Source organism: Oryctolagus cuniculus, chromosome 19, assembly GCF_964237555.1.
Source record: "Oryctolagus cuniculus chromosome 19, mOryCun1.1, whole genome shotgun sequence".
Taxonomy (NCBI): domain Eukaryota; kingdom Metazoa; phylum Chordata; class Mammalia; order Lagomorpha; family Leporidae; genus Oryctolagus; species Oryctolagus cuniculus.
In genome coordinates this window covers 8,227,540-8,371,718 of record NC_091450.1, presented here as the reverse complement: position 1 = coordinate 8,371,718, position 144,179 = coordinate 8,227,540, and the positions used below count along the sequence as shown (strand labels likewise).

At 40.8% G+C, this 144,179-nt stretch overlaps 1 long non-coding RNA gene and 1 pseudogene across 1 annotated transcript; both read right to left on the bottom strand.

Annotated features, from left to right (window-relative positions):
- Positions 1-48,846: 48,846 nt before the first annotated feature.
- Positions 48,847-126,559, bottom strand: LOC127491465 (uncharacterized). The gene is made up of 5 exons (XR_011384756.1): positions 126,428-126,559; positions 122,670-122,733; positions 103,890-104,036; positions 96,772-96,926; positions 48,847-49,082 (listed from the first exon to the last, which is right to left on the bottom strand). It is a non-coding gene; the product is annotated as an uncharacterized lncRNA (long non-coding RNA).
- Positions 112,938-116,045, bottom strand: LOC138846863 (MSL complex subunit 3-like; annotated as a pseudogene).
- Positions 126,560-144,179: the final 17,620 nt, after the last annotated feature.

Below are 144,179 nucleotides of genomic sequence, written 5' to 3'. Positions count from 1 at the left end.
TAATACAATGCGTAAACCATTCACAAAATCATCTTCCCTTTCTTGCTGCTTACTCATATCTCTGCTTGTTAATGCCATTTTGAAATTGAGAATGCTGATCAGTTATTCTTGTGGATTATAAAATAAAAGTTGATATGGAAGGTAAACTGTAGCATGATGGCTAACAAATTATAGTATAAAGATAAATTTATTCTCTAATACAAAAACACATTTCAGGACATCAAATTTTAATGCTTGAAATGATTTCAATGAAGTCTTAAATGTATCTTCAAAAATATTTACAAGAGGGAAAATAAATTAATGGTCTTGGAATTAAGCTTGTGTCTTGCATATCAATTATGGGCGAATACTCAGATTACCTGAGTTTTAATATTTTACCCTTGAAGAGAGAATATTTTATGGACAATTTGAGGCTTTGCTGTTTGGATTATGCTATATAATGTAGAAAAATGATTAGTTGTTTGATTATGTAGCACTGTTTCTAAGTGGCTGTGTAGATGGGAAAGCCATCAAATTACCTGTCAGTGAATATAAAACATAAATTATGTACATTGTGATAGCTTTATGACATTCAGAAGAAAAAGCAAAAAAAATTAAGAAAAAGTAACTTCATTCCTCTAATGCCACCAAGAATGGGCTAAGCCAAAGCTAGAAGCAAAGAACTCAATCAAATATGTGTGTTATGTGTGCATGTACTTGAGTCTTGGCTGCATTAGCAGGAAGCAGGAGCTGGAAGCAGCAGTGCTCTCAGCAGTGCTCTCAGGCACTCCAAAATAAGGCAGGATTCATAACTGGTGTTTTAGACAATAGGCTAAAAGCCTGCTCTCCGAAACAATTTTTAGTTTTATTTTTGAGAGAAAATTTCCAAGATACAGAAATCATGTTGATCATACAAAATATTATTTTTGAAATATTTAACAGTAAGTTCAAATGTATTATACTCAAATATACCATTTGATGTCAAACAAAATTTTTGACTGATGAGCACCAAATGAACCATATTAAATTTTTCATTGTTTTGGCAAAATTTGCCTTTTTCTTTGACAGGCAGAGTGGATAGTGAGAGAGAGAAGACAGAGAGAAAGGTCTTCCTTTTGCCGTTGGTTCACCCTCCAATGGCCGGCATGGCTGGTGCGTTACGGCTGGCGCACCGTGCTGATCCGAAAGCAGGAGCCATGTGCTTCTCCTGGTCTCCCATGGAGTGCGGGGCCCAAGCACTTAGGCCATCCTCCACTGCCTTCCCGGGCCACAGCAGAGAGCTGGCCTGGAAGAGAGGCAACTGGGAAAAAATCCGGCGCCCCGACCGGGACTAGAACCCAGTGTGCCAGCGCCGGTAGGTGGAGGATTAGCCTATTGAGCCATGGCGCCGGCTGCAAAATTTGCCTTTGAAAACATGTCACTGAGAATGGGACAATATATTTCTTGAGTAAATTCATTCCTGGATAATGACAAAAAGGGGGGCAATCATTCAAAATATTTATCTTATTTTTACTTTTATTTGTATAAGGGGAAAATGTCATACATTTCAAAGGTATAGAATTTTATTTATTTACTTATTTATTTGAGAGTTACAGAGAGAGGCAGAGAGAAAGGTCTTACATCTGCTGGTTCACTTTCTAAATGCCTGTCACTGCAGAAGATGGGCTTATCTGAAGCAAGAAGCAAGGAGTTTCTTCTGGGTCTCCCATGTGGATTTCGGGGCCCAAGCACTTGAGCCATCCTCCACTGCTTTCCCAGGCCATTGGCAGAGGGCTTGATTAGAAGAGGTTCTGCTGAGACATGAGCCATTGCCCATACAGGATGCTGGGACTGCAGACAGAGGCTTAGGCTACTGCGCCATGGTGCCGGCCCATAAATACAGTGTTTTTTTTTATCTTTTATTTAATGAATATAAATTTCCAAAGTACGACTCATGTGTTACAATGGCTTCCCCCCCCGTACCGTCCCTCCCACCCACAACCCCCCCCTTCCCACTCCCTCTCCCCCTCCATTCACGTCAAGATTCACATAAATACAGTGTTAAGAGCAAAAATACTCATTCTTAGCTCAATTTTAATTTTATTCAATACCTGTCAAATTCTCTTTTCTATTGAGTCTCTTTTTATATTTATTATGGATGCCAGTTCCCTGATTTCCCTTTATTCTATAAATCTATATAATCTTCTAGAGAATTCCTTTGTTCTGTCTTGTGGCTATGCCACCATGAAACATGCTCAAACCCTTGATTCCTTACATGTGATTGAGGTCAGAATCAACTTTTTCCAATCCACTTTCATTATAAAGAGTTGTATCTACTGATTGTTCATTGTTCTTCCATAAGTCGCTAATGCATTTTGAATTTTTCATCAAATTTTGTCTTCTTACATATTTTTGTGCTACTAAAATCTCCAAATTCATATCCATCAGCAGAACAGCTTTTATCATTTATAAATGGAAATAAAATCATTCAGTTTAATTTATTTTTCAATTTTTAATTTTTCTTAAAATGTGTATTTCTTTTTTCAAGCAGTCACTGAGGGAACCAGTAATCTCAGTATAAATATTATCTCACATTGCAGTTCTGCTTCTGTCTTACCCAGCCTCGTTTAAATGTATCTCTCATTTACTGTCTTCAGTCTCATTATGCAGCTATAAGAGAGAAGCTAAGAATGGGTAATTTATAGGGACAAGAAATTTACTGCTTTTCAGTTATGGATGTTGGAAAGTTCAATAGCATGGTGCTTACATCTGGCAAGGTCATTCTTATGTCATCTCATGAAAGGAGGTCATTCTTGTTATGTCGTCTCATGAAAGAAGGCAGAAAGTTTGGAGAGCATGTTCAAAGGACAGAAAAGAAAGGAACTCAACTTACCACCATCAGAAACCCACTGCTCTGAGAAAATCATTAATCCTTTAATGACATAGTCACCTCTTAAAAATCTGGGGATTAAATTTCCTACAAATGAATTCTGGGGACACATTCAAACCAATCACTTACCTACTAAAACTATTTGTTTCTTTTCCCCAGTACTTTTTATGCATGTTTCAAAGAATCCTAAAGAAGAAACTTGCCTTAGTTCTTTGTAGAATTTCACAATACTACCAATATGTTGATCTTTGCAATAGAAATCTCATCTCAGTGATGTTTGTAGATGCAGGAAACAGGTGGGAGTAGAGAACGTTTGGAAACCTAAGTATTGCAGACCTCAGATTTAGGTTCATAATCTTGAAGATAAAAATGAGGTTTATGCATCACTCCTTGTATGCATAGTAATAAGGAGATTGTGAATAAAATTTTTATTAATGAAAGTGACTTTAGTTAAATCATGTATAAGTGAGGTTTACTTTTTGCAGTTTATACTTACTTTATAAAATCCATTATCACAAAATTTTATGTTGATTACATAGATTTCAAAAAGTCTTTATAAAACTGGTTTATGATAAAACACAGTCATGTGAAAGCATAAATGTAATGGCAAAGCCAATAAGGCTCTAAATCAGGCTTCTTCACTTTAGCACTATTGCTATTTGAGGAGGGATAATTATATGCAAAAGGATATGCTCTTTACATTGTATGATACTAAGCATCATTTCATAGCCTTTACTACTGCTGGGCTACCACAAGCCAGTAGCCACCCGCTTCTGCAGGATTAACTCCCGAAAATCGCTCTAGACTTTGACCAATGTTCTCTGAGGCCGATTAGCATCCGCCCCTGAGAAGCATTGCTGTTAGTGCAATGGGATTCCAGAACTTTCTACAATCAATGAGAACCCTCCTGTCCACAGGCCAAGTTCTACCTTAGCAGAACTCATCATTTTTAAAGTTATCTTCTATTTAGACTAGGTAATTGTTTTTATTGTTTTTGTGCTTATGTTTCTTACAGTGTACCTGGCCACTCTTTCCAGTGTTGGAATTTTTCATGGAGAGTAATTTTAAGAATTAAAAAAGTCCTGAGAAATCAAGTGCTCTGATAAATATAAGACTAATACAAAATCCATTTACATTTTTATCTTCAAATTTACAATACACAGATTCTAAAATTTGGAAGGAATTTAAATTAAAATGTGCACTTGCTCTTTATCAATATAAAGTAATTATTGATATTTGAAACTTTTTTCTTCTCTAATCATTTTGAGTGCTTTAGTACATATAATGTGTAGTGTAATATGCTACAAAATACTTATTATGGCAAGACTATGACTATACAGTGACAATGATAAGATAAAACTTAAAGATAGTAGCCTTTATATTTGGTTGAGGGAGTTCATGAACAAAATGTATTATGAAGAAAGACCTTGAATCAATTCAACTGTAGGAGAAAACTTCATGAAATGTTTAAACATACTGTAATCCTACTCAAACCCTGTCTTTAAAGTTTCTCTATTTCATTCATTTTGAATATGACCATCAGATCGTCCCTTCTCAATTATATATTTCATTGCCTTCAAATTCTTAAAATATTTCACTCCACTAATATAAAGGATTCAAAAATATGTATTCAATATATTCAAAAATATTTTGGTATTCTGTCATCTCAGACTCTTTATTTCAAATGTAATATTTTTAGATTTCATAACTAAGGCAATTTTAATATTTGAGAAAAACAGCAAACTGCATACACTTAAAACAATTTAAAAGCATCATAAAGACAATCATGAGTGCATAATATTTTGTCTTTTAGAACTGTTACCAGGTGCTTAGCAACAAATTTAGAATATTAATAAGACTGTGGATTCTTGCCAAGAATTCAAAGAATTCTGAATACTGGCACAAATAAACAAGGCGGCGTGATAAGTTTTAAGTTCTTTATTCAGTGGGAGAAATGCATAAGGGAGGGAGTGCCCTATCTAAAAGCGAGAGGGAATCTGGATTCATACTGAGCACCAGGAGCCAGCTATGTGGAGGAACATGCAGGCCAAGAAGCTTGGGGCGGGTGGCCCTAAGGCCACGTGCTCTGAAGGCTCAGAGCAGCAAGGTCCACACTGGCTAAAGAGGGGAAAAAAGGGCCAGGGCCAGGCCCAGTGTTCCAGGCCTTTAATCCACTTCCAAAGGGGAGTGGTTAATTAGTCTGGCACGTGGATGCACTGGTGTGGTCAGGTAAGGGCATGAGGTCACACATGGGCATGGTGCAGGTGTTGTCTTCCAGCTCACAAACCTTATTGATCTTATCCTATATGCCTGCCTACAACAGAACCACTAAATCTTTGTACTTGGTTCTTTGTTGAACATCATTAATTTTTATAGATTTAGATCTTGTATGACAAAATAGTTTCAGTTTCAATGGGAACATCTTGCTTGAAGTGCATTTATTAACTGTATATTTAGTTTCCATGCACCATATTATTAAAGGAAATATATTTAAACAACATATTATTCTTATTTTTTAAAATCCTTTACATTTTATTTTTTAAAAATATCTTTTTAATTATTAATATAGAAAGAACAGATTTTATGCAATTTATAGGTACAAATATGGAAACAACCACAATTCCATCATTCCTCTGCTCCTCCTTACCCCCACTTCTCCATTCCTTTCTCTCCATAAGGTTTGAATCTAAAAGCCACAGACTTTGCTTTATAATATTTGCAATACAAAGAACGGTTCATGGAATTGCAGAATCAGCAATCACAGTGGAGCTTGTTAACCTGCAGACATTTAGGTTGTTCTCAAATAAATCAGATCTACTTTCCACAGGATCCCCAGATCCTTCACAGGCTTATGAAATAAACATGCTCCTAGACCATAACCAGTTTCTGTTTAAATAATACACTGAAATGTTCTCATACTCTGACAAGAAAATTAAACATGTTTTCTTTTTGTTTAGAAATACAAAAATAAAGCAAATGTGGAGAATGAAATTAAAGAACAAATACAATGCATAAAGAATTCCAGGCCAGCAGCGTGGAGCTGCTACCAAGTGGACTCCAGACCTCGCGAGTGCCTACGCCTAGGCAAGGATTGAACCAGGCTCTTCCCTGAGTGCAGCAGCAGGAACCGGTGGAGGTCAGCGCACCGCGGGCTGCATGGACAGTGGTGGACGCCAGGCAGAGGCGGTGGTTCTCTCCGGGCACACACGGAGTCTCAGAGGCTGTGGCTCCAGGACCCACCGCCCTCACAGCCCCTCCCTGCGCCGCCGCCTCCCTAGTCACCGCGCCCGGCGTGCCTGTGCCCAGACTGGCCCTCGCCCCTGTGCCCCGGCGGGGTGGCCACCGCTAGAGCAGGCACGGGGGCAGGCACCGGCCTCCGCGATGAAGTTCAAGCCCAACCAGGCGTGGACCTAGGGCGGCGCTGGCTTCCTGAAGCGTCAGCGAGACTGGGCTTCCTGAGTCAGCAGCGCTCACTCCCAAGACCAATGCGTTGTCCCAGGAGGAGTGGAGCCCAGGAGGAGCCTGGCGGTGCTGCAGTGAGGGAGGTTTACTGGCTGCTGGAGTCGAATGAAAACTAGGCAGACTCCTGGGCATATTTGAGAACCAAGCCCGAAAGCAGAGGACCTATGTTTGTGTTCTCACAGTCACCGCACTATCAGAAGACTGGGAAGACTCAATACAGTAAGGAAGAGACAGTGGTCCAAAGCAGAGGATGCAGGCAAAGCTCCCCAGTGTCATAAACCTGGTTTTGCAGAATTCCTGCAAACACTAAAGCCAGGTTGTCCCCCACAAACGCAAACGTGGAAACAAAAGTGCAAACGCCAGTCCCTTCCCTCCCGGATCATAATGCCATCTGCTGTGAGATCAAACTGGGCAGACCTCTGCCAGCATGTGCCGTCTCATGGTGGGGAGGGGGGCTTCATCTTCCTTAGCAAACCTCTGCATAATGCTTCTAAACTACCTGGATTTGCTACGCAGCGATTTCAAACAATTTTTGTGTTTTTCAGCTGCCTTCAAATCGTCTTTAAAAAACCATTGTCATCAAAGAAGGAGGTACCTTTCTCTGAAGGGAGGAGAGAACCTCCACTTTGACTATGACCTTGTCTAAACAAGATAAGAGTCGGAGAACTCAGAGGGCTTCCATAGCCTTGGAAACTCATGACTGGAGCATAGGGAGATTACTGATGCCATAGACAGGAGTGTCAATTGGTAAAGTCAACAACAGGAGTCACTGTGCACTTACTCCTCATGTAGGATCTCTATCCTTAATGTGCTGTACATTGAGATTTAATGCTATAACGAGTACTCAAACAATATATTTCACTTTGTGTTTCTATGGGGGTGCAAACTGTTGAAATCCTTACTTAATGCATACTAAACTGATCCTCTGTAAAAAAAAAAAAAAAAAAAAGAAAAAAAAGAAAAAGAAATTATCAATTCCCAACTTGACTCTCACTGGGATTAAACATGACAATAGGTCTGCTCTGATTTCATCATCATTTTAAAAAAATCATCTATTATTTTTCACTTTATGTTTCTGTGTGGGAGCAAACTGTTGAAATCCATACTTGATGTATACTAAGCTGATCTTCTGTATATTAAGATAATCGAAAATGAATCTTGATGTGAATGGAAGGGGAGAGGGAGTGGGAAAGGGGAGGGTTGTGGGTGGGAGGGACGGTATGGGGGGGAAGCCATTGTAATCCATAAGTCGTACTTTGGAAATTTATATGCATTAAATAAAAGTTTAAAAAAAAAACATTGTAAAATATTTTAATAACCCAAAACCATGTGGAAATATTTTAGATGTCTTCAATGCCCCCCCTATTTTATTTTGGTTGTCATTTTTTTCACAGCAGTAATTTTTGTCCACTTAACATGAGCATCGTTTAATTTTCACATCTCATTATTGTGGGTATATTTTCCCCCTAATTTTTTTGTTATTCATAGCATTAACATATTCAACAAATCCTTCTATAGTGGAATTAATGAAAAATACCTTGAAATTAAAGAAAACCATCCTTCTCAAAACTTGCTTAATAAAACCAAATCTGTAATTCTTAAATTTGAAATTTGGGCTATTTATGTTTGGTTCAATAACTAGTTTGACCCATGACTCTTTGGGGAATTTATCGACTCTGTCATGATAGCTGCCCTCATGGCACTAGATAGCTGACACCGCTGTTTCACAGGAAGTATCATTCTAAAGAGTTGGTGAATTTTAGGGAAATACTGTTAGCAAAATGCATGTATGAGTACATCATGAGAGTTATTTAGCATACTCAGTCACCACTTCCCTGTATAATTGTTTTACACAGAATATCACCAAATGATATTTCCCTCAGTGTAAATTAGGTAAAACATATTTTCAGTTTTTAGGTTTAGTGATATGGCAGGGACTATTCCCCTAAGGTGGAAAAATCTTTGGCTAAAAGCAGAAATGCTAAGGTCTTTCCAGCAGGGGCTTTCCAAGAACAAGGGGGCAGAGGGAATGTTCTGTTCCAAGAAAAGCCATTTGCAACCTAAACAGTTTTTAATATGCACATGTGCAGCCTTGCAACAATTATATAGGCAGTGTTGTAGCCTTAGAATATCCAATCAAAATATGTATAACCAAATATGTAAAAAGAAAGCTCACAGTTGTTGGTGCCTTGTTTTGTTCAGTGCCCAGTCTCTGGATACAAATCCTCTGGGACTGCTGGCATAAACTAGGGAATAAAACCTGCCTCCTGCTAAGAGCCTTGATGGCCTGCTTCTCTGTCCAAGATTCCTGCTATAGTGGCACCCCTTCAGTTAATATTCCATGCTTAATAACAACTGGAGGATTGGGGTCTGACCTTGTACCCAGCCATGATGACTGCACTGCAGTGGAGAAACGTGGCTTCCTGCTGTTCAGCTGTTACAGACAAGGGCTGCTCAGATCTCATTTTTCTAGGTGGTCAAAAGGTTCTATTTGTCATATAACTAACTTGTGAGGCACCAAGACATACCTGAGCTTAGGATCATCCTCACGTGCCTTTATCCACACTCAAAGTATTCCCTCTAGACCACAAGAGTACTTTGTGGGAGACTCCTGCACTGCCCCACCAGGTCAGAAAGGAAGGGAGAAAAAAGCCTCTGAGTAAGGTGTGTGGTGGATGAGGGTAGGATCATTTGTATGTAGACTTCAGCTTTTTTAATTGATTTGCAGATGCAGTAGAAATTACCCAGCATTGTGTTTTTGTAAACATGATCTTTTCCAACCAGCTACCTGACAACCCATGTTCTGTCAAGCACACCATCGTAGAAATCAGCAAAACTGAATGGGGAAATGATCGTTGTACCCACTGAATTATTTTGCATAGTTTCATTTGAGATAATTGGTAAGAATCTTGATATTTTACATTTGGAAACTTCAAATAAAAATAGAAGTAAAATTTAAAAGAAGTATAATAATTTAAAAGGTTAATCATAAATCATTAAAATCATCATTATGAAGATTTAGCTTTTAAAAATATAGTATGAAATTCCATGAAATATTCTAGAAATAAGATTTAATAGTTGATTGAAATAATTTAATGGACTGTATAACAAGTATGTTAGTTAGATAAATAATGAGTGTATGCTGAAAAAATTAAATTTTCTTTTAAAATCATTTATTATTTTATTGATTTGAAAATCAGAGGGAGATCTCTCATCCTATTTTTCACTCATCAAAATACATAACCTAATATTAACTATAAACCATTTATGTTAAAATGCCACAAAGTAGTAATGCCTCAAATCATTACTCATGTATGTGGCATGATTTAGCATTGTCAGATGATATATTCATTAATATGTAGATGTTAGTTCTCCCCTATTTTCTTCTATTTCCTTATATTTACCTATATTTCTCTTTTCTTTACCATTTTACCCTCATCTATCTTCACAATTTTCTCCTATCTTTCAATTTAGTGATTTCCAAAGAAAAGGAAAATTACAAAAGTGTATTCAAAGACTGAAATTAAAAGGGATTTTTTGAGGTGAATCTCAAAACATGAAGTGTGCTTTTTAACATACAATAAAATATTGACATTTTTAATTGATTCAGAAAAAGGAAAACAGGAAGACTCAGCTGAAAGATGGGAGTGGAATATCAGAAAGGAAGTGCAAACTAGGGTATCTTTCTCTCATTCCTATAAACTCTCAAAAAAAAAAAAAAAAAAAAAAAGCCTTGCCCTGAGCAGGTAGCAAGATAAAAGTAATCATTGTTCCTATACTGTGCCCTTTTTAAACAAATTGTGAATCACATGTCAGAAATCTATTTAAAATCGCTTAACTCATAAAATCCTAAATAGCATACACCTACCTGATTCTTTTAATGTCTGCCTATGGGCACTCTCCCCATGAAGGTTTTCCTTTTATCAAAAACAATACATCACACAACAAAATACATCCAGTGCAAGAAAAGTACTGCATAATGTAGAAGAATCTAAAGGACAATATTGAGGAAAAAACTTACAGCAGAAACTTACAAATAAGTTGTTCTCATAGAGAGTAGGAGTCATATTGTAAAATATGGTTTAATCTGGTGTCCTTTGTTAAACCTCCATCATAATCATTCATACATTACAGAGATGAGATACTTCTACATAGAAACTACCAGTGCTGATACTTCTAGACACCTAAAGGAAAACAGACTTGTGATTTCCATGATTTTCACCCCTTTTAATCGATGCTATTATTGAAATCCTTTATTCAATGTCCTCCCCACACATTTTTTTTCTATACTTATGTTAAGCACAAATTAGAGAAAGAAAATTCAGTTAAATGGAAAAAGATGTCAAGCCTCAAAAGCTTTTAAAAACCGAAGGCTGTAAATAAAGACGATGCTGGATTTGCAGTTTGGGCAGAATTAATCAGTCCCTAAACTCAGTGCAAAATGTTGAGCTCAAATAACTTGGGCAAAATAAGATACACTTGTGCTTTTTTTTAAGATTTATTTTGTTTATTTGAAAGAGAGAGAGAGAGACAGAGAGAGAGGTCTTCCATCCGCTGGTTCACTCCCCAGAGGGCCGCAATGGCTGGAGCTGTGCCGATCCAAAGCCAAGAGCCAGGAGCTTTGTCCGGGTCTCCCACGTGGGTGCAGGGGCCCAAGGACTTGGGCCATCTTCTACAGCTATCCTAGGCCATAGACAAGAGCTGGACCAGAAGAGGAGCAGCTGGGACCCGAATCAGCACCGATATGGGATGCCAGCGCTTCAGACCAGGGCTTTAACCCACTACACAACAGCAGATACACTTGTGTTTTAATGATAATCTGTTAAAAAAAAAACTCAGAGGTGGTAGTAATGTCTTTCTACTTCAGCTACTAAACCATGAGAGGAAGGTAAAATCTTCAGTTGTACAAAGTTGTTATGAGTATTCTATGAGAATATATAGGGTGCCTAGGACATCATTTTTTAAAAATAATTTTTATTTTAGTATCAGAAAATTGGGTGATTTTAATAGTTGCAATTTTAGTTATATTTAGCAAAAATACAGAAAATTTAAAGCTTCATATTCTTGTCATTCAGAATAAGGCACTTTTGAAAATCTTGTATTTGCTTTTTGTTTCATCATTCTATAGTTTTTTAAAAAATGAAATGCTCATCATATAAAATTGAAACAGTACAGTAGAAAATATAAATCAATTTAAATCACAGCAGAGAAACTGTTATCACCTATTTCAAGTGAACATTATTATAACTACATAGAGATATAGGATAGCACAACTAGAAAAAATATACAAAGTTTAAAACTGTCTTACCCAACATCTTAGCCTAGAGTTTCTCTTTAGAAAGGTGAACCCAAACTTCCGATCTCTGAGGAAATTTTGTGTTACATTTCCATGCTGTGATTTTTATTTCCATATCACATTTCAATATCACTATTGATAGCCCAAAAGTAAACCTCTGCTTTGGGTTTTATAGCCCATTAAATTCAATTACATATGTAGTTTTTATTTTATGTCTTAATAAAATGTCTTCTAAGTCTTTGAATTATTGTACTGTTTTCTTTCTACAGCCAATATGTTTTATATGCTTAAAATGTAAACACTTCCTGAACTAGGTCATTATAACTATCATATGTAAATGACAATCACCATGCCAACAGTATGTTTTTGTTTACACTGTATTCAGAGCTATTGCTGTCTTTTCAACATTATATATATGGTGGAGAAAGAAACATTTACCAAAGTAATATACTTCAATAAATGTTTTTGATATAAAACAATACTGGAAACTTTCAGAGTGGACATTGTGTCACAATGGGTTAAGTCACAGCTTGCATCACCCACATACCATATAAGCAGAGTCCTAGCTCTGCTTCTAATCCACCATCCAGCTAATGACCTTAGGAGCACTAGATGATGACCCAAGTACTAGGGTTCTCATTAGTACTAGATTGTTATCATTATAAAAACTTATGGAGTTGAGTAAATTTTATTAAAGTCGTGGATCACACTACACACACATGCACACACATACATATTCTGTCATGTGGAAACTGTTATATAATTTGTGTTTATATCCTCTATTATCATTCTTACATGCCTAACAAGACTATAGGTTTTAGAAGAGTAAGAAATAAAGGCAAACAAATGAATTCCTCTCAACATATATTTTATTTTAATTTTTATTATTTATTTGAAAGGCAGAATCAGAGAGAAAGACAGAGAGACAGAGAGATGTTCCATCCACTGGCTCATTAAATAATGGCAAGGGTTGGACAGACTGAAGCCAGGAGTTTCCTCTGGGTCTCCCACATGAGTGCAGGGGCCCAAGGACCCAAGCCATCTTCCACTGCCTCTTAGACACAACAGCAGGGAGCTGGATAAGAAGTAGAGCAGTCAGGACTTGAACAAGCAGCCACAAAGGATTCTAATACCACCACAATGCCAGGCCACTCAACATACATTTAACACAATCAGAATTAAATGAGGCACCATCCACATAAGGAAGGGCCACACTTAACTAGTTGCCAAACTGGAATAAAACCACAGACATCTTAAAAAGTAACCCAGCCTTCTTTCTCATCTGTCTCATGTTTTAATGATGTTCCTCCTCAATTTCTATTCTTTTGTATAGATACAGGCAAAATTCCTTCTTAATTAACATTTTTATTAACTAAGCACTATGGACTGTTTTAGCTGCTATTTTATCATACAACTCTATTTTTTAACTATTCCATTAAAGAAATACTGAATATTATCTCTAAATTTATCCTTTATAGGTAGTTAATAATTCCTAGCAAAATTCCATGAAGAGTTTTTGCTAAAAGTCCAATCTTTGAAATGAGTAACCTCAAGAAATCATTATCTAACATATCCAAGATTTTAGCCAAAGTACTGGAAACATTTACAAACATATTTCAATCATATATGTGCTATTTTATGCAAGGTGTCATCAACAGGTTCAAAACCTTGCCATCTTAAAATTGGAATTATGTGGTAGACATCCGGCATAACACTTGGGTCACTGGTGAGGATATTCATGTTGAAGTGCCTGTGTTTGATTCCCATTCTTGTCTCCAGGTTCTTGCTAACTTGGGCCCTGGGAAGCAGTGGAAATGGCTCAAATGGCTGGGTTTCTTCTACCCAAAAGGGGGATCTGAATTGAATTTCCAGCTCCTAGTTATAGTTCTTGGTTGTAGGCAGGCTCTAGAGAGTGATGACAATAATGAAAGCTCTCTGTCTTTCTCAGTCTTTCTGTACTCTCACTCTCTGAATCTATGTGCATATTTTATGTGCATCTCTCTTCCTCTCAAAATAATAAATTTTCAAAGATTATAGTATCAGTTTCCATTTTTGAAATCAAGTGCTACAGAGATAACATACAATTTTGTTAAATGTAGTAGTAGAAATATCCAATAAATTTAAATGTCATTAACTAGAAAAGACAACTTGGAAATTATTAAAATTAAATTTTTGGAAAAAATTATTACTGCCAATAAAAATAAGGCTGTTTGCTCTTCTGCATTCAACGATGCTTTATTCTGAAAAATAGTGCCTGCTGCAAGCTTTGATTACAAATAAGCTTGGCAAATCTGCTTTATTTTGGTAACAGCAGTAAATGTACATTTGGGAAGACAGGAATACAATTAACTCTTGGGAGCTGGGGACCATTATGTACTGCACCCAGTCAGTTAATAATATAACTCTAAATCTCACTGGATGACATAATATAAATATGTAATTTTTCATATTCTACATAGGAGTTTTATGAACTAATTCTATTTTCACAGTTCATTTATTTAAAAGGTACAGTGAGAATGGATTAAAGGGAGAGCAGAGAGGGAGAGGCAGAGCATATCTTCTACCCATTGGTTCTCTCCCCAAATAACTACAATTGCCACAATCACTTAGTGGCTGTAGGAAGTGAAGGAGGAACTTGTTTGGATAAATGAATGAAAATGATGCAAGCAGAGGGAACTGCCAGGAGAAAGGCCTGAGTAGACACATGTCCACAGTGTTTGATGTACAGCAAGGAAGTGAATATTCTGGGGATGGAATGATAAGGGGGTGAGCAGGAGATTCCAATGTCAAAAGAAGTGCCAGGGGCCAGATGGGACGGGTCCTTACAACCATTCTGCTTTTTTACTCTACATCAGATATAAGCCATAAGAGGTTTTTGAGCAGAGCAGCAACATGTTTTATGTCACAGTTTATCGGGGTCAGTGTGGTGGTGAGAAGAGACATAAGTAGGGGAAGGCAAAGGTTAAAACAGAAAATACTTAAAATTTCACTGTACTTAAAAAAAAGTAAGATATCATTTGTGGCTGTGGCCAAAGTGGAAGTTGTGGAGATGCTGGGAATGTGTAGGATTCTGGATATACATTTGCAGGGGAACATAAAGGATTGATGGTATACAGGGTGACAGAAGAAAGAAAGAGAAGGAATGTAGGAGAAACAGATTGGGGTGGATAAATTCAGGAGTTTGATGTAGACACACATTTGAAATGGCTAGACACCCAACTGGACATGCACAACAAGGCATTGATTACGATTTTTTGAAGTTAAGTAACTAGTCCAGGAAGTAGATATAAATTTTGGAGACAGCATATAGATGGATTTGAAGTATTGACACTAAAAATGGTCACCATATTCTACCAGTCTCTCACCAGGCCACTTTTTGTTTCCCTGATCTCAGTGTTCCCTTGACATATCTGAGACCATGTAACTGGGGGGAAAGGACGGGAGAATTCTTAGTTTCTTAACACACTCACTTCCATTTGTTTAAAGTTTCCAGAGATTTGTTCTCCAGCCCACAGGGCAGAGATGTAGTTTTGATTAGAGATCTCAGGATCTCTCATGAGAGCAGAGAGTGTTGGTCTTCTCCATTTTTCTTTTTAAAAGCACATATAAGGGGGATGGTGTGGTGGTGCAGTGGGTTAAGTAGTGGTCTAAAGCACTGGCATCCAATATGGGCACCAGTTCAGGCACCAGATGCTCCACTTCCAATCCAGCCCCCCGCTATTGTGCCTGGGAAAGCAGAGGAAGATGGCTTAAGGACTTGGACTGGTGCCACCCACTTGGGAGACATGGATGGAGTTTCAGGCTCCTGGCCCCAGCTGTTGAGGTTATTTGGGAAATGAACCAGTGCGTGGAAGCACTGTGTGTGTGTGTGTGTGTACAATTCTCCCTCTGTAACTCTGCCTTTCAAAATTTTAAGAATATTTTTACAAAACAATAAAATTTCTTTACTAGGAATTCTGTGAGGAGTTGCTGTCTGAAGAAGCTTTGAAACAAACACAATGAACATGGAGCAATGGAAAAAAAGTGCCCAACATAGCACCCAATTGCAACCCTCACTAAAAGTCTAAATTCCTGCAGAGATGTCCCTCTTGGGCTTCCTCCAGCAGATGCTAGGATGGTTAAGGAGGCTGGGATACTTCTGGGGAGAACTGTGGGTATTGGCACTATTTTCCCACAAGGAGGGAATGAGACAACTGCCTAGGCATGAATGTCAGTGATTTCCATTCACACAGTGAATCCTTTGAGATCTGCTGGGGCATGTGGACTGTCTAGTTCGAACTCAAACCCAAGAACCAACATGGGCTCGCAGAGGACCCTAGATCTGGTTCTGGACTGGTTCTAGAGGCTTGTGAGCAGGAAGGGGCTCAGGCTAGGTCCCTGGGGTGGTCTGTTTGCCCATGAAAGTCACTGTTACTCCATGATCCCCTGTCTTCCTTTCTAGACCCCCCAACACTGCTTTCTCCCTGGAGACTCTTCATTGCCAGCCTCTGAGATTCCAGACCGTGGTTTCCTCCTGATCTTCCTTGGATGCTCTGGGCCTTGCAGTTCCCTTTTCCCACTCCTACTCCCTGGCTTCCTCTTGTTACCCACCTACACCCTTTTCCACACAGTGTAGCTGCCTTCCTCCTCCCATTCCTGGACCTCAACCACAGGCTTCCCTTGTCATGAGGGATTCCATTTTCTTTTTTATAATCCTTTAAATAATGGGAACAAATTCCATGTCTTTCATATACATGGATTTAGGAGCATAATACTTCCCACCCTACTCTCCCTCCTGTGCACGCTCCCAGCCTCCATACTCCTTCCCTTCTTATTATTTCCTTTAATTTCACAATGACATATTTTCAGTTTATTTTATAATTGTAAGATTAATCATTCATTAAATAAAGAATCCAATAAATAGTTATAAGAAAAAAATACTGTTCCTCAAGTGTAGAAACAAGGGCTATAAATATCAATCAATTCTCAAAACGTCAGGGAAACTTTAGTGCAGTGGGTTCAGCCACTGCCTGCAGCACGAGCATCCCATATCAGCAATGGTTGCCTCAGTTGTTCCACTTAGGATCCAGATCCCTGCTAATGTGCCTGAGAAACCAGTGGAAGATTGTCATGTACATGGGTCCCTACACCCATGTGGCAGGCCCTCACTGAAGCTCCTAGCTCCTAGTCTGGGGTGGCCAATCCCTGCCCATTGCAGCCATCTGGGGAATCAACCAACAGATTCAAGATCCTCTCTCTCTCTCTCTCTCTCTCTCTCTCTCTCTCTCTCTCTCTCCCCCTCTCTCTTCTCCCCTCTCCTTCTCCTCCCTCTGTCTATAACTTTGCTTTTCATATAAATAAATCTTTAAAAGTAAAAGGGGTATTTGGGGCTGGTATTTTGGCATAACAGGTAAAACCATTGTCTGCAATGCCAGCATCCCATGAGTTCCAGCTGGAGTCCCAGCTGCTCCACCTCTGATCCATCTCCCTGTTAATGGCCTGTGAAAATAAGAGGAAAATGGCCCAAGTGCTTGGGCCCAAGACACACACATGGGAGACATGGTAGAAGCTCTTGGCTCCTGACTCTAGCCTGGCCCAGCCCTGGCCTTTGTGGCCATCTGATGATTGAACCCTGATTTTCAAGTACATACATCTTTAAAGGTGGTGGGAGTTTGGGGCACCAGAGGATTATGGGGAGAGAAACCTCAAAATGCAGAGATATCTGAGAGAGGTACCAGACCCTGCCCAACCCAGAGCAGAAGGGCTTTGGGTGGACCCATCCCTCCCATGACTACTGAGGAGGAGGAGGCAGAATGTTGGCCTGTGTGGCTGAGGCAAATGCAGGGGATACTGGGGGATACTGAGAAGGCACAGCCCAGCTGGGGGCTGCAAGATTGAGCTCTGGACTTGAGCTTGGGGTGACTGGATGCAAGCTCCCACCTCTGAGGTGAAGATGGTGGGGATAGTTCCACAGAGGTGGAGGCAAAATTCACACTGGCTGTGGTGGCTTTAGCCAAGGCCTCCACTTCTCCGCATGACACAGGCAGGGTGCAAGGGCCAGGATAACTGTTTCTGAAGCCAACCCACCACAATCCCCTCCCAACCTCCATCCTTGATCTGCACCTAGGTCCTTCCTCAGCCTCTGTCTTGGTCCTTAGTGCTATTCAGGTCCATGATGACCATGAGTGCTATAGGATTCAAGTCATCGTCACCCAGGCCTTAGCCAACAGCAACTGGACCAAAAGTGCTAACTGGCTGTTCTAACTGCTATTTTAGGGCTTTTCACATTTCCATAATTTTTAGGGAAAATCATATTTAATTAACTATGTATATTGGTTCAATTACATGTAATTAAATATTCTTCCAAATAGCAGTCTCTAAAGCCATGTAATGGGAATAAAAATATGTTTAGAACAAAGCAGCACCATGCACCGATAGAAGAGAGAGGCGGCAGTATATTAGCCATACAGAGTCACAGGCTGGAAGAGGACACCACATCCCATGCAGGACCATGCAGAGGCTGCACTCAAGAGTCAGATGAATAAATAGAGGCTGTGTCCTGGCTGCTCCACTTCCAATCCAGCTCCCTTATAATGTGCCTGGGAAAGCGGAGGAAGATGGTACAAGCCTTGGGACCTTGAACTCACGTAGAAGACTGGGAAGGCATTTTAGACTCCCAGCTTTTGCCTGGCCCAACCCTGGCAATTGCAGCTATTTGGGGAGAGAACCAATGGATGGAACATCTCTTTCTCCCTCTCTAACTGCCTTTCCAATAAATAAATAAATCTTCATTTAAAAATCTGATAGATTAAAATACATAAAATGTACAGCTGAAAAATGTTGAAGGCGAGTAAAAGTCTTTGTGGAAAATGAAATGAACTGTTAGTCCTTGGGACAGTGTAGGCTACCAGACATGACAGAAATCTGCATGCATGAGGAAGTAATTTATGTTAGAAATGTCCTCGGCAATTGGATTAAGATGGCAGATTACAGAAGGAGTTTACTGCTCCAGTCTAGGAGAAGATAGTGGAGAGAGTGCAGTCTCAGGGAAGTTAGGGAGAAAATGGCAGAGGAAACTCGTGGCAACTTAAAGGGGCACAGCAGACTTACACGGAAGTGTGGACATGCACAAATCAGGACCTCAGCCACTGAGAGTCTTGGCAGCAGCCTTGGAGAGTGAGGTGAGACCACACTACAGCAGCCCAAGCCACTGGTGACAAAGCTGCAGGAGAAACCTGTAGGGAATTGGCTTGGAGCCCTGTGGGCGATAACATACCTGCCTAACTAGAGGAGCAAAAGGGGGGGGGGGCACATTTCTCTCCACAATCACCCTGTAACAGTACCCTGTAACAAGCCAATAGAGAGTGCATGCCATTTTGGATATGCATAACAGCTGCACCAGCTCATGTGTGCACCCAGCAATCAGTGGAGCAGTGACTCCTGAGTCTGGTGGGGAGAACTGACAGGGGGCTGGGTGCTCATGATGGTGGGAGGCTTGTGTGCCAGGGCTGTGTAAACACTGAAGCTGTGGGACTGAAAACACTGAGGCTGCATGGGAAGGCTCACGGTGTGGCTGGGACTTTGGGCAGTCACCATGGGAGGCTCCATATGCACAGGGCTCCCTGGTTCCCTGATGAGGGACATTGGTAGGGAATCTGCTTACACCGAGGACTGCACAGATCCTTTGTGTGGTCCTTGTGGAAGCACTGATGAATATTATACCCACTGGAGCTAGCGCCCAGGCACTGGTCTCCTTTGAGGAGAGGAAATGAGCTGAATCTGCAGTATCCAACAAAGCAGAAGAAAGTTCCCCCCTTATGAAAAAAATAGAGATTTATCATACCAAACCTAGGTATCACCTTAACAGTCCCTTCACCCTGGAACACTAAACAGAGCTGCCTGTCCACACTCACTACACACCTCAAGGTATTCACCAAAAGTAGATGCTCCATTAATCCACACAGACATAGTCCAAAGATAAAAGACAACACAGGGGCCAGCGCTGTGGCACTGAGGGTTAACACCCTGGCCTGAAGTGCCAGCATCCCATATGGGTGCCATTTCAAGACCCAGCTGCTCCACTTCTGATCCAGCTCTCTGCTATGGCCTGGGAAAGCAGTAGAAATGGCCCAAGTCCTTGGGCCCCTGCACCCGCATGGGATACCTGGAAGAAGCTCCTGGTTCCTGGCTTCAGATCGGCACAGCTCCAGCCATTAAGGCCAATTGGGAGTAATCCATCAGATGGCAGACCTCTCTCTCTCTCTCTCTCTCTCTCTGTGTGTGTGTGTGTGTGTGTAACTCTGACTTTCAAATAAATAAATAAATAAATCTTTTTTTAAAAAGCCACCACAGCAAAAATACAAAGAAGAAACCAAAGAATATCTCCACAAATGCGAAATAATAAATGCACCAATACAAGAAACAAGAATAAGGAACACGCCGGCACCATGGCTCACTAGGCTAATCCTCCACCTTGTGGTGCCGGCACACCAGGTTCTAGTCCCGGTCGGGGCGCCGGATTCTGTCCCGGTTGCCCCTCTTCCAGGCCAGCTCTCTGCTGTGGCCAGGGAGTGCAGTGGAGGATGGCCCGAGTACTTGGGCCCTGCACCCCATGGGAGACCAGGATAAGCACCTGGCTCCTGCCATCGGATCAGCACGGTGCACTGGCTGCAGCGCGCCGGCCATGGCAGCCATTGGAGGGTGAACCAACAGCAAAGGAAGACCTTTCTCTCTGTCTGTCTCTCTCTCACTGTCCACTCTGCCTGTCCAAAAAAAAAAAAAAAGAATAAGGAACACAACATGGTGCCCCCCCAAAAATACAACACTTCAAAACTAGAATGTGAAGATATTGAAGAAATACCAGAAATGGAATTCAAAATCATAGGATTACTTAGAAGTAGTCAGAAGCAAAGGGACAAACTAATGAAATCTGTACATTACATGAAAGAAATTCTTCCCACAAAATTGAGATCTTAAAGAGAAAACAAAATGAAATCTTGGAAATTAAGAATTCAATAGAATAAAAAATGCAGTGTAAAGCCTTAATAACAGACTTGGTGAAGCAGAAGAAAGAATATATGTCTTAGCAGCCAAATCATAGGAAATTATACAGTCGGACAAAAAAACAAGAAGAAATTAGAAAATTAAAAAAAAAACACTGTTGGCAATCTACAGGCTACTATCAAATGACCCAAAATATAGGTTCTAGGAGTTCCTGAAGGCATGGAAAGAGAGAAAGGATTAGAAGCCCGGAGCCAGCGCCATGGTGCAGTAGGTTAATCCTCCACCTATGGTGTCTGTATCCCTTGTGGGTGCTGGTTCTGGTCCCAGCTGCCCATCTTCCAGTCCAGCTCTCTGCTATGGCCTGGGAGGGCAGTGGAAGATGCTCGAAGTCCTTGGGCCCCTGCAGTCATGTGCGAGGCCTGGGGGAGGCTCCTGGCACCTGGCTTTGGGTCAGCACAGCTCCAGCCGTTGTGGTCATTTGGAGAGTAGACCAGTGGAGGGAAGACCTTTCTCTCTGTCTCTCCCTCTCACTGTCTGTAACTCTAACTCTCAAATAAAATAAATTTTAAAAAAAGAAAGGATTAGAAGGCATTTTTAGTGAAATAATAACAAAAAACTTCCCTAATTTGGAGAAAGAAAGAGACATTCAAGTACAGGAAGCATATTGAACTCCCAATAGACATGACCAGAAAAGATCTTCACCATGACACATTGTAATCAAACTCTCCACAGTAAAATATAAAGAAAATATTCTAAAATGTGCACAAGAGAAATGGCAGACTACTTGCAGAAGATCTCCAATTAGACTCACAGTGGACTTCTCATCAGAAACCCTGCAAGCAAGGAGAAAATGGCAAAATATATTCCAAGTCTCAAGAGACTAAAACTGCCGGTGCTGCGGCTCACTAGGCTAATCCTCCACCTGCGGCGCCAGTACCTGGGGTTCTAGTCCCTGTTGGGGTGCCAGCTTCTGTCCCAGTTGCTCCTCTTCCAGTCCAGCTCTCTGCTGTGGCCCAGGAAGGCAGTAGAGGATGGCCCAAGTGCTTGGGCTCTGCACCTGCATGGGAGACCAGGAGGAAGCACCTGGCTCCTGGCATTGGATTGGTGCAGCGTGCCGGCCATAGCGGCCATTTGGGGGGTGAACCAATGGAAGGAAGACCTTTCTCTCTCTCTCTCTCTCTTTCTCTCTCTCTCACTGTATAACTCTGCCTGCCAAAAATAAAAAAAAGAGACTAAAACTGTCAACCCAGAATACTGTACTCTGAAAAGCTCTCATTGATGAATGAAGGTGAAATACAGACCTTCTATTACAAACAGAAATTCAAAGAATTTGTTACCACCCATCCAGCCTTGCAACAGATGCTTAAGGATGTGCTGCACACAGAAACACAGAAACATGGTCATCTCTATGAAAGAAGCTAGAGGAAGAAAATCTCCCAGTACAAGTACAAAGGAAATCCAAAATTTAAAAAAATGGAATATTTATGGAAAAATGGCAGGACAAAGTCTTTACTTATCGATAATCACATTGAATGTAAATGGCCTCAACTCTCCAGTTAAAAGACACAGACTGGCTGAATGGATAAAAAAAAAACTCATCTACTTTCTGCCTACAAGAAACACATCTCACCAACAAAGATGCATACAGCCTGAAAGTGAAAAGATGGAAAAAGATAGTCCATGCTAATAGAAACCAAAGAAAAGCTGGTGTAGCTATCTCAATAGCAGACAAGATAGACTTTAACATAAAATCTATTTTTTTTGACAGGCAGAGTTAGACAATGAGAGACAGAGAGAAAGGTTGGTTCACCCCCTAAATGGCTGCTATGGCTGGCGCACTGCAGCCAGTGCCCTGCACTGATCCGAAGCCAGGAGCCAGGTGCTTCCTCCTGGTCTCCCATGCGGGTTCAGGGACCAAGCACTTGGACCATCCTCCACTGCCTTCCCCGGCCACAGCAGAGAGCTGGACTGGAAGAGGAGCAACTGGGACAGTACCCGGCACCCCAACTGGGACTAGAATCTGGAGTACTGGCACCGCAGGTGGAGGATTAGCCTAGTGAGCCATGGCCCCAGCCATCATGAAATCTATTAAAAGAAAGAAGGGCACTATGTAAGGACTAAGGGATTAATTCAACAAGAAGATGTAACTATTTTAATGTATATGCACCGAATTAGAGGACACATAGTTATTTAAAATAAATGTTAAGGGATCTAAAGGGCGAGATAGACTCAAATACAATAATAATGAGTGACTTTGATACCCTACTTTCAGCAATGGACAGATCAATCAGACAGAAAAGCAGCAAGGAGACAACCGAGATATTTGACACTATAGACCAAATGGACCTAACAGATATCTACAGAATTTTTAATCCTACAGTTGCATAATACACATTCTTTTCACCAGTGCATGGAAATTTCTGTAGGATTGACCACATGCTAGGTCAAAAACAAGTCTCAGCAAATTAAAAAAAAATCAAAATCATACCATGTATCTTCTCACGCTGTGGCAGAGCAACTTAGCACAAAGTTTGCAGCCAGATCACTGAAGTTCCAACCCCAGCTCCACTGCTTACCTCAGTCCTGTTTGGCTTGGAGCCTTGGTTTTTCCATCTGTGAAATGGAGAGAGCAGAACCCTGCCCTGCTAGGGCTGTGGTATTAAAGGTGCTGGTTTCGTGAAGATGTGGCACGGAGCTCCATAGAGGGCTGGCCCTGGCCGTGCTGCCGACCTGGCCACCCTGGACACCCCAACACTCCCCGTTATCACCTCTGGGGGCACAGTCTGCTCATCTGGAAAGTGGGAGTGAGGGGCCTCTGGGGCCTCATGGGGTCTTTGGCTGCAGGGGCAGGAGGTGCAGGTGACCAGAGGCTGAGCCTGGTCACCTGACCTGACCACGGCAGAGCTGGTCTTCACCACCCTGTCTGGCCTCCCGGCTCAGCTCACCCTAAACATCTTAGCTGCTGTCAGCATCTGTGGCTGAGGAAGCGCCGCGTACCGGCAGCGCACGGATCTCTCTCTGAGCGGCTATGTCAAGCCCAGGTAGCTGGCCTCGGGGCAGGGGGCCTGGGGGGAGACCCCTGCCCTGCACAGCCCATCCTCCTGTTGTGCTTTGGGGCCAAGAGGCTGTGAGGAAATCCTGCGCCTTGAGCCCACTTTGCAGGTGGGAAGACGGGGACTCAGAAATGGGGGTCTCATGCCCGAGGTCACACAGCACAGCCAGATGGCTGGGATTTCCGGACACAGAGCCGGCTGCCCCAGTGACTGCGCATGCACAGGTGCCTAGCGAGGTGGCCATTGTTCCCGCTGTGGATGGGGACACGGTCATCCAGGAGCTCATTCTAGCCCCTGTAGGGCATCCGTGCCCCACAGCAGTGGCACTGCCATCTGGTCCTGGCTCTGTCGTGGGGGTCTCGATGTCCTACTCCAGCTGTGCTCCCAAGGGAGAGCACGGGTCTGGACCCAGACAACTGGAGTGTCCCAACAGGGGCCCGAGCAGGCGATTTCACCATCCAGGCCTCCGACCCCTGTCTGCCGAAGGGGCCGGCTGTCCACAGCTGCCGTGGCTCGAGGCTCCGGACTGCTGAGGACGGCCAGCAAGGGGGTGGGTGCCAAGACGCAGCGGCTCTGCCTTTCCCTCAGCGCCCTGCTCCGGATCTCGGCCCAGATCGGCACGGCGGGCACCCTGGGGCAGGCCGGGCTGAGCTGCGTGACCGGCATCCAGGGCACTGCCGGCCTGGACAGAGGGATTGAGGCAAGGAAGGGCCAGGACCTCAAGGTGCATCTGAACGCGCCCCAGGAGACCACGGAGTTTTCAGTTTCAGGTGTGAGTGGTTGGGGGGAGGGGGCTGAGGGTACGGGAGCTGGGGCATGTGTGTGACCACGTGTGTTCAAGTGTGTGTGCATGAAGCTGTGCCAGGGATGAGGGATGGGTGGGGGAAGGGAACTCCCTTACTCATCAGCTCGGCTTTGGGTCACTTTTTGCCGGGTGCCCCCACCTGTGAGGGCGGTGATTTCCTCGCCTGCTGCCCACCTCCTCAGTACCCACCTCCTTTCTGTGCACCTGAAGGTTTACTTTGGGGATGGCATTCCAGATGGTCCATAATAAAACATGGACAAGGGTAAGATTGTGGCAGTGAGTTTAGCCACCAACTCATATTGGACTGTTGGGGTTTGGGTCTTGGCTACTCAACACATTTGATTCAGCCTCATGCTAATACACCTGTGAGGCAGCAAATGATGGCACAAATACCTGGGTCCCTGACACCCACATGGGAGACACAGATGGCAGACAGCACCCAGCATTCGGGGTGCAGAGCAAATATTTCATCATGCTAAAAACAATCAGACTTCGGCCACGCTCTCTGTCAGAACCATCTGAAGAATATCTTCTGTTTGTGTGCATACTTCCTTTGAGAAAAAATATACTTACATTGTTTGAATTATAGGAAAATTTTTTATAAATCTCTTGTTAATAATAAAAAAATTGGTCTACAACGTGGCATAGCGTGTGGAGCTGCTGCCTGCAATCCCAGCACCATATAAGGGCACCACTTCATGACCCACTGCTCCATTCTAATCCAGCACCTCTCTAATGGCCCGGGGAAAGGAGTGGAAGATGCCCCAAGTCTTTGGGCCTGTTAGCCACATAGGAGACATGGATGAAACTCCTGGCTCCTGGACCTGGCCCAGCATTGGCCATTGCAACGATTTGGAGAGTAAACCAGCAGATAGATGATCTTGTATTTGTCTATCCTTCTTTCTGTAACTCTCTCAAAATAAATATTTTAAACATGAAAAATCATATTAAATATATTATTAGAAAAATCTTAGAATGTCACTGAAATTCTTAGTGTGATATTCTTATTTTTCTGTGAAATAAACTAGATAAGCTTTTCTTCTTTTTATTTCTTTTTTTTTTTTTTTTTTGCTATAACTGAGTACTTGAATTCCCCTTTAGGTTGAAGTTCTTACTCTCAAATTAATGCTGTCCTAAAAAGTGCATTTTAAATCTGTATTATTTTTTAAAAAGACTATGCAGAGTTTCACTTTTTATGGCAAAATAAACTATCTTTTAATTCCAATTTCCACACAAATTTTTAAAGTACCCTAATATTTCTATTGAGTGATTTTCATGGAAGCAATAAACCCACAAGATAGAAGCAGAGGTGAAAGAGATACTAGATGTCAGTCTGATCCATATGAATGCTTTCTGTGACTCTGAGGAACCAAAATGACCTCAGCTCCTTTTTATGCCAATGACTGGTCCTTCCTCTAGTTTTCCATCCCTTGCATTCAGAGCCTTAATTCCTCCTGTTAAAGATGATGAGCTTTGTTCTCCCCGGGCACTTTGTGCTCTCAGGAAGCTGGCTGCCTTGCCCTCTTCTCTCCATCTTATGTACTTTCTGCTCCCTACTACAAGCACCATAAAATATAAGCATTCTGATTCACACAAGGGTTAACTTATTTTCACAAAGATGCCAATAATATTTTATGGTTTTCACAACCACCAATCACATAATATCTACATTTTATACATAGTTTGATGTTGCATATCCTAGAAATCACCTTTCTCCAGGAATTTGGGTATGTCAGTTTGGGAAATAAATGTGCAGTGGGAACATAAAACAAAGATTGGAAATAAATATTCACTGAGTGACCCTGAGGCTGTCATTTTTCTCTGGAGGAGATCAGGTAGCCATGGGGTTCAGGATTGTAGGCTGCAATCACAGGCACCCCAGGATGTTTTCTTTAAGATTTATTTATTTGAGGGGGTGGAGCTGTGGCACAGTAGGTTAATCCTCTGACTGCAGTGCCAGCATCCCATGTGGGCACCGGTTCTAGCCCCGGCTGTTCCTCTTCCAATCCAGCTCTCTGCTTTGGCCTGGGAAAGCAGGGTAAGATGGCCCAAGTCCTCAGGCCCCTGCACCCGCATGGGAGACTGGGAGGAGACACCTGACTCCTGGCTTCGGATCAGCAGGGCTCCAGCTATTGCAGCCATTGGAGAATGAATTGACGGATGGAGGACCTTTCTCTCTGTCTCTCTTTCTCACTGTCTGCAACTCTGCCTCGCAAATAAATAAATAAAAATTCTGAAAAAAAATTTATTTATTTGAAAGCCAGAGTGACACAGAGTGAGAAGGAGAGGCAGAGAGAGAGAGAGAGGTCTTCCATCTGCTTCTTCACTCCCCAATGGGCCATGATGGCCGGAGCTGCACCGATCCGAAGCCAGGAACCAGGAACTTCTGGGACTGCCACATGGGTTCAGGGGCCCAAGCACTTGGGCCATCTTATACTGCTTTTCCAGGCCATAGTAGGGAGCTGGATAGGAAGTGGAGCAGCTGAGACTTGAACCGGCACCCATATGGGATGCCAGCACTGCAGGTGGTGGCTTTACCAACTAGACCACAGCACTGGACCCATAAGTATGTTTTTAAAGTTTCTCACACTCATGGTAGTTTTTCCTCCAGGTAAATTTGGGCCATTAAATAACACAAGAAAATCTTTTTGAATTTTTTCTGATTTGGATAATTTTAGATGAATTAATATCAAATCTGGTAGTTCCTATAATATATGCATTACAGTAGTTTCTCATTATATACTTATATAATTTAAACTTAAGTATCAACCATTATTAGCCCCAATTCTATTATAATAATAATAATCTTTCTTGTCTTCAAAGCCTTAGGGCTTTTGCACTTGACTATTTCTGTGTCAAAAACTTCTCACTGGATCTTTGCCTAGTTCATTCACCTTCTTAAAGATACCCTTTCCAGCCATTATTGAAATTGCTGTCAGGAATCAAGGGTAACACAGAAAGGAGAGAAAAAGATGATATGGGAGACCCAAGAAAGAGTAGGTTCTTGGGCTGATTATCAATACTGCTACTACAATGAAGCTTTTCTTAACTGTTTCCTTCAAGGAAACAGAGAATGTGCCAGCAAAAGGCTATGATTGATCCACTGAACCTGTCTCCTGTCCTAGGAAGATTATCCACTCTTTGTCTCATACTTCTGGCTTCTCTGCACGTGGGCTCAGTGAGACTCAACAACGTCAGAAGGAAAGCTTAGAGTAAGCAGGTGGACTTGATGGAAGCTAACTGAACACATGGGCCCATCCACCTCAGCTGCAAGAGAGAGGATAGGAGCAAGCAACAGAAAAACACCTGCTACACAAGCATGTTTGGACCACCTAACTGGGCACTTTTCAGTGGTCATATTTTGATTTTGTTTGCTGCCTTTACTGATTTCTTATATTCACCATTAATAATATGAGTTTTTCAATTCAATGGCAACTTTCATGAATCTTCATGAAATCTTCACACAAAGAAAATTTCTTCTCTTTAAACATTTAAATTGTTTTCTTCACTAATAAACTATTGTCTCTAATAAAATACCAATAAAAGCTAAGTAAATATGGTACAGGATTTTATGTCTACTAAAGGGTAAGGGGCACAGATACAATTGTGGTGTTTCAAATACTAACTAATAATTAAGTTTACTTTTATAATAAAAAAATTAGGATTTCATAAAAATCACTTGGAGGTCTAGTAATAGTAAATATTTCAACTTCACTGGATAGAAAACAGACAATATATTTATTAAGCAAACTAACAATTATTGAAGAAGTATATTTATCAAATTATCAATAAGAATATAATTGAAAATAATAATTAAATTCCCTGTATGAAGTTTAACAGCATAGGGAAAGATACAAGGACACAAAGGTATTCTTACTTTTTCCTTAACTTTTATCTTTGTTGATGTATTGTTGACAAAATGACATGTATTAAACATGTACGTGACCACTTTCTAATACAGTTGCCACAGTCAAGCTAATCACCACATACATCACATCACATCACATCATCACCTATTGATAACTGTAGTCACCATGTTGTACTTTAGGTCCTCAGTACTTACTCATCACAAAACTGAGGGTTTATTTCCTTTTATCTACTGCCCTCCCAATTTCATATAATAATCCTCTTACTCTTTTATTATATGTTAGACTACTTAAAAAATCATCCCACAAAAGAACTGAAATCACGGGTATTTGTCTTTCTGTGTCTTCAGGTTCATTCATATTTTTGCAAATGGCAAGAGCTTTTGTTCTTTATATGGCTAGATAACACTATTATATATCCATGTGTATATAATATATGCATGTATATATAATGACATAAATATTATCGATACACATTTTCTCTACATTTATCCATCAGTTGAACACTTACATTTTTTCCATATTTTAGCTATTGTGAATTATGCCACTATGAACCACAGAATGCAGGTGTCTCTTCAAAATACTGATTTCATTTATATTGTATAAATTTCCAGAAGTGGAAAGGCTAGACCATGTGGCAGTTCTATTTTCAGTACTTTGGGGAATCTCCATGTTGATTTCCACAGTGCCTGTACCAATTGACATCCTCACTGATAGTACACAAGTGTTCCTTTTCCCACAAATCCTAGCCAAGACTTGTAATCTTGACTTTGTAATAATACTCATCCTAAGAGCTGTGAGGTGGTATCTCATGATTGTTTTGATTTTTCTTTTCCCTCATGATGATTGATATTGGGTACCCTTTCACACGCCTGCTCACTATTTTATTTGGAAAATGTCTATTTAGGTCCCCTATCCATTTTCTAATCTGGTTTAAACACATACTCATTCTTATTTGTCTACCTCAAGTACACTTCCTCAGTAAAGGCTGTGCCATTCTGTCATGTCACTCTATCATTCCTCTGCTTTTAGAACATATTTATCTTCCTCACTGCACTTTCTTTACTCTGCTTTGAACATTGGACCCATGTTGATACAACCTGAAATTATCTCCAAAGAATGTTGGGTAACAAGTAATTGTTACTCATCTTTGAACTTCAATTCCAAATGTCTTGCATAATATAGGGCTTTGGTAAATGATGATGTTTTAAATAATTTGAGTCTAGATGTTTATTTAAAATCCCTATAATCTTGCAAAGAGACAAACAGTACATATTTACATAAGTTACAAATGTTTAGGAAGCGATTAGACCTTTTTAGAGTGAATGATCCTTCCATGTGTTTCTATTGAATATATCTCATTTCCACTCACCCTGTTTCCTCCTTCTCTAGTATATGCTTATCAATCTGTACAAATGGCACAGTATCAGAAGAGCCTTGAATTTCCTCTATTTGAAAATTTTAATGGGCACGTTAAATAATTAAAACAAGAGAATGACTTTTCTTCCATGGAAATGAGCTCTTTTGTGTAGGAAAACAGGAAATGGTTTTTCCAAATAAGTATTGATATTCTGGGGTCTTTTTTTCCTCCAGAATTTATTTGGCTACCTATCTCAGTTTCTACTAACACAATTTGCCACTTATATTTATTAGTGAAGAATTTCACCGTTAGGACATTAAATCTTCCATATTCAACTTGGGGTAATTCCAAAAGTAGATCTTTGTGGCTGCTTTTTAAGAAAGATCTTAGGCTTGATAAAGTTTCCCCCAGCAACTCTGTTTAATGTCTTCAAACAGTAATAAAAATCATTATAATTTTAAAAGTTTTATAGTTTTCTTGGTGTATATAGAAAGTTTTAAAAATATTTTAACATTAAAATAATTTCAATTTACACGATTTTACAGACTTGTGCTTGTCTTGTTTCCAAGGAACTGTTTTATCACTTTTTCAACTAATCTCCTTAAACTTGCTGAGTACTTTCCACCAAAATTTTCCTTTTATTAAGCACTGAAATAGTAACTGTTACATGAAAGGAAAGATGTCTGATATTCAGAAAGACAGTTAAAAACCAAAAACACATTGTATCTACACCCACCATAAAAACTGACAAACAAAAAAAGGCACTAGAAATATGAATTTTGTTTTGAATTTTGCTTTTAAAGAAGAGAGTCATGAAGTAGTAATTTTGAAGGAGTCCTCCCACTACCAACAATGTCAAATAATGATCAATAGTTTCATAAAAAGTGATGGCAAATATGAGAAAACAAAATTGTCCATACAGAAAGTGAAGAACATTCCCCTCAGTGGATGGGAAAAGCTACCACAAAGCAGAAGAGTGTGAGAAACATTTCAATAAAAAATAATCTTAAAATAAACATAAGTGGATGAAAACCCACCTGAAATCAGAACTTAAAATACTAAGTTGAGTCATGGACAACAGCTAGTAGCAAGTGAAAACAGAATTGGTTAGACACAAGAAATGAAAGAAAATCATAAATTACCTCAGAAATAAACTCAAAGTTTCCAGGAGATCAGACATGATTAAAATATAAAAAGAACATTAGAAAGTTAATAAAACAAAGACAATGAAAATGAGATAAAGAAGTAAAACAAGGTGCTGAAGAAGGGTAACAAAAACAGAGTGGCCCCCCAAAAGGATTATCTTTGTTGTACTGGATGTACTGATGAAGAAAAACTGTAAAAAAGAAATGAATACTTGTAACTTTAAAATTCCAAACTCAATAAAAATATTGGAAAGTCCATCGGTGGCTTGGAAAAACAAAAATAAAACAAGCACACATGCATATGTTGGTAAAATTAGTATATTGAAAAATATCCTAATAACTCTTACGTCTCCCCATTAAACAATTTTAAAAAGCAAAATATAAAAAATAAAATGAATCAGGGGAAGACAAATGGGCCTGGGTGAAGATATCAGCAAGCCACCCAAGACCCCAGAGGAGGTGCAGGGGGCAGAGCTGCGGGTTGGAGCCATCCACTGTGCACCAAGAGGCTGCAGTTCCGCCGTCCCACACCTGGGGGCGCGGTTCCAGGTGGCCGCCCAGCGCACCGAGGCAGGTGCCTGGCGTGGCCCCCAAGACTGCAATGAGCGAGGAGCCCGCCGGACTGGAGGCTCAACCCCGGACCCGGTGCGACCCCCGCGCGGTGTGGCGTGGCGCGGCGACGGCCCCCTTGCGTTTCCGCTGCAGGCCGCGAATCCTGACCGGGACCGGTGGGGACGCCGAGCTGCCCTTCCCAGCCCCAGGCCCTCAGCTCACGCCAGACGCCCCGCGCCCCGCGCCCCGCGAAGCACCTGCCTGTCCCTCACTTCCTGCAAACGCGGGGAGGCAGCCAAGGACCTCAAAGGATTCCAGTAACGCGTATGGGAGCTCCCGCTGTCAGACCCCAAACCCACTGAGCTGTGGATTTTGGCGCTCCTGCGGGACTGCTCTAGCCCGCGCTCCAGCGGCGAGCCAGGGCGGCGTTTCCGCCCCGGGCTGAGGTGAGGGAGGCCTCGGCATTAACTTACGGTGCCGCACCAAGGAAGAGGACGTGGCGGGGAGAAGGGCTTCGGATTACCTGGATCCTCACTCCTCTGCGGGGCTCTCCTGAGTGTCGCCAAGGCTGCCGCTGGCACCCCGCTCCTGCAGCCTCTGGGCGAGCACCCGGCGCCCCCGCGCCCTCCTTCGCTGCCGCACCCAGCTCCCCCGCGGCGCCCGTTGTTTTCCCGCCTCAGAGGTCTGCGAGGTTATCCTGGAGGCCGCCCTGACCGCCGGGGACCCCCTGTGGGCGGCCGGGTCCTCCATGGACGCCTGGGGCTGAACACCTGCCTGCCCCCTGAGGGCAAACCAGAGTCCGGGTCACCAATACCTCTTGGGTGATCCATTGCGTTGCTTCCGCAATGGAAGCGAAATTTAGTTTCTTTCTGTATCTACTACATCCTGTCCTGGGCATTAGGTGTTCTTAGCATTTCTTTCTTTAAAAAACGAAGAAAGCGGGCTTGCTGCTTTCTTGTGTCACTTTCACAAGTGTTCTCCAGAGGCTTTTTTTTTTTTAAGATTTATTTATTTATTTGAAAATGTTACACAAGAGAGAAGGAGAGGTAGAGAGAAAGATGTCTTCCATCTTCTGGTTCACTCCCCAGTAGGCCTCAATGACCAGAGTTGTGCCAATTGGAAGCCAGGAGCCAGGAGTTTCCTCCTGGTTTCCCACGTGGGTGCAGGGGCCCAAGCACTTGGGCCATCTTCTACTGCTTTCCCAGGCCATAGCAGAGAGCTGCATTGGAAGTGGAGCAGCTGGGATTCCAACCAGCGCCCATATAGGATGCTGGCACTGCAGGCGTCAGCTTTACCCACTAAGCCACAGCGCCGGCCCCTTGTGTTTATAAACTCACACTCACAGAGCATAAATATAAAGGAGCGGCTGATTGACCTAAGTACTCGCTGCTGAACACCACTGCAAGTGAAAATGAGGCTGAAATAAACCCACAATGAAGTGCAATGTGAGGTGGTAGTTCAAGGGAGAGCAAAGCCAGGAAAATGCTTAAAGAAGGCTAGTCCTCTAAAAGTGTCTTGCCAGAGAAGCCTCAAATGTAGCAATTCTAGGACTCTTTCACAATAAGTTTAATCATAGCACACTTGTTAATATTAACACATAGGTTTGTATTAAGTGCATATATATATGCATCTTATTTAAAAACCCAGAAATGCCTATTTGAATTTAAAATTTCATTTCTGGAAAAAAGAATTTTACTTTTACACATAGAAATACAAATAAGTAATTTTTAGTATTTCAAAATAATGCTCTTCAGAGGATGAATTTTCTTGTAAATATGATATAAACACCCTTAAAAAAAAAGCAAGACCAATTTTAAAGGAAGGTTCACTGAGGAAAGAAAAATCAAATATGCCCAAAACATGTAATACAATATCTGTATAAAATATCTGTTTATGAAATGATGTAATATTATACATATATGTATATATATTAATACACAATGGTAATTAAAAAGTTTGTGGGGAAATGGGATTAAAAAACAAGCTGATTTTGCTATAAAAACTTTCAAAATCTATGCATAGTTTTTTCACAATATCATTTACCATAACCTTTTGAACATTCTCATATTTAATTAGTGCATTCTAATAGAAACTTTGTCTTTTTATAGTCAGATTTATTTCAAGATTTAATTCACTTGAAAGGCAGAGTGACAGAGTAGGGGAGAAAAAGAAAGAGATCTCCATCTTTCCTATCCACTGGTTCAATCCCAAAGTGGCCTCAATTGCTGTTGAGCCAGGTGGAAGCCAGGAACCTGGAGCAACAACTGGGTTTCCCACAAAGCTGGTAGGGGCCCAAGTGATATCATCTAGCCTTATTAATAATTTTGGATATTAATAAATTTGTGGGTTTTTGCTGTCTATTCAGAGAAGAATTCTGAATATCAACTCAAATAGACCAGGCAACATGGTAAGTTTTTAAGCATTTTATTCAGTGGGAGAAATGCCCAGGAAAGTGAGGGCTTTAATCAGGGGAGAAAGAAGTCTGGAAGCTGAGTAGGAACCATACCAGGCAGAGAGCAGGCTGGGTGCCACGTGGAGCAAGCATGCAGGCAGGAAAGCAGAGGCAGGGCAGAGGCCAAAAAGCCGCATGCCTGAGGGTGTGTGGCAACAAGGGGAGGGCCTTTACTCCACTTCAAAATGGGGAGTAAAGTCTGTAAAATAGTAAAATAGTCTGATGGGCAGGTAGTCGTACAGGTGAGGTCAGGTAGGGGCATGAGATCACACAGGGGTGTAGTCTCCAGTTCAGAAATCTAATTTATTTGATCCTATCTGCCTCCCTATATCACAAGTACTTGGGCCATTTTCTGTTGCTTTCCCAGGCACGTTAGCAGGGAGCTGGACTAGCACTTTAATATGGGATGCTGGCATCACAAGCAGCAGCTTAACCTGCTGTGCCACAATGCCACCCCCTGAAATTTTATTTATTTATTTATTTTTAATATTTATTTTTATTTATTTGAAAATCAGAGTTACACAGAGAGAAGAGAGGCAGAGGCAGAGGCAGAGGGAGAGTGTGAGAGAGAGAGAGAGAGAGAGAGAGAGATGTCTTCCATCCATTGGTTCACTCCCCAATTGGCTGCAACAGCCGGAGCTGTGCCAATCCGAAGTCAGGATCCACGAGCTTCTTCCAGCTCTCCCATGTGGGTGCGGGGGCCCAAGAACTTGGGTTATCTTCCACTGCTTTCCCAGGCCATAGCAGAGAGCTGAATGGAAGTGGAGCAGCCGGGTTTCGAACTGGCGCCCATATGGGATGCCAGTGCTTCAGGCCAGGGTGTTAACCCTACTTTGATCATGCAGAGTGGACAGATGTGGAAACAGTGGGCAGGACTCTCAGCTAAACCTGTAGTCATCCAACTTAAAGACCTGTACACTTACCACAAAGACAATACTCCCTAAGGCTGGAGGCACAAGATAGACGAAAGCCCACCACTAACCAGCTAGTGAAACTGCAGTTATCACTGGAGTGTGTGCATCCATAAAACACACCTATCTAGAAGTCCAAAAGGGGGCTGACAAGTGGCAAGTAGTGCAAGACCTGAGACTGACACTTCAATCCAACTAGAGCCTCTTGAGCCTAAACTATACCTGTGAACTGCTGGAGGATTTAAAACTACTCTTCAGGAAGACATCTGAGTGATAAGTATCTCAAATGAGGGCTCAGTCCCCACATGTTCCAGGGCTAAGGTCATTATGTCATCCTATCCCACTGGGGCTAATTAAAATTCTTAGCTTTCTTTTCTCCTCCTATGTATACAGTCCTCTCACGAGTCCAGGCATGATGCTGCCTGGACCAATAACCTACTTTTATAATGTATCTGCAGACATAGTGAAAAACAATAACCTATCACAGTGCTGGTTGTGTCATCACTGGCTATATCTTGGAGCTAAGTAACTGTTCAGTTCCACCTGTTCAGGCCCCTGGTGGCTGTCTGTGAGTGCTAATATGTGTTAACTGCCTTGTAAAATTTGTCTGTCAGAAACTAGACTCCAGATGAAACTCCAAAGGGGGGCTACCTTCTACCAAAGCCACCTGGATGGTCACAATCACCACCCTCAATCTTCCATACCCTAAAAGGCCCTTAAGACAATGACCCCCTGTAAGCAGGATGTAGCCAACACAAAATTGACATCCTGGGTGCCTACAATAGTAAGGTGTGGATTAAAAGAGGAGGGGCTGAGGCTGTCTGGTCAGATTAAATGTGTGTGGGCCCCTCACTTCCTGAATGTCTGAATGTCTTGTGTAATCAGGCTGCATGCTGTGATGGGGCGGGGGGTTGCTCTGAGACCTGTTTGTACCTATCGCCAGTTAACATCTTGTTCTGTGTAGGAGCCTGTTTTTTTTTTAAATTTATTTATTTGGCAGATAGAGTTAGATGGTGAGAGAGAGAGAGAGAGAGAGAGAGAGAGAGAGAGAGAGAAAGGTCTTCGTTCCATTAGTTCACTCCCCAAATGGCCGCCATGGCCAGCGCTGTGCCGATCCGAAGCCAGGAGCCAGGTGCTTCCTCCTGGTCTCCCATGAGGGTACAGGGGCCCAAGCACTTGGGCCATCTTCCACTGCCCTCCTGGGCCACAGCAGAGAGCTGGACTGGAAGAGGAGCAGCCGGGACCAGAATCCGGTGCCCATATGGGATGCTGACACCACAGGCAGAGGATTAACCAAGTGAGCCACAGCGCGGCCCCCGAGCCTGTGGTTTTGACATTGTTTTCAAGCTAGTCACAATCTTCCACCCAGAACTAGCAGCAGGGGAGCTGGGTCCACCAAACAGGAAGCTAGCTCTTAGAAACTCCCATTCATGCTGTCACCAAAAGACCCCCACTAACACCATGGGCCCTGAGCCAATGAGCATACACTATGTGATACTCCCATCCAATAGGCGCCCCCACAGCAAGATCTCATAAGAAATCAGCAATATCTTAAAACCCCAGTGCACCTCCTGAAAATCAGTGTTCCACTCAGGACATCCCATCTCTGTGCATTTCAGACTTTCACTCTGGATTGCAAACTGACAAAAAAATAAAGTTTCCACTTCTTTGCAAATTGTATCTCATTTCTATAATTAGTTGAGGCAAAGAATCCACCAAACTCTCTCCAGTAATCCCCCCACCCCGCACTGGCAACTGTTAACACATTCCCTTACCCTTTCTTTGCATTTGGAGCCTATGAGTTTCTGTATTCAAGTTCTTCGTACAGTACAGAACCATTTTTATAAAGTGTATTTCAGAACAACCCTATGTTAACTATGATACCTACTATAATGTGAATACTTCATAAATAGTCATTGTACTATATTTTTAGGGAATAACAAAAAGAAAACCAAGATGTATATCTTCAGTATGGGCACAATATTTTTGAAATATTTTCAACCAGCAGGTAGTTGATTCTGCAGGTATGGAAACCACAGAATTTTAAGGGACAATTTTGTTTTTCTTTGAAGTAATTGGAATTCTATTGATATAAAGCTGAAAGGTAGATTTTACATTTAATATATATATGATCATTTTCTTATAATTTAAATTTTTGATAATAGTACTCTTAGTATTGAAGAGTTAAAATTGTATATGTGCGGGTGTAAAAAGTTAAGCTTAAGCTTACAGGTTTAAACCTTCCTGGTGCAGCTGTGAAAATAAGACAGAGTAAAGTAGCACCTTGACAGTAGGGACTCCATTTTGGAGCCCTTGAGACTGCATTCTGGGAAAGCACCCCCCCACCGTGAGACTCTGGTCTGAAACTATGACCTCAACTAGTCGGACAATAGCAGTGCACTACATCACCCTTGTCAACGCACAAAAACCCCCTAGCATGATTGCTCAAGCTTAAAAATAAAAAGGTTACACCTGGGTTACCTGGGCTAATAATGAAAATGTGATTTGTCTATGTCTTAAGATCATAATTGCTGATTGTAAGATATTAGCAACCGTGCATAGCAACCGTGTATTCTCCCCCCCCTCTCCCGGTTTTGCGGTTTTTGCCTTTATAAACCCTAACCTTTGGTTATTCGGGGCTGCTCTGCTCATGTATGATCAGACAGCCCCAGCATGCTGGATAATCAATAAAACTTCCCCGTGCTGTTTGCATAAGAGACGTGTCTCTTGGTGACGTTTTTCGGGCAGTCGACTCTAACAGTATTATATATACTCACATATCATCTAATGAAGAGATTTACTGGACCAGCTATTCTCTCACTAGAACTATGTAATACCAAACTCTTAAATATTTGCTACTTTGAAAGGAAGGAAATAGCTAGCTAACCTCATCACTAGCCCAAAGGTTGCTATTTTGAAACAAGATAGAGGAACAGGAGGATGAATGGAGATGAGCAGTTCAATGTGGTAGAAACTGTAATGCTCGCACTAATAAATCCTCTGTTTAATTATCCCATGTGGCTTACAGTGACATGTATTGTTCAGAAAATATTTGCCAAGACATGTGTGAATCATCATTTGCTTTCTTTTCAAATATATTCTTATAAAACACTGATGTATGTCTATTTCCTATCATTCTTGACTTCATTTGCCTATAGCTATTTTTGCATTTCTATCATTTTGTGTATTTATTGTATTTAGCTAGATTCACTGTGAAAAAAACATTCCAATTCAGTAATTTTATTATCAATTCAGACTAACTTTCTAAAAATATTTTCTGCTACATTAAAGGCAGAGAGAGAGAGAGAGAGAGAAAGGAAGAATCTTCTACCCACTGATATACTACTCAAATGCCCATCACTTCCAGTGTAGACCAAGCCAAAAGCAGGAGCCAAAAACCCCATCTAGGTCTCCCTCATGTGTGTCAGGGGCCCAAGCACTTGAACCATCATCTGCTGCCTTCTGGAATGCACTAACAACAAGCTACATTTAACTGGAGTAGCTGGATCTTGAATCAGCTGTTTGATAAGTTGAATCCAGGTGGTGGTTTAACTGGCTATATCAACTGGGAAGTTGTTCTGGGAGAGAGGCAGCTGTGTCTCAACCAGATCCAGGTGACTGAGGAGCCTATGACAGAAGCACCGCAAAAGTTAAGTTAAGTTAAGTTAAGTTAAGTTAAGTTAAGTTAAGTTAAGTTAAGTTAAGTTAAGTTAAGTTAAGGTGGGTAACCCAGCCTTCCAGTGTCCAGCCCAACCTCCTGTTCCACATGGAGGAAACATAGGAATATTCACTCAGACTCATCCAATGGAGCTACCTTGCCCAACAGCTATAGAAAAAGCATCCTGAACAACTCACCCTATGACCCATGGTCATTATGACCGCTGAAAGACAGCTCCCTGAGGAAAACAGACAAGGGGAACCAATGAACGCTGATCTGAAACAAGAAGGCAATTCTCTCAGTTTTCCTTCAGAGACAGCACAGTGTCTTTCATCAATTTGTAACACAATGGAAGGCCTCTCTCTCCAGGGTGTGCTGTGGCTTTTGTGGTAGAAGGAAGCAACAGAGACCAAATCTCCCATCAGCATTTTTACATTTTGTTCTGTTGCAATGATAGGATTATCAGAGACCAAGGGCTGTTGGGAATCAAATTAGAAAGGCATAAAATAATTCTAGGGCATTTGATTCCATCTCATTTCCATTTATACCTGGAAAGGAAATGAACTTCTTCACAGTCTGGGAGGGTGAACCTGTCAGAGGCACTTTCCAGAATCAGAGAGAAGGGAGTTCTCTTAGGTCTGAGGGTGGCTGTGGGGCTATAGCTTCCATCACCATGATGGTGGCCACAGAAGCATCCTCCAGGGGGATGGTGGCCACAGAAGCATCCTCCAGGGGCTGGTGCTGTGGCGTAGTGAGTAAAGGCACTACCTGCAGTGCCGGCATCCCATACAGATGCCAGTTCGAGACCCGGCTGCTCCACTTCAAATCCAGCTATCTGCTATGGCCTGGGAAAGCAGTATAAAATGGCCCAAGTGCTTGGGGCCCTCCACCCATGTGTGAGACCCAGAAGAAGCTCCTGGTTCCTAGCTTCAGACCGGCAGAGCTCTGGCCATTCTGGCCAACTGGGGAGTGAACTAGTTGATGGAAGATCTCTCTCTCTCTCTCTCTCTGCCTCTCTTTCTCTAAGTCTGACTTTCAAATAAATAAATAAATCATTAAAAAGATGAAGAAGCATCCTCCAGGGCTAGCAGTATGCTGAGGGCCACTGGGAAAACCAGAATGGATTCCTCCATCAGAGCCTCTGTATGAACTCCCAGTGGGGAGACTTGGGGGTCCCTGAAGGTCACAGAGGGGCCCCTTCAGCCATCCCCATCACATAGGTCCCCTGCAAGTCTTGCCTCTAGCATCTGGCCTTGGTTCCTCTCCTTAGCACTCCAGGCAGTGGCTGTGAACATTCAGCTCTGCCCCCTGGTGTGGGGGTGTCCACCTCCCACCACCCACCTTCTAGATGCTTTTCCAGCCCTGGTTTCCAGCTTTTTCCAGTTAGGATGTCCTGGTTGTGCTGCTTGTGGGAATCTGGCTGTGAAGGGAAAGTCCTAAGGACATGATATTGAGGTCTCTGTACCCCCAGATTCCCATCCCAGGCTGGGCCCATCCGGCCTTATGGGGACTTCTCTGATGCTATGGAGAGCCCAGCCCTCCCATGCCCTTGCTGGTCTCCAGCACCACCCATCTGTGGACTCCTCAGGGCTGGCCCTAGGTCTGCTTCCACCCTGCAGGCCATGCTGCGTGACCTCACAGCCAAGCTCACCAGCATAGGAAGTCTGCATGCAGCATAGGCACAAGGCACTTCTTCCAACTGCCTTGGTTTTTTTTGTCAGGTGTGAGTCTGGGAAGTTATAAAGGGATTCACTTTGAATCTCCTCTTAAGAAAAAACAAACACCCCCCCCCCCCACAAAAAAAAAACCTCCTATCTTTTCGGTGAAAGAAAATCAGCAACCAAAGCTAAAAGGTCCATGCAAGAAAGGGTAAGAAGTGAGATCAGACACAGTTAGGGGTTTTATTTTATTTTATTTACTTGAAAGACAAAGGCAGAGAGAAAGAGGTCTTCCATACACTAAGTCACTCCCCAAATGGCCACAATGACCAGAGCTGGACTAATCCGAAGACAGGAGCCTGGAGCTTCTTCCGGGTCTCCCACGCAGGTGCAGGGGTTCAAGAATTTGGGCTATCTACTGCTTTCCCAGACCATAGCAGAGAGCTGGATCAGAAGTGGAGCAGGCAGGACTTGAACTGGCACCCATATGGGATATCAGAGCCACAGACAGAGGCTTAGCCCACTATGCCACAGCGCCCGCCCCTGTTCTGGTTTAGATTCAACCTCACAGTCCATGTGCTTTATCAGAATATTGGGGGTTGCAGCAATGTGGACCCCCCAGCCAGTCACACGCCCAGGAAGACACCACACGTGAGGTCAACACCGACCACTGATGGAACCACAGTGCACGTGTGGAGTGTGGCTCAGCTGGATTGAGGGGAGCTTTTCTAGGGCTCCCCAGACTTGCTTTGGGGAATCTTCTCTTCCCCATTCCTACAACAGCAGGTACAACAATGGCTGACAAACTACCGCTCGCTACACACCAGCAGATTCCCCTGGTCTACACTCTCACTGGTTTGTGAACATTTCACCTTCATCTTCACAGACAGTAAAGTTCCAGAAGATGAGAGGAGGTTTCCAAGGTCAGGGGAGGAAGTGAAAGTGGCTTCCCTCTTCCCTTTGAGGATATTCTATCTCTTGTCCCAAAAGGTGGGTTGCTAGAGGGGTGAGAGGGGTGGATGCTGAAATGGAACAAATGTAGCAATGTAGCAAGTAGTGAAATGGAGCAAGTGCAGCAATGAGAAAATGGGGCTTTGGGAGCTGAATGAATTTTCTCCAAAGTGTAAATATATGAGGTTTGTAGTCCCTAAATAAAACATTTTTGGGGAAAAAGAAAAAAATCTCCTGAGCATGCTCAAGATGTACAAATCTATCATCTCCCTTCTCTGTAGGACCCTAAGGATCTGGGTCAGTCTGTTTTGCCTGGTTATGCTGAAGCAACAAACAACTCCAGACCCCCAGAGTTTTTATACCACAAAGTTCTATTTCTTGCTCGTGTTCCATGTTGACTTGGTTGTGGTTCTGATCAAAGTTCCTTCATCATTCTAGGGAGACAAACTGAAGGAACAGTCTCAATCTGTGATGGGTCACTTTTTTTGGCCAAGGGCTAGGGGCTTGGATTCTGTTTTCATGGCTGTAATAAAGTACCCAAGGCTGGGCAATGTACAAAGGAAAGAGGTTTATATAGCTCACAGATGGGGAAGCCAAAAGTCCAAGTAGCATAGTATCAGCTCTGGTGATGGCCTCATGGCAGGTGCTCATATCCCAAGATGAAGAGATCACATGGAAAGACAGGAATCCAGAAGGCAGGAAGGGACCAGGCTCAATATTTTAAAAAAAATTGGAGGGGGGGCGCTATGGCACAGCAGGTTAAAGTCCTGGCCTGCAGCTCTGGCATCCTATATGGACAGCAATCCGAGTCCCAGCTGCTCCACTTCCAATCCAGCTCTCTGCTATGGCCTGGGAAAGTAGCAGAAGATGGCCAAGTCCTTGGGCCCCTGCACCCACTTGGGAGACCTAGAAGAAGCTCCTGGCTCCTGGCTTTGGAGCACCATTGGCCATTTAGGGAGTGAACCAGCAGATGGGAGACCTCTCTCTATCTCTTTCTCTCTATGGCTCTACCTCTCTCTCTGTAGCTCTGTCTTTCAAGTAAATTTTTAAAAATCTTTAAATAAAGCTAAAAAAAACTTTTTTAATTTAAAGATTTATTTTATTTCTTTCAAAACTAGAGCAACAGAGAGAAAGAGAGAGATGGAGAAAGAAAGAGATCATTCATCTGCTGGCTCACTTTCCAAATGGCTGCAACAGCTGATTCTGGCCGAAGCCAGGAGCCTGGAACTCCACCCAGGTCTCCCATTTGGGTTGAAGGGGCCCAAGAAGTTTTTTCCAGGCACATTAGAAGGGACCTGAACTGGAAGTGGAGCAACAGGGACTCAAACCGTTGCTCATATGGGATTCTAGTGTTGCAGGTGGTGGCTTAATTCACTGTGCCAAAAGCCAGCCTCCCTTCTAAATATTTTTCAATGTATGTTGTTTATTTAAAATACAGGAAGACTGGGGCTGGCGCTGTGGCACAGTTGGTTAACACCCTGGTCTGAAGCACCAGCATCCCATATGGGTGCCGGTTTGAGTCCCGGCTGCTCCACTTCTGATCCAGCTCTCTGCTATGTGCCTGGGAAAGCAATAGAAGATCGCTTAAGTCCTTGGGCCCCTGCACCCATGTGGGAGACCTGGAAGATGCTCCTGGCTCTTGGCTTTGGATCAGCAGAGCTCCAGCCATTGCAGTCTACTGGGGAGTGAACCAGTGAATGAAAGACCTCTCTCTCTCTCTCTCTGCCTCTCTTATCTCTGTATAACTCTGCCTTTCAAATAAATAAATAAATCTTTAAAAATACAATGAAAGGGAGAGAGATGTTCCATTCGCTAGTTAGCTCCCCAAATGCGTGCCAACAAGTAAGCCAGGCCAAAGCCAGGAGCCTAGAATTCATTGCAGATCTCCCCATGGGTGGAAGAGACCCATCACTGTTGAGCCATCACTGTTGCCTCCCAGGGTCTGCATTAGCAGGAAGCTGGATGGGAAGCAGAGTGGGAACTCAAACCTACATATGCTGATATGAGATGCAGGTATCTCAAGCAGTGTTTTAACTTCTGCACCAAACACCTGCCCCATGAAACATTCTGTAACAATGGACTCTCCTGGGTTCCAGTGGAACTACTTAATCTCTCCAAAGGAGACACCCACATTGAACCCATTATCTTGTGATGGGCCTCCCCACCAACCCTCAGCTCTTAAAGGATCCACCGCCTTCCAACATCGCCACCCTAAGGGCCAAACACAAATACATGAGCCTGGAGAAAACACACTCAAACCATACCCAGAGCAAAGCAAGAGGCAAAGAAGGAAGCTGGCAGAAACACTCCCTGGTTCTTAACATTTTTGCTGGGGTGCAATGGGTGTCATGTCTGCCTAGATGACCTTGGCCACAGTCTGACACCAAGGGGAAAAGAAGGCAGTGCAACCCTCCGCTAAGGGAGGCACCAGGGAGGGTGCAGAGGGGAGTAGTCCAAAGAGGGGCAGTGAATATTTGGGAAAATTAATATAAACTCCTGCAGATAGCAGGGAGCAGAGTGTTTTTAAACATTTATTTATTTGAAAGTCAGAGTTACACAGAGAGAGAAGGAGAGGCAGAGGGAGAGAGAGGGAGAGAGAGAGAGAGGGAGAGGGAGAGGGAGAGAGAGAGAGGTCTTCCATCCACTGGTTCACTTCTCAATTGGCTGCTGCGCCAGTCTGAAGCCAGGAGCCAGGAGCTTCTTCTGGATCTCCCACATGGGTGCAGGGGTCCCTGTACTTGGGCCATCTTCTACTGCTTTCCAAGGCCATAGCAGAGAGCTGGATCAGAAGTGGAGCAGCTGGGACTCGATCTGGCGCCCATATGGGATGCCGGCACTGCAGGTGGCTGTTTTACCTGCTAGCCACAGCACTGGTCCCAGGCAGGGTCATTTAAAAGAGACCTCCTGTCTGTCAATGCCACCTACGAGGACAAAAATATCAATTATATGAAAATATTTTAAAGGACTGGAAGAAAACTGTGATATAGATATTATGCCTCATTCATATATGTTGTTACACAGATTGGTCTGTCTTAAAAGTATAAATGGGGCTGCTCCAGCCAGGGCAACCATTTAGAGCCTTTAAAACCCAAAAATGATGCCAACACAATTTGAAAAGGGCCATTCGTAATAGACGTGGCAAGTTACCTCTGACTTATTACAAAAGAAATTGATGTTACAAGTGAGCCCATTACAAAGCAGTCACCAGATATTAGGGCTCAGAGACCTGACTGAGTCGGAGGGAAGGGAATTCAATTAGGGCAGTTAGAGATGTGTTATGTTGTGGGCTTGGCAAAGGAAATAATTCCTGCATTTGATCACCTGCAGATGGTTTCAAAGGCTTGGCCAGGGGTCTGCACACAGGCGGGCACTAGGAAAAGGAAGGGGATGAGGATCAGGACACACATCCAGGTCCAGGGAGGGAGGCAAACTTTTAAATCCATAAATTGCAACTTCCCAACTACGGATACAAAATTGCACAGGATGTTCAGAAGTAGCACAGCAAGGAAGTGGCCCCTCCAGCAGAGCCTGCAGAGCTTGTTAGGGATTGTAAGGTCATCACTGTGCTTAGAAAGTGGCTGTGGAAACAAAGGGAGAAGCTGGAAGGGCATTCATGGGGAAGGGAACAGCAGGTATACAGACACAGAGGTCCAAAACTACTGTGTGTCTGTGAGTGTGTGTGTGTGTGTGTGTGTGTGTGTGTGAGACAGCCATGGATTCCTGCTGTGTACATACATAGATGAGAACTCCAGAAAGCTAGTGGGAAAATGAGATGAAAAGATTATAGTCTATTTTGAAAATCCACCCACAATTTTTTTCATTGTGCACATTTCTCATGAACTTTTTGAAGACCTGTCTGCATGGATTTTAATATTTTTTACTCTGAAAGAAAATTTAACTTTTTTAACTTTTAACTCTATTTTCCATGAACTTTTGAAAGTACTCTTTGTGGGGCCGGCATTGTGGTGCAGTGGGTTAGGCTGCTGCCTGCGACACCAGCATCCCATAAGTGCTGGTTTGAGTCCTGGCTGCTCCCCTTCTGATCCAGCTTCCTGTTAATGTGCTTAGGAAAGCAGCTAAAGGTGACCTGAGTGCTTGGACCCCTGTCACTGGCCTGGGAGACACTGATGGAGTTCCTGGCTCCTGGCTCCTGGCTCTGACCTGGCCCAGCCCTGGCTGCTGTGGCCATTTGGGAAGTGAACCATTAGATAGATCTGTGTGTGTGTGTTTTCCCTTTCTCTGTAATTGTGCCTTTCAAATAGATAAACCTTTTTTTTTTTTACAAAAAAGTACCCCAATATATGGTTTGGAAAAGACACCATCCTTACACAGTTTTAAACATCAGTTAGGAATATTATGCTATCCTCTCCTAATTGTGTGCCTGTGAGGCATCATATGGGAGGGAAGTTCCAATGAGACAGACTGTGGACTTGTATAAATGAGAACATGCCCACGATGTTACCTCCTTACCTGTAACTCTCTTGCTAAGATTGAAACTTGAACACCTGTGCATGTAGGGCCTTGCTGGCAGAACTCTAAGCTCTCGGTAATATCAGAGCATGGAATGTAATCATAGGTGACTGGGGCCTTGTGTGTTAGGAGGTGGTGAGGCAGGAAAATGGGGTGGTGCCAAGGGATCGGGCCAGACTGTGATGGAACTTTGTGTGCCTGTTCACAGTTGATTGTGGAGAGAAAGAGAGGTAGTGAGAAATGGTCCCAAAGAATCATGTTCAGAAGCTCACCTGGGCCCAGTGTTGTTGCACAAGGGTTAAGCTGTCACTGGCCATGCTGGCATCCCATGTGGAGACCTGGTTCAAGTCCCAGCTGCTCTGCTTCTGATCCAGCTTCCTGCTACTGCACCTGGAGAGACAGAAGAAGATGGCCCAAGTACCATGGCCCCTACCACCCATGTGAGAGACCAGGGAGGGAGTTCCTAGCTCCTGGATTTGGTGCTGGCCATTACTGCCATTTGAGGAGTGAACCAGTGTGTAGAAAACATCTCTCTGTCTGTCTCTGTCACTCAGCCTGTCAAATAAATAAATAAATTTTTTTAAAAAGAACCAGCTCATCGGGCTTCAGGGAGAATATGACTGTGGCCCCAAAACATCCAGGTCCTTGTCCTTTGAACATTCAGTGCTCACTTCTGGGGCAAAAGAGGTTTGCAGATGTAAGCCAGAGGTCTTGAGATGGGAGGACAGTCCTGGGCTATCTGAGAGCTCAAAGTCAAAGTGTCCTCATCAGAGGGCAGCTGAGAGGGAGTCAATTTCAGGAGGAAGAAGGGGATGCTGCCCTGCGTTGGCTGGATCCAGACTCTTGTCTCTGATGCAAGAAGTGTTTGGAGGATGAGACCCAGACAAAGGTGAGCAGAGAAGCAGATTTATTCACACACAAGGAGTGTGACAGGCCAGTGTTGTGGTGGTGGAGGGTTAAGCCTCTGCCTGCAGCAGCAACTCCCCATATGAGTGCTGCTTTAAGTCCCTGCTGCTCTGCTTCTGATCCAGCTCACTGCTAATGCTAATGCACCTGGGAAAGCAGCAGAAGATGGCCCAAGTGTTTGGGTCCCTGTGTCCATGTGGGAGACCCGCAAGAAGCTCCTGGCTTCAGGCTCCTGGCTTCAGCCTGGCCCAGCTCTGGCTGTTGTAGCCATTTGGGGAATGAACCAGCAGATGAAGCTGGTGTTGCAGGCAGTGGCTTTACAAGCTATACCCAAACACCGGCCCCAAGCTGCTCACCTCAGCACTGCACAGTTTTAAGCACCATATCATGTTGCTGACTTTCAAATCATCCTTCTCAACCTTGTCTTACTCCCAAAACCCCAGACTAATGGAACCTCTACTTGGATATTAAGACAACCCAGGTTATATTTCTCCATAAACTTTCCTCCCTCACCCACTGGTTTGGTTTTCTCCATCCCAGGAAACTGCCGCACCCTCCACACAATCACTGAGGATAAAACCACAGGTGCCACTCTTGATTCCTTTTTCTTTCACCCCACGCATCTAACCTGCCTTTAAGTCCTATTGGTTCTACTTATAACACCTGCCCTCGGTGCACCTGCTCTCCACTTACACTACCACTGAGCTTCCCCTGACCAGTGTATCTCTGGCTTGGATTACACAAGAATTTCGAAGACATCTCCCAGCTTCCACTGCTGGCTTGTACAATCAATTTGTGACACAGTAGCAGGGTGATCTTATAAAATCATGTCAGATCACAACCTAAAACCTTTTCCTAGCGTACCTAACATTAAAAACCTTGCCATTAAACTCAGTTGAAAACCCAACAACTCACTTAGCTTTGCTTGAAAGGCATCATGAAATCTGCCCCCAGCCCATTTCTGTGATTCACCTTGTACTCCAGCCACCTTCATCTGTCCCAAAAGGATCATACAGGACCTCTGTGCAGTAGCTGTGCCACCTGCCCCAAATGCTCCTACCCCGAGTATCTGCATATTGGGTTGTTTCTCATTGTTTAAGGATTAGTTTTCTGAGTTTTTTTTAATGCCATCTCCTCAGAAATGGCTTCCTAAAACAATCAACCACAATATTTACCTTAGCAATATATGGATATTTTTACTCTTTGACCCAGTAATCAACATATGGGAACCTACCCTAAAGAAACTCTGACAAGGATAAGAAAGAGACAAATAGATGTTATATGCTTCCTGTTGGAATAATGCAATATCAATGATGAAACAGCTTTGAAATATAAACACACATGCACGAACATACACCACCCCCTTGAAGACATCCTTGATCCAACTACCAATCCACAGCAGATGCAGAGGGCAGAGGAGCACGCAGCCAACAAAGTCTAAAATGGGAACTAGCCAGATAAATGAGCTGTTTTCTATAGCAAAATAAATTACAAGGTGGGAGGACCACACATGAAGGAGGAATTGATATATTAGAGAAAATTTGAAGGAGAAATAATACAAGTTCAATGCTTGCTCCTTGTTTAGATTCTGAATCAAAAAAAGTTTAAATGAAGAGAGATAATTGATAAAATGTGAAACCTCTATGTTCCAATAATTAAATGCTTTAGGTGTGAGCCTGGTACTCCTGGGAACAGTTTAAAATGAGTGTGTACTCTTAGGTTTACATGGAAATATTTGTGGGTGAATCACTTAATGTGGGAGATTTGCTTCAGTGTCTTCAGAGCCAAGAAAATGGGTATATGAATATTACTAAAACAACATTGGGCACATGTTGGTAATTTTTTGAAGGTGAGTGACAGATGGAGGTGCAGTAGGCCAGTCTCTCAGCTTCAGTATGTTTGAAATTTTCCACAATAAAAGTTTAAAAGACAACAAATTATTCATAACACTTTGAAAAACTTATCAACATATTAATGTACCTATATAGTTTTCCTAAAAGACGTATTTATTTGAGACCCAGAGTGACAGATGGTAGGGGCGGGGAGAGAGAGAGAGAAATTGATTTTCCATCCTCTGGTTCACATCTCAAAATGCCTGTAACAGCCAGGGGTAGCAGGGGCAGGCCAGGTTAAAGCCAGGAGTAAGGAATTCAATCCAGGTCTCCCATGTAGGTGGCAGAAACCCAAATACTTGGGCCATCATCTGCTGCCTCCCAGGTGCATTAGCAGGGATCTGGGAAGCTGGATTGGAAGTGGAGGCAGGACTCCATCCCAGGAACTCTGATATGGGATTTGGGCATCCCAAGTGGCAGTTTAATTCTCTATGACACAAAGCCCACCCCACTATACAGTTCTTAATCACTCATTTTGCATTGCTGTCTACCTCCCAATAAAACATAGGTTCTCTAAGAGCAAGAACCTTACTAGTCTTTACTAGTATCCCCAGTGGCTGTAGCAGTGTCAGGTTCTCGATTAATATTGCTGAATGAAAAACATAAAATGCTGGGACCGCTTGTGGGATTTTAAGATTTTAACTCCGTGGCAGCCAGCAAAGAACGCTCAGGGTGCCATGAGTCGGAGGCCAGCAGTGGCTCACCTTCACTTCGATGAAATCAGGATTCTCCAGGCTCAAGAGCTCAGCACAGGCCTGCAGTTCATCCACATTCCAGGCTTTCACCAGCATCAGTCTGTACACAGTCCGTTGTTGCTGAAATGAAAGAAAACCCAACATTGTTTTTGTCTTGGAGAAAGTCACCTATTAACATCTTCAGCAGATGCTCAGGCATTGTCAACCCACAGGGAACCTGCAGTTGAACCCACCATGAATATCCACAAATTGAAGTTTTACTTTGGAGAGAGGTTAAGGGTTCCACAATGCAGTAAGACTCCTGAAGGCACAGATAGTGACCTATTTCTCTTCTGTACCTTATATCATCCAACACTGTTAGGCACCCACAGGGTCTTGATAGACTCACAATGAACTCAATTTCAGAAGGAACTGTGAATCGGCTGGAGAGTTTTAGGCTATGGAAAATACTTCAGGTAACCTTTAGGCTTTCAGGTAATGACATTCTACTTGGTAATGACAAGAATTATCGATTACTCTTGTCTTCTCTTTCTCATTATTTAATGATCTCTTGGCATTTCTTAATGGCAAGAAAAGGGCACAGTTAGGGGCTGTCAATGTTGCCATTTCTTTACCATGCATCAAGAAGTGCTGGCTTTCTGAAAAGCAATTAGTCAATCATGAAAGCCTTGGAATGCCTGTACACTTTGGCTTTGTATATAGCTCATGTCTAGGATCCAAGGAAAATGGTGCTTTCCAAGCCTATTTGCTCATAAACTGTGTACTCAAAGTCCCTTTAAAAATACAGTATGGGTGTGGGCATGGTGGAAGGGCTGGTGAAGCTGCTACTTGGGACACTTGCATCTCATATCAGAGTGACTGCCTCTGCTTCCAATCCAGCTGATTGCTGTTTACCCTGGGAGGCAGTAGATGACAATGACTCAAGTACTAGGGTTCCTGCCACTCATGAGGGGAGACTGAATGGAATTAATTCCAGGCTTCTGGCTTTGGCCCAGCCAGGCTCTTGTGGGCATCTCAGAATGAATCAGCAGATGAAGTGTCTCCCCCATCCCCACCACATTCTCTACTTTTCAAATGAATAAGTAAATGTAAATAGGTAAATAAACGCCCAACTCAGGCCTTGAATTACAAATATTTTTAAAAGATTTCAAATGTGGGGCCAGTACTGTGGCTCACTAGGTTAATCCTCTGCATCCCATATGGGTGCTGGTTCTAGTCCTGGTTGCTCCTCTTCCAATCCAGCTCTCTGCTGTGGCTCAGGAATGCAGTGGGGGATGGCCCAAGTGCTTGGGCCCTGCACCCACATGGGAGACCAGGAGGAAGCACCTGGCTCCTGGCTTCAGATCGGCATAGCTCCAGCCATGGCGGCCATTTGGGGGGTGGGCCAACAGAAGGAAGACCTTTCTCTCTGTCTCTCTCATTGTCTGTAACTCTACCTGTCAAATTAAAAAAAAAAAAAAAGATTTCCAATGCAGTATATAATGCAAGGAGAAAACTTCTCCAATGCCCAAATCTAACAAAAACAGCAAAAAACTGCAGACCAGTATCTCTTGTACTTATAAAGTAAGAAATCTTTTTTTTAAGATTTATTTTATTTATTTGAAAGAACTTCAGAGAGAGGTAGAGACAGAAAAAGAGGTCTTCCATCTGCTGGTTTACTCCCCAGTTGGTCGTAACGGCTGGCACTGTGCCAATCCAAAGCAGGAGCCAGGAGTCTTCCAGGTCTTCCACATGGGTTCAGGGGCCAAGGACTTGGGCCATCTTCTACTGCTCTCCCAGGCCATAGCAGAGAGCTAGATCAGAAGAGGAGCAGCTGGGACTAGAACTGGCGCCTATATGAGATGCTGGCACTTCAGGCCAAGGCATTAACCCACTGCCCCACAGCACCGGCCCTAGTAAAAAACTTATAGAAATTTTAGTAAATAAGTATCAGCACTGGGTTAAAGATTCTAGAAGGCAAAGATGATTCAGTATTAAGCTATATAGTAATACAGTGCATCACAGGAATAGCTCGATGCAGAAAAAGCATCTGATTATCATAAATATTTACAGGCATCTGACTTAATTTACATCATCCCTGCTTTAATTCAAAAGTCCAAATACACATTCTCAGTATAAAGGAAAACACTCTCCAATCAACAGTTAATGTCATACTTAGTGGTTAAAAAATTAGAGGCAACCCCACTTAGACAAACAGAAGGACATCCACTCTTTTTCCCTTCCTTCTTTTTTTTAACACTTTCCTACAAGCTTTTAACAAAGCAGTTATGCCAGAACAAGAATTATTGGAGCAGACAAAAAATAACTTATGATAAATATTATAACTGGCTTTTTGGACATCCAAGAGATTCAAAGACTACAAAAAGTCAATTAAAGCAAAGTGGTGGCTGGCACCACGGCTCAATAGGCTAATCCTCCACCTAGCGGCACCGGCACACAGGGTTCTAGTCCCGGTCAGGGCACTGGATTCTGTCCCGGTTGCTCCTCTTCCAGGCCAGCTCTCTGCTGTGGCCCGGGAAGGCAGTGGAGGATGGCCCAAGTGCTTGGGCCCAGCACCCCATGGGAGACCAGGATAAGTACCTGGCTCCTGCCTTCAGATCAGCGCGGTGCACCGCCCACAGTGCGCCAGCCGTGGTGGCCATTGGAGGGTGAACCAATGGCAAAAGGAAGACCTTTCTGTCTCTCTCTCTCACTATCCACTCTGTCAAAATAAATAAATAAATAAATAAATAAATAAAGCAAGGTGGCCAGTTACCAAATAAAGATTAACAACTTTCCTAACATGGAGTAGGGGGTTACATGCAAACTTTGGGGGCTAGATTGAACCTAAGAAACTGTACCTCTCTGTTCTGCATTTCCAACAGTGTACAACCCATTTTACATAGGATTAAAAGTGATACATACCGGTTGCTCCTCTTCTAGTCCAGCTCTCTGCTGTGGCCCAGGAAGGCAGTGGAGGATGGCCCAAGTGCTTGGGCGCTGCATCCACATGGAAGACCAGGAGGAAGTACCTGGCTCCTGGCTTTGGATGGCGCAATGCGCTGGCTGTAGCAGCTATTTGGAGGGTGAACCAACAGAAAAGGAAGACCTTTCTCTCTGTCTCTCTCTCGCTATCTAACTCTGCCTGTCAAAAAAAGTGATATGTAGTTATGAGAATGAAGTCTGTCAGCAGTTAAGTCATACAAAGTATTAGCTATTATACATCAGCAATGATGATTATGAAATACAAGGCAAAGAAAATTCTACTTATAAAATACATTTATAAAATATCTAGTGATTACTTTATGAAAGAACATGCAGGATGGTGAAAAAATACATCTTTCTGAGAGACCAAGATAAAAACTTGTCTATGTGGAGAGCAATGATGGATTTAGAAATATAATGGAATTGCAAGGAACAATAAAGACAATAGCAGGAGTTAGCAGTAAGTCAGCACTTACTAGGTGCCAGTTGTTGTTATACAGTGCTCTGTATCTTAGCAAAGATTCTACTATTTGTCTAATCTTTATAACAAATCTTACAAAATAGATTGGACTGTCATCTTCATATACAGATAAGAAAGGCCAGGAGTCGTTAAGTAACCTGCCCAGAGTTACACAGCTGGAAAGCACCAATGCAGGAGTGCCAACCCAAGCAGTAGGAATCCAGGGAGGGCCCTCTCTCATTTCCCCAAGCCTTTAACAGTTGTGACATAAAGCCATGAACAGAAATGTGCACAAAACATGAGTGGATAGCTCAAGGAGTTACCATAAATACCCTTCACCCAGATGTCCTCCTGCTAATCCCATTCTACTCCTTCTACCTAAGATACCTAATATCCCAACTTACACATGGTAGTTTGTTCTTTTGCCTGTGTTTAAAATTTATATAGATGGAATATACATTTATTTTGGTCAGGCTTCTATCATCAACACCATGTTTGTAAATCTCACCCATGTTGTGTATGTCACTCACATATGTAGGCATTTGTTTATATTCTTTTGTTATCTAGTATTTCATGGCATGAATATATAACAATTTACTTAACTACTGCCTGTTGGTAGACATTTGTATTACCTCTAGGGTTTAGCTATTAAACAGAAAAACAAAACCAAAAAATCTGACAAAACTGCAATTAATAACATTAGAGTTTATTTCTGCTTATTAAAAGACATCATATGAAATGCTATTGTGATATATAACTTGTATCTGTGTCTGACTACTTTCAATGATTCTGATGTTTGTGGGAGTCATTTAGGGCTGTTCTATGTAGCTGTAAATAAATTTTTATTGCCACTTAGTACTTCATTGTGTGAATATAATAAATAGTGAAGGACTTTTTGCCTCCCCCAATCCCTGCCTCACTTTGCATCCCTTACAAAATGACACTGCTGCCATCCCATACAAAATGACACATACTGTCCGAATGCACAAGTGCACATATTTTCTAAATATACCTAAGTATGGATACAATGCCTCCCAGGATGCACATGTGTTTGTGTTCAACTTTACCAGAAGTTGCAAACTGATTTCAGAAGTGGCTTTATTATCCTCCTACATGCAGTGTATCAGAGTCCAGTTTCTCATCTTCAACAACATTTAGTGTTGTTAGTCTTTTACATTTTAACCACTCTTACATTGCTTTGTTTTCCAGTTATCTGATGACTAATGAAGCTGAGTATGTCTCCAAGTTATTTATATCATTATATGTGAGAAGTACTTGTTCAAGTATCTTGAATATTTCTCTAGTGGAATATTTGTCTTTTTCCTACTGATTCTTGACAAATTCTTATTATTTTCTGTATAGAACAGTTCTGTTATAAATATATTGGAAATATTCCCATCTACTTGGACTTTCCTTTTCTCTTCACGACTTCTGATCAACAGATATTCCTGCTTTTAGTATATTCCACTTTTCTTTCTTCTCTTTCATGATTATGGCTTCCTGTGTCATTTTAAAGAACCTATCCATATATCAGAAGTACAAAGATAATCCCTTATCTGGCTTCTTTCCAGGAGCTTTATAATTTTTTTTTGTCTTTTACAAGTATGCTTAACATCCAACAAAGCTGACTTCTGTGTGTGGTACTAAGGGGTCAAGTGTATCTTCCATAGGGATATTCAATTGTAATAAGTATAATAAAATTAGTGTTTATGCATGTGAGGGTCTACTTTTTCCTCCATGCTGTTTCAATAATCTAATTCTTTATGCTTGTCCCAGTATTACACTGTTTTAAAAACCTTTGCTTTATAATAAGGTGTGATATCCAACAGAGCTAGTGATTCTCAACTAGGTGCAATTTTGCACCATAGGGGACATATCTTAAGAAATTTTTTTTGGTTTTCACAAGTGGAGACTGCTATTGACATCTAGTGGGTGGGCCAAGACCACTGACCAACATCCCACAATGCACAGTCCTCCCCTCCTTTCCCTACAAAGAATTATCTGGCCCAAGAGGTCAATGGTGCCAAAGTTGAGAAATCCTATATTAGAGAAAATCCTATTATCCTTCTTCAAGACATTTTTGGCTATTCTTGGTCCTTTTCATATCCATAACCATTTTATAATCGGCTCACTAACTTCCACAATTATACACAATCCTTTGTGATTTTGTCTAAAGTGGGACTGAATCTATAATCTGGTGTTGTCCCACAGACATATAATGTGAGTCATAAACACGAGCCACACAGGTAATTTAAAAATTTTCTTGTGGTCAGACTGAAAAAGTAAAAAGTTATGGGCTGGTGCTGTGCCATAGTAGGTCAGGCCTCTGCCTACAGTGGCGGCATCCCATGTGGGCACTGGTTTGTGTCCCGGCTGCTCCTCTTTTGATTCAACTCCCTGCTTATGGCATGAGAAAGCAGTGGAAGATGGTCCAAGTGCTTGGGCCCCTGCACCTACGTGGGAGACCTGGAAGAAGCACCTGGCCATTGTGGCTATCTGGGGAACAAGCCAGAGGATAAAAGACCTTTCTCTCAGTCTCTCACTATCTGTAACTCTGCCTCTCAAACAAATAAATAAAATCCTTAAAAAAAGGAAAAGTAAAAAGTTAATACAACTTTTTGGCCTTCTGGTAAAGAACAAGTGAAAAAGTAACAACTTAACAGGTGAACTTAATTTATAAAATACCTTTTAGGGGTGAGCATTTTAAGCAGTTAAGACAGCACTTAGGATGCTTGTGTCCCAAATCAGATGTCTGACTTCCATATCTGGCTTCTGACTCCAGCTTCCTGACAACACAGAGCCTAGGAGAAAATGACGATTGCTCAAGTAACTGGGTTTCTTCTACCCAGGTGGGAGACCAATTATGTTCCAGGCTCCTGGCTTTGGCCCAGCCCAGCCCTGGCTGTTAAAGAAATTTGGGGAGCAAATAACACATGGGATTCTGCTCTCTCTCTCTCTCTCTCTCTGAAAGAAATTTCCTGTATGTAACAACATATCCAAAATGCAAGTACTGCCATCTCAAGAAGCAATCAATATATCAAAACTACCAGGATATTTAATATTCTTTTCTCTGATACTCAATCTTTGAATTCCAGCATATAACTCATATTTACAACACGGCTCAATTTGGATCTACATTTCAAGTACTGAATACAATAGTCACACGTATCCGGCGGCTACTATAATTGAAACCATCAGTTTATGGAGAAATGGTACATTTATAATTCTGGATTTGCCAAAATCATGTCCTTTATTTGGATCCTTTAAAATTTCTTTTTTTTTATTTCTTTAAAGATTTATTACTTATTTGAAATTCAGAATTACACACAGAGAGAGGAGAAGCAGAGAGAGAGAGAGGTCTTTCATTTACTGGTTCACTCCCCAATTGGCTACAACTGCTGGAGCTGTGCCGATCCAAAGCCAGGAGCCAGGAGTCAGACACTTTCTCTGTGTCTTCCACGTGAGTGCAAGGGCCAAGGACTTGGGTCATCTTCTACTGCTTTCTCAGGCCATTGCAGAGAGCTGGATCAGAAGAGGAGCAGCCGGGACTAGAACCGGCACCCATATGAGATGCCGGCACTTCAGGCCAGGGTGTTAACCCACTGTGCCACAGTGCCGGCCCCCCTTTAAAATTTCTTAATAGGTTCCAGCATTGTGGCACAGTGGCTCAAGCTCCTGCCTAGTACCCCATATGAGTGTAGGTTCAAGTCCCGGCTTTTTCAGTAGGACCAGATGGAGTTTTAGTCTAGACCAGCACTGGCTATTGTGGGCATTTGGAGAGTATCTCTGTTTCTCTGCCTTTCAACCACAATAAAAATAAATTTAAATTTTTTTTCAAATTTATCCTTTTTGGGTTTCTTAACTGTACTTTCTTGTACTGCCTCAATTTTCTATGCTAAATGGGTAAAAGTTTTGCAATGGGAAAAACTAGCATATAAAAGTTAATCTGATAAGTGTGATGGTAGTATGGTCATGATATTCCATGAGTGTGAAGGAGGGTTCTGACAAGAGATAGTCCAAGTGTTTTGAGTCCCTGCCACCCATGTGGGAAACCCAGATTAGGTTCTAGGCCCCTGGCTTTAGCCTGGCCCATGCCTGGCTTTTGCTATGACTTACAAAGAGGACCAGCAGATAGAAGATTTGTCTGTCTCTCTGCCTTCCAAATAAACACAAAAAACAATAAATAAAATCTTTAAAAAGACAAGAGGGAGATGATATTTTCCTCCTAAACAAGCAACAAGAAAAAAGAGAAAGCACTGGATGACTACTGGGCAGAGGGATGGAGGAAAGCCAGTTAAGTCAGAACCAATGGGAGGAAGCAAGACCTCTGGTACAAGGCTGAGATCCACATTCTCCCCGATTCTGGCATAGAGTTGTCCTCTGCAGGGTTGGCTATGTTATCCTGAAAACTGGAATAAGATGGTTGGAGAAGACTCTCGATGGACATGATGGCTAAACTTTACTAAAAGTAATTTTTTAAAGTAAAAATTTATGGTATATTCTTCAGAACAAGTTTACACTGATGGCAAGGTGTGTTTAGGAATGTACATGTGCATTCAGGGTCCCTGGACCTTCTCTGTCAAAACTGTTTGTAATACCTTAACTCAGGGGAGGAGGAGAGTCAATCAAGTCTGAAGCATGAGCTAGAGATTCAAGTCAGTGGCAGAGAAACAAAGAAGCAAACTGTAGATTCCAATTTCCAATTTATTACTGACATACACTTTCAGGAAGAGAAGATAAGGTAAGGTAGAAATATGCAACAGATGACAAAGAACAATGTAGCTTGGTAACTTCTCTGCCAGAGGACAGTCACATGATGTGACAGGCCTCCTACTGGGACACTGGCCCAGTGGAACACAAGTGGGGCTGGAACAGGGTAGGCCCCCCAGGCAGGGCCAGGCCAGGTGCTGGGGGGCTGAGCACAGGGAGGCTGCACCCAGACAAGAACACGCTCTGTTGAGCAGGAGCATAAGAGGCAAGCAAGGCACCATTTTCCCAAGCATCCTAAAGGCTAAGAGAGGTCAGATTCTCACCCAGTGCATGAGTATCCCAAAGAAAGGCAAGGACGGGAGGGCAAAACTTAGGAAGCAAAGTTAGGCCTCTCCCTGGTGCTTACTTGGGAACCAATAGTTCCTTCTACAGAGGGAGAGGAGGAAAGGGACTCTCCTCAAAGGTGGGAATAGATCCTAATTCCTTTTTCCAATTTGAGTTAAACATTCCCTGGTAAAGTGCATCTTCCCTGGGGAAGAAGAAATTCTTACAAATGCAATAATTTTCATGTCTGTCTGTAGTTTCAAGCATGGCTTGTCAGGGGATTATGCTTACACAATATTAAAACTGTTCACTGCAGAGCAAATATTCATTGTGTAAGCCTGGAGGATTTCTGATTATACAGATGATCAGTCAATGATAAAATACAGGTAATGGTGTTAATTTCTTGTTGAATGTGAATTTTCCCTTTGGGGAGCTTGCTCAATGTAACAGTTCCAAGACTTTATTTAAAATCTGTTTAACATCAGTCAAAGCAGCTCCTAAAGTCAAAAGAAGAAAAGGTGCTGGACTTCGGTTAGATTCAAGTAAAACGGAAACTGGGTACAGGTGTCACGTGAAAGATGACAGTGGAATTGCCCTTTGAAGGACACACTTATCATTGTTATGTTGCCATCCATTTTTGTTAAAATAAATTAGGAATACAAACTGGTTCACATATGAATTTGAATAAAGCCTACTTTTTATTTGGAGATTCATTTTACTAGTAAATTTAATCTATTTTAAGTTGATTATTACTGTGAGGTTTTCCAAATGCAGTATTGCATCTCATGGAGAGAGAAGTGGCGCAATATTATGGACTGTATATTTGGAGGTGCAGGCATTTGGTGCAATGGCTTAGGATGTTACTTGGGACACCCACATCCCATACTGGATTGCTTGGTTCTAGTCCCAGCAGCTCTGCTTCTGATCTAGCTTCCTGCTAATATGTACCCTGAGAGGCAGCATAGGATGACTCAAGTATTTGGGACCATGTCACACACAGAGGAGATCCAGATGGAGTTCCAGGCTCCTGGCTTCTTGGGTATGAAGGTCATTTGGGGAGTAAACCAGGAATGGGAGATCAATCTCTCTGTCAAATATAAAGAAAATGAAAATACAAATAAATGGAATATGGGATTCAATTATTTAATTCAGGCAAACATTTTAGCCACTTGTTATTTGTGCCATAGTGAGGTTTGTCAAAATGTCAATAAATCAATATGTTATGATTCCATACATTTTCTATTTTAGTTTCAATTAAGAGTCAGCAATTTCCCTCCAGTAGTGGGCAGGAATCTACGACATGGAGGGAGGTGAGAACTCAAAAGTAGCTTCACTCTGAATGTGCAACTGGAGTGTATAACAAGAGAGCCAGACATTCAGCTCTAAAGTTTAGGCCAGATCTTTGTGATAACATTCCAGGTTGGGTTTTAACATTTGCTTTCTTTGAGAAGAAGGGTACATGAATTGAAAACTTCAGTCCAAAGCCCAGATGTAAAGTGTAACTCTTATGAAAGGAATTCAGGGAGAAATGGAATAATTATAAACTAGAAAAGTTCTGAGTAGGTAGGAAGGATGGGTGAAAAGAAGGAAAAATATAAGATGAGGACAAGGGGACAGAGTGGCAATGAAGCCAGTGGACTCTGGAGTCTGCATGCAGCAGGTATGCTGTTTGTGCCTCTGGGAAACCAGAATAGTGCCAACACCTTATTGAACTACTGGAAAAATCCAAAGAACTAAAGCAAGTAAACCAGGCCTTGCACATAGTGCAATGCAAATAAATTTCAAGTACTGTCATGCCACCCCTCCCACAGCACTGATTCACTGGCCCATGCAAGCATTTGACTGAGCCAAGAGTCACTGGTTCTCATTAGGGGGATAAGGCTCAGTATAAAGCAGAGCCCTCTCTCCTGGAATTTACATTCTATTTAGCAAAGGAACAAACCCTGATTCAGAAAAGAGATGAGCAATAATGGTTAACATGGAACCACCAGGCAGAGGTAGAACATAGTATTCCTGCATTTTGCACTGTCTCTTCAATCCATGAAAGCCAAACTGAATATTGACCAAGTTGTATGCTTTTGAAAATATGAAACCTGAAGTTATGCATGCCCAGACACAACACTTGTAATTTTAAAACAATCTGTCACTGATAACCATTGCTTCTAAAAGCAACAGAACAATGAAACAGGTACCACCACTACTAGACATTAAGTAATCTAACAAACACTCTATAGAAACCATACTTCATCTTGGAACAACTTTAATCGACTAAGTTTTACACTTTTAATGGGAAACAGAACAAATGGTGCCATTATGATAAATCAAATGAGGAAGAAAAATTAAATTCCAAGTTATAACTTGTGTGGCAGTCAAATGAAGCATTCTTTTTTTTAAGATTTATTTATTTATTGGAAAATCAGAGTTATACAGAGAGAGGAGAGGCAGGGAGAGAGAGAGGTCTTCTGTCCGATGGTTCACTCCCCAGATGGCTGCTCTGGCCGGAGCTGAGCCAATCCAAAGCCAGGAGCCAGGAGCTTCTTCCTGGTCTCCCACATGGGTGCAGGGGCCCAAGGACTTGGGTCATCTTGGTATTGCTTTCCCAGGCCATAGCATAGAGCTGGATTGGAAGAGGAGCAGCCAAGACTAGAACCAGTGCCCATATGAGATGCCAGCACTTCAGGCCAGGGTGTTAACCCACTGCACCACAGCACCGGCCCCCAAATGAAGTGTCCTTTACAGTCAAAACAGCTGAGCAGGAAAACTGTTGTAGGATGATCCCCAAAACAGATCAATTAACCAACCAATTTAAACCTCATTTAACCACTGAAAATGTAGATAAAGCAACAAAACCAATCAGGAGCAAACTGTGCTGCACAAATGCTCTAAGACTCAGTGAAGGAAATCTGGTCTGGCAGGAAAAGAAATCCTAAAAAGGAAACCCAACAAGCATTTACAGTGCTTGCTTCTGGGGAACAGGAGGGAGTAAGAGGCGGGAGGTAGGTCTATTGCTAGCATTTCTTTTAAAACAAACCTAACTGTACCTTTAAAAGAAAAAGATATTTTTACAAATTGTAAATCAAACAAAAATCTAACCAAACATATAGCTCAGAAGTATACTTGATTAAAGCATCGACATATCAGGCATCAGACTAAGACAACCTGATAAAAATGTGTAAGAGATATGAATGGACAATTCAAAGAAAAATGAATGCAAATCAATTTTAAACAGATGAAATGATACTCAGTCTCCTTCACAGTAAAAACAAATACAAATTAAAGCTACAATGACATACTGTTTCTAAACTTTGAGAGAAAAATTCCCCAAATTGACAACACTATTTGTGAGCTGGTAAGAAAATGGATCCATACATGCTATCAGTGGGAACACAAAACAATACAAACCCTGTAAGAGGGTAATTCTTTTTAAAGATGTATTTATTTATTTGAAAAACACCATTCACTGGAAAATAAGATTGAGCAGGGTTTTTAGTGCAAAATGTAAGGATTTTAGAACATTTCACTGTCTTACTAAACAAAAGGCCTAAATAAACAAAATATCAACTACTCTTCTTAGATGTGAGGTCACAGGGCCAGCTGCTGCCCCCACAACTGAGACCCAGGGGCAGCAGCAGGCTCTGCGGGAATCATGGCTGCAGCAGAGAGCCTGGAACTGTAACTGACCAGCAGCTGGAGGCCTAGCTTGGGCAAGTTTGAGAGTGAAAAACTCCAGAGGGGCCCAGTCCTTAGGGACCTGCACACCTTTGTGTTTTACTTCCTGGAATTTATCAGGTTCTCATACTGAATTATCAGAGAAAGGTCTTACACTTCCAGCAGGGGAAAGGGAAAAGAAGCCACTGTGAACTATGCAGAGCTTTCTATTCCTTTCAAAAGATCTGTCCTCTCTAGAGAAACTATCTAACCAGAACCTAATCTGCAGAGGTTTGATAAGAGCCTAACTGAACTAGAAGAGAAACACTGCACTCAAATTCCCTCCAGCCATCCAGTCCCATCTATGAGGGATGAGGGTCTGAGAAGCCTGGTGAAGTTTAGTCCAGAGCATAGGCTCGACACAGAACATAGAACTGGAGGCCTGTGAGACTAATCACAGGCTATAGAGCTGCTGTAAATAGGCTCTCAGCACTGTAGTGCTATGGTGCAGGGTGAGGGGAAAACAACACTAAAGTAATAAAGTCTTAATTACAGCAGTTCCTTTTAACCAGTACATCAAGGCTTTCTCGCAACAAAAAATTACAAGACAGACTAAAAGACAAAAATAAATAAATGAAGTTTAAACAGACTGGACATGCATGAGAACCCAAGTCAGATATGGCAAGAATATTGGAGACACTACATCAAGAATCTTATTTAGAAGCTATGATTTATATGCAAGGGTTTTAAAGGAAAAAGTAGAAAACCTATAAGAACAGATGGCTGCTATAAGCAGAAATATCGAAATTTTAGGAAAAAAAATAAAAATAAATGCTAGGTGTGGAAAACATGGTAACAGAATGATGAATGTCTTTGATGGGATTATTAGTGTATCAACTGAGGAGAGAAATTCTGAGCTGGAAGATATATCAGTAGGAACCTCCAAGATGAAAAGAGAAATAAGATTGAAAAATACAGAATAAAATAGCTGGGAATTGTGCAACAGCTATAAAAGATGAAGCATCTGTGTAATGAGAATTACAGAAGACACAGAACCAATATTTGAAGACTAATGATTGAGAATTTCCCCAGTTAATGTCAGACACCAAACCACAGATACAAGGAGCAAAGAGAACACCCAGAAGGATAAATGCCAAAAGAACTAAACTGAGGTAGCAAATGGAAACTTTCTCTCTGTTGCTCTTTCCTTAGATAGATAGATAGATAGATGACAGATAGATAGATAATTTTAAAAAATCAATAGAGAATTAGTTCTGAAAGAAGTCATATAAAGAAACATTTTACCTATAGAGAAGCAGAGATAAGAATTACATCAACTCAGAAACCAGGCAAACATGGACAACATTCACTGAAATATTGGAAGTACTGAGAGAAATAGATCATGATCTAGAACTTGATCATGAACTGGATCTGGAACTATGAAATTATCCTTAAAGGCTGAAAGAGAAATATAAGACTTTCTCAAACAAAAATCAAGAGAATTTGTGGCCAGTAAACATGTTTTACAAGAATTCTCAAAAGTTCTTCAGAGATGCTTGGTATGGATTCAGATTTACCTCTCTCTCTTCTAGATAGGACCCTCACTCTCCTATGCATCTTTCTCACTGAATAAAAGCTTAAAATGTAAAAACAAATTTCTTCAGAGAGAAAGAAAATGATAAATCCATAATTCAGATATAATTAGAGAAGGAAAAAATCACAGACTGAATAATGTAAAATAAAAAGCTTTATTTTTTATTCTTAGTTAATTTAATGAGTAACAGAATGTTCAAAATAATAATAAAGACGTATTTGTATACTTATGTGAGTGTGTTTTTTGTGTGTATAAATGTTTGAACATGATTACATGTAAGTTATATGAACACAGCAAGGGCATTCAGACAGGAGAGAGGAATTAGGAATACTTTTTCATAAGGTACTTTCACTACTTGTGAAAGAGTATATTGTTGACATTATCTCGGGAGAGCAGCAAGATGGCGGAATAGCGGGGGAGCACACTGATGGTCCGGGAAGAGACAGTTTGCTAGGAGTGGAGGAGATATTGCAGGTTCGGGGATGGGTAGGGGGGAAGCAGCAGAGGAAACTCTTCCGGAACTAGTGAATCATGGTGGACCTGCATGGAGGGCGTGGGAGCCCACAGTTCGAGACACCAGAGGCAGACTCAACGCACCAGCGCTGGAACACGAGGTGAGCCGAACCTCAGTGGCCCGGACACCAGCGGGCAGGCAGAAAGAGGAGACTGGAGGAAACGAGGCTTGAAACCCCGTGGGGAAAAGTTCACCAGGCTAACTGGAAGAGAGAGGAAAAAAAAGAAAAGTGACTGATACGGACACAAGTTTCTCTCTCTCCACTCACCTCTCAAAGGGGAGCAAGACAAAAAGCGGGTGCCATTTTGGACATACGTCATAAGTAGGGCAACCTCGGGTCTGCACTGGCCCTCAGCCTAGCAGAAAAACCTGACTCTGGCGGAGGTGAAATAGCGGGAGAATAGGACCTAGTGAATGTGTGGTGCTAATGAACTGAGACTGAGAAAAAGAGATCGTGGGGGAGAGAACTCACGGAATTCACATGAGTACTCTCCAGAGATGCTACAATTCAGTAACCTTGGCAACCCAGTGGGAGACTGCAGGGGAATTTGAGCCCACACTGTGTGGTCTTTGGGAAAGAGCTTCCGATCTCTGGCTCCTGTAGGTATATCATTCGCCTGCTAACTACCTCCAATTCTGCTCAGCTGTGCGAAATTACTTCCCTTTTGAATCAAAAAAAAAAAGAAAGAGAGAGAGAGAGAGATTTACCATGCCTACCCTGAGAGTGTCAACTTTGGCACACCCTTAAACCTGAGGAACCAAACAGAGCTCTCAGACCACACCCATCTCAAGCCTCTAAGGCTCCATCAAAAGCAGACAGTCCACTTAATACAGTCATAGTATAACAAGAAAAAACACAACAGTGAGGGAAGAAGAATCCAAAGATATCTCCACGATGCCAAGCAACAAATGCAAAAACCGAGGAAACAAGAACAAGATATTATGACACTCCCAAATGAACAAGACACCCCAAGCCAAGATTATGAAAATGATGAGATGGAAGAAATGCAAGATACGGATTTAAAAAAATTTATGATAAGAACAATTAGAAGTCTTCAAAAACAAATGCTTGAGGTACGGAATTCCTTACTGGACTGGATAGAAAATCTCCTTTGAGAAAATGAAATCTTAAGGAGGAATCAAAATGAAACGCAGAAACTAGTAGAACAGGAAAGTGTGATAGTGAAGAGAAATCAAAATGAAATGAAGAACACAATAGATCAAATGACAAACACATTAGAGAGCCTTAAAAACAGAATGGGTGAAGCAGAAGAGAGAATATCGGACTTAGAAGACAGAGCACAGGAAAACATACAGTCAAACCAAAGAAAAGAAGAGGAAATTAGAAATCTAAAAAAATATTGTTGGGAATCTACAGGATACTATTAAAAAACCCAACATTTGGGTTCTAGGAGTTCCTGAAGGCATGGAGAGGGAGAAAGGATTAGAAGGCCTTTTTAGTGAGATACTTGCAGAGAACTTCCCGGGTTTGGAGAAGGACAGAGACATCCTAGTACAGGAAGCTCATAGAACCCCTAGTAAACATGACCAAAAGAGATCCTCACTACGACACGTTGTAATCAAACTCACCACAGTGAAACATAAAAGATTCTAAAATGTGCAAGAGAGAAATGTCAGATTACTCTCAGAGGATCTCCAATCAGGCTCACAGCTGACTTCTCATCAGAAACCCTACAAGATAGAAGGGAATGGTAAGACATAGCCCAGGTACTAAGAGAGAACAACTGCCAGCCCAGAATATTATATCCTGCAGAGCTCTCATTTGTGAATGAAGGTGAAATAAAGACCTTTCATAGCAAACAGAAATTGAAAGAATTTGTCACCACTCGTCCAGCCCTGCAAAAGATGCTTAAAGATGTGTTACACAGAGAAACAGAAACACAGTCATCATTATGAAAGAAGGTAAAGGAAGGAAACCTCACACCAAAAGATCACAGGGAATGCAAAGCATATATTGGAAAATATCTTTGGCAAATGGCAGGGCAAAGTTGCTACTTATCAATAGTCACATTGAACGTTAATGGCCTCAACTCTCCAGTTAAAAGATCCAGACTGGCTGAATGGATTAAGGAACAAAACCCATCTATTTGCTGCTTACAAGAAACACATCTTTCCAACAAAGATACATACAGACTGAAAGTGAAAGGCTGGAAAATGATACACCATGCCAACAGAAATGAAAAAAGAGTGGGTGTAGCCATCTTAATATCGGACAACATAAACTTTACCACAAAAACTGTTAAGAGAGACAAGGAGGGGCACTATATAATGATTGCGGGATCAATTCAACAGGAAGATACAACGATTATCAATGTGTATGCACCTAATTGCAGGGCACCGGTTTATTTAAAAGATTTGTTAAGGGACTTAAAGGGAGACTTAAACTCCAATAAAATAGTACTGGGGGACTTCAATACTCCACTCTCAGAAACAGACAGATCAACAGGACAGAGGATCAACGGGGAAACAGTAGATTTAAATGACACTATAGCCCAAATGGATCTAGCAGATATCTACAGAACTTTTCATCCTACACATAAAGCATTTACATTCTTCTCAGCAGTACATGGAGCCTTCTCTGGGATTGACCACATACTAGGCCATGGAACAAGTCTCAGCAAAACAAGGGAGTAGGAAACGTACAATGCAGCTTCTCAGACCATAAAGGAGTGGGGTTGGAAACTGGCAACTCAGGAATCCCTGGAGCATAGGAAGACGCATGGGGATTGAGCAGCATTCTCCTGGATGAACAATGGGTCATGGAGGAAATCAAAGGAGAAATCAAATGCTTTCTGGAAGTAAATGAGGATAACAGCACATCATACCAAAACTTGTGTGATACAGCAAAAGCAGTATTAAGAGAAAAGTTTATATCAATAGGTGCCTACATCAAGAAATTGGAAAGGCACCAGGTAAATAAGCATTCAGTTCATCTCAGGGACCTGGAGAGTCTGCGGCAAGCCAGACCCAGAACTAGTAGGAGAAGATAAATGATTAAAATCATAGAAGAAATCAACAGGATTGAATTAAAAAAAATACAAAAAATCAGCCAAGCGAAGAGCTGGTTTTTTGAAAAAATAAACAAAATTGACACCCCATTGGCCCAACTAACTAAAAAGAAAAGAGAAAAGACCCAAATCAATAAAATCAGAGATGAAAAAAGAAATGTAACAGATACTACAGAAATAAAAAGAATCATCAGAAATTACTACAAGGACTTGTATGCCAGCAAACAGGGAAACCTATCAGAAATGGATAGATTCCTGGACACATGCAACCTACCTAAATTGAACCAGAAAGACATCGAAAACCTAACAGACCCATAACTGAGACAGAAATTGAAACAGTAATAAAGGCCTTCCCAACAAAGAAAAGCCCAGGACCAGATGGATTCACTGCTGAATTCTACCAGACATTTAAAGAAGAACTAACTCCAATTCTTCTCAAACTATTCAGAACAATCGAAGAAGAGGGAGTCCTCCCAAATTCTTTTTATGCAGCCAGCATCACCTTAATTCCTAAGCCGGAAAAAGATGCAGCATTGAAAGAGCATTACAGACCAATATCCCTGATGAACATAGATGCAAAAATCCTCAATAAAATTCTGGCCAATAGAATGCAAAAACACATCAGAAAGATCATCCACCCAGACCAAGTGGGATTTATCCCTGGTATGCAGGGATGGTTGAATGTGCGCAAAACAATCAATGTGATACACCACATTAACAGACTGCAGAAGAAAAACCATATGATTATCTCAATAGATGCAGAGAAAGCATTTGATAAAACACAACACCCTTTCATGATGAAAACTCTAGGCAAACTGGGTATGGAAGGAACATTCCTCAATACAATCAAAGCAATTTATGAAAAACCCATGGCCAGCATCCTATTGAATGGGGAAAAGTTGGAAGCATTTCCACTGAGATCTGGTACCAGATAGGGATGCCCACTCTCACCACTGCTGTTCAATATACTTCTCAAAGTTTTAGTCAGAGCTATTAGGCTAGAAAAAGAAATTAAAGGGATACAAATTGGGAAGGAGGAACTCAAACTATCCCTCTTTGCAGATGACATGATTCTTTATTTAGGGGATCCAAAGAACTCTGCCAAGAGACTATTGGAACTCATAGAAGATTTTGGCAATGTAGCAGGATATAAAATCAATGCACAAAAATCAACAGCCTTTGTATACACATGCAATGCCATGGCTGAGGAAGAACGTCTAAGACCAAACCCATTCACAATAGCTACAAAAACAATCAAATACCTTAAATAAACTTAACCAAGGACGTTAAAGATCTCTACAATGAAAATTACAAAACCTTAAAGAAAGAAATAGAAGAGGATACCAAAAAATGGAAAAATCTTCCATGCTCATGGATTGGAAGAATCAACATCATCAAAATGTCCATTCTCCCAAAGCAATTTACAGATTCAATGCAATACCAATCAAAATACCGAACCCATTCTTCTCAGATCTAGAAAAAATGATGCTGAAATTCATATGGAGACACAGGAGACCTCGAATAGCTAAAGCAATCTTGTACAACAAAAACAAAGCTGGAGGCATCACAATACCAGATTTCAGGACATACTACAGGGCAGTTGTTATCAAAACAGCATGGTACTGGTACAGAAACAGATGGATAGACCAATGGAACAGAATAGAAACACCAGAAATCATTCCAAACATCTACAGCCAACTTATATTTGATCAAGGATCTAAAACCAATCCCTGGAGTAAGGAAAGTCTATTCAATAAACGGTGCTGGAAAATTGGATATCCACGTGCAAAATCATGAATCAAGACCCCTACCTTTCACCTTACACAAAAAATTCTCTCAGCATGGATTAAAGACTTAAATCTATGACCCAACACCATCAAATTATTAGGGAGCATTGGAGAAACCCTGCAAGATATTGGCACAGGCAGTCAAAGCCAAAATCAACTATTGCGATTGCATCAAATTGAGAAGTTTCTCTACTGCAAAAGAAACAGTCAGGAAAGTGAAGAGGCTACTGAGAGAATGGGAAAAAATATTTGCAAACTATGCAACAGATAAAGGGTTAATAACCAGAATCTACAAACAGATCTAGAAATTCCACAACATCAAAACAAACAACCCATTTAAGAGATGGACCAAGGATCTCAATAGACATTTTTCAAAAGAGGAAATCCAAATGGCCAACAGGCACATGAAAAAATGTTCAAGATCACTAGCAATCAGGGAAATGCAAATCAAAACCACAATGAGGTTTCACCTCACCCCGGTTAGAATGGCTCATATTCAGAAATCTACCAACAACAGATGCTGGCGAGGATGTGGGGAAAAGGGGAGAGTAACCCACTGTTGGTGGGAATGCAAACTGGTAAAGCCACTATGAAAGTCAGTCTGGAGATTCCTCAGAAACCTGAATATAACCCTACCGTTCGACCCAGCTATCCCACTCCTTTGAATTTACCCAAAGGAAATTACTTTGGCAAACAAAAAAGCGGTCTGCACCTTAATGTTTATTGCAGCTCAATTCACAATAGCTAAGACCTGGAACCAACCCAAATGCCCATCAACAGTAGACTGGATAAAGAAATTATGGAACATGTACTCTATAGAATACTATACAGCAGTCAAAAACAGTGAAATCCGGTCATTTGCAACAAGATTGAGGAATCTGCAAAACATTATGCTGAGTGAATTTAGCCAGTCCCAAAGGGACAAATATCATATGTTCTCCTTGATTGGCGACAACTAACTGAGCACCAAAGGGGAAACCTGTTGAAGTGAAGTGAACACTATGAGAAACAGTGGCTTGATCAGCTCTTTCCTGACTGTTGATGTACAATGTAATACTTTATCCATTTTAGTATTTTTTCTTTGTTTTGTTCTAGTACTATTGGTTGAACTCTGTAATTAACACACAATTATTCTTAGGTGTTTAAATTTTAACTGAAAAGTGATCCTTGTTAAATATAAGAGTGGGGATAAGAGAGGGAGGATATGTACAATTTGGGACATGCTCAATCGTACTTGCCCCAAATGGTGGAGTTAGAAACATGCCAGGGTGTCATGTTTATGACATCCCATAAAGGTGTCATGTACCAATGCCATCTCACTAGTCCAAGTGATCAATTTCAGTTCACAATTGATCACACTGATAGGTCTAAGAGTCAAAGGGATCACACAAACAAGAATAGTGTCTGCTAATACTAACTGATAGATTCAAAAAGGGAGAGAACAATCCATCATGGGAAGCAGGATACATAGCAGACTCATAGAATGGCAGATGTCCTAAATAGCACTCTGGCCTCAGAATCAGCCCTTAAGGCATTTGGATCTGGCTGAAGAGCCCATGAGAGTATTTTAGGCCTGGAAAGCCAAGACACTCTGGAAAAAAAAGAAGAAGACCTAAATGAAAGATCTCTGCAAGTGAGATCCCAGTGGAAAGAATGGGGCCATCGAAGAAGCAGGTACCTTTCTCTTAAGGGAGGAGAGAACTTCCACTTTGACTATGACCCTGTCTGAATAAGATTGAAGTTGGCGAACTCAAAAGGATTCCATAGCCTTGGAAACTCATGACTAGAGCATAGGGAGATTACTGACGCCATAAACAAGAGTGTCAAATTGTTAAGTCAACAACAGGAGTCACTGTGTACTTACTTCTCACGTGGGATCTGTCCTTAATGTGTTGTCCAATGTGAAGTAATGCTATAACTAGTACTGAAACAGTATTTTACACTTTGTGTTTCTGTGTGGGTGCAAACTGATGAAATCTTTACTTAATATATACTAAATCGATCTTCTGTATATAAAGAGAATTGAAAATGAATCTTGATGTGAATGGAATGGGAGAGGGAGCGGGAGATGGGAGGGGTGCGAGTGGGAGGGAAATTATGGGGGGGAGCCATTGTAATCCATAAACTGTATTTTGGAAATTTATATTTACTAAATAAAAAATAAAAAAAGAAATAGTATATTGTTTTCTGAAAGTGGATTTGGATTAGTCACAAATGTACATTGCAAACTTTCAGGAAACCTCTAAAAGAGGTACCAAGAGAACCATATCTGATATGGTAAGAAAGGAGAGAAAATGGATTTATATAAAATGTTCAGTAAAACCACGAAAGACAGAAAAAGCATAAAAGAAAAAGAAAAACAAAGAACAAGAACAACTTACAGACAATATCAGCAAACACAGTAGATATTAATCCAGATATATAAATGACCACCTAAAATGTCGGTGCTCTAAATGTGCCAATTAAAAGAATTTACAAAACAAAAGCAGTGGGGGATTTGGAATGAAGAACAAAAAGAAAAGAAGCAGTGGGCATGTGTCCTGTTGGGACACTGGTCACTGCTGGGACCTCATCCCGTATCAGAGTCATATGGGTACCATAAATGATACAGCAGTTCCTTTCCTACATTAATAGCCAATATAAATAAGTACATATGAGTACACAAACCAATGGATATGAACAGGAATTTATTAGTAGAAGAATTATTCATAATAGTCAAGAACTGTAAGCAATGTGAATATTCTTCAGTAACAGGATGAATAAACGATGTCATATCATACACTGAAATATAACAATGAAAACAAATGTACTACAGCTGTGTACAGCCTCATGGATGAATAACAAATACACATACAGGAAACTGTATATCTTGATCAAAGAATATAAGCTGGTATAACTCTATTTCCACAGAGTTCAAAAACAAGAAAGGCTACCTTATGGTGTTAGCAGTTAAAACAGCAGTCATTTTAGAGAGAAGAAATGCTAATAATCAGCAAGATTTGAGGGTGCTACTAATATTCTACTTCTTTACCTATTTGCCGGCTATGTTCATTTTCTAAAGTTTCACCCAGCTGTTCATGGAAAGTCTGTGCACCTGTCTATGTGCATGACATACTCTGGCAAGAAAGCCTACGGAAGATAAAGACAACATATGCAAAGAGCTGGGAGGGGACATTCACACTCTGAAGTCTTTACACGTTACACACAGAAGTGTTCATGGCTAAACTGACATTTATGTCTATCATTGGGTTCAATGCATTCCACTGTCTCCCTCTCCTCCAAAAGTAGACATACAGGTGAAAAAACAAGAACTGTGGAAAGCTGACAGTTGTCAAAGCTAAGATGGTGGTGGCAAAGAATTTGTTACATTATTCTGTAATCCCTTGGGTATTATAAGTGTTCATAATCAGTTTAAAATGCAGTTATGAGTTAGAATTCTGTTGCTTCTAATTAGGCAGTTTTCAGGGCTAGATATTCTAGATGAATTTATTATATACCAGGACTACAGTTTTAATTTCAATGATTTATCTTGACAGTTACAATTCGAAACAAACTGTAGTTGAAGCTGTGTCAAAACAAGATAAAGTGGTCTCCTAAAATATAGTATTGACTTACTAGTAATCAAAGAAATGCAAATTGAAGCAGTAATGAGGTGCTGCTTTGGCTTATCAAATTGGCAAAGATTTCTTTTTAAATAGCAATATTCAGTGTTGCCTAGAGTTCAGCATAACAGGCATATCCCTTCAAAATTTCAAACAAAAATTTCAGACAGTGAAATAGCAACATGATTAAGAAACCTGAAAAATATTCAAATCTGTTGACCCAGAAATTATGTTTCTGAAAATTTGCCTATGGAAATGATAAAAATTGTGGACAAAAATTGATGAATAAGAATGTTCATTCTAGCTTTACTTATAGTAATGAGATATTACAAACTCTCAAAGATGCTCAATCCTAAGGAACACTAGTTGATTTATGATACAGCCATTTAACTAACACTAATGCTGATGTGTCAGAGCAGGGAGTATGAATCCCAACACATCTAAGGGATGTATTCCTAATAATCGCAGGGCTCAGTGCAGAGGTCCTTCGCAGAATGAGAGAAGGAAGAGGGGAACTTGTTATTTGGTACTCGTGTTCCCATTGAGAGTAGCCATTTTAGAAGAATGCTTAATGATATGGAGTAATTTTCTGTTATATTGTTGAATTTTTTGTTTTATTATTGAAATTTTAAAAGCTAAAACCAATTTTTTATAGGGTAAAGAGAAAACATGCAGCATGACAATGACATAAATATATATCTACAGGAAGGCCTTTTTAGTGAGATATTAGCAGAAAATTTCCCAGGTTTGGAGAAGGACAGAGAAATCCTAGTACAGGAAGCCCACAGAACCCCTAATAAACATGACCAAAAGAGATCCTCACCACGACACGTTGTAATTAAACTCTCCACAGTGAAACATAAAGAAAAGATCCTAAAATGTGCAAGAGAGAAACGTCAGATTACTCTCAGAGGATCTCCAATCAGACTCACAGCTGACTTCTCATCAGAAACTCTACAAGCTAGGAGGGAATGGCAAGATATAGCCCAGATACTAAGAGAGAACAACTGCCAGCCCAGAATATTATATCCTGCAAAGCTATCATTTGTGAATGAAGGTGAAATAAAGACTTTTCATTGCAAACAGAAATTGAAAGAATTTGTTGCCACTCGTCCAGCCCTGCAAAAGATGCTTAAAGATGTGTTACACACAGAAACACAGAAACACGGTCATCAATATGAAAGAAGGTAAAGGAAGGAAACCAAGGAAGGAAACCTCACAGCAAAAGATCACAGGGAATTCAAAGCATATATTAGAACTTATCTTTGGCAAATGGCAGGGCAAAGTTACCACTTATCATTAGTCACTTTGAACGTGAATGGCCTGAACTGTCCAGTTAAAAGACACCGATTGGCTGATTGGGTTAAGGAACAAAACCCATCTATTTGCTGCTTACAAGAAACACATCTTTCCAACAAAGATCCATACAGACTGAAAGTGAAAGGCTGGAAAAAGATATACCATGCCAACAGAAATGAAAAAAGAGCGGGCGTAGCCATCTTAATATCGGACAACATAAACTTTACCACAAAAACTGTTAGGAGAGACAAAGAGGGACACTATATCATGATTAAGGGATCAATTCAACAGGAAGATATAACAATTATCAATGTATATGCACCTAACTACAGGGCACCAGTTTATCTAAAAGATTTATTAACGGACTTAAAGGGAGACTTAGACCCCAATACAGTAGTACTGGGGGACTTCAATACTCCACTCTCAGAAATAGACAGATCAATAGGACAGAAGATCAACAAGGATACAGTAGATTTAAACGACACTATAGCCCAAATGGATCTAACAGATATATACAGAACTTTCAATCCTACAGCTAAAGATTTTACATTCTTCTCAGCAGTACATGGAAGCTTCTCTAGGATTGACCACATACTAGGCCATAAAGCGAGTCTCAGCAAATTCAAAAGAATTAGCATCATACCATGCAGCTTCTCAGACCATAAAGGAATGAAGTTGGAAATTACCAACTCAGGAATCCCTAGAGCATACGCAAACACATGGAGATTGAACAACATGCTCCTGAATGAACAATGGGTCATAGAAGAAATCAAAAGAGAAATCAAAAACTTTCTGGAAGTAAATGAGGATAACAGCACAACATACCAAAACTTATGGGACACAGCAAAAGCAGTGTTAAGAGGAAAGTTTATATCAATAGGTGCCTACATCAAGAAATTGGAAAGACACCAAATAGATGAGCTTTCAATTCACCTCAAGGATCTAGAAAACCTACAGCAAATCAGACCCAAATCTAGTAGGAGAAGAGAAATAATTAAAATCAGAGAAGAAATCAACAGGATTGAATCAAGAAAAACATTACAAAAAATCAGCCAAGCGAAGAGCTGGTTTTTTGAAAAAATAAACAAAATTGACACCCCATTGGCCCAACTAACTAAAAAAAGAAGAGAAAAGACCCAAATCAATAAAATCAGAGATGAAAAAGGAAATGTAACAACAGACACCACAGAAATAAAAAGAATCATCAGAAATTACTACAAGGACTTGTATGCCAGCAAACAGGGAAACCTATCAGAAATGGATAGATTCCTGGACACATGCAACCTGCCTAAATTGAACCAGGAAGACATCGAAAACCTAAACAGACCCATAACTGAGACAGAAATTGAAACAGTAATAAAGCCCTCCCAACAAAGAAAAGCCCAGGACCAGATGGATTCACTGCTGAATTCTACCAGACATTTAAAGAAGAACTAACTCCAATTCTTCTCAAACTATTCAGAACAATCGAAGAAGAGGGAGTCCTCCCAAATTCTTTCTATGAAGCCAGCATCACCTTAATTCCTAAGCCGGAAAAAGATGCAGCACTGAAAGAGAATTACAGACCAATATCCCTGATGAACATAGATGCAAAAATCCTCAATAAAATTCTCGCCAATAGAATGCAACAACACATCAGAAAGATCATCCACCCAGACCAAGTGGGATTTATCCCTGGTATGCAGGGATGGTTTAATGTGCGCAAGACAATCAATGTGATACACCACATTAATAGACTGCAGAAGAAAAACCATATGATTATCTCAATAGATGCCGAGAAAGCATTTGATAAAATACAACACCCGTTCATGATGAAAACTCTAAGCAAACTGGGTTTGGAAGGAACATTCCTCAATACAATCAAAGCAATCTATGAAAAACCCACAGCCAACATCCTATTGAATGGGGAAAAGTTGGAAGCATTTCCACTGAGATCTGGAACCAGACAGGGATGCCCACTCTCACCACTGCTATTCAATATAGTTCTGGAGGTTCTAGCCAGAGCTATTAGGCAAGAAAAAGAAATTAAAGGGATACAAATTGGGAAGGAAGAGCTCAAACTATCCCTCTTTGCAGATGACATGATTCTTTATTTAGAGGACCCAAAGAACTCTACTAAGAGACTATTGGAACTCATAGAAGAGTTTGGCAAAGTAGCAGGGTATAAAATCAATGCACAAAAATCAACAGCCTTTGTATACACAGACAATGCCATGGCTGAGGAAGAACTTCTAAGATCAATCCCATTCACAATAGCTACAAAAACAATCAAATACCTTGGAATAAACTTAACCAAAGACGTTAAAGATCTCTATGATGAAAATTACAAAACCTTAAAGAAAGAAATAGAAGAGGATACCAAGAAATGGAAAAATCTTCCATGCTCATGGATTGGAAGAATCAATATCATCAAAATGTCCATTCTCCCAAAAGCAATTTACAGATTCAATGCAATACCAATCAAGATACCGAAGACCTTCTTCTCAGATCTGGAAAAAATGGTGCTGAAATTTATATGGAGGCACAAGAGACCTCGAATAGCTAAAGCAATCTTGTACAACAAAAACAAAGCCGGAGGCATCACAATACCAGATTTCAGGACATACTACAGGGCAGTTGTAATTAAAACAGGATGGTACTGGTACAGAAACAGATGGATAGACCAATGGAACAGAATTGAAACACCAGAAATCAACCCAAACATCTACAGCCAACTTATATTTGATCAAGGATCTAAAACTAATTCCTGGAGCAAGGACAGTCTATTCAATAAATGGTGCTGGGAAAATTGGATTTCCACGTGCAGAATCATGAAGCAAGACCCCTACCTTACACCTTACACAAAAATCCACTCCACATGGATTAAAGACCTAAATCTATGACCTGACACCATCAAGTTACTAGAGAACATTGGAGAAACCCTTCAAGATATTGGCACAGGCAAAGAATTTCTGGAAAAGACCCGGGAGGCACAGGCAGTCAAAGCCAAAATCAACTATTGGGATTGCATCAAATTGAGAAGTTTCTGTACTGCAAAAGAAACAGTGAGGAGAGTGAAAAGACAACCGAGAGAATGGGAAAAAATATTTGCAAACTATGCAACAGACAAAGGGTTAATAACCAGAATCTACAAAGAGATCAAGAAACTCCACAAAAACAAAACCAACAACCCACTTAAGAGATGGGCCAAGGACCTCAATAGACATTTTTCAAAAGAGGAAATCCAAATGGCCAACAGGCACATGAAAAAATGTTCAAGGTCATTAGCAATCAGGGAAATGCAAATCAAAACCACAATGAGGTTTCACCTCACCCCGGTTAGAATGGCTCACATGCAGAAATCTACCAACAACAGATGCTGGCGAGGATGTGGGGAAAAAGGGACACTAACCCACTGTTGGTGGGAATGCAAACTGGTCAAGCCACTATGGAAGTCAGTCTGGAGATTCCTCAGAAACCTGAATATAACCCTACCGTTCGACCCAGCCATCCCACTCCTTGGAATTTACCCAAAGGAATTTAAATTGGCAAACAAAAAAGCGGTCTGCACCCTAATGTTTATTGCAGCCCAATTCACAATAGCTAAGACCTGGAACCAACCTAAATGCCCATCAACAATAGACTGGATAAAGAAATTATGGGATATGTACTCTTTAGAATACTATACCGCAGTAAGAAACAACGAAATCCAGTCATTTGCAACAAAATGGAGGAATCTGGAACACATCATGCTGAGTGAAATAAGCCAGTCCCAAAGGGACAAATACCATATGTTCTCCCTGATCGGTGACGACTGACTGAACACCAAGAGGGAAACCTGTTGGAGTGAGGTGGACACTATGGGAAATGGTGGCTTGATCAGCATAGCCCTGACTGTTAATGAACAACTAAATACATTATCCCTCTTAGTAGTTTTTTTTATCTGTTCTACTTAATATGACTGGTTTAGATCTGTAATTGATGCACAGTTATTCTTAAGTGTTGAAAATTAACTGAAATGTGATCCCTGTTGAACATGGTGGTGGGAATGGGAGAGGGAAGAGATGTATAATTTGGGACATGCTCAGGCTGACTTGCCCCAAGTGGTGGAGTTGGAAGCATACCAGGGGATTCCAATTCAATCCCATCGAGGTGGCATGTACCAATGCCATCTCACTGTTCCAGGTGATCAGTTTCAGTTCACAGTTGGTCATGGTGAAGGGACTGGGAGTCAAAGGGAGCACATAGACAAGTCTAGTACCTGCTAATGCTAACTGATGGAGTAAATAAAGGGGAGAGTGATCCAACATGGGAAGTGAGATACTCAGCAGACTCATAGAATGGCAGATGTCCTAAATAGCACTCTGGCCTCAGAATCAGCCCTAAAGGCATTCGGAGCTGGGTGAAAAGCTCATGAGAGTATTTCAGGCATGGAAAGCCAAGACACTCTGGCAAAAGATCTCTGCGAGTGAGATCCCAGTGGAAAGAACAGGCCATCAAAGAAGGAGGTACCTTTCTCTGAAGGGAGGAGAGAACCTCCACTTTGACTATGACCTTGTCTAAACAAGATAAGAATCGGAGAACTCAGAGGGCTTCCATAGCCTTGGAAACTCATGACTGGAGCATAGGGAGATTACTGATGCCATAGACAGGAGTGTCAATTGGTAAAGTCAACAACAGGAGTCACTGTGCACTTACTCCTCATGTAGGATCTCTATCCTTAATGTGCTGTACATTGAGATTTAATGCTATAACGAGTACTCAAACAATATATTTCACTTTGTGTTTTTATGGGGGTGCAAACTGTTGAAATCCTTACTTAATGCATACTAAACTGATCCTCTGTAAAAAAAAAAAAAGAATCTAAATTATCAATTCCCAACTTGACTCTCACTGGGATTAAACATGACAATAAGTCTGATCTGATTTCATCATCATTTTAAAAAATCATCTATTATTTTTCACTTTATGTTTCTGTGTGGGAGCAAACTGTTGAAATCCTTACTTAATGTATACTAAGCTGATCTTCTGTATATTAAGATAATCGAAAATGAATCTTGATGTGAATGGAAGGGGAGAGGGAGTGGGAAAGGGGAGGGTTGTGGGTGGGAGGGACGGTATGGGGGGAAGCCATTGTAATCCATAAGTCGTACTTTGGAAATTTATATGCATTAAATAAAAGTTTAAAAAAAAAAGACACTAAAAAAAATATATATATCTACAGGGAAAAAGTCTTAGAAGGAAATACAACACAAGTGGTGGGATCAGAAAACATGCATACATACACACATACACACATACACACTCATGCTTTTTAACAGTACTTTTCATATCCCTGTTCTCAGGTATACACTATAGCAGACACCTCACACAAAATTTTCCTGCTCAAGATTGGAAAGTTGGTGAAAGGCTTAGAAAGAGTTGCCTTGGATTCAGCAGAGCCCGGAAAGACCACACGTATCAACTGGGCTGTAGGGTAGTGCAGCCAGAGCTTGAATAGCCACGTACCTACATAAGAAACAAACAGAAGAGAAGCAAGCACTTGTCATCCTCCTGGCAGCTGAGTTAGTGTGCAGGGTGATGCTACCAGTAAAGTGCAACCAGAATAAAGCCGAGAAGCACAAAGTGCAAAGGCAAGCGAGGCTAAGAGCAATGGCAGTGAGATGAGACATGGGGGAATTGCAAGGCAAGTGAGCCGTCAAGGGCAGAAATAAAATTCCCATTAGAGGTGAAAAAAAGAGCATTAATTACACTTCTGAAAAATGATATGAGTAATGCAGAGCAGGGTCTACCCACCTTTTGGAGGTTCAAAGAGATTGGAAGGGGTGACTCTGCTGACCTTTTTTTAAAAAATATTTTATTTATTTATTTATTTGAGAGGTAGAGTTAGAGAGAGAGAGAGAGAGAGAGAGGTCTTCCACCTGCTGGTTCACACCCCTAAGGGCCACAATGGCCAGAGCTGTGCTGATCCGCAGCCAGGAGCCAGGAGCTTTTTCCAGGTCTCCCATGCAGGTTCAGGGGCCCAAGCACTTCGGCCATCTTCCACTACTTTCCCAGGCCATAGCAGAGAGTTGGATCAGAAGACGACAGCCAGGAACTGGAGCCCATGTTGGATGCCAGCACTGCAGGCGGACGCTTAGCTTACTACAGCGCTGGCCTCTCTACTGACATTTGGAATAGGACAGTTTTTCAATGTGAAAATGACCTGTGCTCTGTAAACTATCAACACAAAACCAACATGGAAATGCAAGGAAAGGACAAAGAAATGAGAACACTCAAAGAAAGGATGATTAATAAGGAAGAACCACTGTGAAGAGACCAAAACAAAATAACTGAAAGAGAAAAATCTAAGAACATGTACATGTATCACATGGTGAAGAAGAGCAGTATCCTAGCTATAGAATAGTGACTAGAAGTCAAACACACAATGTCATAAAAATCAATAAGAAGATCAAGTGGTGGCCTAAATCAGGATGCCAACTCAGACTCCAATCACTCAAAGCAACATATTGACTTGGATGTCCAAGGATATTGACAAAAAGGGAAAATCTCTGGCAATGTCTCTGCAGGCAAAGTCTATCCATCATTCCTGCAGCAGACATGAACAGAAACAGCTGGACCCAAAGTGAGAAGATGACAGGCTATGAGAAAGACATTTCAGTGCAGCCAAAATATATTTCAAAAAACTACTGAGATCCTGTAAATTTGAAGGGAATATGGGCAATCAAAACACGTATACATGCCCCAAATCAATAAAGCCTATATTTCTTATACCAATCTATAAGCTCAAGTCCAAAATATCATGATAAAGACTAACTTCCTGGACAATTAATTATTCAGATGCCAAAACTGTGTAGTCCAGGAATGTTCATATTATTTTTAACCCAGCAATGTACCTCCCTGTGCCTAAGTTTGGCTTTGCAAAAATACAAAAATAAATACCAAACTCATTAGCAGGTGACTCAGTCCTTGAAGTGAGCCTATGAAGTTTCCTCACTGGAAAGCTTATTAATGACAATAGGTACCTAAGGGTATAGCACTCTTATTTCATGTCTGATACATAAGACAGTGAACCTGGAATAACAGCAAGAAGAGTCAAAGAAAAAGAGATGGCAATTACTATCCATGTAATAAAATGCCAGTAATTAAGCCTTTCATGCAAAAATCCTTCTTTATCTAATTTGCATGATTTACTAGATAACACACACAATGGACATACTGTCAAAAGGATTAAATCTAAGTTCATCCTCTGAACCATCGTCACTGCAAAATAGATAAAATGAAAATGAAATAGATACAGCTGGATAAAACATACAATGGAGTAGACTCACGACCTTGGTAGCAAAATAACACTGATTCAAGATAAGCCTGAAAATCCCAATTCCAAAACATGTGTAGTTACCTAACATTTCATAAAGACAACTAACATATTCTATAATTAGAAAACAGTGAGGGGTTGGCACTGTGGCATAGTGTGCTAAGCCTCTGCCTGTGGTGCCAGCATTCCATATGCGCATCAGTTCAAGTCCTGGCTGTTCCTCTTCCAATCTAGCTCTCTGCTATTGTGTAGGAAAGCAGTGGAGGATAGCCCAATTGCCTGGGCCCCTGAACCTGAGTGGGAGAAAGGAAGAAGTTCCTGGCTCCTGGCTTCCAATCAACCAGCTCTTGCCACTGTGGCCATCTGGGGGAGTGAACCAGAAGATAGAAGACCTTTCTCTTTCTCTCTCTCTCTCCCTCTCTGTAACTCTACCTCTCAAATAAATAAATATTTAATATTTAAAAAAAGAAAAAAATGAAAGAAAATTAAAATGATAGCACAGGAAAATTTATGAGATAAATGGAAGACACGACTTAATACAGATAGCAATTTCCCCAAATGTACTTACAAACTCAGTGCATTCTAATCAGTATCCCAAAGATGTGTGGGTGAAAACTGAAAAATGTAAATAAAAAAAAACATAGTAAAGGGCTAAGAAAGACAATTTTGTAGAAAAACAACTTTAAAGAAGACAGAGATATCTTTTAAGTTAGATATCAAGGTTTATTATATAGCTAGACTAACTAGGTATGGTGCTACGACAAAACAGAAAAATTAAGCAACAAAACAGAATAGAAAACTCAGAAACAGATCAATGAATACATGGAAACCTGATTCCACTAAGCAGCCATTTCAAATCGTTAGGTGGGGCCAGAGCTGTGGGTTAAGCCACCCCTTGTGACACTGGCATCTCTCTCTCTCTCTTTTTTTTTTTTTTTTTTTTTTTGACAGGCAGAGTGGACAGTGAGAGAGAGACAGAGAGAAAGGTCTTCCTTTTTGCCGCTGGTTCACCCTCCAATGGCCGCCGCTGCAGCCGGCGCACCGCGCTGATCCTGGCAGGAGCCAGGAGCCAGGTGCTTTTCCTGGTCTCCCAAGGGGTGCAGGGCCCAAGCACCTGGGCCATCCTCCACTGCACTCCCTGGCCATAGCAGAGAGCTGGCCTGGAAGAGGGGCAACCGGGACAGAATCCGGCGCCCCAACCGGGACTAGAACCCGGTGTGCCGGCGCCGCAAGGTGGAGGATTAGCCTATTGAGCCACGGCGCCGGCTTCTCTCTCTTTTAAAGATTTATTTATTTATTAGAAAGTCAGAGTTACACAGAGAGAGGAAAAGAGGTGGGGGAAGGTCTTCCAACCACTGGTTCACTCCTCAAGTGCCTGGAACAGCTGGAGCTGTGCCGATCCGAAGCCAGGAGATTTTTCTGGGTCCCCCATGTGGGTGCAGGGACCCAAGGACTTGCACCATCTTCTACTTCTTTCCCAGGCCATAGCAGAGAGGTGGATTTGAAGTGGAGCATCCAGGACTCGAGATGACACCCATATGGGATGCTGGCACTGCAGGCAGCAGCTTTACCTGCTACGCCACAATGCCAGCCCCACTGGCATCACTTAAGACAGCACCAATTCTAGTCTCAGCTGCCATGCTTAAAATCCAGCTTCCTGCCAATATGCCTGATAAGGTAATAGAAGATGGCCCAAGTACTTAGGCCCCTGCTACCCATATGTGAGACTAGGTTAGCTTTCCTGGCTCCTGGCTTCATCTTAACTCAGCTCTGGCCTTTAAAGGTATTTGGTTAATGAACCATTCTTTCTCTCTGCCTTTCAAGTAGATGAAAAAAATATTTAAAATATGTTTTACATCAATAATTTAAATGATATATATGTGAACATCTGAAAAGACTTCAAAACATGCATGGAAAATGGAAAATGTACAACATCTTTTAATTCTATTTTTGGACAAACGTGAAAGAATGAATTCTTGTACATATCTGTATGTGTGTACATACATATGGGCATACATATTAGAGCTTCAGTCCTCATTAAGAGGCATTTGCAAGTCAATGAAATTATCTCTAAAGAAAAAATAGTAAAGAACCCAAACAAGTAATAGAAAAAATAGAAATGGTAGCAAAATGGTAGAAAAATATCATAAATTATTTTAATATCACAAATAACTAAATAAATACACATTAAAGCAATAGTAGCTTATAAAAATGTTCATAGTAATTAATGACATACAAATTGGAAATAATATCAAGGTCATGAACTGTTGAATAGAAATTCTTTTGTGACATATTTACAATAGAATTGTAATGAATTAATGTACTGCTATATAAATAAACATTGATAAATTTGATAAATATAGTGGATTAAAGAAACCATATTAAAAAATACACCTCTTGAATGATTCAGAATAGTGATTACCTTTGTAGGTGAGGCATGATAGCAAGGAGACATGAGAGAGGTCCTTGGGGTGCTAGTCACAGAAGTGAAATGACAGGCCGGCACCACAGCTCACTAGGCTAATCCTCTGCCTTGTGGCGCCGGCACCCCGGGTTCTAGTCCCGGTCAGGGCGCCGGATTCTGTCCCAGTTGCCCCTCTTCCAGGCCAGCTCTCTGCTGTGGCCAGGGAGTGCAGTGGAGGATGGCCCAAGTACTTGGGCCCTGCACCCCATGGGAGACCAGGATAAGTACCTGGCTCCTGCCTTTGGAACAGTGCGGTGCACTGGCCACAGCGGCCATTGGAGGGTGAACCAACGGCAAAAGGAAGACCTTTCTCTCTGTTTCTCTCTCTCACTGTCCGCTCTGCCTGTCAAAAAAAAAAAAAAGAAGTGAAATGACTTTACAAATAAATCAAGCTGTAAATTTAGAGTTAGTAGACTTTAGTGACTTATGTTACACTCCAGAAAAATTAACACCAAAATCAAACCTAGGTGTAAGTTACTGCTTAGATGGAATATTATTATCCAGAGTTGTTAAGAAAGTGCAGACATGACATGACCATGTGATGCAACCTTACTAAAGGGAAGTTTGCTAACATGATGAAATTCTCCAGATACTAGGAAAAATCTTTTAGCACAATAAGGAATATCTAAAGAAAACCTATAGCCAATATCCAACTTAACAGTGAGAAACTAGACACTTTTTTCCTAAGACTAGAAATTAAGCCATGATGTTCCTACAACTCTATTCAACATCATACTGTAAGACGTAGCTAATGTATTAAAACAAGTAAAGGAAATAAAGGGCACATAAGTGAAAAGGAAGATCTAAAATTTTAAATTATCTATATATAGGAAATCTCAACAACTGAACAAATAAACTACTAGAAAATAAAAGTATTAGCTGTAAAATATGATTAATATATACAAAAGTAAATTGCTTCATTACATACCAACAATGCACAACTGTAATCTGAAACTTTAAAAAATGTCATTTATGATACTCCCCAAAAAATCCCACTTCTATGTAAATCTAATAAAACTATGTACAGGAGTTACATGCAGAAAAGTAAAAAGCTAAAGAAATCAGCAAAGATCCAAATAAAAGGAGAAACATTATGTGTAAATGAACTGGAAGACTGAGTACTTTTAAGATGTCATTTTTCCCCAGCCTGATCTATAGATCATGCTGAGTGAAATAAGCCAGTCCCAAAGGGACAAATACCATATGTTCTCCCTGATCGGTGACAACTGACTGAACACCAAAAAGGAAACCTCCTGAAGTGAAACGGACTCTATGGGAAACGGTGACTTGATCAGCATAGCCCTGACTGTTAATGAACAACTTAATACATTATCCCTCTTAGTAGTTTTTTTTGTCTGTTCTACTTAATATGACTGGTTTAATTCTGTAATTAATACACAGTTATTCTTAAGTGTTAAAAATTAACTGAAATGTGATCCCTGTTAAACATAAGAGTGGGAATAAGAGAGGGAAGAGATGTATAATTTGGGACATGCTCAAGCTGACTTGCCCCAAATGGTAGAGTTAAAAACATACCAGGGGATTCCAATTTAATCCCATCAAGGTGGCATGTACCAATGCCATGTCACTAGTCCAAGTGATCAATTTCAGTTCACAATTGATCATAATGAAAGGACTAAGAGTCAAAGGGAGCACATAAACAAGTCTAGTACCTGCTAACACTAACCGATGGAATAAATAAAGGGGAGAGTGATCCAACATGGGAAGTGAGATACTCAGCAGACTCATAGAATGGCAGATGTCCTAAATAGCACTCTGGCCTCAGAATCAGCCCTAAAGGCATTCGGATCTGGCTGAAAAGCCCATGAGAGTATTTCAGGCATGGAAAGCCAAGACACTCTGGCAAAAGATCTCTGCGAGGGAGATCCCAGTGGAAAGAACAGGTCTTCAAAGAAGGAGGTACCTTTCTCTGAAGGGAGGAGAGAACCTCCACTTTGACTATGACCTTGTCTAAACAAGATAAGAATTGGAGAACTCAGAGGGCTTCCATAGCCTTGGAAACTCATGACCGGAGCATAGGGAGACTACTGATGCCATAGACAGGAGTGTCAATTGGTAAAGTCAACAACAGGAGTCACTGTGCACTTACTCCTCATGTAGGATCTCTGTCCTTAATGTGCTGTGTATTGAGATTTAATGCTATAACGAGTACTCAAACAATATATTTCACTTTGTGTTTTTATGGGGGTGCAAACTGTTGAAATCTTTACTTAATGCATACTAAACTGATCCTCTGTAAAAAAAAAAAAGAAAAGAAAAAAAAAAGAAATTATCAACTCCCAACTTGACTCTCACTGGGATTAAACATGACAATAGGTCTGATCTGATTTCATCATCATTAAAAAAAATCATCTATTATTTTTCACTTTATGTTTCTGTGTGGGAGCAAACTGTTGAAATCCTTACTTAAGGTATACTAAGCTGATCTTCTGTATATTAAGATAATCGAAAATGAATCTTGATGTGAATGGAAGGGGAGAGGGAGTGGGAAAGGGGAGGGTAGTGGGTGGGAGGGACGGTATGTGGGGGAAGCCATTGTAATCCATAAATCGTACTTTGGAAATTTATATTCATTAAATAAAAGTTAAAAAAAATAAATAAATAAATAAAAATAATCATAATCAAATCACAAGAAAAACATCAGGGAGATCTCAAAGGATGGTCTACAAAATATTTAATCAGTTCCCAAAACCATCAAGTTATGAAAGGCCTGAGAAATTGTCCAGCCAAGAGAAGCTTAAAAAGATGCATTTATTAAATAGAATGTGGTATCCTAGATGGGATCCTGGAATAGATAAAGGACATTCAACAAAACCCAAGGAAATGTGAAAAAGTATGGATTTAGTCTATCAATATTGGTTTGTGAATTGTAACAAATGTATTTATCAATGTGCAGCATGTTGATAACGGGAAACTGGGTATGCTGAGGGAAGCGGTATACATGGGAACATACTGTACTATCCTTGTAATTTGTATGAAAATCTAAAATGGTGCTAGAATACAAGTGTATTAAAATTACTATTTGCTTATTATAAACATGGAAATACCCATCAATTAAGAAATGGTTAAATAAATCATGTAACTGCAGGAATGGGGTATAGTTATGTAACAATGAGGTAAATTTATATATAAACAAAAAGGTAAAAATATATCTTTAAACAAAAAAAGCAACTTGCAAGAAGTATATAAAGCAAGCCTGGTGCTGTGGCCTAGTGGGTAAAGGCAATGCCTGTGTGTCAGCATTCCACATGGGCGCCAGTTCAAGTCCCAGCTGCTCTACTTCTGATCCAGCTCTCTGCTGTGGCCTGGTTAAGAAGTAGAGGATGGCCAAAGTCCTTGGGCCCCTGCACCCATGTGGGAGACCTGGAAGAAGCGCCTGTCTCCTGGCTTCAGATTGGTACAGCTCCGGCTGTTGCAGCCATCTGAAGAGTGAACCAGCAGATGGAAGCCACTTTAGGTGTTTAATATTTATTATTATTGTTTTTACAAATTCCAAAGCTAGAAAAATATCTTATTAGAAAGACTCTAAAATTAATAAGCTCCAAAAGTTGCTCTAATTTCATTTATGTGATTTTTCATGTTTCTAATTTGTCACAGGTATAACACATTTTTTTCCTACCGTGTGGCTATATGAAGGGAAGGTTTAAACAGCTGAATATAAATGGTTTTTATTTCAATCCAATATCTCATACTATAAAGGAACTAATGACATGATCTTTGTTTTATTCTTATGAAGGTGGCAAATTAGTTTTTGCAACATATACTAGCTTCTTACAGGCCCACAACAGAGGAGCAGGTTACCTTCATGTTGCCGTAACTGAAACAGAATGCTGGCAGTGTCTACTATCTTCAGTTCCCAAATGCACTAATAAAGGTTCCCAGATGTCATTTTAAGAAAGGGCTTCCTTCTTTCTGGTTTCAACAGCAAAAGAAATTAGCTTCTGATTATTCTTTTTTAATTTCCCTTTCCTCTAAACGCATCTCTTCGTAAATCAAACACAGTGGCTCTCATAAATGGCTTCAATTCTAATCTCCAAAATAACAATGGCTATCCCAAAATTTTTACAATAAACCTTAAAATGAATGGCCTAGAATGATTCCATCTGAAGGAAATTAGAGAGGATGAAAACTACCTGGCAGCAGGAAAAAATGTCCACTGGTCTCTCAGGATTGGGGGAGGGGGCTGTTGACTTCTTCAATATCCACTTGCAGTGACAGGTCGTGATCATTTCACACCAAAACTCAGTGCTCACAGTAAACCCTCCTTATCCAGGGGGATACATTTCAAGCCCCCAGTGCATGCCTGACACTGTGGGCATTATTAATATTTTTCCCCAAACACAAGAACTTTATCACACATGGTGGCCATAACTTGCAGTTTGAGGTGGATAGCAAAACCTCATGAATTTCTTTCTCTTTTTTCATAATTTCAGAGACAGAAGATTCGTTCTTACCACAGATTCTAGCAAGTTCAGTGTATGATTTCTTTTTCTTTCCTTAGTAAGTTGAGAACTTTGAACTTTTCACCTAAAGGAAGCACTTGATGGCTTCTCTGAATTGATAGCACCACTACTTTTGGACTTTGGGGAAAACAACTATATAAACTAAGTACTGCAGTACGTGATAACTGAGAAGGCTACAAAGTGACTAGAAGGGGGGACATGTGTGATATGTCTGATGTACCTGTGATGGACAGAGAGATCATCCAAGAGAGCGATGGAACAAGATTTCACGACGCTAGTTGGATGGCACTCAAAGTTCACAAATTTTTATTCCTGGAATTTTCCATCTTACATTTTTTGACCACAGGTAAATGAAACAGTAGAAAGTTAAACTGCAAAGAGGGTGGGGGGAGAAGATTGTATGTGCGATTTCATAGTAAATAAATATCATTTAGAACAAACTGAAAGTGATCATTATTTCTGAAAATGTCTGCTCAGAATACCAAGGGCACACTTGGAGTGTCCCCTTCCCCAATACTCTGCCAGACAGAAATCTGTGATCCACGTAAACTATGACTACCTCTCAAAAATGCCAGAACTAACTTAATTTAAAAATTATCTATTTTCACTTTTATTTGAAAGGCAGAGAGACAGACAAAGATCTTCCATCTGCTGTTCACTCCCCAAATGCCTGCAATTGCTGGGGCTGTCTAGGCCAAAGCCAGAAGCCAGGAACTCAATCCTGGTGTTCCATGCAGGTGGCAGAGACCCATGCACTTGAAGCATTCCCTGCTGCCTCCCAGGGTGCACATTAGCTGGAAGTGGAGTGCGAACTTGAATTAAGCACTCCAACATGGAATGTAGGTATCCCAAGCAGCATCTTAACAACCACCCCAAAGACTCTCCCCAACAACATTTTTAACTAACAGCCATCTGGCTCAATGCGTATAAAGAATATATACATATACCATGACAATTCAAGAATCCTGAGGCATTGGTGAAATTATTCAAAAAACTACATATAAAACATATCTTTACTGAGATCTATAATGATCAACTCTAACATATAACATGTTTATGTTCTGTCCCTCTTCCCAGAGAACAGGGGCCTTATCTGCCTTATTCATTGATCTCCAGTGTCTAGAAAAATCTACCAGATAGTAAGTATTCAATAAATATTTGTTTAGTAAACTCAGTTTTTGTAGTTTAGATATTTTTTAACATTTTGCAGTCTAGTATATTAGATTTTATGCATGAAAGGGCATCATAAAAACACAATAGAATTAACAATTTTTAGAAGAAGGCAATCCATCATTATCAGGAAATTATAGAGAAAGATTTTATCACAGGATGGAAAAGTAAATTGCAAAGGACATGTGTCCCATAGCCTGTGTCCTGTAGCCTATGTCCTGTGGCATTTGTTCTATAGCTGGTATCCTGTTATCTGCAGCCTGTGTTGTGTGTCCTGTAGCCTGTGTCGTGGGTCCTGTAGCCTGAGACCTGGTCCTGTAGCCTGTGTCTTGTGGCCTGTGTCCTGAAGCCGATATCTTGTAGCCTGTGGACTATGTCATGTGGCATGTGTCCTGTGTCCTGTAGCATGTGTACTGTGTCCCATAGCCTGTGTCCTCTAGCCTGTGTCCCGTGGCCTTTGTTCTATAGCTAGTGTCCTGTTTTCTGTAGTCTGTGGACTGTGGCCTGTGGCCTGTAGACTGTGGCCTGTAGCCTGCGTCCTGTGTCCTGAAGCTGATTTCTTGTAGCCTGTGGACTATATCATGTAGCATGCGTCCTGTGTCCTGTAGCCTGTGTCCTTTAACCTGTGTCCTGTAATCTGTGTCCTGTGTCCACTGGCCTGTTCCTGTAGCCTGTGTCCTGTGTCCCATAGCCTGTAGCCTTTGTCCTGTGTCTTGTAGCCTGTGGCCTATATGCTGTAGCCTGTGTCTTGTATCCTGTGTCCTACATCCTGTGTCCAGATCTTGTGTCCTGTAGCCTGTGTCCTAAGTCTTATAGGCAGTGTCCTGTAGCCTGTGTCCTGTGTTCTGTTTTCTGTAGCCTGTGTCCTGAGGCATTTGTCCTGTAGCTGGTGTCCTGTCTTCTGTAGCCTGTGTCCTGTGGCCTATGGCCTCTGTCTTGTGTCATGTAACCTGTGTCCTGTAGTCTGTATTCTATGTCATTTAGCCTGTATCCAGTAGCCTGTATCCTGTATCCTGTGCCCTGTGATCTGGAGCCTATGTCCTGTAGCCTGCGGCTTGTGTCCTGTGGCCTCTGTCTTGTGCCATGTAACATGTGCCCTGTAGTCTGTGTTCTATGTCATTTAGCCTGTGTACTGTAAGCTGTATCCTGTGTCCTGTATCCTGTATCCTGTGTCCTGAAGCCGGTTTCTTGTAGCCTGTGGACTATGTCATGTAGCATGTGTCCTGTGGCCTTTGTCCTGTAGCTGGTGTCCTGTTTCCTATATCCTGTGGCCTATATTCTGTAGTCTGTGTCCTGTGGCCTATATTCTGTAGCGTGTATCATATGTCCTGTAGCCTGTGTCCTGTGTCCTGGGCCTGTATCCTTTAAACTGTGTCCTGTAATCTGTGTCCTGTGTCCACTGGCCTGTTTAATTTAGCTTGTGTCCTGTTGCCTTTGTTCTGTGTCATGTGGCCTGTGTCATATTTGTATAGCCTGTGTCCTGTAGCCTATGGCCTATGTCCTATAGCCTGTGTTCTATGTCCTGTGTCATGCATCCTGTTTCCCTTAGCTTGTGTCCTGTGTCCTGAGCTCTGCCCAGTGTCCTGTAGCTTGTGACCTATAGCCTGTGTACTGTGCTCAGTAGACTGTGTCCTGTTACCTATGTCCTGTAGCCTGTGTGCTCTGTCCTGTAGCCCTTGTCCTATGTCCTGTTTCCTATATCCTGTAGCCTATGTCCTGTTTCCTGTAGCATGTGTCCTGTGTCCTGTAGCCTGTGCTCTGTGATCTGGAACCTATGTCCAGTTGCCTGTGCTCTATTTTCTGTAGCCTGTGCCCGTCGCCTGTGGCCTGTGGCCTCTTTCATGTGTCGTGTAGCCTGTGTCTTGTAGTTTGTGTCCGAAGTCATTTAGCCTGTGTCCTATAACCTGTGTCCTGTGTCCCTCAGCCTATGTCATGTAGCCTCTAACCTGTAGCCTGTTTTCTATACCCTGTGTCCTGTGGCCTTTGTCCTGTAGCTGGTGTCCTGTTTTCTGTAGCCTGTGTCCTGTGTCCTTTGTCCTGTAGATGGTGTCCTGTTTTCTGTAGCCTGTGTCTGGTGTTCTGAAGCCAGTTTCTTGTAGCCTGTAGACTATGTCATGCAGCATGTGTCCTGTAGCATATGTCCTGTGTCCTGTAGCCTGTGTCCTGTGGCCTTTGTCCTGTAGCTGGTGTCCTGTTTTCTGTAGCCTATGTCTTGTGTCCTCTAGCCTTTGTCCTGTGTCCTTTGTCCTGTAGATGGTGTCCTGTTTGCTGTAGCCTGTGTCTGGTGTTGTGAAGCCAGTTTCTTGTAGCCTGTAGACTATGTCATGTAGCATATGTCCTGTGTCCTGTGGCATATGTCCTGTGTCTTGTAGCCTATGACTTGTGTCCTGTAGCCTGTGTCCTGTAGCCTGTGTCCTGTAGCTGGTGAACTGTTTCCTGTACCCTGTGGCCTATATTCTGTAGGCTGTGTCCTGTGACCTCTGTCCTGTAGCCAGTGTTTGGTGTCCTGTAGCCTGAGGCCTGTGTCCAGTGTCTGGTAGCCTGAGTCCTGTGCCCTGTAGCTTGTGTATTATATCCGGTAGTCTGTGTCCTGTATCCTGTGTGCTGTGGCCTCTGTCCTATAGCCAGTGTTTGTGTCCTGTATCCTGTGCCATATGCCCTGTGTCCTATATCCTGTAGCCTGTGGCCTGTGGCCCTTGTCCTGTATCTCGTGTCCTGTTTCCTATATCCTGTGTCCTGTGTCCTTAAGCCAGTTTCTTGTAGCCTGTATCGTATGTCCTGTATACTGTGGCCTTTGTCCTGTGGCCGGTGTGGTGTTTCCTGTGGTCTCTGTCCTGTGTCCTATAGCCTGTGTCCTATAGTCTTTTTCCTATGTCCTGTAGCCTTTGTCCTGTATCCTGTGTCCTCATCCTTTATCCTCTTCATGTAGCCTGGGTCCTGGGTCCTGTAGCTTGTGTCCTGTGTCCTGTAGCCTGTGTCCTTTAACCTGTGTCAACTGCCCTGTTTCTTTTAGGATGTGACCTGTAGGCATCGTCCTGTGTCCTATGTTTTGTAGCCTTTGTCCTGTATCCCATGCCCTGTAGCCTGTCTCCTTTGTCCTGTGACCATTGGAATGGGTCCTGTGTCCTGAACCTGTGTCCTGTGTCCTGTAGCTTGTGTCCTATAGCCTTTGTACTGTTCCCTGTAGCCTGTGTCCTGTGACCTATGTTCTGTAACCTGTGTGCTCTGTCCTATAGCATTTGTCTTATGTCCTGTATCGTGTGTCATGTAGCCTGTGTCCTGTGCCCGTATCCTGTGTCTGTAGCCTGTGTCCTGTGGCTGTTGTCATGTAGCTGGTGTCCTGTTTCCTGAAGGTATTGTCCTGTAGCTGTTGTTCTGTTTTCTGTAGCCTGTGTCCTGTATCCTGTGGCCTTTGTCCTGTGGCCGCTGTAGTGTGTTCTGTGGCTGATCTCCTGTGTCCTGTATCCTGTATCCTGCAGTCTTTGCCCTATATCACATAGCCTGTGTCCTGTGGCCATTGTCCTGTTGCTGGTGTCCTGTTTCCTGTAGCTTGTGTCCTATAGCCTTAGACCTGCTCCTGTGTCCTGTGTCCTGTATCCTGTAGCTTGTGTCCTGTATCGTATGACCTGTGATATGGAGCCTATTCCCTGTAGCTTGTGTTCTGTGTCCTGTGGTCTCTGTTTTGTGTCATGTAACCTGTGTCCTATAGTCTGCGTCCTATGTCATTTAGCCAGTGTCCTGTAACCTGTGTCCTGTGGCCTTTGTCCTGTAGCTGGTGTCCTGTTTCCTGTAGCCTGTGTCCTGTGTCCTTAAGCTGGTTTCCTGTAGCCTGTGGATTATGTCATGTAGCATGTGTCCTGTGTCCTGTAGCATATGTCCTGTGTCTTGTAGCCTGTGTCCTGTAGCCTGTGTCCTGTAGCCTGTGTCCTTAGCTGGTGTCCTGTTTCCTGTAGCCTGTGGCCTATATTCTGTAGGCTGTGTCCTGTGACCTCTCTCCTATAGCCAGTGTTTGGTATCCTGTAGCCTGAGGCCTGTGTCCTGTGTCTGGTAGCCTGAGTCCTGTGTCCTGTAGCTTGTGTATTATGTCCGGTAGTCTGTGTCCTGTGGCCTCTGTCCTGTAGCCAGTGTTTGTGTCCTGTATCCTCTGTCATGTGTCCTCTGTCCTGTAGCCTGTATCCTGTGGCCTCTATCATGTATCTTGTGTCCTGTATGCTATAGCCTGTGGCCTTTATCCTGTGGCCAGTGTGGTTGTCTTGTGGTCTCTGTCCTGTGTCCTATAACCTGTTTCCTGTTGTCTTTGTCCTATTTCATGTAGCCTGTGTCCTGCAGCCTGCGTCCTGTATCCTGTGTCCTCACCCTTTAGCCTGTTGTGTAGCCTGTGACCTGTGTACTGTTGCCTGTGTCCTATAGCCTCTCCATGTGTCCTGTAGCCTGTGTCCTTTAACCTGTGTTCTCTGTCCACTAGCCTGCTTCCTTTAGCCTGTGTCCTATAGCCAGCTCATGTCCTGTAGCCTATGTCCTGTGTCCTGTAGTCTGTGGCCTATTTCCTGTGTCCTGTGTTCTGTGGCCTGTTTCCTGCATCCTGTATCCCATAGCCTGTATCCTGTAGTCTGTGTCCTTGTCCTTTAGCCTGTTCATGTAGCCTGTGTCCTGTGTCCTATAGCCTGTGTCCTGTTGCCTGTGTCCAGTGTCCTGTAGCCTGTCCATGTGTCCTGTAGCCTGTGTTCTGTGGCCTATGTCTGTGGCCTTTGTCCTGTAGCTGGTGTTTTGTTACCGGTAGCCTGTGTCCAATGTCCTGTAGCCTATGTCCTTTGGCCTCTGTCCTATAGCCAGTATTCTGTGTCCTGTAGCCTGTGTCCTGTGTCATGTAACTTGTGTATTATATCTGGTAGTCTGTGTCCTGTAGCCTGTGTCCTGTGTCATGTAACTTGTGTATTATATCTGGTAGTCTGTGTCCTGTGTCTGTGCTGTGGCCTCTATCCTGTAGCCGGTGTTTGTGTCCTGTAGCCTGTGTCATGTGTCCTGTATCCTGTAGCCTGTGGCCTGTGGCCTCTGTCCTGTAACTCGTGTCCTGTTTCCTGTATCCTGTGTCCTGTATCCTGAAGCTGGTTTCTTGTAACCTGTGCCCTATGTCCTGTAGCCTGTTGCCTTTGTCCCATTGCCGGTGTGGTGTGTCCTGTGGCCTCTGTCTTGTGTCCTGTAGCCTGTGTCCTGTAGTCTTTTTCCTATGTCCTGTAGCCTTTGTCCTGTATCCTGTGTCCTGTATCCTAAGTCCTCGTCCTTTAGCCTGTTCGTGTAGCCTCTGTCCTGAGTCCTGTAGCCTGTGTCATGTGTCCTTTAATCTGTGTCCTGTGTCCACTGGCCTGTTTCTTTTAGACTGTGTCCTGTAGCCTTTGTCCTGTGTCCAATGTTGTATAGCCTCTGTCCTCTAGCCCATGTCCTGTAGCTTGTGTCCTGTGTCCTGAGCCTGTGTCCCGTAGATTGTGTCCTCTAGTCTGTGTACTGTGCCCTGTAGCCTGTGTCCTGTGACCTATGTCCTGTAGCTGTGTGCTCTGTCCTGTAGCCCATGGTCATCTGAGCCACTCAGGAAAGGCTGCTTGGCTACTTCCCACAGTCATGAGAGTTAAGGCTGGGCTGCCAATCTTCTGCCTTTGATATCTACAGGTAGGGCCACTGAAGCTGGTGGCCCATTTGCTTCTTGTGTACAAAAGTACATGAGCAGTGTCACCTGGCTGCTTTTAGGGTGACAGGCAGATAGGCAGAGTCACCTTACTGCTTTCTGAAGCCCTCTACAAGCCAAGCCACTCAGGATGTGCATCCCAGGTTCTTTCCAGGGCAATGGGAGGGGGAGCGGGGCTACCTGACAGGTTTACAGGGCTGGGTCAGCTGGACTCTTGGGAGGATGCCAGAAGAAAGGCTCTCAACAGAGTTTTGTGCAGCAAGAGCCTAATGTAAAGAGGGCAAAATGTAAGCCAGGATCTTTCTCTAAGGCCATGCAGCAGTTTGATACTCCTACAGGTCCCCACACTGGGAGACCTCCCTGTCTCTCAGGTTCTGTGAGGGCCTCATTATTGTGGAAAATATTTGCCATATAATTTAATTGAATCAATACATGTTTGCATACTAATCGATCAAATCATTCTGAATCTTTCGGAGAAGAAGATTATTTATTTTCTCTTCAAATAAATATATAAGCGGGACTGGCGCTGTGGCTCAGTGGGTTAATGCCCTGGCTTGAAGTGCCGGCATCCCATATGGGAACTGGTTCAAGATCTGGCTGCTCCACTTCCTGTCCAGCTCTCTGCTATGTATCAGGAAAAGCAGTGGAAGATGGCCCAAGTCCTTGGGCCCCTGTACCCATGTGGGAGGCCGGGAAGAAGCTCCTGGCTCCTGGCTTTGGATCGGCACATCTCCGGCTGTTGTGGCCATTTGGGGAGTGAACTATTGGATGGAAGACCTCCCTGTCTCTCAGCCTCTCCTCTCTCTGTGTAAATCTGACTTTCAAATAAATAAATCTTTAAAAAATGTATAAGTGCATATTTTTTGTTACAAATTTCAGTTTTCCGTAGATTCATAGATGTGTGCATACAGGTACACATTTAGGTATAAAGACACTGCAGAGCAGAAACTTCCAGAAGCACTCTACAAGCTGTCTTTCTGGGCAAAGGAAAAATAGAGCTCGTATAATACATTGACAAAAGTTCACAAGATCAGATCATGTCTTGACATACTTAGCAAGCACTCTCTATTTGTCTCCAACAAACAAAGCTAAGGAAATAATGTAACCACCTTTACACAGTAAATTAAGGTTACAAGTCATACACAAGAACAGATCGGCTTGTGCATTAAAAACCGTTCAGCTCCACTGTCATACTATAAATTTTGGCTCTTAAACTATTTCCGGTTACATAGAAGCAAAGGTTATTATATACTCAGCAATTAATAAACTTTCAATAATTTAAGATATGGTAGCTTAAAAAAAGTAGACTGAGAATGGTCTTGGTAAGGCAGGTGAAACATCTTAGTGGAACTAAACTCACAGAAGCTTCGCAATGTTGTTTAAATAACCAGACTGAAACAGAAAGGTTCAAATTAACTTATTTTGTGGGTGTCAAGATGTCTTTTTTTTCAAGCTGCATGACTAAAGCAGAGCAAGTCAGGTAAGCTATGTGTGTGTGCATGCACCCACAATGTGAACAATCATGTGGTAATAAACAACTGGGGAACTGCAAGCATTAATTCTGTGCTTTTTCTTGTGTTTTGTAACCTGCTTTCTGTGCCACTGAATACCAAGTATTTCTGGTCCTTTTTAAATATATCTCCTCATCATCTACACTAGTGTCTTTACGCACTGCCTACTAACTGCAAGGCAAACTGCAAATGCAAGAAGTCTACAGGAATTCCATTTCCAGAATGCATGTCTGAGGGATGTCATCAATTTCAGAAATACAAATGACCTTCTATCTTGCAATACTCCTGTTCTCCAAACTCTCTCCAAGGAAGAAATTATTTTGATAAATAAATATAAATATCTACAACAAAAATATTCTTTTCAAATAGTCAATAAGAAATAAATTATATGCTCTCCTTTATGTTATTTTATCTGCTCATGATGTAGATCAACTTAATTATCAATAATACAGAATTTTTGATATGCAATAATAAATTCAGTGATACTTGGCTTTAAACATTTTTATTAAAATTTAATGGTGATTTTGGTTATAAAATATATTTCTCACATTCCAACATACCCAAAAGGATAAATGTAATCTGAAGCATTGGTAGGAGTATAGCATCTGATATATTCTCTAGATTAAATTCATTTAAAAAAATATAGAAGACCTAGAGCCGGCACTGTGGCATAATTGGTAAAGCCACCACCTGCAGTGCTGACATTCTGTATGGGCGTCAATTTGAGTCCCAGCTGCTCCACTTCTAATCGAGCTCTCTGCTGAGGCCTGTGAAAGCAGTAGAAGATAGCCCAAGTCCTTTGGCCCTTGCCCTGCGTGAAAGACTCTAAAGAAGCTTCTGGCTCCTGGCTTCAGATTATCTCAGCTCCAGATTTTGCAGCCATGTGGGGAGTGAACCAGCAAATGGAAGGCCTCTCTCTTTCTGCGTCCGCCTCACTATACTCTGCCTTTCAAATAAATAAATCTTTCTAAAAGATGGAAAAAAATCTAGGTTTTACCGTCTTATTCCCTGCTTTTGTTTTTGATCATGATCTGCTGTCCACCTAATAAATATATTACATTTACATCATTTATTGGATATGTGTGAAACTTTGTGAAAACTAATATAAAGAGGAAGGAGCTAGTGCTACCTGATGGTTAAGGACTTATAATAATAATAAAATAGTAGTTTTCATAGTAGTTTGTAGAATACTTTGCAAAAATGTTACCAAACTAGAATGGAATGACTAAAATGAACTTACAAAAAGAGAGATGAGACTTAAACTTTACATACCTATTTATCTAAATATTGCTAATTAATGCAGGTCCATAGCAAGTTATCTATTTTGATCAAAACTTATCCATTTCATGTTGGTGATTACATTTAGTGCATCTCATTTGTACAAGCATCTCAGTTTCATACTCTGCTGTATTGTTTTAAGTTAACTTCTGCAATGAAAAATTAAACACAATAAGCAAAATAAAGTGATCCAGAAACAAACAGAACTGAAATGCTACATAGAAAATTGCTGTGGAATATCATAATGCATATTAGCATAGTAAATGTTCTAAATTAATAAATATAGATATTGTGAATTCTGAAACTTATTTTAGGTGGTATCCTAACTAATAACCCCTCTAATTATGTTGACAAATGTTTAATTGTATAATAATTTTAGATTTTTAAAAATTATTTATTTATTTATTTGACAGGTAGAGTTACAGACAGTGAGAGAGAGTGAGAGAGAGAAAGGTCTTCCTTCCGTTGGTTCACTCCCCAAATGGCCACAACGGTTGGAGCTGTGACAATCCGAAACCAGGAGCCAGGTGCTTCCTCCTGGTCTCCCAAGCACTTGGGCCATCCTCTACTGCCATCCCAGGCCACAGCAGAGAGCTAGACTAGAGGAGGAGCAACTGCCCATATGGGATGCTAGCGCCACGGGTGGAGGATTAACCTAGTGTGCCACAGCGCCAACCCCTAGATTTTTAAGCTAATGCTAAACTAGCATCTATAATCTATGCTTTTAAATTATTTGATTATTTATTTATATTTATTCAGAAGGTAAAAAGAGAGGAGAGAGAGACTGAACCAGAGACAATAAGACAGAGAAAGGCAGAGACAGAAATCTTCCATCTGTTGGTTCACTCTTAAAGTGCTTGCAACAGCTACAATAGGGCCAAGCCAAAGCCAGGAGCCTGGAATTCAATCCAGTTCTCCCATGAGGGTGCAGGGACCCATGTCCTTGAGCCATCACTGCTGTTTCACATGATGTGCATTATGGGAAACTGGAATCAGAACTGGTACTCTGATATGGAACGTGGCATCCCAGTAGCATCTTAACTGCTCTGCCAAACACCTGTCCCTGCAAGCTATGCTGATCTCCAGTCCATTCATAAGTGTTTGTTGCGCACCACTAACAATGTATACCAATCCATTTGTGTATGAAATTGACCAGGAAACTATTCAATGAATCCTACCAAAAAGTTATTCATTCAATTATCTCTCCCAAAGAGGACATATCAAAGTTAATGCTCAGTACCTCAGAATGTGGTTTTATATGGAAATAGGGTCTTTCTAGATGCTATTTTGCTGTAATGAGGCCATTATTGTGGTCTCTGATCCCATATGACTATTGTACTTAAAAATAGCCTGGTGTGGTGGTGAGGCGTGTTGTAGCCTTGTAGGTAAAGCTGCTGTCTGCAAAGCCAGCATCCCATATGGGAACCTCTCAGTGTCCTGACTGGTCCAGTTTCCATCCAGCTCCCTTCTGATGCCCTGGGAAAAGCAGTGCAGAATGGCCTAGGTGCTACCAACCACATAGGAGACCTGGTAAACACCTGGCTCCTAGCTTCTGGTTTCTGCCTGGCCCTGCCCCAGCTGCTGTAGCCATCTGGGGAGTGAAGCAGCATTGAAGGTTTCTCTCTGTCTCTCTATGTCTCTCACTGTGTAACCCTTACTTTCAAAATAAATAAATAAATCTTTAAAACACAGTGATGGGGAGGGGATTGAGATGCTGCAAATGTTGCACAAGAGAGAAATTCATGTGAAGATAAAGACAGAGTAAATTGTAAGTGAATACACCCTGCTTAGTAACATGAAAGGTTATATTTAGAAATTTTAGGAGTAAAATCACAGGTGAAATTGTGGAGGCCTAAATCTAGCTTAGGAAAAACAATGTAAATAATTCTTATTATCAGGTATTAGGAAATTTTGACTCTTTGCAGGCAGGTAAATATCAATAGGGAACTCTATGATGTTTGGATAGAGTGGCTTAAGCTTAAAAACCTTCTGCATTCGGCGCCACGGCTCACTAGGCTAATCCTCCGCCTTGCGGCGCCTGCACACCAGGTTCTAGTCCCGGTCGGGGCACCGGATTCTGTCCCAGTTGCCCCTCTTCCAGGCCAGCTCTCTGCTGTGGCCCGGGAGTGCAGTGGAGGATGGCCCAAGTGCTTGGGCCCTGCACCCCATGGGAGACCAGGATAAGTACCTGGCTCCTGCCATCGCATCAGTGCAGTGCGCCGGCCGCAGCACGCTGGCCGCGGCGGCCATTAGAGGGTGAACCAACGGCAAAAGGAAGACCTTTCTCTCTGTCTCTCTCTATCACTGTCCGCTCTGCCTGTCAAAAAAAAAAACCTCCTACAATTCACAATTGATGTCAAAAATATTTGATCATCCCAGAACACTGATAAAATAAAAAATACAGTGAATCTCTGCTACCATGAAATATTATGCTCATTGAATTTGTTTTTTTTTAAGATTTATTTTATTTATTTGAAAGACAGAGTTTTATTTATTTTATTTATTTGAAGAGAGAGGTAGAGAGAGAGAGAGGGAGGTCTTCCATCCACTGGTTCAGTCCCTAGATGGCCACAACCACCAGAGCTGTGCACAACTGAAGCCACTTCCTCCAGGTCTCCCAAATGGGTACAGGGGCCCAAAGACTTAAGCCATCTTACTGCTTTCCCAGGCCACAGCAGAGAGCTGGATCAGAAGAGATGCAGCTAGACTCGAACTGGAGCCAATATGGGATGTTGGCACTTCAGGTCAGGGCTTTAACCCTTTGTGCCACAGCATTGGCCCCTCACCCACTGAATGGAGGATATCGTCTTGAATGTGAATATGAGGGGATTGTAGCTTAAACCAGTGACATGGATAGAGGATGGGTAATTTAGCATTTATATTTGATGAAGAAATGGTGAGAGCTGTTGGTAGATTAAAGGCAAGAAGTAAATAAAATATGTAGTGATGTCTCTGGAGACACCAAAAATAGAAGTATATATTTTAATCACATAAGGAAGAAATATTTATTGAGAGAAAACTACCATAATTTGAATCTTATGATAAAGGATAATTTTCAAATCTCATATTTGAAGCCAAATGAAATTCACATATCAATCTTATGGCAATAAATTTATCTTATTATTTTAAGAAAAACCATAAAGAATGATCTGATTTGAAAGCCTAACCACAAATATTTTTGAAAACTACCAAGCTGGTATGGTGAGCAAAGATAACTTTATTCAAAAGGTATGTGAACTTTGACCCAAATTATTCTAATTTGAGAATGGATTTTGTATTGCAGTTTGCAAAACCAGCAAAAATTTCTTGTTTCAAACTCTCCATTGTAGGTTCTTCTCCTGAAAGTCTGGCATTGACCATAAATTGGAAGAAAGGGCCAAATATAACAGACATGACTTCTCATCTGCATCTGCTGTAAGTGACGCACATGTGTTTCTAGTAGGTCAGAGATCAGATGTTACCATCCACCATGACATAGAGGCTGTGACTTAAGAAATGTAGAAAATGAATCGTTAGACTTCTAGTGCCATGAGCATAAAGACAGCCTACTCTTTGGAGTGGTAAAGAAGAATTTCCAGCTTCCACATCCAGTCTCAAGGAGAAACACAAAAAAGTTTAATATGGGAATTTATGTGAAGTTTAAAAATCAGTATATTCTTTTAAAATTTTTATAAGTTGAAGAAAAAAGAAGCTAAAATTATTGTCCTTAAGAATTCTATTGATGGCCGGCGCCGTGGCTCACTTGGGTAATCCTCTGACTGCGGCGCTGGCACCTTGGGTTCTAGGCCCGGTTGGGGTGCCGGATTCTGTCCCAGTTGCCCCTCTTCCAGTCCAGCTCTCTGCTGTGGCCCAGGAAGGCAGTGGAGGATGGCCCAAGTACTTGGGCCCTGCACCCGCATGGGAGACCAGGAGGAAGCACCTAGCTCCTGGCTTCAGATCCGCACAGTGCCGGCCATAGTGGCCATTTACGGAGTGAATCAATGGAAGGAAGACCTTTCTCTCTCTCTCTCTCTCTCTCTCTCTCACTGTCTAACTCTGCCTATCAAAAAAAAAGAATTCTACTGATGGGGCCAGTGTTGCTGTGTAGTAGGTTAAGTCTCTGCCTTACGACACCAGTATCCCCTATGGCCACCAGTTCAAAACCTGGTTGCACTTCTTCTGATCTAGCTCCTTGCTAAAGCACCTGGGAAAGCAGCAGAGAATAGCACAAGTCCTTGGGCCCCTGTACACACGTGGGAGACCTGGAAGAAGCTCCTGTCTCCTGGTTTCAGATTGGCCCAGTTCTGGCCATTGCGACCATTTAGGGAGTGAACCAGCAATCAATCAATCAATCAATCAATCTCTCTCTCTCTGTCTTTCCTCCTCTCTGTGTAACTCTGCCTTTCAAATAATAATAATAAAAACTTGTAAAAAAAGAATTCTAACTGTTTATCTTTAGTTTAACTTTATCTTAGGATACATTTTTATTGATTTTTATTTATATATAGAGAGAATGGACTTCAAGTATTTCATAGATAGAATTCTAAAATAACCATACTCCCTTCTCTTCCCTCAACCCTCTCTTTTTCCCTTTCTTTTCCTTTCCTTTTTTTCCTTTAATGTTTTCAATAAGGTAATTTCAATGTACTTTGTAATCACATGAATTACTAACCGTAGCATTCAACAAGTAAAAAGCAGAAAGTCGAGGCCGGCACCATAGTTCACTTGATTAATCCTCCACCTGTGGCACTGGCATTCCATATAGGCACCGGGTTCTAGTCCTGGTTGCTCCTCTTCCAGTCCAGCTCTCTGCAGTGGCCTGGGAGGGCAATGGAGGATGGTCCAAGTGCTTGGGCCCTGCACCCACATGGGAGACCAGGAAGAAGCACGTGGCTCCTGGCTTTGGATCGGAGCAGAACCAGCCATAGCAGCCATTTTGGGAGTGAACCAACGGAAGGAAAACCTTTCTCTCTGTCTCTCTCTCTCACTGTCTATAATTCTACCTGTCAAAGTAAAAAAAAAAAGGCAGAAATTCCACAGTTCTAGAGTAGTATAGACAGGGCTAAAAACAATAAGTAGCAATTCTATTGGTAATCAAAATATTTATGCTTTTAAGTTAAGCACATTTATCTTCTCATGTTAGATAATCTCCTAACCTGGTGCAGACTAAGAAAATATGCCTGTTAAAGGTGAGCCTGTGTTATGCTTCCAGTTCTTTTCATCATCATTATTAACTGACCTTTGTTGGCATTTCAGTTTTCAGAAGAAATGGGAGTAAGTTAAAGCAGCAGTTAGAAAACATGGTCTCTGCAATGCCTCTCCTTATTCACAGGACACTAAATTCCCCTGTGTGTTTCTAAATCCGGTGTCACTCTGAATTTCATTATTTTTTTTATTTGTCCGTGCACTGGTTTATGTTTTAGTCTATAGAGATCATAACAAATCTCTACTATTTGATGAGACATACTAGCACACACACTATTTGGTAAGAAATTAATTTATGCTTTTGTATATGTTGTCTGAAAATTGAAAATTAAAATCTTATTTTTACTGTGTTAAATGATATTGCAAATTTTCTTTGGGGATTGTACAGTACACAAAGTCAATTTATTGTAAAATCTTGTGTTTATGCAGATACACATTCATACAGTTACAAGTGCCCTGGTTAAAATTAGCATATAATAATTGCATCATGTCTTATAATTTGAAACCCTCCTGTAGATAATGATAAAATCAAAAGAGAAAAAAAATCATGGGGAAATCAATCATGCTTGATCCAAGGTGTTTTTATATCCTCCAGCTTGTGGTCTAATATAAAAAGTCTCACTAGCTTTGCCTTCCATTATTGTAATGCCAGTAATTCTAAACTATACAAATATGTATTATGTTGTAGTTGATCATAATTAATCATGTATAACCAATTTATTTAAATGTTATAGTACATATCTGTTGCGTTATTATTTCAAAGTTTATGAGGAGATTTGAAGCACAAGGTAAAGAGTAATCCCTTCTATTCACTCTTTCGTCACTTTTTCACTCACGATCTCATTCCTTGTTTTCTGTGTGTGTTTAAGATTTATTTCTTTATTTGAAAGTCAGAGTTACAGAAAGGCAGAGGTAGAGACAGAGAGAGAGGTCTTCCATCCGCTGGTTCACTCCCCAGATGGGAGTTAACAGCAATGGCTGAAGCTGTGCCGATCCCAAGGACTTAGGCCATCTTCTACTGCTTTCCCAGGCCATAACAGAAAGTTGAATCAGAAGTGAGCAGCCGGGTTTCAAAGAGGTTCCCATATGGGATGCCAGCACCACAGGCAGTGGCTTTACCCACTACGCCACAGTGCCAGCCCCTCATTTCTTGTTCTTTAAACAAAAAAAAAGTTTTTTGAATGTTTACTATGTACCAACCATTATGCCAAGTTCAGGACAATTAAGATTGAATCATGCAGGTATTGGTCTTGGGGTGGAAAGGACAAATATGTGTTTGATATAGGGAAAGTGGGCCCTATGTGTTATAGTTCATTAAGTAGTCTTCAAAAGTTTTCTAAGTAGAATTTTTTTACATTCTCAGTTATTCACAAATATTTTGAAAATACTGTGTAGGAATGTGTAGACAGTGGTCCAGTCCAGCTCCTTGCACATGGGAAAGCAGGGGAAGATGACCCAAGTTCTTGACTTGTGCCCCTGCACCCATATTGGAGACTCAGGTGGAGTCCCAGGCTCCTGACTGTGACCTGGCACACTCTGCCATTGTGGCCATTTAGGGCACAAACCAGTGGATAGAGGATCTCTCCTTCTTTCTGTAATTCTGCCTTTCAAATAAACAATTCTCTCTCTCTCAAAAAAATGTGTAGACAAGATCACACGCATAGCTATTTTATTTAATTTGTGTTTTATGAATGAAACATCTGTGGAGAAATGCAAAAGTTAAGAGCATTGTTGCTATAGTCAAACTGCTTGGTTTGCATTGAGACAGTTAGTGATACTAGATGTTGAGTTTCATTTTTGCCATGTTTAAAAGTGAAGAATAATATGTTTATCATAAGCATATAAATTGCTTGATCTTGCTTGTCTTCTAAAATGCAATGAGAAAATCTGTATCTCCTCCCCAAAACAAGATATTCTGCATTTCCTACCTCTGTTAAATATAGCTCTTTGTATCCAGTTAGGAGATTCAGGTCTTTGGACTCCTTACTCCTTGTGCCCTGTGTGGCAGTCTCTGGGAGATCCTGTGGCTGCAGCAACCAGAGTGATGAACAGCCTTCAAAGCCAAGCCCAGGTCTCTGGAGAAAAGAATGCAGGAGATGTCCTTCATCTTGAAATACTTCCAAGACCCAGCTCAGACCTGGTTATTCTATCCCTTGAGAACTTTCCTATCACTTTCTGAGCACTACTAGTCATTTGCTCTGATGGGCTACCATTACACTCTGGGATAGCCCTAGTTTTCAGTGTTTACCCTGTATGGTAAAGAAGTGCTAATATACCTAGCTTGTCAGTTGTACATGAGAAGTAGCATGCTTCTTTTGGTTTTCGTTCAATACCAGGTAGCATGCATTAGTAATTATTCTGTAAGAGACTTCCGACTGCATAGCTTAACATTGCTCATCATTCAGTTTCCTATTTTGTCTAGATGACAATATAGTAAGAACAAGTTTTTTTTTTAAAAATTGAGTTGATTTTTTGGGGGCTGAATTGAATGAATGTGTTCAATTAGGTAGATATAGCTCTATTTTGAATAATAGCTGTACTAAGCTGGCTTCAACTGATAGCTGTTTTCCATGGCCTATAGGCATTTTGATTGATTTTTACAATTCATGGGTTCTTTAAACTTGCTGAACACAATTCTTTCTCTACATACATCAAAGGACACTCACTGTGTTTCATGATCTCAATTGATTGTTTTGACTTCTAATCCTCATGGAAGGGTTCCAATCACTTTCCTGACTCCTAACGTCTTTTATTTTTCTTAGTTCATATCCCTTGTTCATCCTAACGTCTTTTATTTTTCTTAGTTCATATCCCTTGTTCATTTTACTTTCCAAACTAAATGAAACAAAATACTTCAAAAGCTAAATTTAAAAATGGGCAAACTGTTGAAATCTTTACTTAATGCATGCTGGGCTGATCCTCTGTAAAAAAAAAAAAAAAAAAAAAAAAAAAAAAAAAAAAAAAGAAAAGAAAAGAAACTATCAACTCCCAACTTGACTCTCACTGGGATTAAACATGACAATAGGTCTGATCTGATTTCATCATCATTAAAAAAAATCATCTATTATTTTTCACTTTATGTTTCTGTGTGGGAGCAAACTGTTGAAATCCTTACTTAAGGTATACTAAGCTGATCTTCTGTATATTAAGATAATCGAAAATGAATCTTGATGTGAATGGAAGGGGAGAGGGAGTGGGAAAGGGGAGGGTTGTGGGTGGGAGGGACGGTGTGGGGAGGAAGTCATAGTAATCCATTATTCGTACTTTGGAAACGTATATTCATTAAATAAAAGTTAAAAAAAAATGGGGTAACTTACATATGTATCTTTTCTCCTTATATCTTGCCTCTAGGTTTTTCTGATGCTTCTGCTTGAATAAGGTCTTTGACAGTCTAAAAGCTGTATACTCCCAATTCCTACAAGCACTTTCTGATAAACATAGCAAACATGCAATGTCCATAATGTTTCTCAGACACTTGCTGATTTAAGTGCTCATTTCTGGAAACTGTTTTCAAATGTCCCCATATCTCATATACATGACTAGACACAGAAAAAGTGAAAATAACTGTTGCCTGAAAAGGAGAAAATATGGCATTGTGTGGAAAAGAATCATTTTAAAATTGCTGTGGAATTTCACTTACAGAAAAATTGAAAAAAGAAGAAATATAATTCCTATAAATCCTTCATCTACATTACCCAAATTTAAACATTTTATGAAGTGATATTTGATATGTCATTCTCTCATTTTCTATAAAATCTATACTTTACACTCTCAGAAAATGTTACTGAAATTATACCATTTACCCCAAAATTACTCACTGTGACTTTCTATTACTAACTTTAATAAACCATAAAATCAGAATATTAACATTTACATAATCCTACTGCTATTAATTATCTACATCTTTCTCTTCTATAATATATAAATACATGCTTATGTATTTAACTACAGATATGCATATATATTGTGTATATATATATATATCATCAGTATTTCTGTATCTTTAGCTTTTAAGAGACTTTTTCAACATAGCATTAAGTTTGTATTTCTGCTCTTTAATTTACACCTATCATTTTAGAACATGGATATTTCTAGATGTTATGGTAAGCACATTTTATCTATTGATGAGTTAATAGTTACAAGTCTTCCTAGTTTCAAGTATTATTTCAGGTTCAAAATCTTTCTATTTTGCTCAAAGAGGGCTTTGGTATCTTGCCCTATATGATACATTCTATAAGAATCAGAATCAGGAATTCAGACTCACATATACTGATGATAGATTTCAACCCATTAATACCCCTTCTGTTTTCTTCCTATATCCTTCTTCTTTTCAACTAGATTCAATGGTTTTCAGGGATAGAATGTTGATCTGAAACTTTTTGCTTTCTTCCAAAGTATATGTTTAAAATTATCTGAATAAGATGATTTTACCGTATTTCTTCTCAGATTTTAAGAAGCAGTCAGTGGCAGATTTTTACTTTTTTCTCTTTTATGCAAAAGTACTGTTATTATCACCATCTCAGTACTACAAAATGAATAATTTGTTTGCTAATAATTCTATTTTCTACTTCTCTCACCTTGCAAATGATCAAAAATTTATTTTGTCTTCCCTTCTCAAACAACAGCAATTGCCTCCTTTTCTGAATGGCTCTGACCACTACCTTTCACAAACACAAGACTGCCTTGCGCTTGCCCCTTTGGGGTTTCTTAAAATATCTCAAAAAGAGAAATCCGTGTTCATATTTTTCTCGTGTGTTTTTGCCTTAAATACTTCCATAAGTAACACTACTTAAAAATAATTCAAGCAATATACTGAGTTCTTTATACAGCATTACACATTCCTCAGATGTGAGACATACTTATCAATGGTGACAAATTACTAAAACCTCAGGGAGCTTGAGAAATCAAAGTCATGATTCAAAAAACCAGTAAATATAACCTAGTAAAATAAACAAATAAAAACAAAATGATCCAGAATTTAAAAACACTTTCCCATAAACTCATTAATGTCTTCTTCCATTTGCTTAACCTTTCAATTTAGAGGAAAGTGCTTCAAAAATCAATACAATGTTAAGTTTATTTTGTTGCCAAAATTTTAAAAAATCTATGCAGAGAAGGGTCTTCACAAGGCTCATGAGATATGTGTCTTTGAACCAAAAATGTTATTTTTTATTCCATTTCTCCATGAATATTTTGAAATACCCTCATACACACACACACCATACTTAAGTATAATATGATTATTTACTACATACTATGGCATATTTCAAGCACTTGGGAGCCATATGTTTATTCACACAGCCAACATTTCTAGGGAGAAAAAGAAAACAAGCAAATAAATAAACTGGATATTCAGAAAGTGTCATTGTTGGGAGAAATTTTGTTGGCATTTCTCCAGTATCTGCCCAGGTTGGGCCTTGTGAGCAAAATATATGTTTTGAATTGCAAGCGACATTAGAAGCTGGAGATGGCATTTCCTGCAGAATAGATTTAGAGAAATATTTCCTCCTGGAAATGTCCATGGTGGTAAAGTTCTCCCTGTTTTTTTTGTTTTTTTCCAGAGGCATTTGCTTATATTTCAGGATAATAAACCTAGACGTGTCTCTCATTCCCTTCAGGAGAAGACTTACTCACATTCCAAAGAAATGACTCATCCTTCTCTCAAGATTGAGGTTGGGTAGTTTCACAGGCAGCCAGGCAAAATCTTAGGGTCTCCTACTTTCATACTTCTGCACACAACTCACTGCTCATACATGTAAATCTCCAGTCCTCATAAGTTTATTTCTGAGAATCAAGGTGTGAAGAATGAATATAGGAAACTGATTGAGCAACTCTTTTTGATACTGTGCCTGTGACCTACCTTTTAAAACATTTTTAAAGATTATTTATTTCAGAGGCAAAGTTACAGACAGAAAGGGAACAGAGAGAAAGAGACAGACAGAGACAGAGAAGTCTTCCATTCAATAGTTCACTCCACAAATCTCTGCACAGCCTAGGGCTGAGCCAGGCCAAAACCAGGAGCCTGGAACTCCATCATGGCCTTTCAGGAGGGTGGCAGGGGAAAATGACTTGTGTCATCTACTGATTTCCCAGGTGCATTAGCAGGAAGTTCCATTGGAAGTGGAGCAGCCAGGATTTGAACTGGTGTCCCTATGAGATGCTGGCACTACAGGTGATAACTTAACCCACTGCACCACAATGCTAGCCCCATGTGGCCTATTTTTGATTCAAGTATCTCAATCTGTTGTGTGTGTGTGTGTGTGTGTAACACCCTAAAAGTCTATAGTCATCTTGTAAACAAGGTAAAAATCTCAGACATTTCTGACTTTCTATTTTAATAATCATATGTACTAGACAAAAATTTGATGAAGATAAATGGAAACTTATGGAGAGGTGGATGGAAAAGACATGTTTAAAAAAAGCCTCTCTGCCACTTAAGTGGATACCTGGAGATGTGAAGGTGTCATTAATGGAAAGAAAATTTTCCTTAAAAATGAGAAGCAAATGAAGTATTCATGGAACAATTAGAAAACCCTTGCATTGACTAAGTTTAAAGAGTTGTAGAGGGATACAGATGTGGAGGTGGGGAGCAGCCAGCTCAGGCAAGTGTGGTCACTAATATATGATTACACTGAAGAAATTAGTGGAGGCTTAAATTTGGGTTTTCATTAATAATTTGGTTCAAGATACAGTAATTTCGATATTTTACAAATGGAAAGGGTACATGAACATTGGTTTTATAAGGCTGTAGTTGAAAGAGGAATCTTGGTATTGAGAAAAATTAGCCTGCATATAATATGTAAAACCAAGGAGAATATCTGTTCACCTAAGGAGTTGGGATGGACAGAGAAATCTATTCAGAGCAATTGAGGAATAGTGATGGGAATAAAAATAAAGTGTGTTATGGTGTACATCACAGGGTAGGTTGCCACATGCCTTTGTACTAATGGCTAGTGTTAACAGAAAGGTGCCTGCCATCAGGCAATGTGGAAGTCATGGGTGAAATTCCTAAGAACCATTTCCTTGAGGTGATTGGGATAGTAGTTAATAGAAGTGACAGACAAGTAAGAACACATAGATGCTGAGTGTCTTCAGGTCCTTCGATTTTTTTTCCCACATAAAGGTGCAGAAAATAAAGTTGAGATATGCAGATCTGAGTGAATTTGTACAGAACTGTTTTCTTCAAGTTGAGGTTATTAAAGAGTAAGAGGGACTATCATTGACATTTGATCCTTGACAATTGAAGTATCATTTCTGGAATGCTGATTCAGAAAAATAATAACCTTTTATCTATCTTTAATCCCTTTGTGAAATCAGAATGTATTTTGTACTTCCGAAGACCTATGTAAGAATAAACTATGTTTAACTATGAGAATGCACATTCATATGACAGGAACTATATATAAAGATTCACTTCACCAATTTATACTAAAACAAAAATAAAATAAAACCACTGGATAAATAATGTATCCAGGGAAATTACAATAAGCGGTACAATATGCCCACTTTAGTTTCAAAATAGAATTGATTTTTTAATTTTAACATAGAAAAACTTGTATGAGAATAAGTGGCAATGCTATCAGATCATAGTAGTCTATCAAAATTAACTTATTTTTGAACTCCATTTTCCACAAACATTTCAAATACACTCATATGCACACGCATCAATTTTCTTCAATGAATTATTACTATTCTAAATTTTTCTGACATATTTGTTCATGAACCTTTCATGTAACGATTCACCTACATAACACTGAGAGGTCTAGCTTGTGTTTCTATAAATGCATGCATAATAGCTCACATCCATATCCACCTCACATTTTTTCTCCAGCTGAAAAAATATGCACAACACAGAGTGAAAAAACAAATATTTAAAAATTAAATAAAAGTATGACTAGCCCCTCAAAGTCACATTAGAATATTAATTTTCCAAGCTTTAATCATACATGATTGACAAGTAAACTTGTATATATGTAAAATGTAGGATGTGATGATTTATGTATGCATAGCAAAATCATTACCAGAGTCAAAGTAATTAACATATTCATTACCTCACATAGTCACTCCTCTTTGTTTCTGTGATAATAGTTACAAGCTCTCTTAACAAATTTCAAGTATAAACTACATTAATATTAACTATAGCTACCATGCTATGCATTAGATTTCCCAGTCTCATTGCTCTTTTTTTTTTTTTTTTTTTTTTTGACAGGCAGAGTGGACAGTGAGAGAGAAAGACAGAGAGAAAAGTCTTCATTTTCCGTTGATTCACCCCCAAGTGGCCGCTGTGGCCGGTGTGCTGCGGCTGGTGTGCTGCAGCCAGTGCACCACACTGATCCGAAGCCAGGAGCCAGGTGCTTCCCCTGGTCTCCCATGCGGGTGCAGGTCCCAAGGACTTGGGCCATCCTCCACTGCACTCCTGGGCCACAGCAGAGAGCTGGACTGGAAGAGGAGCAACTGGAACAGAACTGGCGCCCCAACCGGGACTAGAACCCAGGGTGCCAGCACCACAGGTGGAGGATTAGCCTATTGAGCTGCAGCGCCAGCCTCTCATTGCTCTTATCACTGAAAATTTGTGACTTTTGATGGAAATCTCATTTTCTCTTCTCTCCAATATTATTAACCATATTTTGTTCTGATTCCGTAAGCTCAAAATTTTTTATATTCCATAAATATGTGATATCATGAAGTATTTTTATGTTTGGCTAATATTGCCTGTTGCAATTTGCTTTGAGTCTATCCATATTGCTGCAAATAGCAGCATATTCTTCCTATTGAATGATGAATGATACTCCATTACACACACACACGTGTGTCTATCTCATTTTCTTTACCAACTCATCTATTGATGACCATTTAGCTTGTTTACTTATATAAATTATTGCGCATAAAGCTGCTATGAAACATGAGAGTGTTGATATATATTTAAGGTACTGATATCATTTCTTTTGAATATGTGCCAGAAATGGAATTGTAGGGTCCTATGGCAGTTTTATTTGGGGAAATCTTACTATTTTTTGATAATAATTATAGTAATTTATACTTCCATCAACTATGTAACCCTATTTATTTATGAAATGGATTGCCCATCATAGTTATTTATATTTGTTTTTATTCTTGCACAAATACACATTATGATTTTTTATTATATAAAGTGGTCAGTGAAATGATCTTTTTTATGTTTATCAAATAAATTATCTTTGCAAAATATCAATAAATATAATAAATATTTAAGCTTTATTACACAATCATATTTTGGCATTTTATATTTTGAAATTATAAATATTAGAAATTTTTAAAAATGTATTTATTTACCCAAAATGCAGAGTTACACAGAGGCAGAGGCAGAGGACAAGAGAGAGAGAGATATTCTCCATCTACTGATTCACTCCCCAAATGGCAATAATGGTCAGAGCTGAATCAGGTCAAAGCCAGGAGCCAGGAGCTTCTTCTGAGTCACCCACATGGGTGCAGGGGCCCAAACACTTGGGCTATGTTCCACTGCTTTCCCAGACACAATAGCAGAGAACTAGATCAGAAGTGGAACAGCTGGGACTCAAACCAGCTCCTTTATTTGATGTTGATGTTGCAAGCTGTGGCTTCACTCACTATGCAACAGCACCAGCCCCAGATTAGGAATCTGATCTCTTGATGTTTCAGCATTCAAGATTATGGCACTCAACATTGTCTTTGGGCTCATACCATTTTGGGTGTCCAGTAACAATTTATTGTTGCTAGGGTTATTTTTAACACTTTGGGCTTCTAACCTTTATACTAAGATTGATTTTACTTATATTTTCATATAAGAAAGAATCCTTTCTTTTTTGTCAAATAATGCAATGCTTTATTTAATCACCAAAAATAACATGTTATAGAAAGGGGACTATAATATTACACAGCAAAGTATGGCTGTAAAACCTCAAACTAGATGGGAATGCTTAATTTAGGTCACCAAAAGTAATGTCTCCCAGAGATGCAATCAAGACAAAGCAAAGGTATAACTGCACATTTCCCATCAATAGCAATTCCCTCTGAAATATCTGAGATTACATTTTGGCCTCGGGTACAAACTAATATTTTTTTAACTTTTATTTAATGAATATAAATTTCCAAAGTACAGCTTATGGATTACAATGGCTCCCCCCCCCATATCATCCCTCCCACCCGCTACCCTCCCCTTTCCCACTCCCTCTCCCCTTCCATTCACATCAAGATTCATTTTCGATTCTCTTTATATACAGAAAATCAGTTTAGCATATGTTAAGTAAAGATTTCAACAGTTTGCTCCCACACAGAAACATAAAGTGAAAAATACTGTTTGAGTGCTAGTTATAGCATTAAATCTCAATGTACAGCTCACTAAGGACAGAGATCCTACATGAGGAGTAAGTGCACAGTGACTCCTGTTGTTGACTTAACAATGTGACACTCTTGTTTATGGCATCAGTAATCACCCTAGGCTCTTGTCATGAGCTGCCAAGGCTATGGAAGCCCCCTGAGTTCACCGACTCTGATCATATTTAGACAAGCCCATGGTCAAAGTGGAAGTTCTTTCCTCCCTTCAGAGAAAGGTACCTCCTTCTTTGATGACCCGTTCTTTCCACTGGGATCTCTCTTGCAGAGATCTTTCATTTAGGTTTTTTTTTTCCCAGAGTGTCTTGGCTTTCCATGCCTGAAATACTCTCATGGGCTTTTCAGCTGGATCTGCATGCCTTAAGGGCTGATTCTGAGGCCAGAGTGCTGTTTAGGACATCTGCCATTCTATGGGTCTGCTGTGTATCTCACTTCCCATGTTGGATCGTTCTCTCCATTTTTTATTCTATCAGCTAGTATTTGCAGACACTAGTCTTGTTTATGTGATCCCTTTGGTTCTTAGTCCTATCATTATGATCAATTGTGAACAGAAATTGATCACTGGGACTAGTGAGATGGCATTGGTACATGCCACCTTGATGGGATTGAATTTGAATCCCCTGGTATGTTTCTAACTCTACCGTTTGAGCTAAGTCAGCTTGAGCATGTCCCGAATTGCACATCTCTTCCCTCTCTAATTCCCACTCTTATATTTAACAGCGATCACTTTTCAGTTGTTTCAGCACTTAATAATTGTGTATTGATCACCAAAGGGGAAACAAACTAATATTTGTTAGAATTATTCAGCCTCATCACAAGAATAAAAATAGTTGTCAAAAATGTTTTTAATGCTAAAATGTAACTAAAAAGTTGGTCTTTGCTAACAACTAATTGCAATACGTACCAAAACAGCCTAATACAAATAGACTTTCATGAACCTTTTGCAGTTAACATGGCTGCTCATTTCTTGCCCTCACAGATGGTGTTTGCAGTGTCAGAACACGTTCAGGCACACAAGAAGTAAATCTTAACAGAAATAACTACAGTAACTCAAATAACAAGGCCTGCCTCTGCCAGAGCTCCCTGGGTCATCATGGCATTTGCACTCTAAGCGAAGAAGCTTATTGTTACCAGCAACATAATAATAAATTGCCCTGGGGTTCTTGGTGCTGTAGTGTGCCTCACAGGCAGCAATGTAAGCTGACTCTGGGAAGAAGTCATTATGGTATTCTGCCAAAAATCTCAGAAAGAGATCAAAGTGCTTCAGTAAAGCCTTCAGATTCTTATGAGAAAAGTATATCTTTCCAAGGATTTCTGGAAGTTTTGCAAACAAGAGCAGCAAATGTTGTGTCCATAAATGTAAGAGGGTGGAAGTGGCTTATCACCTGGTGGGTAGTTGTCAGGAACAAGCTTCCAGAAACAGCCTCGTTTATTTCATTAGTTCTTCTCCCTTCAAAGCCAGCAAATACACCACTCCCTTCCTTGCTAGGTGTCAGAGGAATAGGTGAGTGTTATCTGCTATGCACAGGTGTCTTCTTTTCCAGGTGCAGGAACAGCTTGGGCATGCTGGCGGACGTGTCCAGCTGTCGGCGCTTGGGTGAGGCACTGCTCTCAGACAGCCTGTCACAATAAGTGCTGTGATGCATGGATCATCTCAGAGGTTGTAAGGCTTCTGGCTTGGCTTTGCGCCTTTTAGGGGTGGCTGGTTCACCCGCAACTGGCTGACTCTCTGTGGACTGTGGTGTGAATGGATTCAACAGAGGTGGGCTAGGCGACAGCTCCTCCTGGTTCCTATTTGTGGCACTTTCCTTAATTGGAAGAAAAAATTTAGACGAAGTCACCTTTTTATACTGAGCTTGTTCATATGGATAAAGCAAAATCAATGGGAGAATATAATCAAAGGTTATCCTTAAGCCATCCACCATCTCCTTACACAGGTCAACATTCTTTTCTGCTGGGATATAGTGCACATTCATGCTGCCGTGCACCATAGCGTGATGGTGACGAGGCTTCTTGTTGGCAGAAAAGGCTGCATTGATAGCAAAATGCTTCACATAGGATTGCAAAATAGTTATGGTGTTGGTCTGGCATGGAAGTTTCACCAACCCTTTCCTCCTGTTAATACAGTAACAGTCATCCTCCAGCTGCTTCTTCAGAACTTCAGGGATTTCTAGAGTTATTGTTCTTTCTTCCATTTCTCTCTGCTTGCAGCTCCAGTTCTTCTTTCTCAGCCTTCTCTTCAATACCACTTTCTTCACTTATTTATTCATCCTTTTCTTCTGCACTGTCACTAGAAAAACCGCTTACTGAGTTTTCATCATTTTCATCTTTTTCTTCAACAGGGAGACTTTTTAAGAGAGTCAATACCAGGCAATATGCAGCACTTCTTCTTTCTTCCTGTGCTTCTCAGGCGAGCTACAGCTTTTCTTACCAATTTCTGCTGTAATCTGTGATTTTCATCAGTATCATGAAGTGCATGATCTTCCACTGCCCATCTACCCCAGCTTCTATTCCAACCATTAAAATGGATCAGATATTCTGGGATCTTTCTGCCTTTTTCGTCTTTTCCAACAATAACATCGACAATCTGGGTCCGATGGGCAGGGTGTCCCTCTGGAGCCCAGGAGACGCTGGGCTGCCCGGGATAAAGAGAGATTTAATGCGAAAGCTGAGGTTGTAGGTGGCAGGCCATCATCAAGGATGGCCTATGCTGCTGTCGCCTACACAAACTGTCAACCGGGCTTGTGAACCCAACCGGCACTCAGGGACTGAAGCGCTACTAGCATCCTTTCATTTTAGCTAACATCACTCATTTTGTCTTTTCTTATAAGGGAGATCTACTGGTGATGAACTCTCTCAGCTTTTGTTGAGCTAGGTAGTAGTTATCGCTCCTTCTTTTATGAAGAACAACATTGACTGGTATTAGATTATTTCTTTCAGCATTTTGGGAATATCATCCTACTCTTAGCCTGCAAGATTTCTCTTGAAAAATCCACCATTAATCTAACACAATTTACCGTGTGTGTGTGTGTGTGTGTGTGTGTCTTTCATTTTTGGGCATTTAACTATCATGTATTTGGTCAAGTCCTCTTTGGTTGAAATTCTCTGAGGACTTTAAAACTTCACATCCCTGGGCAATCATAGCTATCCCAAGATTTGATATTTTTCAGCCATTATGTCTTTCATTAAACTTTCACTTGTTTCTCATTCTCCTCCATCGTAGAGTTCTTTTATATACATATATTTTTTCTGGATATTGTTTTGTAAATTCTGTAATCTTTCTTCATCAATTTTTCACTCATTTTTCTCCTTCAGAGGGGTAAATTCAATGATGTGACTGTAGTTACAAATTCTTCTGCTCAATCAAGATTTCTTTGAACCTTTTTGCATAATTTTTAATTCATTACATTTTTAGTTCCAGAATTGCAGTTTGGGTCTATTTTGAGAATTGTATTTCTCATTCTGTTCATGCATTGTCTTCCTAACTTTGTTGCCTATGCTCTCATTTAGTTTTCTTAGGTTCTTTTAGGGTATTATTATGAATTCTTAGTCAAACAATTTTCAAATTTCTTTTCTTTGACATGGACAATATATGAATTATATTTTTTAGTTTGCCACATTTATTATTTTCTTATTCTTTTGATGTATATATTTGCTATATTTTCTTTTGAGGAAGTATTCATCACTTGTAGTTATGAACTTCCTGAGAAAAACACTTTCACCTTTTACCATCCAGTCTTCTTAGGGATTTGTCACTCCCCCTCTTCGTGGAGAAACAACACAGGACCCTGCGCTGTTCTTTTGTCTGCTCGGCCCTCCCCGGGTTTGCTGCTGGTTCTTCCCGGGTTGGCTACCGACCCTTCCACCTCCGTGGAAGGGCAGTTCCCCCTGCCACTTTCCCCACTTCCGCGGGGGAGCGGCACACCGCCGGCCGGCTCTCTCGGGGACTGCTCAGGTGTTCCTTCAGATAGATGTTCCCTGGTGCATGTTGTCTCTCTCCTCCTTTATAGTTCTCTTCCACCAATCCCAACTCTGCTACCCACATGCCGAGTATGCTGCTCTCCTCCAATCAGGAGCAGGATCAGCTCCTGCAGGTCATCACTCAAGTTGGTGAGAGACAGCTGCGTAGAAGCTGTTTACTCCTCTCCCAGCGCCATATTGTGGGAGAGCAGATGCATAGAATAAGTCTTAATTCCAGTAACTTAGTCTAGTCTGAGTTGCTCCCCACAGGGATTTTTGGAGTTTTCTCTGACTTTTTGTAGGGATGTGCCAACTCTACCCTCATGTTTCCTCTTGGGGGGATACTCATAAGGTCTTTTGCCTTTCCCTGATCCAAATGAGCTGTGTGAGATCCTGAGACTACTATTAGTTTTCACTGACATGGTGCCCTGGTATGCAGAGTTAGGCTGCCTGTCTATGTAGGCTTGAGAGCCATAGGTGAAGACTTACATTTGCATTTCTGGGTGCAAGCATGCAGAGGGAACTGTGTAGGGAGAAAAATGAGGTGAATAAATCACTGGAGGAACCTCTGAGTCAGTTTTGGGAGTTCATGGGTGAAGCATACAAACTATGGGCCTCCTGATGGGATATGTAAAGCCAAGAATTTTATCCCTTTGTGGAGTCTGATTCTTCCTTGCTTTGAGTCTCCAACTGTCTTTCCTACTCCCAACCTTTCCTAGTATGTGCTCTTGGTGTCACAAAATATTATAAGCAGCTAAAATATGGCAGTAAATTCTGATAGTATCCTTTGGTTTGAAACAGGGCTGAAATCACTTTTTAGTAAGGAAGAATGAATAATGACTTTCTTTTATTGCCTCAAACTATCTCTGATCTGGATTTCCTCTATTTGGTCTTCCAAATCTACTCCACACATTTCTCTTTGTCCAGTGTGCCCTAATTTTAAACAGTATGAAATTCTACAACAAATTCTCTTGCCTTCTAGATAAGTTTCCTTATCATAAGAAATGTCAACCAGAGCTAAAGTAAATACTCATAGTTCTACCAGTTACAATAACTTTTCTACTTTATGAATCTTTATAGCATTGGATCCACCCACCGTGACATTACGTAAGTTCACTACAAAAAATCTTGACTCCCTCAGTATCATATAAGTAATTAACCTATTGACTTATACACTACCTTTTTCCGGGAGGATTATTGAATTACTAGCTAAGAATAAAACTTTAGAAATATGACAGAGTGATATGCTATAGAGAATATTACAAGAAAGAAAAGATGAAAGCAAGAGTGAGGGAATATTGATGAGAGCTGAACATCAGAGAAAGTGTATACCATAACATTTGTCTATTCAATTTTATGCAGTCACAAATTTTTCTAAAAAATATCAGAAAAATAAAATATTGCACATCTGTGATTTATTGTGTCAAAAAAATGGAATATGGCTGGTGCTGCGGCTCACTAGGCTAATCCTCTGCCTTGCGGCGCCAGCACACTGGGTTCTAGTCCTGCTTGGGGTGCCGGATTCTGTCCCAGTTGCCCCTCTTCCAGGCCAGCTCTCTGCTATGGCCAGGGAGTGCAGTGGATAATGGCGCAAGTGCTTGGGCCCTGCACCCCATGGGAGACCAGGATAAGTACCTGGCTCCTACCATCGGATCAGTGCGGTGCGCCGGCCACAGCGCGCCGGCCGTGGCGGCCATTGGAGGGTGAACCAACGGCAAAGGAAGACCTTTCTCTCTGTCTCTCTCACTGTCCACTCTGCCTGTCAAAAAAAATGGAATATGATGAAATGCAACTGATCCTGGGACTAAAGTCAGTAGAGATTGTCTAAGATTTTCATTGAAGTCTTGCTAATGCTGCACATCATGTTCAATACATCATTTAATATAAGTACAAGTTTAATGGGCTTTTGCTTTATTAAAGTTTTGTTTATTGGGTGGTTTAATCTACAGCAACAGCATCAACACAAGATGGTTAATTTACATAAAAATGCTATTCATATACAACAATGCATGTAGAATGCCATTATTGTACAAGTACAATGTGTACAACTACGAGGGAATGGCTGAGGTTAACAGAGGAAACGGTAATATGATACATATCTTCCTACAGGGGAATATTTTCACATAAATAAATCCATTTAACTGGATATTGACAACTCTTGACCTATACTAAGTGTGAGATTTTATTTTGTTAATTTTTCATTAACTATTGTTATACAATGCCAGTTAAGAAGAGGCTCACAAAAACAATTGTATTACAAGCAGCAAGGGAGAAAAGTAGAGACCTTTTCAGAGGAGATTCAAAGGCTAATGGTGATTTGTATTGAAGGAGCCACTTCTCAGTCTGCTTGAATTGAAGAGATGGTAAAGCTACGTTTCCTCTTGGAAAACTACTGTTTTAAAACTCTACCACCCTGTCAGCTGAGTAAGAAGGTCAGAAAAACTTGATTCACCAAGCCAATGAATGGTAACTTTTAGTTTAAACCTAGCTCTATCTCATTCCTCAGTCTCTGATTTTTGTAATACATATCAATAAAATTTTATGAGCTATTTCTATTAGTATTACTCTGAACATTATTCATGTTTTATTTGTAATACAAATGATTCAACCTTTATTTGTAAATACAAAACACTCAAGTAATGGTGCAGCGATCTTACTAAATATTGCCACTTCTCAGTTGATTCCTCCAATGCAAAGTGGCCCTTCAAAAGTAGTTCTGGCAATTCCTACCAAGTGTCCAACTGCTCATTAAGAAAGAAAATGTGTTGCACATATGCTTGTCTTTGACCTTTCTTTTGTAGAACATTTTACACTTAGGGTTTCATTACCTCCTCCAAAATCCTGACAATACTTGGCAAGATTTACAAAATAGTAACTTGATCAGCTTGCCTTGGGGCCACCCAGCAAATCAGTTGCAGCCAAATAAAGGGCAGACCTCAGAAATTTTGATTCTCCCTATTTTTTACTTTACATTATACAAAAATATTTATATGTCAAAAATACCAATTTTCCTTAAGATTTATTCAATACCTCAGTTTGATCAAGAAATTATGCAAAGCAAACTTGAGAAGTTTAACTCAGCTTATAATATTTCAGGTGCTAGAAATATAAGACTAACGATTGTTCAGCTGTTAGCACCAGTAAGGTAGAACTTTCTGAGCCATAGGAATGACACTTTGGAGCAGCATGTCTTGCTGCCTTTTGTTTAACTGCTAACTCATATCAAGATGACTTTTCAAGTCCCTGCTTCTTTGCTTCTGATCCAGCTCTCCATTTATGCACTTGGGAAAGCAGCAAAGGATGGCCCAAGAACTTGGGTCCCTGCCACCTAGAACCCAAGGAGGTAATTGGTGTCCTTGCTATATAGATAATGACTTGAAATAAAAAAGATGAAGTGACTTGTTCAAGGTCACATAACTAATTGCTGAGTACAAGTTAGAGATCCTGACCTTCATTACATAACATTGTTGTTATGGTCTATTTAATAGCTTTCTTTCTTTACAAGAGCAATAAATAGCTTAATCCTTGATCACAAGGATACATCAATCCATCAAGTCAAATATGACACAGCTTAAAATGTCCATTTAGGAAAGATGTTTGCCTTATTTGGGTTTACACAGCAAAGAAGTTGAAATAATTAATTTCAAAACTAATCCAGATGAATTACATCTGATGAAAAAGAAATATGAAAAAAGAACAACCTCTAAAAATTCTAAGCAGTTAAATCTTAATAATACAATTTAGAAACATGCCAAAATGTGTTTTGTGACTAAATGAAAAGAAATTCAAACAACAATAAATATTAATAAGTCAACTGATTCAGCTTTCAGGATAAAAGATCAATATAAATACCCAGTGTATATCCAAATATTGGCAATAACAATTGAAAAGTGATAGAAAAAATAACATTGATGATAGCACTAATAAACTTAGTTGTGAAAACAAAGAAAATATTTGAAATAATTATATTTATCAAATTACAAAAGATTGATGAAAGTAATTAAAGTATACCCAGATAGACAAATATTGGTCCTGTGTTTATGGGCTGAAAATCTACATTGTTAAAGAAGCAATTTTCTCAATAAATATCTATATTCAGTGCAATCACAATCAAAACAACAGCAGATTTTTTTTTAAATTTCATTTATTCAAAAAGCAGAGATACAAAAAGAAGGAGAGACAGAGAGAGAGAGAGAGAGAGAGAGAGAGAGAGAGAGAGAGAGTGTCTTCCATCTGCTGGTTCACTCCCGAAATAGTGCAATGGCTGGGGCTGGGCTAGGCCTAAGCCAGGAGCTTCTTCAGGGTTTCCCATGTGGATTTTGGGACCCTAGTAATCGAGCCATCTTCTACTGCTTTCCCGGATTCCTTATCAGTGAGGCAGATAGGAAGTAGAGCACATGGGACTTGAACTGGTGCCCATATGGGATGCTGACATTTTAGGCTGAGGCTTAACCCAGTATGCCAAAGCCCCAGCCCCAAGAGCAGAGTTTTTGAAGACATTAATAAGCTGATTTAAAGTTTGTATCATTATATAGAGAATCTACATTAGCCTACCATCTTTTAATAAATTTCTAAAACTAAAATAATCAAGTTAGCATAGAACTGCCAAAAAATAGACATGTGGATTAATAAAACTACTTTAATAGAAACTACTTAATAGACTTCAGATGTAGACTCACAATACATATTCAGCTAATTTTTACAAAGTTAAAAGTACCAATTTTTCAAAATAAATTAATTGAAGTCTTCTAAACAAATCGTGCTAGTTCAATTAAAATTAACATAAAAGTAACTTCACCTCATATATTGACTGTATAAATATCCAATATTAAATGGATGACAGACCTAAATGGACAGCCAAACACTATAAAGTTTCCTTAGGAATTAATAAGAAAGAAAAATAATTTTACAATTGGGTTAGAGCGCAGTTTATTTTTCAATATGACAGAAAAATCATGAACAATGAATCAATAATGAAACACACACTAATAAATGAAGTTGTCAAAATTCAATGCTTTCGTTCATCTTGAAACATAATTAAGAGAGGCATGTCATAGAATTACAGAAAATATAATTCTCAATTATGCTTTTGGTAATGATCTTTTATCTGCAATAAATGGAAAACATTTATAACATAGAGATCATCCAATTAAAAATTAGATAACTCACGTGAATAGGTAACTCATCAAAGAAGAGAAGATTTAGAACTAAGAATATACATACCTGTTGAACATCTTAATTAAAATCACAATAAGGGGGCCAGTTGTGGCATAGCATGTGTAGCTACCACCTGCAGTGCCAGCATCCCATATGGCTCTATTTCCAATCCAGCTCTCTGCTGTGGCCTGAGAAAGCAGTGGAAGATGACCCAAGTCCTTGGGACCTTGTGCCCTAGAGGAAGACCCAGAGGAAGCTAATGGCTCCTGGCTTCAGACTGGCACAGCTTTGCTGTTGCAGCCAATGGGTGAGTGAACCAGTGGAGGGGAAACCTCCCCCCACCTTTTCCTCTCCTTCTCTCTCTGTGTAACTCTTTCAAATAAATAAATTTTTAAAAATCACAGTAAGTTATCATGACATACTACCATAATAGCTATTATTTTAAAAAACAGATAGATTAATATGATCTCATGGATTCAGAACTTGTAGAAATGTCAGAAATTGCTGGCTGGAATGCCAAGCAATGCAATCATGGAAAAAGCCTTTGCAGTATCTTATTAATTAATACATACCTTAAGACCCTGAGATACTACTTCTGGTTATTAACTCAGGAGATGAGAAGACATAAGTTCACAGAACAGCTGGTGATATACTTACAAGCTTCATTCAGAGCAACCCTCAACTTTAAAACAGCCCAAATACTCAATAAATTGGATTTGGACTAAAAGATATTGTGGCCTATGCATACTTTGAGTGTTAACTCAAATAAAACAAATCACTGGCATATGCAACATCAAGCCCACATATCCACAACAGTCCAGTCAATGTAGACATAAATGCTTATGCAGTGTGTAGCCACATGACTTTCTGGAAGAGGAAAAATACAGAAACTGAAACCTAGACAGTGATTGCCCAGCCCTGATTTGATTAGTGATGGGAATAGGTCATGGGGCTAATTGTAAAGCGGCACAGGGAACATTTGGAATGATGAACATGTATACCTCAGTTACAATGTTGGATCTACCACTGTACAAATTCAGTAAACCACATTGCAATGTAAACCAAGAAAGTTTGGATGTGAACAACTTTGGTGAACTGCAAAAATTTAAATGGAGTCCCTTAGAGAGGTAGAAGTTGTACATGTTACGGACTAATCCAAAGAAAACTTCGGAGATGTTAGGGAGAAAGTTTGTAAAACTGAGTGACCCTTTAGCCTTATTGTTAAGACCCCTGTGACTTACATTGTAGTGCTTAGGTTCAATTTCCAACTCTAGCTCCTGATTCCAACTTCCTGATAATGCAGACCTGCAAGTCAATGGCAATGGTTCAAGTGACCTGATTCAGGCCACTCATCAGGGAGAACTGGACAGAGTTCTCAACTCCCAGCTTGTGCCTAGGCCAGTCTTGGCCATTGCCAGAATTTTGGGAGTAAACCAGTGAATTTTCTGCTGTCTTTACCTGTTCTTTATTCTATTTATCTTTCACCCAAATTAATTTTTTTAAAAAATAATAATCAAGTCCACAAATCTGACTGTAAACCTTCTATACCAACTGTTTGTTATATAGCATAACCATCTAACTTTTGGTTTGAGTATAAATGGTTAACTTGCATAAATTGAAGTCATTAACTTATGTATGAAGAATTGGAAAATAATTGTCTCTTCCTAGTTTTAAGGAATACTGCATAAATAGCTCCAAGAAACACTGTTCCATTTTCTTGTTTACTTTAATTTCAAAATTAATGTCATAGTCAAAAGCTATTAAACAAAATAATGTAAAGTAAAAATGAAATCCTATCCCAGATTCCTTCACAATAACCTTGCTGGAGTGGGTATGTGTTCTCATGGATTGAAATGCCAGTTTATGTGCCAGAGTTCCATATCTGCCAGTCAGGATTTGATAGCTGATTCCAGCCATTTACCAAAGCAGAACCCTGGTAGCAACAGGTAACAGCTCAAGTAGCTGGGTTCCTTTCATCTGTGTGGAAGACCTGGATTTATTTTTTGCCTCTGGCTTTGGTCCTGGCTCCTCCAGTCCTTTGCCAGCACTGGGAGTAAACTAAATAATGGGAGCTCTCTCTCAGCTCCTCCCTACCCCCATCTGTCTCTTTGCCCTTCGATTAAATTAAATTAAACCAGAATTCTCCAACCTTAAAAGTATCCATTTAAGAGACATGTAAACTGTGATTGTGGACAACTGACTTGGTGTGTGCTGTCCACAGGCACAAAGTAAGTTGCATGTTTTAGGCATATTCTTTCAAGTTACCTGTATTCAATGTCAAGTGCTTAGATGAATCTGGTAAAGTTGTTAAACACACCTCCACATGACAAGCCTGAAGGGCTAGAGAGTGGACTGTCAGAATGGGAAATTCATGTTTCTAATCACTCAGGGTCCACATAGATGATCAGGCTCTCCAGGGCTATGCTTCCCTATGTACATCTTTCAAAAAAAAAAAAAAACAGCCTTTGTGTGAGACAGGCTCACTGTGCCTTGGTTACTAGTGTCTGAGCCTTTTGGCACAGAAATCTCATGCACACAAGTTGCATAAAGCAGGTGTAGTACTCATGGATAAACAGCAAGGGACAACAGATGCCTAAGGCAGAGAGCAAGCCCGGCCAGTGAGGTTCAGGACAGCTGTCTAGGAATGATAGGACCTCCACTGCGTATTTCCCACTTGAGAGCTCCAGTACCCCAGGACCACGTGAGTATGCACTTGAAGTGTTGAAGGACATCCTGTTTCTAAGGGAACTGAGACAGAAGCAGGCAGCTACGGTCCCAGTTTCCTCCCCCATCTCATTTTTTCTCAGCAAAATTAATGGTTATTCTTGAAAGCTGAAGTGAGAAATGAAGAACTGGTGTCAACCCAAGGCCATCTGGAGACCTGTCCAGCACACTGCATGTGGGAGCTTGCTTTATTTCACATATTCCATGAGCCTGTGCACAGTTAAACATAAAAATAACAGCTCTCAGACTTCACCACAATTAAGGTTTAGGAGTCAGGATTTCTTTTTTGGAAAATCCAAGTAAAAAATGTGAAATATGTGAGTAAGCAGCTCTAAAGACAAAGTTGAATCTGATATGTTTGGAAAAGATAATTACTGACATGCACACTGAAATACTAATGAAAAAGAAAACATTTTGGTTTTCAAGGATTCAGAAGGTGATTTTTCCTTATAAAGAGAGATTTTGTTCCAGCTGTAAGCAATCATCCAAACTTTCATCTTAAGCAGTTTGGAACTGATAACAATATTGTTCCAAAACAATTATTATCTAAAGATAATTAAATAGGCTGCTGCCGTGGTTCACTAGGATTATCCTCTGCCTGCAGTGCAGGCACCCTGGGTTCTAGTCCCGGTTGGGGTGCTGGATTCTGTCAAGATTGCTCCTCTTCCAGTCCAGCTCTCTGCGGTGGCCCAGGAAGGCAGTGGAGGATGGACCAAGTGCTTGGGCCCTGCACTCTCATGGGAGACCAGGAGGAAGCACCTGGCTCCTGGCTTTGGATCGGCGCAGTGTGCCGGCATTTAGTGGCCAGTTTGAGGGGTGAACCAATGGAAAAGTAAGACCTTTCTCTCTGTCTCTCACTATCTAACTATGCCTGTCAAAAACAAAGATAATTAAAGAGAAGGCACTTGACTCTAATATATTGGCAATTTCTATGGTGACTTTATAAAGAAGCTATGTAGGAACTTCCTATATCTAGATATTTAGTCTGCTACTAAATTATATTGAAAAAGCCTTTATCAGGAGTAATTATTTCTGTTCATAGGTCATTGATATATTTTCTTTATTTATAGATTGATTTTCACCTCTCTCTGAATAATTGCAGCAAAATTATCGCAGGTAATATTTCACCTAATGTCAAAGAAATTAATTTATTCTTTTCCATATTCACATCTATGGAGTTGTTCTATTTTCCGATCGTCATTTTTCAACCATGGCCTCTCTCATTGACCCAGAAAAAGCCCCCTTCCATGTCATAGATTGGTAGTTGAAGTTGTGTTACAGGCATCTTCTTGGTTGTGGGACAGATTCAAACGCTCACTTTGCTTACCTTGCTTTTTTTACCTATCACTAAACCCAATCTTTTCCTAACTATCCACACAATCACTTCTCCCTCCCCAGTTATTTATAATGTAAGTTGTGGTGAGAGGTATTATGTTCAAAGTACCAAAGGAACAGTGCCTAGAATTCCAACACAAGCAATGATTGCATGTCCTTTCTGAAACTTATTTTAAGACCCTAGTGCACCAAGTTCATATTTGGCATACATGAGTAAGAAAAACTCATGTTCATTCCATTAACTTCTATCATTTCTATTTCATTCCATTCTCTCTCTTCCTTACAGAACGATGGTAGCAGTAGTAGGTATCAGGTGCTGACCCACTGTATCTGATATTATCTTATGCATGTTATGTTTTGATTATATTTTATTTTCCTGTTGGAGGTGGAATTCTGTTTCTCCTTTTTTAAAGATTTATTTATTTTGGAAATTGAAATTATAGAGAGAGAGATCTCATCTGTTGATTCACTCCCCAGATGGTCACAATGGACAGGTCTGGGCCAGGCCAAAGCCAGGAGCCATGAACTTCATCTAGACCTCCCACTTGGGTGGCAAGGGCCCAAATACTTGGGCCCTTTTCCACTGATATTCCCAGGCCATTAATAGGAGCTAGATCAGAAGTCATATAGCTGGGACACAAACTAGCACTTATATGGGATGCCACAGGTGGTGGATTTACCCAGTGCCCAACAAGACCAGCCTAGAATTTGGTTTTTCAATGATAAATTATAAATTTAGAATTTGGGTTCATAAAACCACCCCCACAGACTTGGACAATGCCAGACTTATATGCCATCAGTCCAAATAAGAAAATAACACAGATTTATACTCTGGAAATTGTGAATGAAATTAACAGAATTGGCATTTGTCTTCGTGCATTTTCTGTTGCTAACAACACAATACAACAGACTGGGCAAAGTACACAGGAAAAAGACTTACCCTGGCTTGTGACGGTGGTCCAGGTTTGAGAGGCCACACCTGGTGATGGCTTTCTTGCTGGTGGAGACATCATCTTGCAGGTGGAGGGCACAAGTCACTATGGAGCTTCTGTCACTGGTCTGTTCTCAAGATAATCTGTTAACCCAATGTTCACATGCATAGGTTAACCCAGTCATGAGAAGGTCCCCCCTTGGTCCCACTTCTTAATATCTCATAATGGGGATTAAATTTCAACAAGTTTCAGAGGAGGCAGATATATTTAGACAACAGCAACAATCTGTAACTGTTTCAAATATCATCTGACCATGTGCTCCTCTTATAAAACTTTGTAGAACTCATTACTGAGACATTTTGTTAGCTTCATGTGTCATTTTTTAGGTCCAACATACTTTTTAGTTTATTTTTATTCATTATATATAATACTTTTATTAAGCCATGAAGCTAAAATTCTAACATGTCACTTGTTTAGGAATTATTTTGAAAATATAATGAGACTATAAAAATATCTGGAAATAGTATTTGCTGGAATAAAAAAAAAAAACAGCAAGTGTCCAGTTGGTCTTGAACCCCAGCTGGCATTCCTTATTGAGGTATGATTTATGAAAAGACAAGATTCTACAATTTCAAAAAAAACTGCTGATCTTTCCTGTTAATAAATTCCTGGATACTAATGAATAACTGTTCTAGGACCTAGGAAGGCAAGATTATGAAATGAAGAGCACATTTAAACATTCACCTGTCTCAATCCCACTCACTTTTCCTTTTTCTTTAAAATATTTTCTGACAGATTTATTGTTTTTAGTTTATTTGTTTATTTGAAAGACAAAGAAACAAAGACATATAAAGAAATCTTGCATGCATAGTTTGCCTTAGGAATTCCTGCCACAGCCAGAATTGGGCCAGTGTGAAGCCTATGCCTGGGAAAGCAGAGGGAGGCAGCCCAAGGACTTAGGCCCCTGAACCCACAATGGAGTATTGGATAAAGTCCCTGGCTTCTGCTTCGGCCTGGCCCAGCCCCGGCCTTTGTAGCCACCTGTGGGGTGAACCCCCAGATGGACAATCACTCAGAGAGGAAGAGTGCTCAAGATACCCCCTGCACTGCTTCTCTCCCCAAAAGGCTTCAATGGCTAGCCTGAGCCAGGCAGAAGCCAGGAAGCAGGAGCTCCAGTCAGGATTCCCACGACAGAAGGGAGAAAGGGTCCAGAATTCCTGGGCCAACAGTGGCTACGTCCCTGTGGCATCGGACACTGGATGAGGAACCATGCATATGCGTCCTAGCGGCGCCATGGCGGCCGCCCATGAGGAGTGCGCCTGCGCCGGTGCTGTGACCCGGAAGTGCAACCGCACGGGCGGCCTCTTCTGCCCCGCGGTGCTCAGGTGGGAGTCCGCGCCACGTTCTCACCTGCCCAGAGCCTGCGCAAGCCCTGAGGAGCTGTCCTCCATGCTGCTGTCCGACGCTGCAGGCCAAGCCTGGGGGAGACCCAGCGCCCCCAGGGTCAGGCCGGGATCAGGAGAGGCTGCGGCGGGAGGCGGCGGTTTTGTTCCCTTGGGCTTGTGGAAATTTCTGGGCGCGGTACTCTTCTTTGGCCCCTGTGGAAGTCTACACCTCAGGACTCAACTTCTGTCCCTAAGGAGCAGAAACGTTCTCTCTGCCGGGTGTTTAGTGCAGTGGCGATCCTGTCACAAGGTAGGCGGGGCCGCAGGTGCACAAAGCGGGGAGGCGGTGTGTGTATGAGGGGGCGCGGGGACGGAGGAGGAGAGAGGGGGCCAAGGGGGAGAACGAAAAGGGGGCGGGAAGGTGGGGAGGCGAGGAAGGGAGGGGAAGAAACGCGCGTGGGGGAGAGGAAAGGGAGGGGAGAGTGACAGGAGTCCAGGTGGACGGCAGGGGGGTGGGGAGGGGACAGGAGGTTGGGAGAGGAACTTTTCCCGCAGCCCCGGTTCCGTTTTGGGGTTTTCTGTCCCTGGCCGGAAGTAGCCTTGGCCGCGTCAGTGAGAAGAGGCCATGACGGCCTCTCTTATCCGGGTTGTTCGGAAGGGTAAGGTGTGTGTGTGCAGGAAAACGGGCACTGAGCGTTTGAATTAATTCGCACGCAGTCTGGTGAATTTTCACAGACTGCACACACGGAGGAGAAAGCAGAAACGTGAGACAAACCCCAATAAACTGATCTTCTGTTAAAAAAAAAAAAAAAAAGAAAAGAAACTATCAATTCCCAACTTGACTCTCACTGGGATTAAACATGACAATAGGTCTGATCTGATTTCATCATCATTTAAAAAAAAAATCATCTATTATTTTTCACTTTATGTTTCTGTGTGGGAACAAACTGTTGAAATCCTTACTTAAGGTATACTAAGCTGATCTTCTGTATACTAAGATAATCGAAAATGAATCTTGATGTGAATGGAAGGGGAGAGGGAGTGGGAAAGGGGAGGGTGGTGGGTGGGAGGGACGGTATGGGGGGGAAAGCCATTGTAACCCATGAGACGTACTTTGGAAATTTATATTCATTAAATAAAAGATAAAAAAAAAAAAAAGAATCGCTCTGTGCTCTGTTCCAGCCTGCCCAGGCTTCTGACACTGAATAGTACTAGTTCTTTTTGTTTGTTTCTTTCTTTCTCTGTTAAATTTGGTTTGAAAGGCAGAGTTATACATGAGGCGGTGCAGGAGAGATCAATATATGAGTTCACTCCACAGGTGGCTACAATGGCCACAGCTGGGCCAGGCCAAAGCAGAAACCAGGGACTTTATCCAGTACTCCAGTGTGAGTTCAGGGCCCCAAGCCCTTGGGCCGCTTCCTCTGCTTTCCCTGGCATGTTAGCAGACAGCTGGATCATAAGTGGAACAAAGGGGAAGGGGGATGGAGCAGATGAAGCCACCACCTCCAGTACCAGCATCCCATAAGGGTGTCGGTTCAAGTCCCAGCTGCTCCACTGACGTTCCAGCTCTCTGCTGGGGCCTAGCAAAGCAGGAGAAGCTGTCCCAAGTCCTTTCGGGCCCCTGCACCTCTGTGGGAGTCCTGGAGAAAGCTCCTGGCTCCTAGTTTCAAATCAGCTTTGTTTTGGCTGTTGTGTCCATTTAGAGTGTGGACCTGCAGATGGAAGACTTTTCTCTATCTCTCTTTCCCTCTGCCTCTCTGTAATTCTAATTTTTAAATGAATAAGTAAATCTTTAAAAAAAAAAAAAAGAGTGTAACAGGCAGGAATCCAGTTGGCATCTATATGGAATGACATTGTACCAGGCAGTGTCACAACCTGCCATCCCACAAGGCAGGTCCTTGTAAGTATTTTTCTGTCCACTCATTCTTTTTAGCTGAGCAAAAACAGGATATGTGAATTTAATCACTAATATATATTAAATAATTTTCATTATACTTTATAATTATGTTTCTATAGTTATTATAAATTATAACATTTAGTAATTATGGAAGCATTCAAGTTTTTTGTTTCTCTTTGTGTGAGTTTTGGCATGTTCAACTTTTCAAGGGATTCACACAGTTCATTTATCTTAGGAAATTTTTGGTCACAGAGTTGTTCATACTATTCCTTTACATTAGCTTGGTCACGGGGCCATGGTGTCACCGTTTCATTAATAATATTAGTAATTTTCACCTTTTTTGTCTTGGTTGCTCCTGATAAGAAGTTCACGAATTTTGTAGATGTTTTCAAAGAACCAAATTTTAGTTTTGTTACTCTTTGTCTGCAGTTGTACTTTTTACAGTTCCATTGACTAGTACTTCTAACTTTCATGATTTATTTTCTTCACCTGGCTTTAAGTGGTTAAGTTGCTTTTCTTCCTCTGACTTCTAGGGTGAAAGTGTAGCTCATTGATCTTGGTTCTTCTTTTCTAAAATATGCATCCATTAATATAAATTGGCAGGATACAGTTTCAATTTAGTTTGAAATATTTTTTATTTGAGATCTATAAACGTGTTACTTTGAGGTTTGTTGATTGTTCTCCAAGTTTTTGGTATTTTCCAGCTTTTTTGTACTGACTTCTCAGGTAGTTGCATTGTGATCTGAGAGCTTACATTGTGTGGTGCCTCTTAGGAGTTGAGGTTTGCTGTGCACCCACGCATGTGCTCAGAGTGGATGTGCTGTGTGGGTCTGAGAAGTGTGTTGTGTTCTGTTGCTGTGAACGGAGCATCCTCTAAGGATCCGTTTGGCGCATGGTTGATTTAGGTGCTTTTCTGTTAAGCTACATCCTTACTGATTGTCTAACTGCAGATCTGCTAACCAAAGAGATGTCTTGACGTCTGTGAGTGTAATAGTGCATTCGTTTATTTCTCTTTGTAGTTTTAACAATTGTTGTTTATGTATTTTGGCATGAGGTTTATTTTTGGACTCACTATCATACTCCATTGAAATGTGTATCTGTTCTTTCACAAATCCCAAACCATCTTGGTTATTGTAGTTTTATTGTAAGTCTTGAGATGCAATATTGTGATTTCACCCAGTTCCTTGTTTATCATTGTGGACATGATAGTCAATTGTCTTGGGTTTTCCTGATTACAGTCAGGTTTGTTTTTTTCTCAAAAACCTCTTGCTGGAATTTTTATTTAGATTATCTTAAACCTATAGAACCATTTTTCAAGAAATGGTATCTTAATAATATTCAACCTTCCAGTCCTATACACAGTGTATTTACTTAGATCTTCTTAAGTTTCCATCATCAGCATTTTAATCCTCAGCCAACATATTTTGTATTTTATTCATAGAGTTATGAGTTTTCATTTTATTATGCTATTTTAATTTTTATATCAGTATCTACCTGTGCACTGATGGTAGTATACACTTGATTTTCTAATAAGTAATTGTTTTTTTAGATATTTTATTTATTTGAAAGGCAGAGCTAGAGGTAGAGGCAGAGGGAAAGAGACAGAGACAAATAGAGGTCTTCCAGAGGTCTTCCAGGTTCACTCCCCAGATGGCTGCAGTGGCCACAGCTGAGCCAATCAGAAACCAGGAACCAGGAGATTCTTCTGGGTCTTACAGGGAGGTGCAGGGGCCCAAGGACTTGGGCCATCTTTCACTGCTTACTCCAGGCCATAGCAGAGAATAGGATCGGAAGTGGAGCATCCAGGACTCGAGCAGGTGCCCATGTTGGATGCCAGCACTGCAGGTGGTGGTTTTACCTGATGGGCCATAGTGCTGGCCCTGCAGTTGATATTTTTACATTACCCTTCTACCCATCATGGTGTTGTTAAAATAATTTATTTTTCCTAGTAGCTCTTTAGAAAATGCTTTTGGAACTATTTGTAGATACTATGTCTTCCTGGTTTTTTTAATGGCTTAAATATCAAATGGCTGTGCTCTCTTTGTGACCAATGCAAATGGCCCAGAAGTATGTGGAGTAAAAGTCCTTGCACCTTCTGCACAGTTAGTACCAGTTGCTGCGGGTACACACATATGCTGTATGGATGCACCTGCTTTCTGGAGTCTCTAAGCAGAGCACCCTGCCATGGGCCCCATTTTCCTGTGTTTCATAGTGGAGCTGGAAGGTGAAACTGAAAGTTCTGGGTTGACTCCAGACTGTGCCCTGTACTGAGTGACTAATTTATTCTCCATGCCTCGGTGTCCCCAGTGGGGCCATGAGGTTAACAGCAGTATGACCCCATGAGACTGCAGTGGAACTCAGGAATTTTATGGGACAGTGCTTTGTGTTATTGCTGTTCTTTTACTATCATTTATATTATTTGTATCATTATTATTTTATTTTCACGAGTCTCTTGTTTGTACCTTGTTGCTTTCTTCTGTTTGCTTGTTTTAATTTTGAATGACTGGCATTGAGACAGAGCAGGTGAAGCTGCTGCCCATGCTGGCATCCCATATCAGTGCCAGTTCAAATCCTAATTGCTCTACTTGCAATCTGGCCCCCTGGGCATGCACTCTGAAGGCAGCGGAGGATGGCACAAGCACTTGGACCACTTACACCCACATGGGAGTCCCAAATGGAATTCCAGGCTTCTGGCTTCAGCCTGGCCCATCCCTGGTTAGTGAGGCTATTTTGAGGGTTAAACAACAGATGGAAGAGATATTTCTCCCTTTCCCTCCCCATTCTCTCTCTGTATAATGTTGCATTTAAAAATTTTTATTTATATCAAGGGAACAAATTTCATATACTTCATATACACACTTATAAGAACATAATGATACTTCCCACTCCACTCTTCCTCTCTCCCTTCCTTTTTTTCTTTTAATTTGTACAATGAAATACTTTAAATTTACTTTATTTAGTGGAGGGTTAAGCTTGTGATTATGAAGATTAAACAAGTAGTAAGTAGAAAAACTATTCCTCCAGAGTATAGACAAGGGCTATAAACAATAATCAAATCTCAGAATGCCAGTTTTGCTCATAGACATCATGTTCCTTTGCTTTATGTTAGTTACCACAAATCAGGGAAAACATATTCGTCATTTGGGGACTGGCTAATTTCAGTATGCATAATGGTCTGCAGTTGCATCCATTTTATTGTGAAAGACTTGATTTCACTCTTTTTTATGGCTAGGTAGTATTTTATCATGCATATACACCACAATATCTAGTCATCAGCTGTTAGATATTTGAGTTGATTTCCTATCTTACCTATTGTTAGTTGAGCTGCAATGAACATTGGCTTACAGCATCTTTCATATGCTGATTTCATTTCTTTTGGGTTAATTCCCAGGAGTAGGATGGCTGGGTCATATGGTAGGTCTATTTTCAGATTTCTGAGGAATCTCCATACTGTCTTCCATGATGATTGTACTACTTTACATTCCCACCAACAGTATATTAGGGTGCCTTTTCCCCTACATCCTCACCAGCATTTTTTGATATTTTTATGATAGCAGTTCTAATTGGGGTGAGATGAAACCTCATTGTGGCTTTTTATTTGTGTTTCCCTCATGGCCAGTGATCTTGAGCAATTTTTCCTCTGTCTATTGGCCTTTTGTATCTCATCCTTTGAAACATGCCTGTTCATATCCTTAGCCCATTTCTTAACTGGATTGCTTGTCTTGTTGGTTTTCTTGAGCTCTTTATGTATCTTCAATATTAATCTTTTATCAGGTGTATAGTTTGCAAATATTGTCTCCCATTCTGTAGGTTACCTCTTTACTTTGTTGAGTATTTCCATTGCAGTGCAGAAACTTCTTAGCTTGATATAAACCCATTTGTCCTTTTTTGCCTTTATTGCCTGTGTTTCTGAGGTCTTTTCCAAGATGTTTTTGCCTTAGCCAATGTCTTACAGTCTCTCTTATTTATTCCTCTAATAATTTGATAATTTCCAGTCTTAGTTTTAGATCTCTTATCCATTGTGAGTGGATGTTTGTATCAGGTGTATGGTATGATGGGTTTGGTTTCATACTTCTGCATGCAGCAATCCACTTTTTCTAGAATCATTTATTGAAGATACTGTCCTTTCTTCAGATAGTGATTTTAGCTCATTTGTCAAAGGTTATTGGTTGTAGATATTATGGATAAAAACTTCTGGGGATTCTAATCTGTTCCATTGGTCTAGATATCTATTCTTGTGCAAGTACCAGGCTGTTTTGATTGTAAGTATCATGTAATATGTACTGAAAATGGTGTCCTGATGCCTTCAGGTTTTTTTGTTGTTGTTGTTTAATATTGCTTTAGCAATCTGCAGTCTCTTGTGATTCCATGTGGATTTTAGGGCCATTTATTCCAGATCTAAGAAGAATTTCTTTGGTATTTTGATTGGAATCACATTGAATCTTAATAGCTTTGGACAGGGTAGACATTTTGATTATAGTAATTCTTCCAATCCATGAACATAAAGATATTTCCATTTGGGGTGGGGTCTTCTATATCTTTCCTTGATGTTCCACAATTTTTATGTAGAGATCATTCACATTCTTGGTTATCCCAAGCTATTTGAATATTTTTATAGCTATTGTCAAAGGGACTGATCTTAAAGTTCTTTCTCAGCCATGGGATTTTTTGTGTGTTGCTTTTGTATCCTGCAACTTTGCCAAACTCTCTTATGAGTTCCAATAATCTTGCTGGTTTTTTGGATCCCCTATATGTAGGATCATATCATCTTCAGGAATAATTTGATTTCCTCCTTTCCAATTTGTATCCCTTTGATTTCCTTTTTTTTTTTTTTTTTTGTCTAATGTTTCTGGCTAGAGCTTCCAGACTGTATTGAATCTTATTGGAAATGCTTCCAGCTTCTCCCCATTCAATATGATGCTGAATGTGGGTTTGTCTTATATTGCCTTGATTGTGTTGAATTATATTTCTTGTATATCCAATTTGCTTTACTTTTCTTAATCATGAAAGAATGCTGTATTTTATCAAATGCTTGCTTTGCATCTGTTGTGATAATAGTATGGCTTTCATTCTTCAATTTGTTAATGTGATATATTACACTTCATAATTTGCATATGTTGAGTGATCCCTGCGTACCAGGGATAAATCCCATTTGGTCGGGTTGAATGCTCTTTCGGATGTGTTCTTGGATTCAGTTAGCTAGGATTTTGTTGAGGATTTTTGTATCTGTGTTCATCAGGGATATTGGTCTATGGTTCTTTGTTGTATCATTTTCTGGTTTTGGAATTAATGTGATGCTGACCTGATAGAAGAAGTTTGAGAGGATTCCCTCCATTGCAGTTGTTTGAAGTAGTTAAATAAATATGGGGATTAGTTCTTTTTGGTAGAATTCAGCTGTGCAGTCATCTTTTCTTTGTTGGCTTTTTTTTGTTGGGAGGGTCCTTATTACTGATTGAATCTCTGTCTCGGTTATTGGGTCACTTAGGTTTTCTATATATTTATGACTCAAATTTGGTACATTTTAAGTTTCCAGAAATCTATCCATTTTTTTTAGATTTTCCAATTTGTTGGCATATGAATGCTTGTGGTAATTCCTGACAGCTACATTGTGTCCATTGTAACATCTCAATTTTCATCTCTGATTTATGAGAGATTGTTTTATGGCCTATGATATGGTCTATCCTAGAGAAAGTTTCATGCACTGATAAAAAATATGTGTTCTTCAGCTTTGAGATGACATGTTCTGTCAGCATCATTTAGGTCCATTTGGTTGGTCAGTAATGTAGATTAGCTCTGTTGTTTCTTTGGTTGATCTGTCCACTGATGAAAGTTTAGAATGGCATGTTGGATTGTTTAAAACTTTTTAAGCATTTAAATATGGAAACCCTAGGAATTCAGATTGAGTTTAGGTAAGAAACTTCCATGGTGTCCCCCCCAACACATATTCTCCAAACATGTGCTCACACCCAGCTATCGTTTTGAGCCAAGGGCCACCGTGGTCACCAGACAAGCTTGGGAAAGGGAAGGCTTTTCTGGACCAGGATACTGAGTACAGTGGCCACAGCCTGTCCCAGTAAAGCTGGGCGAGATCTCACTTTGCCTGAGCCTTGGTTCCAAGCACTTACCCCACCATCCTGTCTGACTTTACTTAAAAGACACAAATTCTAGTTAATTTGCTAAGAATATCAACAGCAAACAGGGTGTTAATCCTCAACCATGAGGCTGCTCTCCTGAGTTTAGAACAGGAACAACTGGACTGGTCACATACTCATGAAGCAGGCCCTGCATTTTCAGTTCCATAGTGTAAATGGGCTAATTCTGCACTTACCTACAATATGCAACTATGTATATGCACAATGGAGTGTACGCATGTTGATGGCAGTATAGCATGTACTAGTTTATAATTCTCATTTCAATTTTCATTTCCCGATTTCCATCAAATGCACACCCTTTCATTTTCTATTTCTGAGCAGTGAGGATCACTGTTTGGGGCAGGGTAACCATGTAATTTGTTACTTGGATATTGCCTTACATATTCTCTAGACAGGCTTCCCACTGTCTTTAACCTTTCAGGATACAAAACTTTTGAAATTTTAGGTTAGTGAAGTTTATGAATTTTTTAAAAAATTATTTCTTCCCCTGAAAACTCTCAGGTCCCCAAAACATAAACCTAATTTCCTTAATTTTGATTTATATTTCAAGGATAGGAATCTATGCTTGTTTTATTTTTCCAGGCTTATTGCAGTATAACTAACATGAATTGTATATTATTATATCACAGTGTTTGTTTTGATATGAGGTTACTTAAAAATTCATTGAAATTTCACATTACCTTCATTGCATTTCCACACAAACTTTCTGGAGTCTCCTCGTACTTATAATACTCTATAAAAGGATAAGCACAATAAAGCTAATTAATCTGTCACTTTTGTGGTGTTTTTAAAAGACTCTTGATCTTAGCAGATCCCATGTATACTATATGGTATGTCAACTGTGGTTTCTGTACTGTATGTATTAGATGCCCAAAACTTTATCTCATAACTGTAAATATGTATTGCTTGACTGACATCTCCTCATTTCCTTGCTCCCAGCCCATGACAAACACCATCCTTCTCTCTGGTTGTTTGACTTCAGTGCATTCCACATCTAAGTGTATTTTTGCAGTAGTTCTTGTTTCTGTGTCTTATTTCACCCAGTGAAATATCTTCTGGTTCCACACTTTTGGTTCCATGATGTAATTAATATCAGGATTTCATTCCTTTTTAATATTGGGAAAGGGTGCCACTGTGTGTTAATCACATGTTTCTTAAGCATCTGTAAACCGACACTTGAGTTATTTTCCGATCTTGCAATTATAATGTTTGATGCAGCAGCAGCAGAAGCTGATGACTTAAGTAGTTGTTTCCTGCTACCACATTGGAGACCAGTATTGAATCCAGCTTCTTCCTGGCTCAGGTCAGCCCTAGGTGTTGTTGGTATGTGGGGAATGGACTATTGGATGTTTGGGTATCTCTTTGTGCCTCTGATTCTCTCCCCCTTCCACTCAACACTCTCTCCCATTCTCTCTCTCTCTCTCTCTCTCTCTCTCTCTCTAATATATTTCACCTTTGAAACTGTGGAAAAATGTTATGGACAATTGGTGCCAGATCAGTTACATTAATTAGATTCCCTGATGTCGCACAATATGATTGGGTGACTATTGTTCACAGTAACCCATTATGTATTTTATGAGAAAATGGAAGAAAGGAGCTTAGGGTTCCAACCATAAAATAGTGTCACAAGATAAATGTGCATTTGATCAGTTCAATTTGTATACATATATTGAAATGTCACACTGTAGCCCATAAATATTACAGCTGTTGTTAACAAAAAATGAAAATACCAACATTTTATTTGGTGTATAAAGTTAAGGGGTGTTAAAATGTTTAATATCACAACTGATATTGCAGTATTTAGAAACATTTCATTAATATTGAGACAAACATAATCTGGAAGTAATTGGTCTTACCAAGACGAGTGGAAAGGCTACCATGGTTTATTTTAAGTTGGTGGTGAAAATTTATTTTAGATTGTTCCCTTCAGTTAAAAAAAATGAAATTAGAGCAATACAAATATATGAAATCAAATGATAGACTATTTTTTAAAAATTAAGATTTTACTGGTGTTGAGAATCAATACACAGACATGTTGATGTGTACACAATTCTTGACATACACACCAAAAATCTTAAAAAGTCATGAATTTTTATTGTTTTTAAATTTGATATTATTTTAGTTTGAAGATACATATTTTTAATTTATCTTATACTTAAAGGCTTAATGTCCCACAAAAGCACAGTAGAGTTAGAAAGGAAGAATATATGCAAGGACAATAAAGAGTAATCAAATTTAAAAATATCAACTATAGTCATCCACAATAAATTCGCAGTTTTCAGGCTCTTCTCAGAAATGGTGTACCCAGGAGTGTCTGCCCAACTGTAACTGCCATATATTTTTATGTTTATTTCATGCTTTGGAGAGTTATGTGATCACCACAGAATAAAATCAGCATATTTGCATTGATGAAAAGATATTTTATGCAATTCCTCATTCTCCACCAACACAGAAAACTGTTGATTTAAACTTTTCTTGAGAGATTGGCCTTGTCTTACATGTCTGTATAATTGAATTCATACAGTAGAACAGTGTTAGTCTTTTGATTCTGATTTCTTTTTTTTTAAATATCTATTTATTTTACTTGAAAGTCAGAGTTACACAGAGAGAGAAGGAGAGGCAGAGAGAGAGGTCTTCCATCCACTGGTTCACTCCCTAGTTGGCCACAACAGTTGTAGTTGCACCTATCTGAATCCAGGAGTCAGGAGTTTCTTCCAGGTCTCACACGCGAGTGCAGGGGCTCAAGGCCTTCTTCTACTGCTTTCCCAGGACATAGCAGTGAGCTGGCTCGAATGTGGAGCAGCCGGGACTTAAACCAGCTCCCATATGGGATGTTGGCACTGCAGTCAGTGCCTTTACCTGCTATGCCACAGCGTGGGCCCCTTATTCTGATTTCTTTATGTGTTTTCTTTTTTAGTTTGTTTCTTTAGTGACATGTTCTTTCGTAACTTCATTTTTGACTGCCACATAGAATTAATTGTGAAGATAACACAACTTATTTTTCCTCCTTACATGTAGACATTTGATGTTTTCCCATTTGGCTTTCATGAATAGTGCTGGGGTGGGCCTTTGTGTTCATGTTGGTTTTATATTTTTAGGGGCAAAACTGTGAGTAGAACTGCAGATCAATAACAGTAACTTCATCTAAAACACTTTGAGAAACTACTAAACTGTTTTTCAAAGTGTCTGCACCATTGTAGTGGAATTGCATGAAGTTCTCATGATCCTCAGTCAGATCTGTCAGCATTCATCGCTTGCTGAACCATAGTCATTTTACTGGCTGTGAAGTGGTATGTTCTTGAGGTTTTGATTTGTGATTTCCTGGTGACTAATATTAAGCATATTTTTACATGGTTACTGGAAAAAATGCATGATTTAATTCATTAAGTGACTTGAAAATTGTTTATCTCTGTTGTGTTTTGTATTTTTGTGTAGTATTTGGGTATTCTTAAAATTTTTATTTGTATTTTTCTTCCTTCCGATGCCATTTTGAATGCTGCTGTTTTTTCAGAATATTCATTGTTGTACAGAAATACAATTAATACTTTTACATCTGTTCTATGCCCTGAAAGATTACTGGATTTTACTTTGAATATATAGTCAATTCATCAGTATTTCTTTTATATAAAGGATTGTGTCTTGAGCAATGCAAAGCAATTTCGCTGTTTCAATTTGAAATCTGAAGACTTTTTTCTTTTTCTTTTCATGATTTATTTAGTAAAGTTTTCCATTACCATGTTGAATAGAAGTGGTAACAGTATTTGTTTCTTGCTCCCAGTCCCAGCATTTGTATATTTTCCATGGGTGGCCTTTCCCTGACAGAAGTTCTCTTCAATTCTCAATTTGTCTATGGTTTTCCTATAAGATAGATTTAAAAAAAAAAAAAAACACAAAACTTGTATTTATGGGGTTATCATATATTGACTTTCCTTTATTTTACTAGTGAGTATAATATTAACTGAATTCTTTAATTTTAAATTTTTTAATTTGAGAGGTGGGGACTGAGAGCTCCTGAGCGCATACTTACTGCCCAGATGCCTGCAATGGCCAAATCTGAGCTTGCACAATAAGAAGCCCCCAGAAACAGAATCCACGTTCCCAGTGTTGGTGGCAGGAACCCAATTATTTGAGCTATCACCACTGCCTCCAGGGATGTGCACTGGCAGGGACCTGAGTCAGGAGCCCAGGCTGGGATTTCATTGTGGGAATCTTAACCAGCATCTTAACTGCTAGACCAAATGCCCACCAGTTCTCTCTTTATTCTATGCCTTTGGTCTGTGTATCTGATCTTATGTCAATATCACCCTATTTTGATTGCTGTTGATTTGTAGAGAGTTTTGAATTCAGGAAATGTGAGACCTCCAACTTTGTACTTCATTTTCAAACTTATTTTGGTTGTTTGGGGTCCTCAGCAGCCATTGGAGGGTGAACCAACGGCAAAGGAAGACCTTTCTCTCTGTCTCTATCTCTCACTGTCCACTCTGCCTGTCAAAAAAAATTTTTTCTGCTAAAATTAAATGTTGATATGTTTATAAGGATTGCTTTGAATATGTAGATCATTTAGTGCAGTACTAACTTCTTAAAATTCTTTTTATGTGTGTCATCTTCAATTCATTTCATTAACACTATAGTTTTTGGGGTTTAAATATTTTATTTCTTTGGTTAAGTTTATTCCTAAGTAATTTATTCCTGTTGATGCTATTGCAAATCCAGCTGTTCTCTATATTTTCCTTCAAGGTTGTTCAGTTTTGCATATAAATGCAACTGCTTTTTCTATGTTTATTTTGTATTGTACAGCTTCGCTGAATTCAGTTTTTGTACCAGTTTTATTGAAGAATCTTGAGTGTTCTCTACATACAAGATCATGTCAAGAAGGCAAATATAAAGCTTACCTGCAGAAAGTATCTGTTGTTTGCTATGTGAGAATTAGAATAACATCTAGTAGACTTATGGACTAGCACTGCTAAAGGAGTCCACTGATTCACCCATTGGCTTACCACTGCTATCTATGTCCCTACACAGACTCCCCAGGAGACTTCTTAAGGAAGGGCCTACACTGATGGATTCCTGTTGTGTGTTGCTGGCAGCTGCATATAAGAAACATGATTGGGGCCAGTGGGGTGGCTCACTTGGTTAATCCTCTGCCTGTGGCACCAGCATCCCATATGGGTACCGGGTTCTAGTCCCGGTTGCTCCTCTTCCAGTCCAGCTCTCTGCTGTGGCCCAGGAGGGCAATGGAGGATGGCCCAGGTGCTTGGGCTCCTGCACCCACGTGGGAGATGAAGAAGAAGCACCTGGCTCCTGGCTTTGGATCAGCGCAGCGCCAGCCGTGCTGGCCATTTGAGGAGTGAACCAACGGAGGGAAGACCTTTCTCTCTGTCTCTCTGTCTCTCACTGTTTGTAACTCTACCTGTCAAAATAAATAAATAAAAATCTTTTAAAAAAGAAACATGATTGATCTTATGTGCTCATTTCATACATGGGTACCTCCATCTGGGTGATCCAGAGCCTTGTGTGTGCCATGGGAATGTGAGTCTGTGTGCACCACATGATGGCTTGCTGCAACTCAGGTGCTGCTGATATTGGAAATGACCCCCTAAAATTATATCAAAATGTGACCCTTTCAAGTTCCCCAGAAACACCATCTGGGATGCCACATAATGGTATCAAAATTTGGGGTGCCATATGATACCACCATATGCTTATTAAAAAATCCCCAATATTAATAAGCCTGAGAGGGTTCTTGCCTAATATTTAGAGAAGAATTCTAAATACCAGCATAAACAAATGAGGCAGTGTGGTACATTTTAAGCTTTTATTTAGTGTGAAAGATGCATAGGAGAGTGGGAGCTTTATCTAAGAGAGATAGGTAAATCTGGGTTCATACTAAGCACCAGGAACCAGCCACCTGGAGGAGCATCTAGGGCAGGTGGCCCAAAGGCCTCATGCCTTGGAGATGCAGGGCTACAGCCAGGCCCCTCCCGGTCAATGGGCCAAGGCAGAGAAAAAGGGGTGGACATACTGTGTCCCAAGCTTTTAACCCACTTCCAAAGGGGTTTGGTTAATTAACCTGATTGGCACTTAGGTGTGGCCAGGTAGGGGTATGAGGTCACACAGAGGTATAGCAAAGGTGTCAGGTACGGCATGAGGTCACACGGGGGTGTGGTGACAGCATGGTCTTCCAGCTCACAAACCTAATTTTTTTTAACCTGTATGCCTTCTTACTTCATTCCCCCCTCGTAGACACCATCCCTTAATCCTAAGGGAAGTTGATGAACATCAGATCATCTTTTCTGTAACTGCTTCCTGCTTATGAGGGGCATAGTGCAGGCCCTGCCTATCCAGGATCTGGAAGTCTCTGTCTAATCCTATCTAATGAATTTGTTTTGTGAACTGGAGCAATCTTGGTCATTGCCAACATCTGTGTCCCACATGGTTAGTTGCTCCCGGAAGTCAAGGTCTGAAACATATAAGTTGTTAATTAGCAAAGGCAAAACTGGATCAAAACCATTTGGTAGGTAGGGTGCCCCTTTAGATGAAAATAACAAATGGGGACAGGGAAGATCCACTCTGAAAACGAAAATAACAGACTAAAATAATGAAAATATTTAATCCTGCTTCAGAGGTGAAAATAACAGAGAGAAGAATAATCCATTCTGAAGATGAAAATAACAAACTAAAATAGTGAAAATATGATTTAAAATACATAGCTAATGAAGATCTGCTCTGGAAATGAAAATAACAAACCAAAATAATGAAAATATGATTTAAAATACATAGTTCTATTAACCATTCATGTAGCATGTGGTGGGCCATGGGGGCAGCCATCTTGGGGTGGGGTCTGTTGCCCATCTTTCTGTGAGAGTGGACGTTCCCATTGTGGGCCACCATCTTGGGGCAGACTCTATTTCCCATCTTCCTGTGAGTGCAGAAGTTCCCATGGTGGGCCACCATCTTGGGGTGGAAGTCCCACCCTCAATTACAGGAAGTAGAGCATCTTCCATGTTTAAAGTTCCTTCTCTCTGACTCTAACATGTTTCTAAGCAACCAGACCAATTCTCCAACTTGAAATTAGCAATTAAAATCTTGAACAATAAGGCCCAGAAACAAAGCGAAATCTTTCTGAACTTTAGCTGCTGGTACTAGTTTAAAATGTAACCTTAGAAAAGCATGTAAATCGTCTTTGAAACACACCACAACCACTCAAGAATCCTTAGGAGTTTGTCCTTCATGCAAATCTGTTTTATCTCTGTTTGTACTAGCAATGATACCAAAAGTCCTTAAAGCCAGAAACAGCAACCGAAACCCCATCAACCCCTTCCTTTTTTGAAAACTAGCAAAACAAAAGGAAAGAGAAAGAAATAAAAAGAAAAAATCTTTTTTTTTCACTGTTTTGGTACAGGTTTTATCTAACAGAGATATGAATTTCATTGTTGGTCAAAAACAGAAACTATTAATATACAAGGAAACACAAACATGAAAAAGTTAACCAGACAAAAAATGAATAAACATCCAACTGTAAATTGGAATGAGCATAATGAAGGAATTTTATAATATTAATGCACTCATTTAATCTCTTTAATGGAGAAGAAAGTACCTCAAGTTCAAGGAGGCTTGCTTGTCTTTTGTGTGAGCGAGCTGCTCTTCTCCCTCAGGGCAGGGTGGCTCTGGCCTCACACCACGTGTTCTACTAGGACACTAGGCTCCTCTTCCCACTCCAATATCAGCCTGCTTTGAGCATGTCCCGGCTGCCACCTTAACAATTGAACAGTGCACTGGCCACCCAGGTGGGCTGCCAAGCACTCGTGTAGGCAGAGCTAGCTCATGCCTCTGCTGAGCCGCTGCAGACCAAACAGGCCTTGTGGAACTCGGCACCAGTCTGCGCTGTCAACACACACAAAAGGCACTCCCACTGAGCCACTGCAGGCAGAACCGGCCTTGGGGAACTTGGCATGGGTCTGTACACTGTCTGCACATGTGCATGCACTCCCGCTGAGCTGCTGTGGGCCAAAACAGCCTTGGGGAACTTGGTGCGGCCCCCAAGCTTTCATGTAGGGCAGGACCAGCATGAGTGTCCACCAGAGGGGCAGCTCCCTGCGGGTGGCCCTCTAGTGGACCCAAGGCTGAGAGGCCAGATCCAGGGTGGTGCCCAGATTTGGCGCTGAGCCTGGAGCAAACTTGGGCCACATGCCTGGCCATTGTACCCTGCCTAGTGACCAGCGCCAAGGCCAAAGAAAGTGATGCACCCCTCCCACACGTAGACCGTGTGTGCATCCCCACCTGGGTGTTGCTTTGGACCCCTGCATTTCCATGGACAGGTGTGCAG